This window comes from Peromyscus eremicus, chromosome 1 (genome assembly GCF_949786415.1).
Source record: "Peromyscus eremicus chromosome 1, PerEre_H2_v1, whole genome shotgun sequence".
In the NCBI taxonomy this organism is placed as follows: Eukaryota; Metazoa; Chordata; class Mammalia; order Rodentia; family Cricetidae; genus Peromyscus; species Peromyscus eremicus.
In genome coordinates, this window is record NC_081416.1 from 112,778,592 (window position 1) to 112,902,583 (window position 123,992).

Consider the following 123,992-nt stretch of genomic DNA (forward strand, 5'->3'; position numbering starts at 1 on the left):
TTAATTTCTGAAACCTTTTTGAATGAGTTTATAGACTGAAAAGCAGAATTTTGTTACAAAACTGAGGAAATAGCCTCAGCAATTTTTAGGAATTAGTATTTGTAGCTTCAAGTAGGATGCAAATAAAATATTGTCAAAATACTAACAATACTTGGCTCTTGAAATATGTCTGAGAAAAAATAACTTCCAAGAAAGGTTCTCCTCTATATAAATGACATTATTTGGAATAATAAGCCTGTGGAATCAAGGATGCACATATATTTTTAAATGAAGTTTTATATCTTGAATCCTCCAGAAAGGAGTGAAATAAGAAACTACAATCAGAAACAAAAATGATTGTGTTTCAATTCTACTAGTGATTTCTTTGTGGTATGAGATATTTACTCAGTGTATTTTACTGTAGAGAGTTGGTAATTTTAAAAAAAATTTGAAATGTAAAGAATATTTTTATTAGGTTTATGAATATTTTAAACTTTGTAACCATCACTGGAATATTTTGACACGGATGCATATGAATATATCCATGGGGAATTCTTACAACTGTAACAACAAAAATTGTCACTTTCATATGTTCCTTTTCTTCTGGTCAATGTGGGAAAATTGGAAGATGTGGAGATTCTAAACATAAGTAAGTCAGAGATCAGGAAAGTTAACTAGATGTTCAGAAACAAAATGTCCGATTTAACTCTTGTCCTTATTTTCCTCCAATCATAAAGTCATAAGTAAAGATCATGAATTTAAAATTGTGGTTAGTCTTTTATCTTAACAGGGTGCACTATATAACTACAAAGGCCTTTACCAGCGACTGCATCAACTATTGTTTTTTGTATCTGCACATTAGAAAATGAAGTCCTCAGTGTCACACGCCATGTTCTTCCTTGGTCTTTAAATCAAATTATCCATGCCCTACTACCTGAGTGATAGAACAGTTGGTGTGTAGCCTATTTACTTTGTTTTTCATTTGGAACAGGTAGATAGAATATTTACATTAGAGATTTACTTTTAATATGAAACTAGATAATAAATTTATATTATGTGTGAAATTTTCAGTTATATTTTCAACAGCTTTCATTTTCTCTGTTTGCTAGGGATTACTTAGAGTCTTTGGCAGAAATGCATAATACGTTACAGTCCTGATTCTCACTCATCTACCATCACCTGAGTGCTGTTGATTCCTCCCAGGACAGAGAAGAAGAGATATGGATGTAACAAATCAAACAGCGGTGACAGAGTTTATTTTTCTTGGATTTCCAGGCTCCTCCTCACTGCAGCTTGCATTGTTTGTGATGTTTCTCACTGTGTATTTGCTGTCTTTCATGGGAAACACTCTTATAATTTTCCTTATTCTGATGGATTCCACGCTGCAGACACCCATGTACATTTTCTTAGGAAACCTGTCCTTCCTGGAGATCTGGTACACTACAGCTACGGTACCTAAGTTGCTGGCCACATGTGTCACCAAGGTTGTCACCATTCCTGTTGCGGGCTGTATTGCTCAGTACTACTTCTTCTTCTCCCTGGGAGCCACTGAATGTATCTTGCTGGCAGTGATGGCTTATGACCGGCACGTGGCTGTGTGCCGTCCTTTACACTACTCACTTCTCATGAGTGTTCAGATTTGCATGAGGTTTTCAGCTGGCTCTTGGATTGGGGGCTTCATTGCCCCTCTGCTACCCACCATACTCATCTCTCAGCTGAACTTTTGTGGCCCACAAAAAATCAACCATTTCTTTTGTGACTCTGACCCTATCTTTAAACTCTCTTGTTCAGATACATTCTTGGTGGAGGCCTTGGGTTACACCTGTAGCTCTGTGGTGATTCTCAGTTCTTTCCTTCTCACAATGAGCTCCTATGGCAACATTGTGGTTACAATAATTAAGCTGTCTTCCCAGGAAGCTAGGAAGAAAACATTCTCAACCTGTGCCTCCCACCTCACAGTAGTTACTATCTACTACGGCACCATAATCTTTGCCTATGTCCGCCCTCCTGCCAAGTACAATTTCACAATTGGCAAAGTTGTCTCAGTGTTCTACTGTGTGATCACCCCATTAGTCAACCCTCTCATATATACCCTGAGGAACAAAGATGTAATGAAAGCTTTCCAGAAATTTGTAGCGAAAAAGAGATTTCTATTAAACAGAAACATGCATGAGTTTTGAGAAGGCAACAATTAAGTTCTGTTTAGAGAGAAGTCTCAGACTCATTTGCTCATGGTAAGTATTTGAAATTAAGAAATGGAATTCTGATATACCCACCTCTGCATATTTTATGTTTTGTGTTGAATTATACTGAAAGTTATTTATAACTGTTCTATTTATGATATTTAATACAATACCACAGTGATAAATGGAGTGAATAATTAAAGGGTTTTTTGCCAATAAGCTTTTCACAATTGGTTTATTCCAACCAGTGAATATTTTAAAATCTTATACCTTGACAGGAAAACTAGTCATAAAATCTGTGTTAAATGATGCACTGTTTTTCCATCTAAAAGTCTTATGGAAACTAAATAAAAGTACATCAAAATACATTTAATAATCATTTATTAAACACATCTGGTGAACCAGACACTATTTTTAGCTTTTACAATTATTTGTTAACATAGGCATACCTACAGAATCTTAATAGGAAAAGATTAGATAAATACAATTTTTTGACAATGTGAAATTGTAAATAAATAGATATAAATAAAATGAATAGAACTTAAAATATTAGTAAGAGTACCATGAATAAAATGTTTTAAAGGCTTAATGAGATAACATAAGAATGGAATATTTAACAAGCTCTTAAACCATTAGATTTTTATACATGTTCAAGTGGATAAGAGTTCAGTAAAATTAATTTAAGTGCTACACACCCACAATATTAGCCTCTGAGGATACTGAAGAAGGAAACTCATGATTTCACGCAACATAGCACATTCCCTGTTAATGAAAAAAAGGAACCAATTTTTATTTTGAAATAGATAAAAAGAGACTGCAGGCTTTGCATTATTTTTTATGATTTTTTTCATTGTATATTAAGAAGCTTTATGGTTTTTATTTTTCTAGTGCAGTTTAGGAACGAAAGAGACGGCAAGGCGATGGAAGAAGCAAATCACAAGCATCTTTATGGTGAATGTTCACATGACTTACTCCTTCTAAGTGTGAGAACTGTGACTGAGTATTATCAGAATGATCTAAGAGAATGCACAATACCACCCTAGACACAGAGAGAGAATCTTCAGTGCAAAAAATCACCAGCTGACTCCTACCCAGAGTGAATCTTGAGAACCACTGTTGTAGGCAATTAAGAGACTATAATAAAGTAATAGCTTGTTGCACAGTTCATGTTTGAAATCTTTCTTGAACTCAGCACAAAATCTTTCTGGAATACATAAAAATTAGAATTGTATTTTAAAAAATACAAAAATGCAAAATATTTTCTGCTTTTGTTTTTATGTGTTTATTCATTAAAAGTTTTATGCATACATATAATATGTCTAGTAACACTCACTACATGCCCATCCTTGGCTTTTCTTCTTCCCATTCTTAACCAAGTTCTTTTTAGTGAAGAAGTGCCCATCCACATCCATGTCTTCTTGTTTGAACACAATGAGTTTATCCAGGACCTCTGTGTGGGCATGCATGTGGAGCTATCTATTCAAGCATGGGCAACTCATACAGTGACCATGCCACTGAAGACAATGAGTGTCCCTCCTCTTGCAGCCCTCTACTATCAATACCAGCAATGGAAGGTTTCAGCCCTCATGAGACCCTCCTGACTCTATGAATATTTACAGGCTCAGTCTGGGGCAGACCTTGTGCAAACAATAGTAGATGCTATGATTTCACACACACTGTGATCTTTCCATGCTTTTAAGACAACATTTCAGGATCCTCCTCTTCCTTATTTCTTGACTCTTCCATTCTTTCTACCACCTCTTTCACAGTGTTTCTTGAACTTTCTAAGGAGTGTTATGGGTACCCTCTTTAAAACTGAAGACTTAACAATAACTTGTTGTTTCTTGATGAGCTGTGAATCTTGGCTTTAACTGTTCACAGCAAAATTAAGCTTCTTTGATCAAGGCTCAGGGCACCTTGGGTCTTGTTATAAGTGTAAATATTTAGGATGTAATTTGTTATGTCCATTTAGAAAAATGAAAGGAGTAGGTTCATCTTTAGGACCTACCATTTCCCCAGTTATGGGTCTTTGATCAGGTTGAGCATACAAGGTCTGAATTTCTCAGTATGCATTCAGTTTCAGATGCAATCAGAAAATGGTTGTTTAATCTCATACTGGTCATGCCATTATTGTACCAGTAGGCATTGCTTGACTTTCAAATTTATGTTTCAACATGTAAAATTCATAGCTAGTAAACACAACTGTAGCTGACTTTTACCAAGTTTTTATATAAAAAGCTTCATATATTTCTTTTTTTTGTATTTTATAATTTAATTTAATTTTACATATCAGCCATGGATTCCCCTGTTCTCCCCACCCTCCGCCTTCCCCCCAGTCCACCCCCCATTCCCATCTCCTCCAGGGCAAAGATTCCCCTGGGGATTGAGTTCAAACTGGTAGATTCAGTCCAAGCAGGTCCAGTTCCGTCCTCCCAGGCTGAGCCATGTGTCCCTATATAAGCCCCAGGTTTCAAACAGCCAACTCATGCACTGAGTACAGGACCTGGTCCCACTGCCTGGATGCCTCCCAAACAGATCAAGCCAATCAACTGTCTCACTTATCCAGAGGGCCTGATCGAGTTGGGTGCTCCTCAGCCATTGGTTCATAGTTCATGTGTCTCCATTCGTTTGTCTATTTGTCCCTGTGCTCTATTCCAACCTTGATCTCAACAATTCTCGCTCATACAAACCCTCCTCTTTCTTGCCAGTCGGACTCCTGGAGTTCCACCTGGGACCTGGCCGTGGATCTCTGCATCCGGTTCCCTCAGTCATTGGATGGGGTTTCTAGCATGACAATTAGGGTGTTTGGCCATCCTATCATCAGAGTAGGTCAGCTCGGGCTGTCTCTCGACCATTGCCAGTAGTCTATTGTGGGGTTATCTTTGTGGATTTCTGTGGGCCTCTCCAGCACTCTGCTTCTTCCTATTCTCATGTGGTCTTCATCCATCATGGTCTTTTTTTCCTTGTTCTCCCTCTCTGTTCCTGATCCAGCTGGAATCTCCTGCTCCCCTAATATATTTCTGTAAACTTTTGTCAAAACAACCTTAAATGTAAGTGTGATATTTAGGTCCCCAAATACCATCATCTCTTCTAACACTTAGTTTCCATCAGAATATCAAAATTACATGAAAAGAATCTCAATAATACATATAAAATGATAAAAAGCTATTTCTTTTTATCATCCCACCTAAAAATAGATTTCATTATTTTATTGGTGGTAGTAATTTATTTTCTAGAATCAGATTCTTGCATTATATCTAATTATACCCTGGATTATAACCATTGAAGTTTACTTTTTTTTTCTGTAACTCACTTAACTAATATTTTCACCAATATATTTGGAAATCAGATTGACTTATGAATTTCTTTTGTTATGTAGCTACAAAATTCCATGAAAGCACTTATATTTTAGATTATGGTAGTTGGAGAAACCTGAATCCATATTCTCAGGCCAGAGAACTCATATTTGACTGAATAATAATCTATATCTTATTTCCTTTGTGGTAAGGGATATATTCTGCCTTGATGCATTTATACAAGCAGTAGCAAATGGGATGTGTTTGTATTTGTCATTCATAAATACATAACATCTTAATTTAAAGTTATTTTAAACACAACATTTGATTAGATGAATATTCTCCTGTTGTGTACATTTACAAAATCAATAAGAACATTTATACTTTGGATAATATATTTGCTCTCATGAGTTTTTTTTTTAAATATTTCAGTGGTGAACTTCCATTTAAACATGTGCCAATACCTTTGATTATATCCTTGAAGCTTCAGTTGTGGACTACATAGAACAGAATTCTGAACTCAATTATGTCCATCCCCCTTAAGAAAGATAAAACCATCCTACTCTTACTGATTTAGTAACAAATCCTGAGTACTCAGAATTGCCATTACCATTGAATTAACATACAACAAAACTAACTCCAATTTCTTCCACATTCTTTTCTAATGAATCTCCATTAGTATGAGCAACACTAGAATCTGCTGTTTCCATGCTTTTCATGTCTACTGTTTAGGGAACAAAACATTGTCCTCAAGGGTCAGTTTCTTTCCCATAGAATGACTTTCTGAAGTGTCCTTTACACCACAACCAAAGCAAATATTTCACAATGTCAATTGTGATTTACAGATACAAATGTCTATCTTTCTGCAGGAATATAAGCCAATATGATTTTTATGACCTAGAAAAACTTTGTGATAAGATATCATGACTATTATTATTATTTGAGACAAGAATCTTACATTGTGACTTAGGCTGTTCTTAGGGTGGCAATTGTCTTACATCAGCCTCCCAGGTGCTGTATTTATAGGTGCAAGCCACAATACCAAAGTTTTTTTTCCTTATGTTTGTTATTTTGCCTAAGTGAAAGTGCTCTTGAGTGTCCTGTCTCATGTATGGGTCATGTTCTTCTCCACACAAGTCACTGCACATGCTGTCCATGCTCATGGGAAACACTCCTTTCCTTCCCTTCCCTTCCATGCATGCATTAGAGCCATGATCCTTTTACTTGAGGACCTCCCCTTGGATGTCAGTTTCCTAAACAGCCACCCCCATTCCTGAAAAACTCAGAGCTCGAATCACCTATGTGTAATCACCAGGTACTTGCCAGTTAACCTTGTTCAGCTACAACTTCACACCTTCCCAATGACTATCTGACTGTGCATTTATATCATACTATTTTATTTTATTTTTGAGAATAACTTATGTCACATGTTTAAAAAAATAAAAACTATATAAGAGATATATCCAGACATTTTATTTTTTCACCTGTTCCTATATTTCCTTCTTCCAGTTAAACAATTCAAAATATTTTTTTAAATTTTAAGAATTTTAATTTAGTTCTTTGTTGATATTTTTCTGAGTTTTAATTTTAAGAGAAAACTCAGAAAAATACATATATCAGAATTTAAATACTTTCTACTAAAATATAGCATTGCATGTATACAGATTATGATGTGATTGTTTTTTCCATAAAATTATGTATTTGAAGAACATTCAATACTAGGCTAGAGACTTTTGTATTTCTCACTTTTTATCATGCAGAATATTCTATATTTTACATATTCCTCCAGCATTGAATAATTTTCCTTCTACTATTTAGTAAAAAGATTAAACAATGAAAATATTACACACACACACACACACACACACACATATTTGTAGATGTAAACAAACATGACCTAATACAGGAAGAAAGAGAAAGAAAGATTCTCAAAAGTACAATTGTTTATCTAAGAGAAAATACATTAAAGCTCCAATAGGAGGCTGATTAGGTGGCCCAGTTGGTACAATTATTTGCTTATAAGTATGATGAAACTGAGTGTGAATCTCCAGTACCCACAGAAAAAGTTAGACATGGCCATGCCACATATGCCAGTTAACCCAGTTTGCAGGAAGGTAGATAGGAGACCTTCTAGAATTTTCTGGCCAACCAGCTTAGCTAAAACTCTTTAAGCTTCAAGTTTACTTAGATACACCATTTGTGGGAAAACAGGCAGTTAGTGATTAGGTATACCCAATTTCTATTTTTAGCCTTCACATGAACCCCTATGCTACATATGCATACACAAACATGCAATACACACACACTCACTCACAATAGAAAACTGAATTTTTAACAATCTCATACATGAGCTGAACATGAACCACTGCAATAGACTTGTTTAAGTGGAGGGGCAAAAAAACATGCGGCCTCAACCTTGTAAAAAGAACTTCATGAAACGGAGGAATGCTGAGTGGGAGCAATAGTCTTCCCCTGCCACACCAATTCCAGTGTCGTCCATATGCCATGAACAATTATGTCAATGATAGCAGATGGGAGATACGTGTCCCATGGGACTAAGCTCCCTGGAGCTCCCTGGCAGACTGTCCGAGTTATGTTTCCTTCTCAAAGAACATGTACTTCACAGATCATGAGCTCCCTGTGCTATGGGTTCTGTATAACTGCTTTTCTGATAATGTTTTAATTAATCTATGAAGCACAGCCAAAATTAATGAATGCTTGGGTTGTGAACTATGGAGGAAAGGGGAAGCTGGACATGGATCTTAATCAGATATAGCAGAATGAGCTATTTCTTAAAAACCCCAGGCCACTAGATAAAGAAAGTATAAAGGTTCAGGCACTTCTAAGGAATAAACACTCACCCACTAGGAATCCTTTGGAAATCCCAACTAAAGTGATTTATGGCAGAAGACATTATCTCATAGGAGGCAGATGGTGGGCCCCTCTGTTGAAGAAGTTCAACATGGGAAACTTAAGGACTACAACAGAATCCCTTCCCCTTACAGGTGTAAAAGTACAAGAGTCCATATTCCAGTAGGGAAAAGGTTTTATATTAAAAGAGATATATGATGAAAGAACTGAAGAAAAACTCAGAGAGGGTCCGTAGCATCCAAATTGGCTAAGTAGGCCATGAGAACCAGAAAAGTAGAAATGCATAATAAACTAAAAAACTGCTGGGATAAGATAAGGGACACAGCTGCAACCACAAGAAGTCTACACAAGTCTAGGGACTGTACTAAGTTTAGAAATCACACACTGCTCTTTGGGTCATAAAGTTCTTGGGGGTGAAGGGATATGTCTAGCACCGATTAATAATTGTGTGCTTGCTGTTTTTTAAAGGATGATGTAATTGAATTATTGCTAAGCTCTTGTTGCTCCTTGTATGACTTGATAGTTTTCTGTATATAAACTACTGATTTACAGAAGTAAAATTGCAGCAGATTCAAACCACTTCTGAGTGTGTTGTCTGTCTGTCATTTGCTGAATTCTTGCCTTTCTGACTACCCAAGCCCTGGTTCTCCTATGGTCGTGGTACCCCTGCTGGGCCAGTCTGTGACATTCCCCAGAGAAGAACACAACAGTTGGCTACTTAATACCAAATTGTCAGCTCTGAAAACATACATATAAGCAATATTACACAGAGTAAGCAGGTCATATTTAGGAATATGTATGTATATACATATTCATATATATATATATATATATATATATATATATATATATATATATGACAGTGATTAATGAAAAATAAGGTTGTGAATTAGAAAGACAACTAGAAGAGCTAGAAGAGGTACATGGCAGGGTTTATAGAAAGGAAAGAAGAGGAGGAAATTATGTAATTATCATCTCAAAAATGAAAGAAAAAATAAAAACTTTTTACTTCCAGTAACAGTTTCACAGAAACAGACATATAGATTCCTTTCCAAGTGATAATTTCTGTCTTTGTTCCATTTAAACTTGAGTTTTGTTCATGGTGATAGATATGGATCATTTGCATTCTTTTACATGCTGCCCTCCAGTTAGACCAGTACCATTTGTTGAAGATACTTTTTATTTTCCATTGTATAATTTTGGCTTTTTCATCAAAAATCAAGTGTCCATATGCTGTGATCCTCAAGACTATACAGTAGGATGTCAGCTGATAAAGCAGAAGGAATCCACCAGAATTAATGCATTCTGATGGAGGCGACCCATTCACAAGACACTCAGAGTATTGCCTTTTGTATTATGACTATTCTTACAGTTAATATCTTGTGTAACCATAGCTCTCCCCTCTGTGAGTGGAACCCATCCCCCAAAAAGACCCAGCAGTGTTAAAATACAGGGCACAATTTTTCCTATGTGCTGGTACACTGGATAACTTCCTCACTCCGTAGGATCTTCAGTTAGAGAATCTAGTCACGCAGTCAATGGCCTTGGTTAATACAGCCTAATCTCTGCTCTGTTTCCTGAGACAAACATTGGAAGCTAGCTCCCTGTGATTATCCCCTATTTGGCAGGACATGTGGCCAGGAAGGGAGTCTTTTAAATAGATCACATTTGGCCGGGCGGTGGTGGCGCACACCTTTAATTCCAGCACTCGGGAGGCAGAGCCAGGCGGATCTCTGTGAGTTCGAGGCCAGCCTGGGCTACCAAGTGAGTTCCAGGAAAAGGCGCAAAGCTACACAGAGAAACCCTGTCTCGAAAAACCAAAAAAAACAAAAAACAAAAAAACAAATCAAATAGATCACATTTGAGATCTTCAGAGATCAAGAGGTGCCCAAGCTCACTTGATTCCTAGTCTGTCCTGATAATGGAGAGTGAGTGCCCTAAATTCTCCCACAGCTGACTTGGGAAAGTGCTAACCACCAGTTCTACCCTAAAAGCTATTAATTCCCTACACCAACCCTCATCCTGTTAATTGATACAGAATTTTAACCTAGGAATTTAGTCTCACACACGAACTCCCTTCTTAAAATTTAAAGCCTCCTAAATCAAGTTTTCTGTTTCTTAATATTGTCCCAGCATCTTTCTGGCCATGCCTTCCTGGGGTCAGAAAGACGCTGAAGGTGCCACTTAGGATAACTCTGCTTCTTGTTCTTGAGAAAAAATTCTAGCTCTGTAACTTTGTGATGACAAGAGAATTGCGTTTGTTTTATGTGTGTACATAAACTGAAAAACTTTGCCCCACAGCAATATTAATAAAGAAATTGACATGAAGAAGTATGGAGTGAGAGATTTTTTTCACCCTGAGATCCCTTGAGCTTTACACTGGCAGTAGCCTTCCATATGATCCCTAAGAGGGCATTGAAGCTAGCTCTCAGTAGCTCCTGATATCCATAGGTATGTGGATTTATATCTGGATCTTCAGTTTGATTCTGTTGGCCATTTGTTTGATTTTATTCCAATACCATCCATAGTTCTGTATTAGAGTTCAGAATCAGGGATTATGATACCTCCAGAAGTTCTTTCATTGTACAGGGTTGTTTCAGCTATCTTGGTTTTTTTTTTTTATTTTCCATATGAATTTGAGTATTGTTCTTGTAAAGTCTGCAATGAATTGTGTTGGAATTTTGATGGTGATTGCATTAAATCTGTAGATTGCTTTTCATAAGATCACCATCTTTACTATGTTAATCCTATTGATCCCTGAGCATGAGGGATCTTTCCATTTTTTGATACTTCTCCAACTTCTTCCTTCAAACACTTAAAGTTCTTGTCATACAGGTCTTTCATTTGCTTGATTAGAGTTACCTCAAGACATTTTATATATTGTTTGTGGTTATTATGAAAGGTGTTGTTTCTATTATTTTGTTCTCAGCCTTTTCATCATTTTTATATAAAAGGGCTTGTGGATTTTTTTTTAGTTTATCTTGTATTCAGCCATTTTGCTAAAGGTGCTTATCAGCTGTACAAGTTCTGTTGTAGAATTTTTTGGGTCTCATATGTATACTATCATGTTATCTGCAAATAACGATACTTTGACATTTTCTTTCCCAATTTGTATTTTCTTCAGTTGTTTTATTGCTCTAGCTAGAATTTCAAGTAGTATATTACATATATATTGAGGGAGTAGACAGCCTTGCCTTTTTCCTGATTTTAGTGGAATTGCGTTGAGTTTCTTTCTATTTAATTTGATGTTGGCTACCAACTTGCTGTATATTCTTTTATCATATTTGGGTATGCTTGTGGAATCCTTGATTCCTCTAATACTTTTATTACGAAGGGGTGTTGGATTTTGTCAAAGGTCTTTTCAGCATCTAATGAGATGATCATATGGGTTTTTTCTTTCAAATTGTTTATATGGTGGAATACATTGATAGATTTTCGTGTGTTGAATCATTCCCCTATCTCTGGGATGAAGACTACTTGATCTGCTTGATGTAAACTTGGAGTTGGTTTGTCAGTATTTTATTGAATATTTTGGGATCAATGTTTATGTGGGAATAAGTTCTTTACTCCTGTGCAGATTCTGTCTCCTGTGATCCTTCCCCAGGCCAAAGCTATCCTAGCTTGTCCCTGGCCCTATTGCTCCTGGGGCCCCACCTCAATCCCAGTGGACTTCTGTCACTGTGGTAGAGACCATACCAGCTGGAATGTTTGACTGACAAGTTTCCAGTGACCCTTCCCCAATCCTATGTTACTCCTCCTAGCCCCACTGCTGGGCTCTCTCACCAACCCCAGATTTCTGCCAAGTGTGCCCAGGCCACACAAGCTAGAATGGCTGAGTGACCTGCAGAGGAACTGTACCCTTCCCTAGATTCTATCCCCAGTTATCCTTCCCCAGGACAATGCTATTCAAGCTTATCCCTGGTCTTGCTGCTGCTTGGCCCCTGCCCCTCACTTCAGTAGACTTCCACCACTGGTGTGCAGATCACACCAGCCACAATAGCTCTCACTATTAGACAAGTGCCCTGCCCTCAAACTCCAGAAGACTCCATAGGCCCAGACACAGTCCACACCAGTTGGAAGAACAAATGTCAGTGGTCCACTTATAGTCCATAGTTGTTGAAAGAACAGTGCCAACAGCTCTACTGGTGGCCAGGCTGGTCCTATGTACTTCAAAAAAGACTCAGGATTTAGTGGAGACCAGGACAGACCTAGAGACTCAAGAAGACTTCAGTTTTACTGGAGGAAAGAACAAAGCAAGGGACCCAAGCTTCCCCCCAACCCAAAGCCAGTGAAGACACCCTACTGTTCCTGAAGACTCAGCAATCACCAGAACCCTTTGCCACTTAGGCAAGAAGGCAAGAAAGAAAACAGAAACCAAGGAACAAAACATCCATCCAATAAAAATAAACACAGGAATCAACACCTAGACCTAAACCATCATAAATCCAGATGCCTAAGTGCCAGTGTAAGAACACAATCAATAATAGAAAAGACAATATGTCACAATCAGAAGCTAGCTATCCTATGAAGGTATAATCTGAACATTCCAATGTGGCTGAAGCACAAAATGACCTTAAAAATAACTTTATGAAGATAATAGAGATCCTTAAGGAGGAAATGAGGAAGTCCCTTAAAATGGAAGAAAAGACAAAAAATTGGAGGAAATCAATAAGTCTCTTAAAGAATATCAAGAAAACCTAGAAAAAACCAACAGTTGAGACAAACAAATAAAACTATTCAAGACCTGAAAATTGAAATAAACGCCATTAATAAAACATAAACTGAAGGAATTCTGGAAATTGAAAACCTAGATAAGTGAAGAGAAACTAGAGATGCAAGTATCAACAACACAATGTAAGAGATTGTGTTATATTGTGTCGAGAGTATCTTAGGCATTGAAGATATGATAGAAGAAATAGATACATTGGTCAAAGAAATTGTTAAATCTAAGAAATTCCCAACACAAAATAGCTAACAAATCTGAGAAATTATTTAAAAAAAACAAACATAAGAATAATGGGAATAGAAGAAGAATCTTTGCTCAAAAGCTCAGAAAATATATTCAACAAAATAACAGAAGTAAAATTCCCAACATGAAGAAGGACATACCTATAAAGGTATAAGAATGCTGGGGACAGCATATAATATGGCTGATGTGCTGCCAGCAGAGACTGGAGAAAAGGGGACCAGAGATTGTGGATCATCAACCTTCTGTGTGTTCCCCTCTGGATCTTCTGCTTAGCATGCCTCCAGAGGGCCAAGGTAGAAATGCCTATGTGTCCCAAGCTCATGCTTTGTGGCGTGTACATGTCATGCCCTCTTCCATATAAATATTTCTTGTAATACTAGTCTTTTTCTTCTATCTGATCTTCATGTTCTGTGTTCCTAGATCAATGGTGATTTCTGTGATACAGGAAAGGACTGAAGTGAATTTCACAGGAAATTATACAGAGATGATCACTCAGGCTGGGGTTAAGGCAGTTATGCAGTTCATGGAAAGAACCTGCAGCCTGGGGAAGCTTTTTAGGCTTGGATAAACTGTACCGAATGTGTGGTCAAATATAGCACATGGTATGATGTGTATCAACACAATGGACTTAAATTGGCCATGATGAATACTTCAGTTTCTGAGGATATTACAAGGGCAGTATGTAAAACTTGAGACTCTAAGGGGTATTGGCTGAAGACTATGGATGGAGTAACATATAGATGCAATGACAAACTAAAAGTGTGGAAACCTAGAATAGGAAGAAAATAGTGGCCTCCACCAAGAAAGGGAGATAGCAGCTTTAATTCAGATATTTTTTGTTCCTCCTGAAGGAGTGTGGAGATAATGTGACAAGTGATGGAGTGATTGCTACAAGCTTTATTGGGTTCCTAGATTAAAAAGAACTGCCAGAAAAGGTGAGCTTCCTTTTATAGAAACTCTAAAAATTAGATTAGGTCTTCCTTGGAACTGTTGGATATAGAAGGACAGAAGTTGCTGATTTGCAGGGACAGATTTCTTGTCTGAGCTCATTGTAGCCCACCAGTCATGGGGCTTAGTGTTTGCAGAGGGCTGAAGAGGAACTTGGGTGACTACAGGGTTCTTGAGATTGGAGCAGGCTGTGTGAGAAGGAAATGACTGTCTGGTACACTGACCACTGTTCTTATTTTTACCTTTTTGCGAAATTGCATGTTACTAGGCTCTGGGTCAATGCTCAGAAGATTGTATAATCATTAATAGTAAAAATAGATTATGCTTGCTTTGGTGTTAAGTCTGGGATAGTTCCTGTGTTTAGTAAAAGATGATGAAGAATATATTGGTGATTTTCTAAGAATAACCTTTGGAACCATGAGAACATTTTGTATTGGGTGATTTCCCCTTTTCTTTCTGTTCCCCCTTTATTTATGATAATAAAAGACTGAGGTCACCAGCGCAAAAGCAGAAGCTAAAGAAGCTGTAGCAAAAGCTAAGAGAAGTTAGAGAAGCTAAGAGAAGTTAGAGAAGCTAAAAGAAGTTAGAGAAGCTAAGAGAAGCTAGAGAAGCTAAGAGAGGATAAGAGAGCTAGAGAAGCAAAAGAAACTTCGCAACTGCAGAAATCCAAAGTGACCTGTCAGCTTGCATGAGCATTGTCTCTGAGTCATTATTGTGCCTTCCACGTATCCCATCCTTCAGACCCCCGAAACTGCTGAGGCTGGTCCCGGGCACAAGAAGATTTCAAAATATCAAATAGACTGGACAAGAAAAATAAGTGCCCTCACCACATAATAATTCAAATACTAAACATACAGAATAAAGAAATAATATTAAAAACAACAAAAGAAAAAAGCCAAGTAGCATAAAGACAGACCTATCAGAATTATATCTGACTTCTCATTGGAGAGCCTGAAAAACCTCTTGCAGACTCAGCCAGAAGAGCGTGCAAGACCTCTTGCAGACTCAAGGAGACCATAGATGCCAGCCCAGACTTCTATAACAAGCAAACCTTTCAATCACTATAGATGGAGAAAACAAGATATTTCATGACAAATTAATTTTAATCAATATCTACCCATAAATACAGCTATATAGACGGTACTACAAGTAAAACTCCAACCTATGAAAGTTAGTTTCACCCATGAAAACACAGACAATAGGTTATCTCACACTAACAAAAAGCAAAGAATGGAAACACACACACCATTAACAGCACCAACAAAAATAATAGAAATTAATCATTATCAGCCATTATATCTCTCAATATCAATGGACTCAAATTCAATTCACCAAGGAAAAGACAAAGGCTAACAAAATGAATATGAAAACATTATATATCCTTCAGCTACATACAAGAAAGACATCTCAACATCAAAGACAGGACATTGTATCAGAGTAAAGGGCTGGAAAAGCGTTTTCCAGTGAAATGGATCTAAGAAGCAAGATGGTGTATTTATCCAAATATCCAAAAAACTAGATATTGATCCAAAATTAATCAAGAGATAAATAATGACATTTCATATTCATCAAAGGACAAATCTACTAATATGGTATCACAGTTCAATTCTGACCATCTATGCCACAAATACTAGGGAACCCACATTTGTAAAAGAAACATTACTAAAGCATAAATCACATATCAATCCACACACAGTAATAGTGGAATACTTCAACACTCCACTCTCACCAATGGACAGGTTGTCCAGACAGGAACTAAACAGAGAAATAAGGGAACTAAAAGATATTATGACTCAAATGGAATTAACAGATACCAACAGAATATTTCACCCAAACACCAAAGAATATACCACCTTCTCAGCACCTCATGGAACCTTCTCAAAAACTGACCATATACTCCATCATGAAGCAAGTCTTAACAGAATAAAAAAAATCAGAATAACCACCTGTATTTTATCAGATTGTCATGGATTAAAGTTGGAGTTCAAGAGCAACACAAACTACAGAAAGCCTTCAAAATCATGGAAACTGAATAACTTTCAACCAATGGGTCAAGGAAGAAATATAGAAATTGAAGACTTTCTAGAATTCAATGAAATGAATGAACAACATACCCAGACTTATGGGACACAATGAAAACTGTGCTAAAAAGAAAGTTCATAGTACTAAGTGTCTTCATAAAGAATTTGGATAAATCTCATACTAGCAACTTAACAGCATACTTGAAAGCTCTAGAAGAAAATGAAGCAAACAAACAGAAGAGGAGTAGAAGGCAGTAAATAATCAAACTGAGGAAAGAGATCAATAAAATAGAACAAAGAATAAATGAAACAAAGAATAGGTTCTTTGAAAAAGATCAACAAGATAGACAAGCCTTTATCCAAACAACATAAAAGGCAGAGAAAGAATATCCAAATTAACAAAACCAGAAATGAAAAAGTGAACTTAATGACAGACACTGAGGAAATTTATATAATCCTTAGGTAATACTTCAAAAACCTGTAATTCACAAACTCGGAAAATCTAAAAGAAATGGACAAATTTATTGATAGAAACTACATATCAAAATTAAACCAAGATCAAATAAGCAATGTGAGCAAATCTCTAGCCCCTAAGGAAATAGAAGCAGTCATTAAAAGTCTCCCAAACAAGAGATGGTTCAACATACAAAAATCTATCAATATAATCCACAACATAAACAACAACAACAAAAACACATCATCATCTCATTAGATACTGAAAAGGCCTTTAACAAAATCCAACATCTCTCTGATAAAAGAATTGGAAGAATCAAGGATACAAGGAACATACCTAAACATAATAAAAGCAATATACAACAATCTAATAGTCAACATCAAATTAAATAGAAACTCAATGCAATTTTCCTAAAATCAGGAACAAGACAAGACTGTCATCTGTCTTAATATCTATTCAATATACTACTTGAAGTTCTAGAAAGAGCAATAAGCGATCAAAAGGAAATCATATGGATACTAATTGGAGAAGAAGAAGTCAAAGTATTGCTATTTGCAGATGACATGATAGTATACATAAGAGACCCAAAAAATTATACCATGGAACTCCTAAGGCTGATAAACACCTTAAACAAAGTAGCTGGATAGAAGATTAACTCAAAAACATCAGTAGCCCTCTTATATACAAGTGATTAAAGGGCTGAGAAAGAAATAACAGAAACATTACCATTCACAATACATTTATATGTTATATCTGTGAAGTTTTTTCTCTATTGATTTCCATATTTTTAATTATTTCTTTTATTTTTATTATATCTATTATGAGAAAGAGCTAGAAGGTTTAGAAAAGATCTACTTTATATAGGGAGGAAGTATAAGCAAGTTAAAAGTTGTAGATGATGAGGATAAAGACAAGTCACCCATCATTCCTAAATAGACTAGTTCAACTGAGGAGATGGCACATGCTCCACCCTTGGACAACAGCAAGAGTAATCTGATGGCAAAACTTTACCTATCAAAGGCTCCAACTTGTGAAAATACAAATTCCCTTCAAAGTAAATGACTAAAAGTAAGAATGGCATAGGGCTTCTCTGTTCAAAGACAGTCTTCTTGGAAAATGTTTCCCAGAGGTTAGCATCAAAACCATGTAGAGGCCACTCCGTCATCTAAGGATCCTGACTACAGCTGGAGCATGTAAGTAGGCTAACTGGGCAGTGTCACTGGCTTTGTAAGCATGGCCTAGTCAAGAGGAAGAGGGAATACGGAGGCTGACATCAAAGTTCCAGCAAGATGTTGAAGCTAGAAGGATGAGTGGCAATTTCAAATTATCCACAAAGAGCATCAGAGAGGCCACTGTATGCATCTAGGAAGTAAAGAGCAAGTTGCAGTGGAAATCCCAGAATGCTGGTGATGCCATAACTCTGGTGCATCTCCCAAAGAAAGCTGCAAGCATCAAGAGGGTCCAGTTTTAAAAAGAAGTCACATTTCTGGGGTTGGCAGAGCTAGATTGTGGGTTGCCTTAGGCTATTGAAGACCTCATGATACCATCATATATGGAGCTGCAGTATTTGGTGTTTATCTGATATTCTAATTTTGTTTTGAACCAATTTTTTGTTATGCATTCCCATTAGAATGGGTTTATCTATACTGTTCCATTGTGTATTTGAAGCATGCAACTTCTATTTTGATTTTACAAGGGTTCAAAATTTATAGGTCAACTTGACTTTTAAAAGAGATCTGAAATGTAGACTCCTGAAGAATGATGGTCCTCTTTAAACTGTGAACATTAAAAGACAGACTATGTGAATTTTGCATTATGAAATGAATATGAAACTTTAGACACCAGAATTGGAATGGCATGATGTTAAAATTGTGTGTTTGTGTGTGAAGTGGCAAAGAATGAAGCCTTCATGTTTTATCATACTTTTCAACTGTGTGTGATTTAGAATGACAAAAGAAAGAAGTATCCTGACATATTTGCAATGCCCTTTTCAAATAGGACTGAATGAGCTGCAAAGTGCACTTTGGGTGTAAAAGGTACCTTTCTGTTGACTGTGGTCCTTAACTGAATAATAAAGAAGAAAGAGTGAGAAGAGTGTCGACAGCATTTCAGCATGTGTCTTCTCTGCCTCATAATTTAGGTACAATGTGACCAGCCACCCCATGCAACTAACATCATGCTTTCTTTGTCATGATGTGTTCATACACTCTAAAAATGAGCCTAAATAAGCCTTGGTTTTCATATGCTGTGTTTGTTTTTCAGGTATTTTGTTACAGCAATAAAAAAATAACTAATAACATGAATATATGGCAAGAATCCTTAAGCAAAGTTTCTGCATATATTCTAATACTTACTAACAACTATAATAATATTGTCTATAACTGTATGCTCAGAATAATTTAGAGTATATGTATTTAGTTTAGTATAATCCTGATAAAAGTGTAAGATGTATTCTTCATGATTTATTCTAGCATATTTTCAGGGGACTGATCAGTTCCTCCTAGATAAAGGTCCAATTATTATGAGACTAATTGTCTTAAAAGAAAAGTACATAATAAGGAAGACTACTCAGAAAGCTTTTCCTTTGGGTAATCTTAAGGTTGTAGCCAAGTGACTTAAAAACCAAGAGACTTAAAAAGACCTGTTAGAGAACTTTGGATTACACAAGTTCTTTCAAAGGAAAGGTAACCAAAATTTATAAGAAGGTAAATGATCTTCTTCTTTGTATTTGATTTATTCTATGTCAAGAAAGTATTACAGTTTAGCACAGACTTTTGACTCTTATCAGAAGTCTAAATTGTAAGAATATGTCATGATTACAGAGCTTGTAAACATTTAGGTGATCCATCAATATTCAGAATGTTAAAGTGTATAAAATTTTTTCCTCCTGAACTGGACTGCTGGAAAATCTTCCTACATATGTCTATGGTCAATCTTTTTCCCAGAACTCTGAGGAATCTGGATTGTTTTAAAGTATAGATTTCAAGTTTCAGTTGACAAAAATACTAAAGTATTCTGCTCCAAAATAAAGATTTTAGGTAATACATATATATATATATATATATATATAGATAGATAGATAGATAGATAGATAGATAGATAGATAGATAGATAGATAGATATAGATATAGATAATGTAAATTAGGGAATTAGGGTAGATACCAAAGAAGTATAACTTACCAGTGATTTTTTTCACCTTTTGCCTGTTTTTTGTGTTTCTTCACCCTGATGGTTGCAGTGAGCTGGCAAATGTCATCATAATTCCCAACATCCTTTCACACTTTCTCTCTGTTCACCATAGCTTCTTCTGAAATGATCTAAATGAGACCCAGCTTCAGTTTATATCACAGCTGTTCTTTCTAAAATATCTTCTCCAGTGATATCTGCCCTGTTCCATTGTCCTTTGCATTTAGTGTGAACAGAAAATCTTTGTTATCAAGCAGCTACATAGCTAACGTGTAAGCTAAGATTCAGTTCTTTCGCTGTTCTAGAAGTTTGTTTGTTTGTTTCATATATTTTTTTAAAGTACTTACGTTTTGCTTCCTCCTCAAGAGAACAACCTTTCTACTGCCCCACAAAATTCTAAATTTTATTACTATCATTTAGTCACATGTTTAATATGTATACAATATTGTAGCTTTTTCTCAATGAAGAGTAATTCAATACCTAAACCTAGTAAGCAGCAATGTACCTACCAATAAACCTGAATATACACAGGAAAACACAATATGTTGTATCTTACTAAAAAGTGATTCCAGAAAACATGCCATGGTAAAGAGAAATATGGACTAAAAATTTTGATGTGGTCATTTCTCAAGTTTGTTTTACAAAACAAGACACCAGAAAATCCTGACATGCCTCTGCTACAAATGTGTAACTGAACAATATATTTTTTAATTCGTCTATTTTATTTCTTTAAGATGTATCTATTTTATTTCATGTATATTTTTTCTACATTTACGTTTGTGTACATTGTGCCTTCCTGGTTCTTACAGAGCCGGGAAATAGGTGTTAGATTCCTTGTAAATGGAGTTACAGAAAATTGTGTGCCACCGTGTAGGTTCTAAGAACTAAACTCACATCTTCTCTAAGAGGGGCAATGTTTTTTATCTATTGACCCAATTCTCCAGTCCATCACCTTATTTTTCTTCTCCTTTGTTTATTTTTGAGAATATAATTTAATTACAACATCTCTCCCTTCTCTTACCTCACTTTGAACTCTCCACATATTTCTCCATCTCTTTCACATTCATGGCCATATTTTTGTTGTTGATTTTCTGAAAGATACTGCATGCATAAAATATATGTATATGTGTATGTTCACACACACACAAACACACACACACACACACACACACACACACACACACACACACACACACATACATGCCTCTGCCTGCCTCTGCCTACCTCTGCCTGCCTCTGCCTGCCAAGTACTGGGATTAAAGGTGAGAGCCACCATCGCCAGGCCCTCATTTCTTTTCTTAAAAAACTAAGTGTTACATTCAATAGTTTAAGAGTGTATAAGTTTAAAATGATATAATATTGAACAACAAATATATGTTTATATTAACTTGTGTAGATTCATTAGTATAGAGATATTTATTTGCATATGTTGGATTATTTAATATAACCATCAGTGAGGCTTTACAATCGCAACAACACTATTTTGCACATAAATGGAATGTGATGGAAAATATTATTTTCCTAGGCAAAGGAATTCGTATTGTTTTTTGTGGAAATATTATGCTATGGGAAGCCTCACTTTAGAGAGTCCCAGAAAATTAATAGTGGTTAATCACTACAGAAAACAAATAAAAATCAATTGTAAATGTTGAGAAAGATGTTTGATAAATATAAGCATATAAGGTAACTACGTATTTACAAGTAGTGAGAAGAAATGCAAGACTATTAGGAAATAAAGATAAGAGCTATGGATACTCAAGCATTCCTTGTCATACTGTGGCCTGGTTGATTGTTATTTCAGTTCTGGAAGTATAGAATCTTATCAGTAAGAAGAAAATTGCTAAGGCTGAATTGGGGTCAATCTCCATTTGATCCAGAGAAAATGCTTCTGCTGGGAAGGAGAATGTTCATTTGCACTACAATGTTTTCCTATCACCAGATATGTGATCTGGAAAGGATACAAATTAGTCCTAGGAGCTGATCATTCCTGCTTCAGGCACAGGCTCACCACTGAGGGATTTGCATGAAAAAAAGTTGCGTTCAAGAAAGATTGAAGCCAATGATTAAAGACGTCAGGTGTCATTCAAAGTGTCTAGAACACATGCTAAAATGTGGCAGACAACAATCTTTTGAAAATATATAGGTACTCTAGTCTTTAGCTTTGGAGAATGTCACTTACTAACTTTAGGTGAAATCCCTTTGAATGACAAATGTGGCTATGAAAAGTTAAGACAAAGGAAATAAAGCAGTGAAAGGAGAGACACCAAGGTTTTATTCTGCTGTCTGTCATTTACCCGACAATTGCTGTTTCAAGAGAAGAGTCCGTTCTATTAGGAAAAGCACCGTATATGTCTGTTACTGTTTTTCTAAAAATTTAAAACAACCATGGTACAATAAATTGCCATCAATGGTAAATTAGTACAACTTATGTATCAAGGGAAAGTAGCACTTTATGGTAATATAAGGCAAGTGTCATAACAATGCGGAGCTAAATATGTAGTGCTCCATTCCTTTTCCACTGAGCATTTCTGTACAACAGTGCAACTATTTGGTACTGTGTCAATTTTTGTTCATTTCTCCTACCTGACAGACCCCTGGAAGAAGCTATAATGCCTAACTTCACTAGAATAACAGGATTCACCCTCACGGGGTTTTCAGACATCCAGGAGCTACAGACTGTCTGTGGAGTGTCCTTCCTGGTAATGTACCTAGCAATCCTGATGAGTAACTTCCTCATCATCACTCTCATCACCCTAGATCTGAAGCTCCAAACACCCATGTACTTCTTCCTGAAGAATTTGTCCCTTTTTGATGTCTTCCTTGTGTCTGTCCCAATCCCAAATTTCTTTGTCAACAGCCTAACTCACAACAATTCCATTTCCATTCAGGGTTGTGCCTTCCAGATACTTTTAATGACTTCCTTCTCAGCAGGAGAGATATTTGTTCTGACTGCCATGTCCTATGACCGCTATATTGCCATCTGCTGCCCCCTGCAATATGAAGTCATTATGAATAGTGGAATCTGTGCATTGATGGTGGTTGTATCCTGGGTCACTGGGGTACTCTTTGGGACTGTCTACACAACAGGCACATTTTCCACACCTTTCTGTGGCTCCAATGTGATTCCACAGTTTTTCTGTGATGTCCCCTCATTGCTAAGAATTTCCTGCTCTGAAACACTTGGTGCAATTTACATAAGTATTGGAATTGGCATGTTTCTATGCATGTCTTGCTTTATCTGTGTGGTGATCTCTTACTTTTACATTTTCTCCACTGTGTTGAAGATTCCTACTACTAAAGGTCAGTCCAAAGCATTTTCCACATGCATCCCCCACCTCACTGTTTTCACTATTTTCATAGCTACTGCTTGCTTTGTCTATCTGAAGCTTCCCTCAGATGTACCATCAATCACAGACAGACTGTTTTCTGTGCTCTACACTTTGTTACCTCCAGCACTCAATCCTTTGATCTATAGCCTGAGGAACAGTGATGTCAAGTGTGCTCTGAGGAGGTTACAGCAAAATCTCTGCCCAAGGGGTTCACTTCACTTAACACTCCAAAGTATCTGTCAGTGGTATAGTGCCTCACAAGTTACAAGCAAGATTTTTAATTATTGACATAGGGAACACAAGTGTAGTATTCATTTTGGCCCTGAGTAAATAAACACTCAGAATAAGGATGATATGATGTAAGATCAGAAAATTAGATTATATGATACTAACATATGAAGTCATGGTTGCAGTTTCTGCTCTGGTGTGCTAAAGCTGTTCTCATTTGGGATCTATAATTATCTAAAAGGATTGGTCATTTATTTTCACAGTAAGATTCAATATTTTATCATTTGATAATTCCATATATGATTCATTTACAAATAAAAATAACAACTATAATATCGAAACAACATAAAAGGTGGAATTATACAAACAATCAAGGTAAATTCACACATAGTTTCTGTGCTAATCTTTCTAGTAATTAGAAGCAATAGGCAAGGAGATAACCCAGTAGGTCTAGTGCCTAGTAGGCCTATTCCTTAAAGAATATGCTTAAAGAAAATGCTTAAAGAAAAGACAAACCTGGAGAAAGATCAGGTCATATAAATTCTAAAAGACAAGTAGTAGCTACTCAGATTGAGGGTATTATCACTGGAGAGGTTGAAATTTGTGTTTGTTTTTCTGTAGTATTTCCTGAATAGAAACAATATAGGTGAGAGGAGGAAGTCTTCTGAGTCTAAGGAATGCACCTAAATAATCTTATAAACTCTAGTGACTTTAAAACAACACAAGGCCCTTTCCCATATTATAGAAGTGTTAAGCAACTGCTGGGGAGAGGAGACTCTCCCACTACCCTAGAAGCCTGGCAGGGGCTCTGTGATCTGTGAAGCTATTTGAACTTCAGGCATCAAGCAGCAGGCATACAGCTACTGTGAACTGTCACCAATACAGGGAATGGAATATCTGGGTGCTGAAGCTACCTTTAAGTCTTCCATGCTTTTGTAAGTAAGTAGCCCCAGTAAACACATTGGTTTTCCAAGTTGAATTTTGGTAGAGTTACTTAGGTCTTTCTTTGTTTCTCTATCTGATGTAAGTAGGTATTGTTTCTCTACAGAAAAAGATAACACAAAAGTCATCCATGTATGTTTGTCAGCCTGCCTAAAGTGCAGTAAAACATCAGTTCTAACTACATGCAGGTGAGTGTTCTCATCAGTGTCTGCAAAGAAGTTATGGAACCTATTACAATTGCAAAAGACAAGAATCACTAGTCTATGAAATATTTCTTGAGATGAATTTACCAGTGTCTTCAAACAAAAATATTCTCTTTGCCATGTTTTAAATCTCTTTTAGATTTTCTACTTTATCAGAATAATTACCCATCTTTTGTATTTATTTAGTTTTCATTACTAAAAAAATATTTTTCATGAGATTTTCATAATGTACAACCACTTTGAATTATATTTGCAATGATGTATAATCATTTTGAAAAAGTGTTACTAGAATCAGAATAAGCATTGAAGCAATGTCTACCTCCCTTATATACTATTCCATCTGAGACAAACATATATTGAATCAAATCACTTAGTCCTCTCATTTGAGCAGAAAAAATGTACTCACCATTCTGGGATATACTCAGTGATCTTTAAAACCATTGCCTATGTCAAATACCTTGAGCAATGTGCAGTTCCTTAAAACCTCTATCCACTGAGCAACATATCAAGTTCCAGTAGTAAAACTTCATAGTAATAAGCAAGTGACCCTACTATGCTTGACTCAACTAGCTGTGTGTGCTTTCTCTAGATTAAACCTCAATGTAATTTCTAGACTTAAATTACAAAAACAGAGGTGACAAAAAAAATCACATCAGTCTAGAGCACCATTAACATTAGCTGACCCATATTTCAAAAAATTCTCCCTAGCCTAACATGGTAGCCACAAGATCACTCTCTTTGTTGTCTAGTGTTCAGATCTCAACTGTTTTACTTTACAAATAAACTTTTGTTTACTGGTCTTTTGTGTCTATTTATTGATTAGTTCACTGATGAGTCCAAGAACCTAGAAAGTCATCTAAATTGTTTTCCAAACTCCCCCACAGTATCTGTGGTCTATTCTATAACACCACTTCACTACATTACTGAGAATAACATTCTGAATTCACACACTTGAGATTTTTTTATTCAAAGACCAGATAAGCCAACTTCTGTCTTTTTGGTTTATCTTTGGCCTTTTGTCTTGACAACTACTTTTACCACATGCAATAGACTTCTTTCTCTGGATTTCAACTCACTCAACATTTATTTTAAGCATAAGTCGAAGATAGCAGAAGCCATTTGCTCTATACAACTCTTACTGATGCAAGAGAATAAGGTGGAGAGGAGATTCAAGAAACATCAATAATAGGAGGCAGAGAGAGAGGTGGGGACTGAAATTGCTCTCAACCACAGGCAGCATATATCAATAGAAAATACTTGTGGAAATGTACTCACTATGTCAACAGTTCAAAAAGATGTGTGTAAATTTTGGGTACAAGAATATTGAGGCTTTGAGATTTTTTTTCAGAATTCATACAAATTTGGAAGAGAAATTCAGATATTTAAACAAGGCAATATAATAGAAGTATTATAATTTAAAACATCACTGTATCTAATAAAATAGATGAGTAGACAGTAGTGTCAGAAGATGAAACCAAAAAAAAGTAATATTGATGATGAGGACAGGGTTACTTTATAAATGCACAAGGACTTTAATGTAAAACCCAAGCCTTTGAAAGTGTCGCAGAAAACACTTCAGGTTAGAGGCATAAAGATTTCTTTTTTTTCAAATTTGTTTTCCACTACATCCTCTTCTCCTTCAACTCTTTCAATGTCCTCCCCCCATTTCCTCTAAAATTCATGGCCTCTTTTTAAAAAATAATTATTGTTTTTACACACATGCACACGCACACACACACACACACACACACATTCAAACACAAGCACATAAGCATATACACTGCCATTGAAATCACCCTGCTCTATTTTACAACTGTGACATATAGGAAGATTGAAGGGAGCTTTCATATCTGAGCTTAGTGATTTCTTACATGTATTATGTTAAATAAAAAGGAACTAAACATGAGAGATTGACATATATAAGAACTTGTCTCATGTGAATTTTCCTATTGATAAATTAAACAGCAAAAATGTAAAATTGCAGCTGTGTAACCTGAGAAACAGATTTAAAGGTAGACATTTCATTATTCAGAATATTTTTGTGTACTTTTTACTTTGAAGTAGCCTTTGTTTTCTAAATTACTAAAAATATTTATCAAAGGTGTAGAACAAACAATACTTTAAAGTTTATGAGAAATAGCTTAAATAAAATAAGTACTCAACTAAAACACATAATCTTGTGAAAGCCAAAAGGAAGTCAATATGCATCATATTTAATAAAATAATTTAGTAAATTCAGTTGAGGCAGGTCCAGTCCCCTCCTCCCTTCACCTAGGCTAAGCAAAGTGCCCCAGCATAGGTCCTAGGTTCCAAAAAGCAGCTCATGTACTAAGGAGGAGGTAGAAATGGGGTTGGATTGGGGGGAGTGCAGGGGGTGGTGGGAGGAGGGAGGACAGGGGAATTCGTGGCTAATATGAAAACTAAATTAATTATAAAATTAAAAAAAAGAAAAGTTGGCAAGAAACAAGCAGAGCTAAGGCCAGGCATTCATAAGTTTTAAAAAAAAAGTCTGCTGGAATCTGAGCTAATGATTCTTAATTCAAATTCTATTGCCTAATGCTCACTGAGTGAAATATTATTTTACTTTATTTAATAAAAAATAGTTTAGTATATATGCCATCTAAGAGGGGGAGGAAATATAAAGAAATCATCATCTGTTACATGAGAATTCTTTCAGGGGAGCTGTGATCACAGAAATTTGTAAACCTTGTTATACATACTTTAGGGTTGTGTAAGTGAGGACATGTTTAATATTTCTGAGAACTCAAGATTTCAGACAGAAGGATGAAAAAAAACAAAGCAACTTCACTAACACACCTGTGAGAACTGATGTTAGCACTCTTCTCATTGCTTTGGCAGAACACTTGATAGCAAGGAATTAAGAGAGGGAGGATTCAGTTTGACTCCCAGACTTGGGAGGCATGAGTCAACCATAGCAGGAAAGTCCTTGCACCTTGATAATCTTTGACATCTTGGGATGAGTGTGCAGTGCACTTCCTCACATATTCAACCAGATTGTAGGCAGCCCTAGAAGAAGGGTCAAGCTCTATGCCTTGAGGACGGTCCTCTGTCCACAAGCTAGATCTGTGTAGTGGGTAGCCATTCCAACATTGATCTGGAAGTTCCAACCTCTATTGAAGCTTCGGTAACTGTCAGGCCTACAAGGCGGGGCCAAGAGAGGACCCTGAAGACTCGAGATCCAGATGTCTTGATTCCTGGACCCTGGACGCTGGATGCTGGAAGTAGAACACTGCTGGACTGCGCCACACTTTTTCTAGACCCTGCAACCTACCTATCCCTTCATTTGTAAATTACGCCACTAAATAGACCTCCCTTTTAACTACGTGGAGTAGCCTTAATAATTTCACCAATAGATCTGCCTTTTTTATTTTATAATTAATTTAATTTTACATATCAGCCACAGATTCTCCTGTCCTCCTTCCTCTTACTCCCAGCCTCTTCCTCCCCAATCTTCCTCCAATTCCTACCTCCTCCAAGGCAAGGTCTCCCCTGGAGGGTATGATTATAAAATATCATTGACTGGGTCATATGTTTTCACACTTTGTTTCCAGATGACCATTTTTTTTTTTTTTTTTTTAGGATTTGGAATTATTAAGAAGGCAGATCTATTAGGATATCTAAGAGATACTTTATATCACAAAATCTGTAAGAACTCGTTATATAAATGACACAAAACATATCCACTTGTTAGGTCAGTAGTAACAGTCTAGGCTCAAATAAAAATCTTCACTTACAAGTTTTCTCTAGCTAGTATTTCATGACAACCTTTTCATATCAAATGTAATTTTATAATATACAGTTGTATAAACTTTTATTTTCTATAAAGTTATAACTTGTGTTGTCCCACCAATTTTCTTACACTAGTTTATTTATCTCACCTTTTTTTTTCTTTTCATCTTAAGTTAGTAATGACATTTTACAAATACACTTTTACCCATGCATCTGCTCCTAATTGCAGAAATGTCACTAAATTAAGTTAAAATAATAATGAATGGTTCATGACCCTCTAAAATAGTTCAAGACAAACTAATGTGGAAGGCTTGGGAAGATGATTCTTCTACTTCTTTTGGTCATGATTATGAACATAGATGTAGATGTGAAAAACATGCAGAGACTCACAAATAAAGTAATATATGCATAAGTAATTAACTAGTATGTTCTTCCAAAATACCTAAGCCTTAAGTGAAAACACTGGGTTGAAGTACTATTTTATGTTACAGAGAAATAAATGGAGTGTGATTCCTACCCATCACACCTGAAGCCTCCTCATACTTTATTCAATTCTAGAAGTGAGTGGTGCTATAATTACAGTACACTGAATATTGTACATGAACATTGATATGAGTATGAAAGGAAACTAGATATAATTATTGGATTAATAATCCATTATGATATTTTTGATATCTGAAATATAAAATATGTCAAGATGGCAAATCTAGACAAAAGTTAATTGGCAATAACTGATAATATCCTTATAAATTTTAAAATTGAATAAATTAAAATGTATAAATTAAAATATCTTAAAATAAAGTACGATTACAACTAATAACTGCTTAATTAATGAATTAATTTTAAATTTTACATAGTAATTTTTAATGTTGAGAGAATGATCATAGGATAGAAAAATAACTATTTTAGTTCAAAGCATTGAGAATTTATTGGCACTAAGTACAAATTTAGTCACATTTATGACAAAAAACTACTTACCTTTTTTGCTTAAAATTATTTCTCATACTGGAAATTTTCCAGTTGTCTCATATTAGTAAAATTAATTAATTAATAAAATATATTAAGATATTTTATTAATAATAGTAAATAATATTAAAAACATATTAATAATACAGCAACTGAAATGAGTATTAACATTTAAATCTCTATGTTTCTAGTGATACAAGGAACAACACACATAAAAGAGACCAAGCTTTATTAATTTAAATGCTTTACTGAAAGTAGTTCATGAAGTACAAACCACCAACTCTAGGTTTCTGTCTTTTGCTTATTACCTTTTCATTAGTCCCTTCAGAATTTGAGATTTTCAATGTTGTTTGATCATATTCATACCCCAGTTATTCCCAGATCTATGACACATTACTATTCACCCAACTTTGTGTAGTTTTTTTGTTTTTTGTTTTTTGTTTTTCATTTCAGGACCAATTTCTGCTGCCCCAAACTTCTTGTATGTGTGATCTAGCAGCAGAGATTGGTTAATCTACCAGGGGCTACAGTATTTTTTTTTTTGAGACAAGGTTTCTCTGTGTAGTTTTAGTGTCTGTCCTGGATCTGGCTCTGTAGACCAGGCTGGCCTCGAACTCACAGAGATTCACCTGGCTCTGCCTCCTGAATGCTGGGATTAAAGTCATGTGCCACCACCACCAGGCAGAGGCTACATTCTTAGAGAAAACTAACTCCTGAGTTCTCAGTATCTATGAATTGCCAATACTTCTTCTGCTAGGAGTGGAATTTTTGTGTTTTATTCCCCCTTCCATGCTGGGATTTCATCTGGTTTGGCATTTCACAAGTTGTATAAATACTGTCACAAACTGTGTGAATTCCTGTGTACAGCTTCATTTCTGTGTTGGGAAAACACTTCCTTGTAATCATCCAATTAATCTGGCTTTTATATACTTTCCATATGCTCTAAGCAATGAACCCTGAGGGCTTGGACCTGAGGATGAAGTGTATATCTTCCCTTTAGGGCTGATTATGTAGACTCTTATTTTTTTTCACCTTGCCCAGTCTTAGTTTTCTGTGTAAATTACCATCTGCTCTAAACAGAAAATTTTTTGACAATGTTTGAGAGAAGTGTTGTTCTAAGGGAATTAAGCCATTATAGGGCACTGTAATACTTCGTCCATTAGGATCATCCTAGTAAAAGGCTCTCCTTCAGGAGACATGAACTGTCTTGTCAAAAGTTCTAACTATTTGCAGAAGGTAAACTGTTTTTGAAGAACATAGATAAAAAATGTTCAACATCACTTTTAAAATCTATTAAGGACCTTACAACCAAACAATAAATGTGTATCATTACTAATTGTGCTTTTCATGCTAACTATGTTTATTATTGATCAAGTTTTCTCAAGGCATCATATGTTTCTGTACTACCACATATTTAAATACATTAATATCATGGACTTTACCTAAACACTAAGTCAAAATCATTAAGGTGAAAGTACATTAAGAATAATTGTGTTGGTGATTTTTTTTTGTTATGAACTTTACAAAATTAAAATCATGTGAGAAACAAATCTCTGAATACATTTTCATAGAGGTTTGACTGAGGTGGAAATATTCATCCAGGTTTGTGTGGTACTGAATTCTGTGGTCTAGGGTCCCATTCTCAATCAAAGGAAGGATTAAGTGGAATGAAATAATTCATCTCTCTATGCTTCTTAACCACAGGTGGATTGTGAGCATTTAACTCATGGCCCTGATGGCATCCCTTCCTGAATGTGATGAAGTATATAAGAAACAAGGAGGCAAATTAGAAATTCCTTCATTAAATCATTGTATTTTGTCACTGAAATGTGAATTTCTTCTAATACACAATATTGGTAATGAAGGAGTGAGAGGCCTAACTAAGGTTAATATCAGTCTGTGTTTCTAAATATTTTGAAATTGATGTACAGGAAGAAGGTAGAAGAATTTATTGCTTAAGGGTTAGAGAAGCATAGGAATGCAGAGCTTAATGAGTCTTCTGGTGAATTTAATTAAAGTTATCTAGCAGAAGTGTCAGAAATTAAAACCTCAAATTTTCTCATAAAAACCACAATTGAAATTATTTTCTGTAGATTCAACCAAGCAAAAGAAAGAGTGTTAATGACAGAGGAGAGTATATCTCTCAAAATGGCTCAAAGACCTTATTGCAAGATGCAAAACCATAAAACTGACAGAGAAAATACTTCAACATAGAGGCAGGGGAAAGATATATTTTATTCAGGTTTATACTTCACCCTTATTTTAATTATCTATAATTTTATAAGTGAGTATTGTGTTTATACATTTCCAATAAACACTCTCTTTCCTTCAACTCCTTACATGTCTTCCCCTGACTTACTCTCAAATTGCTGGACTCTGTAAAACTTATTGTTAAAAACACACACACATCTAGAATCATCATTACCACTATCACCACCACCACCACCATTACCACAAACACCAATGCACTGGACAATTTTCCACTGTAGTGTGAGGGAAAACCCAAGGCAGTTTCTCTACTTGATTTATATATATTGGTTTCTTGAATCCATAAAGTTAAAGAATAAACACTTAAACACATGAGAGCATCATATATTATACAAGAAGATACAAGATGTGAATTTTCCTACTCAGAAATGAAAGCAATAAACCATAAAACTGTGAAATTGTGGGTGTGCAGATGGAGCAATAGAGTAAAAGCCAATAATTCCATTTTTTTTATAATTTTTGTATGGTTTTTACTCTAAAGTAATAATTGTTTTCAAAATATCTAAAATGTGTCGTCAAAGTTGCAGAAAAAAAGTACTTTAAAATTGATGTGAATTAGCTTAAATGAAATAAATGTTTCAACTGAAACACATAATCACATGGTATAGCCACAGGAATTTAAAAATTTTATTTTTCTTATTTTAGGATTGTGAAAGTGAGAACACATTTGATATTTCTTGGATCTAAGGATTCCTGGAAAGAAGGATAGAAAAACACAACAAAGATACATAAGAAGCCTGTGATAATTTATGTTAGCGCTCTTTTTGTTGCTGTGGTCAAATAGCTGATAGCAAGGACTTAAGTGGGATAAGATTCAGTTTGGCTTCTGATTTCAGGAGACACTAGTCTACCATGGCAGGAAAGACCTTGCATCTAGAGTGGATTGTCCATCTTGTGGAGAATAGTGCAATGCCCCTCTCCCCGTACTGATTGACCAGACGGCAGACAGCACTAGAAGGAAGACAGGCTCTAATCATCAAGGACTTCCACTACTTTTGTCCATCTACAAGCTAGGTCTCCATTCTTTTTTTTTCTTTTTTTATTAAGAAAAAAAAAACTTATTCATTTTACATACCAATTAAAGATACCCTTCCTCCCTCCTCCCACCCCTTCAGTTTCCCCCCTCAAAATATCTCCTCATTCTCTCCTACAAGAAGGTAAGTCTTCCCATGGGGAGTCAGCAGAGCCTGGTACATTTAGTAGAGGCCGGTACAAGCCCATCCCCCTGCCTCAAGTCTGTGCAAGGTGTTCCATCATAGGTAGTGTGTTCCAAAAAGCCTGCTCATGCACCAGAGATGGATAAAATTATTTTTGATTCATGTTCGGCTAAGTCTACAGACCATGAATTGATGGCTACAGAGAACCAAATATGTAAATAGTTCAAAACAACAAGCTGTACATGAGAGATGTGAACAAATTTCATTGGCTAACTAAATATGAACTGTTTAAAAATGAGAACACTATTAAGGATGACATGAAAACCATTACTTGATTTTCTTAATTTATCTCTGTTATATCAAATCTGGAATATTATTATTTCTTCCACAAAATACCAATGGGTGAAATGAAGTAATATGAATAATATAAAATGACAAATATGTGGTCAGATGATTTATTTATATTTATATATAATAAATATTCTTCTGATAAATTTATAAAATATATAATTCAATTTCACATATTTATAATTACAACAAAAACTATTATTATTAAGTATGACTAGAAATAGCATCATAATTTTTAATATTATTTTTGTACTAATAAAATGATTAAAAAGCAAATCTTCATTTTAAAATGTTAGAGAATAAGGCATATTAAGAGTTATTACTCCATTGTATATGTGTACCACATATTATTTATCCATTCTTCAGTTGAAGTGCATCTAGGTTGTTCTTGCAAATAGATCCATATCTGTCACCACGCACAAAACTTAAGTCCAAGTGGATCAAAGACCCCAACATAAATTCAGTTACTCTGAACCTGATAGAAGAGAAAGTAGGAAGTAGTCTTAAAACACATTGGCAGCAGAAATCACTTCTTAAATATAACACCAGTAGCACAGACACTGAGAGAAACAATTAATCAATGGGACCTCTTGAAACTGAGAAGCTTTTGTAGAGCAAAAGACACAGTCAACAAGACAAAGCAACAGCCTTCAGAATGGGAAAAGATCTTCACCCACCCCACATCTGATAGAGGGCTGATATCCAGAATATATAAAGAACTCAAAAAATTAGACATCAAAATGCCCAACAGTCTAATTAAGAAATGGGCTATAGAGCTAAACAGAGCATTCTCAACAGAGGAAACTCAAATGGCTGAAAGATATTTAAGGAATTGCTCAACATCCTTAATCATCAGGGAAATGCAAATCAAAACAACTCTGAGATACCACTTTATACCCATCAGAATGGCTCAAATCAAAAACTCTGAAGACAGCTTATGCTGGAGAAGATGTGGAGGAAGGGGAACTCTCCTCCACTGCTGGTGGGAATGCAAGCTTGTACAGCCACTTTGGAAATCAATATGCCACTTTCTTAGAAAATTGGGAATCAGTGTCCCCCAAGATCCAGCTATACCACTCCTGGGCATATACCCAAGGAATGCTCAATCATACCACAAGGGCACATGCTCATCTATGTTCGTAGCAGCACTGTTTGTAATAGCCAGAACCTAGGTCTCCACTCTTAATTACTCCAAAGCCTCACAAAACAACTTGATCATCTGGGACCAAAGTGTGAAAATATATGAGCCTGTGAGTGATACCTTTATGAGTAAACCTTAATAGTTTCATCAACTCCACATGATGTATTGATATGGATCAAGCCAAACTCATGTCAAATTGATGGCTGAGTAGCCACTCAAGACTCAAGTAAAAACCTTTAGTTAAGTTTTCTTTAGCTACTATCTCATTATGACCTTCTCATACACAAATATAAATTTACCTCTCTAGTATTCCCCTACTATTCTCTTTTCTTCCCTTTGCACTAGTCACTTTTAATCTCACTCTTTTTCATCTGTGATGGTAATGAACTTTTGTAAGAACACTGTAATCCAAGTATCTGCTCCCATAGGCCACAAATGGCACAAAACTAAATTCTATTAATAGGACAACTGATGTCGCATACTCAGTGGTTATTGCTAAAGAGGTAATAGAGTGTAAGAGTCAGATATGACAAATGACTAAAATGAAAAATCTGGACACAACAAGGTAGCTGTTCATTGTCAGCAAACCAAATCCTAGCATGCAAAAAGGGAGTTGAACACAAATTTTACATAGTCATACTTAAAGCTGAGAGTATTCTTGTGAGTTAGAAAAATAAATACCTTAGATCAAAGGATGGAGACTTTATTGGTACTAAGCATCCACTTGTTTTTTTTTTATATATCCAGGTATCTCAGATTAGTAAAAATAAATGAAAATTCAAAGAATTAACAGAATAGTAGTAATATATCCAGTGGAAATGAGTACTGAATATATCATTTAGTTCTTAAGATTTTAGTACTAACATGAACAACGCATATAAAAGACTCTAAGTTCTATTAATTTAAATGCCTTGCTGGAAATGTGTAGGTTATAAGGGTCATTAATGTTAGAAATCCACCGATTTTGGGGGATAAAACATACTTATTAAGGGATGAAATGGAGATCACATTTATACAAAATGAAGCAACACCATTCGCTGCCAATTTGATTGCCAGGGAAAGATGAGGAAAGCTCCAAGTCACTGAACCATGAGCCAGGAAGCCTTTCATGCCCAAGAGAGAGCTTGTGACCCCGTCCCTCTTCCCTTTTAAGAGGTCTAGTAGGCAGGCAAGAAGCACTGCCTCTATCTGGCCAGCTAGCCCTAGGTCATGGGTTGAGTTAATACCCACTATAGGGCATGTTAACAAGTCTATGTTCCTATAACTTATTATGTATCCCATTTTAATTAGTTATTTTAGAGTTCTGAGTTTCTTACAATGTCTTTTGATTATATTCATGCCCCAACTCTTTCCAGTTCTGTCTCACTTCACTCTCCACACAAATTGATGTGTGTGTGTATGTGTGTGTGTGTGTGTGTGTGTGTGTGTGTGTGTGTGTATGTTTTCACTCTCCAAGACCCATTTCTGCTGCCCAAATATTTTTGTATGTGTGATCTAGCACTGGAGACTTGTTAACTTATCAGAGGTTACATTCTTAGAGAAAGTTGACCCGTGGGTCCCCAGCAACTAAAAATACTTCCTTTGTCGGGCATTCAGGCAGTGGTATGGTTATTACTCAGGGTTTTTAGTCAAACTTACAGTGAGAACTTTCTGAAAGATTTGAAAAACATACAAATGGTAATTAAATTAGTGTAAAGAAATCTAAAGTTGTAGACCATGACAATGTAGACAAACATCTTTAACTAGTGCCATTAACTGAAATACTATTTCATACATGGAAAACTAGTTAAATCCTTTGAAAGTAAAACCCCACCCATCAACTTATGAATATACAAATGTTTGACAGAAGAGATACTCAACTAAGTTTGTGTTAGTGGCTCTCTGGTGCAAAATTTTCACTAGAGAAATATTCCCCAGGGCATAAAGAGGCCACTGAAACTGTGATCTAGGATTTAAACAACAGGTGAGTTAACAATAGAATTCACCAGCGCCACTGCTGTGATTCTAGTTTTTTGGAATGAAGTATAAAATAATGAAGGTTGCCTGGGGACTTAAACCAAGTTTCCAAAATGCTGTTGAGACCAAAGAATGGGTGGCAGGTTCATATAGTTTCCCTGGCTTTGACAGGGAACTGAGAAAGTAAAGCTTAGGATGTATTGGAATCCCAGGATGCTGGCAATACCAAGAGTATGGTGTGTCTAGCAATGAAAGCTGCAGATATGTTGTAAAGCCAGATCATTGAGAAGTTACATATGATACAGGTTGGAAAACTGGATGAATGGAGTGGTTCAAGGTTATGGGGTTCAGATAATTCTATCATAAACCCCAAATTTCATATACAAAACGAAACAACATGCAGTATGCCCTGCTAGGTTTCAGTTGTCTATTGAATTCAACTTTTCTTTTTGTTACCACATTATTCTCTTCTATAATGGGGACTTTTGCTCTGTGCCATTGAATACATGAAGTTTATAATTTTATTTTTGATTTTTGCTCTGAGTTTTAGTATAAACAGGACCATTCACTTATATTCATTTAATTTTAAAGTATTTCTTAGTATGTTTCTTGATGTGTACATGTGAGTGATGTTCAATCAGATGCAAGAACAGGACATTAGAGCTGGGGTTATGTGTAGTTATAGGCAGTCTAATATGGGTTCTCAGGGCCAAATGGACATCCCAAGCAAGACCAGTAGCAGCTCTTAACCAATGATTAATCTCTCCAAGACATTGTACCACAGACATCTGAACGGTGTCAGAATTTTTCAGACTTTAGGGATATTTAGATGTGTACTAAACATATTTTTCATTATGCAATGAACATGAGACTTTAAAATCACTGTGTCATGCTATGCTTTAAAAGTGATGCATCAAGTTGGTTTGGGCATCAAGTTGACAGGTAATAGAGGTAATAAATAGCTAATAATTATTGCCAATTTGATGAGATTTAGAATTGTATAAGAAAAATAATTTTCAAGTGTACCTAAGGGAATTTCCAGAAGGGCTTGACATTGGTATGAAAATTACTCTGGTGTTGCTGGCTCTATTTTCTGCACTTAAATCCTGGGCAGAAAAATAGAAGCTGGTCAGCATATCATTAGAGTGGTACAGTAAGTGATTTTCTGTTTTCTGACTATAAGTTAGTGACTGTGACCAGTACTTTCTTATTCGATCAACTATGTGTGCTCTGCCATATTGGAGTATACCTTTAAACCAGGAGCTAAAGTCAACCCTTCCTTTCTCATGTTGTCTTTTTTCCCCCATATTTTGCCATAGCTTTGGGAAAAGTAATTAATACAGGTGGTATGACAGGATTTTTTAATCAAAGTCTCCAAATTTATGTTTTATAGCATTTGTTTACAACTATCATGTGTCTCCAACTCTATGCACTGTGTAACTAAAGAAATATATAATTAATTTAATTCTGGGGAAAATATGACCATATTTTTCATGATCTATCCCAGTGTATTTTTCTGGGGACTAATGTGTTCTATAGAAAGCAACAATTATTATAGCACTAATTGTCTTAATTAGCCTACCTGGAAAGATCCACCTTTGGGAATTCCAAGGCAGTAGCCAATTGACTTAAAAAGGTCTGCTAGAGAGGGTTTGATTGTATTTGGTTTCAAATAAATTCACATTACAGTTTTTCAAAAAGGTGAAACATTTTCCTTGATCCTTGTATTTTCATTCTAATGCTAAAAAATGACTACAGGTTAGCTAAGAACTTAGAGTTTTCTCACAGCCCAAAGACGTAAAAATGTTTTAGGATTTCAGAGTTTCCAAAGAGAACTGCCTGTTCTGTTATCATAGCAGGGAGTCCACTGATGAACCGAATTCTAAAGGATGTGAAAAAATTTTCCCTCCTCATATTGTCCTACTGGAAAAATCTTGCTACAGATATCTGAAAACTAACTTGTTTCTAGGAATGTGAAGAATCTGAACTCTTATGAGGTACAAATTTCAAATTTCCATTGGTAAAATATTAAAATACACTGTCTAAAACAATATGGGTAAAAATGGGAAAATTATTAAAAGCAATGTAATTTAACAGAGATTTATTCGCCTTTATTTCTCCTGTTTGACTTCTTTCTATATTTCCCCAGCTGGAGGGTTCTAACAGCCTGGCACATGCCCTGAATTTTACACCTGTACCTCACCTACACAACCAATGTCACTGCAATAACTAGATTCATCCTCATGGGGTTCTCTGACAGTCAGGAGCTACAGACTTTATATGGAGTGCTCTTCCTAGTGATGTACATGGCAGCCCTAATAAGTAACTTCATCATCATTGCACTCATTACTGTTGACCTGAAGTTTCAAACACCCATGTACTTCTTCTTGAGGAACTTGTCCCTGTCAGATGTCTTCCTTGTTTCTGTTGCAATCCCAACTTTTATTGTCAATAGTGTAAGTCACAATAATTCCATTTCCATTCTTGCTTGTATCCTCCAGGTATTTGTTTTCATTTTTCCTTATTAAGAAATTTTCTACTCACTCTACATACCACCCACAGATCCCACCTCCTCCCTCCTCCCACCCCCAGCCCTCTCTCCCAAGCCACCCCACATCCCCACATCTCCCTAATCAAGGTCTCCCATGGGGAGTCAGCAGAGCCTGGCACACTGAGCCTAGGCAGGTTCCAGGCCCTTCCCACTGCACCAAGACTGTCCAAGGTGTTACACCACAGGCACCAGATTCCCAAAAGCCTGCCCATGCACCAGGGAAGGCTTCTGATCCCCCCTGCCTGGGTGTCCCTCAAACAACTCCAGCCAAACAACCTTCTTCCGTATCCAGAGGACCTAGTCCAGTCCCATGGGGGCTCTACAGCCACTAGTCTATAGTTCATGGGCTTCCACTAGTGTAGTCAGTCATCTCTGCACATCTTCCCATCATGATCTCAACATTCCTCATCTGCAGTATCTCTCCTCTCTCATCGATTGGATTCCAGGAGCTCAGTGTGGTGCCTGGCAGTGGATCTCTGCATCTGCCTCTACCAGTCACTGGACAAAGGCTCTATGATGACAGTTAGGTTATTCACTAGACTGGTCACCAGAGTACACCAGTCCAGGCACCCTCTGGACCACTGCCAGCAGTCCAAGGTGGGGTCTTCCTTGTGGATTTCTGAGAGCCTCCCCAGCACCCTGCCTCTTGCTATTCCCATGACTTCCTCATTTATCATGGTATCTTCTTCCCTGCCCTCCCACTCTGTCCCTGTTTGAGCTCGACCCTCCCATTTCCCTGTGTTCTTGTCCCCCACTCCTTGTCTTCCACCACTCTCCCACACCCAGTCTGCTCATGTAGATCTCATCTACTTCTCCTTCGCTGGGTCATCCATGTGTCCCTCCTAGGGTCTTTGGAGCTGTGGGTTTCAGTCTGGCCATCCATTCCCTCACATCTAGTATCCATTTATGAGTGAATACATACTATGTTTGTCCTTCTGAGTCTGGGTTTCCTCACTCAGGATAATATTTTCTAGTCCCATCCATTTCCCTGCAAATTTCATGATATCATTATTTTTTACTGCTGAATAGTACTCCATTGCATATATGTACCACATTTTCTTTTTCCATTCTTCAGTTGAGGGGCATCTAGGTTGTTTCCAGGTTCTTGCTATTATGAATAATGCTGATATGAACATAGTAGAATATGTGTTCCTGTGGTAAGATTGAGAATTCCTTGGGTGTATGCCCAAGAGTGGTATAGCTGGTTCTTGAGGAAGACTTATTCCTAATTTTCTGAGAAACTGCCATACTGATTTCTAGAGTGGCTGTACAAGCTTGCATTCACACCAAAAGTGGAGAAGTGTTTCCCTTGCTCCACATCCTCTCCAATATAAGCTGTCTTCAGTGCTTTTTATCTTAGCCATTCTGACAGGTGTAAGATGGTATCTCAGGGTTGTTTTGATTTGCATTTCCCTGATGACTAAGAATGTTGAGCAATTCCTTAAATGTCTTTCAATCATTTGAGCTTCTTCTGTTGAGAATTCTTTGTTAAGCTCTGTAGCCCATTTTTAATTAGATTGTTCAGTATTTTGAAGTCTAGGTTTTTGAGTTCTTTATATGTTTTGGAGATCAGCCCTCTGTCAGATGTGGGGTTGGTGAAGATCTTTTCCCATTCTGTAGGCTGTCGTTTTGTCTTATTGACTGCCTCCTTCACTTTACAAAAGCTTCTCAGTTTCAGGAGGTCCCATTTATTAATTGTTGCTCTCAGTGTCTGTGCTACTGGTGTTATATTTAGGAAGTGGTCTCCTGTACCAATGTGTTCTTTCTCATCAAGGGAAGTATTTTTCCTAACTGCCATGTCCTTTGACCACTATGTTGCCATCTGTTCTCCTTTGTACTATGACACCATTATGAGTAGTGGTACCTGTGTGCTGATGGTGGGTGTTTCCTGGGCTACCAGGATACTCCTTGGAACTGTATATACAGCTGGTACATTCTCCATCCCTTTCTGTGAATCCAGTGTGATTCCACAATTTTGTTTTGTGATATTCCCTCTTTGTTAAGGGTTTCCTGCTCTGAAACACTTGTGGTCATTTATACAAGTCTTGGAATTGGTCTGTGTCTAGGCCTATCTTGTTTCATCTGTGTTGTGGTCTCTTATTTTTACGTTTTCTCCACTGTGCTTAAGATTCCTACCACTAAAGGTCAGTCCAAAGCATTTGCCACATGCGTCCCCCACCTCACTGTTTTCACTGTCTTTATTGTTACTGCTTGCTTTGTCTATCTGAAGCCACTGTCAAATACACCATAAATTATAGACAGGATTTTTTCCTGTGTTATACACTGTGTTGCCTCCAACACTTAATCCTGTGATTTACAGCCTGAGAAACACTGAAGTTAACAGTGTTTTGAGGATGTTGCAGCAAAATATCTGCTAGAGAGGCCCACTCATTTAATAATTCAAAACATTAGAGAATGGTGTGACACATCATAGGTTTTAGGAATTTTTTTTAAATTTTTATCTTTGGTAAGAGGGGAGCAAATGTCTATATCTAATTATTTACTGGTTCATTTCTTTGTTTCTTACAAGACAAACAAAGGTATCAAGATAGTTAAATTGGTCTCTAGTTTGTAAAGTATCTGAACTACCTATGTAAATTTGCTCTTGGCTTCTATGAAATTCTTAGTTGTGAGGCAGAAGAACATTAAGTCCAGTTCATTCTGGAGATTTACCCAAACCCATAGTAGAGTATCAGAAGAGATCTGCCGAGTATTCCTAGACAGACACTGGAGTATTTATTATGTAGCTGTATGATCTATATGTGTCTCTTTGTCTAATGTCTGTAATTCAGGTACTTTTCCCCTCTAACTACATGAAGGTAAACTGTTTCCATATGAGGTGATAGAGAATCTTTGGAGCCCATTATAATTATAGCAGAAATCACTCTGACTGATTTCTCCTGGTTTATTCACTAGTGTCTTCAATGACAAAGACTATTCCTTACTATGTGTTATCTTCTGCAGACTCTTTTCCATCATACCGAGCCTTGTCTCTAAGGGAAAATAATCAGTTTTCTATAAATTTTCTATGATTCTGTAGACACAACTTGTAATGTCCTATCATCAGGTTGACAAAACTCTACTGTCAGAGTATTTGCACATCTTTGTGTAGAATATAATGAGGCAAACACCTATTCTTTTCAATGAATCAGAAAAGAAAATGATCTAGCTTTCTGCTCTATGCTCTGAGCTCATTAAACCAACTCCCCAGTCACTTGCATCTGAAAAATGTGGAATTCTGTAAGGCCTCCACCCAAAGGCAAATATATCACCTTCCACTGATCAAGCTTGACCAGTAAGCACACATTATGAGACTATTGCACCCACTGTTCTGAATCATTATTTCAAGCACCATGTGTACATGACTGTTTAACTCAACTTCAGTGAAATATCAGCACATGATTTTTAACAAAAGAGGAGACAGAGAACCCTCATCACCCTAGAGATACCTCTTAATCAACATTTGACAACCCATTAAAATCAAGCCTGTCTTTGACATCATGGTCCTCACTTGCAAGGCCATTGACCCTACTATTTCTTCATTTCTCATGACTTTCATTTCTTCAACTTTTGCTTACTCACCTCAATGCTTTTCTATATCATTTCATCATTGAAACCACAAAAGGGATAAAGAACATGGTTCAAATTCCCTGACCGACCTACTATATGTTTTTTATGAGTTATCCAGGACTTCAATAAAATACCTCTATTGCTAGAGGGCTGATGAGAATGTGTGTCCCCCTTTTGAGAATGTGTGATATGTCCTTAGTCAACTTCTGTCAACTTATTTTAATATGCTTCTCTGGCTGTGTCTGCTACTTAATTATTTGCTACTTGTTATGGATTTATGTTTTTGAAATCAAACTCAAAAAGCACAAGTCAAATATGAGAGAAACCATTGATCTTGCTTGATTTCAATTTGACAGAAAGTAAGATGGAGAGGGAATAGGAATGTGGAACAAAATATGAAAGTAATATTTGACTGAGAAAGACTGTAAACCCCCTTGACTGTAGATTTTGTGTAACAAGTACAGTACACATAGTGCAGTATGTAGGAAGTAAATAGTCTATAAAGAACACAGTGTGTGGTATGTAAATGAGCCATAAAGGGGCTACAAGGCTTCAGGCATGTGACCATTGAAATTTTGATTTTTTTCAACAGCTTTGGTTCATTTACAATCTTCCATGTGCTTTTCTATCTTAAGAAAGTTGTCTATGTTTCTACTACTACCTACACATCCCTATTCCAGTTTCTTGTTTCATTGCTCAGCAATCTGAAAATAAAACTGGGTATTATCCAGACCATGAACTATGACTTAAAGCAATTTTTGAGCTATCAGCCAAGATGTGTAATTTTTTAACTTTTCTTTTCATATATTCTTCTCTCACATAACACAGCCCAACCACATCTTACCTTCCCACCATTTCTTCCAGTCCTCTCCACATACCTCTCCCCACACACCCCCTCCCCTGCCATATACTTCTCCTTGAGTTCTCTTCAGAAAAGGGAAAGTCTCCTAGGGTTGTCAGCTGTACGTGGCATAACAAGAAGCAATTAGACTAGGCACAAACACTTGTATCAAGGCTGGACAAGGCAACCAAGTAGGAGGAAATAGGTCCAAAATGCAGGCAGAAGAGTTGCATCCCTTTTAGTTGTCCCACAAAACCCGGAGCTAAACAACAACAACAACATATTTGCAGAGGACATCGCAAAGACCCATGCAAGGTCCATGACTATTGCTTTAGTTCTTGTGAACACCCATACACCCCATTAAGTTGATTCTGTGGGCCATGTTCTTTATGATGTCCTTGACCCTGCTGGCTCCTACAATCTTCTCCCCCATCTGCTGGAGGGTGCCCCAAGCTTCAACTAATGTTTGGTTATCAGTCTGTGTATCTTCTCTCATCAGTTGCCTGATGAAGCTTCTCTGATGATGATTGGGCTAGGCACTGATCTTTGAGTATAGTAGAATACCATTAGGAATCATTTCATTGACTTTTGCCAATTGTGTTGGATTCTGCCTTAGGTCTCTGGACATACAGTTCAAGTTTCTGGCCATGCAGGCAGTGTCAGCCACAGAGTACCTCTCCTGGACTGTGCCTCAAGTTGGACCAATAACTGTTTAGAGATCTAAACAGAGACTTTTCAATAGAAGATACTTAATTTAATTAATTAGCCAGGAACTGTTTTTCTCTTTCTCTCCTTTCCTCTCTCCCTCTTAAAAGCAACAACTAAACAAAAATTTGAGGAAAAAATGAAAAGACAAAAAAAATACCAAAAGACAACAAAAAGATCATCATCTACCCTCCTCATAAAAAACAAACAAGCAAACAAAAATCAGAGTCCATTTTGCATTGGCCAACTACTTCCTGGGCATGAGACCTGCCCTGGTGTGTGATGATTATACTCAAAGATACTTCTTTGTGGAAAAAGGACTTTCCCTTTCTCAGCAGTTATTGATAGCAATTAGGTTTTTTGGGGGGTTAGGGGTGGTATTTTTGTGTCCACTTCTTAATCTAGTACTGACAAATTTGGACATTTTAAGAATAATTTTAAAGTAAGTATATTCAATATTTACTGAGCAATCAGTACTTTCTAGAAAAGTTTACATCCCTTAAAGTTCATTTCTTTTGATTTCAATTTTAAATGTGCAGGCATGACTGTTGAAATACAGATTGTCATCATCAAGCATTGGAGGAGGGACTGAGAACATTGCTATTGGAAAAAGAGATGCTTTGTATTAGAGACCTATGCTTTAACCACAACACACAAATATTGCTTCTTTGTTCTAGACACAAGAGAAAAAAATTGGAGAATAATGATCATTTAAAAGATAAAAATAGGAAATTCTGAATATTTTGTTTTGCATTGCTGTGTATTATATTTCTACAAAAAACTTTTAAAATAATATTATTTTAATGTTATTATCAAACTAAAGGAAGTCACATTCTTTCTATTTCTGGTACAGACAATTCTCATGTGAATACAAATATGAGAATAAACTGTATTGAAAAAATATGTAAAATTGTCAAGAATTAAATCCTGTCTTTGTTAAATGGAGACTTTGGACATGTAGAAACATAGTTCTGGACAAAATCTAAAAAAAAAATCTCACAAGAGGGACTTAATTTTATCTTTTACAGCAACAGAGTATTATAACGAAGTTTTAATATATTTCAGTGTTGTTATTTTTCAGTAATAAAATATTCTAAGAAAAATGAAATAAAGTATTTTTGCTGCTTTTGACCAGTGACAATTGTTACATTTTTTATTTCATATGTTCATTTCAATTTCCTTCTTTTGATTATTTTTAGGATAGTGCTCCAGTCTCATGTCCCATCACAGAATTACACTCCAACACCATTATTATATTTATTTTTTCTTTAAAAATTCATGCAATGTAGTTTTATCATGTTATTTTTTTGCCAACACCTTGCAGATATGCCCTCCATACCCACTTAATTTCATGTTCTTTCTCAGAACACACTTGACATACAGACCATCCCACAGCAACACACACACACACACACACACACACACACACATGCACACACACACACACACACACACACACACACACACACGCGCGCGCACACACACGCGCGCACACACAAAAACCAAAACCAAAATGAAAACCAAAAAAACACAGGAGAAATGTTTCCTATTACCATCTAAATTGCAAGGTTTACTGAAGAAAATAAATATTACCTCATTTTATAAATTTCTACAAATGATCAGTATATCAAGAAGCCAACAATTCTGAAGTCTCACATTTATGAAAGTTTAGCCAGTGGTCATAGTTTTGGAAGTGACCCTAAAGGCCCAAGAGAGAAAATTAACTCCCTCCCAAAGGTTTCGTCTCTACATAAGCAGTTACTTAATAGAAAATTGCTTTCAGTAGGAAGCTTATTATGATTACGTGAGGAAGAAGTCAAATAGCAAATTGGAAGTTTAACCTGAAAAAAGACCAAAGGAAACAAAGAAAATTTGGGCAGTTTCAAAGACCAGGTAAAATGGCATTCGTCAAACAATAATGAATGCAAAAAGAAATAAAGTATACCACACAATTATAATATAATAATCATAAGGGGTGAACAGAAGAGCACACACACACAGGAGAGAGAGAGAGAGAGAGAGAGAGAGAGAGAGAGAGAGAGAGAGAGAGAGAGAGAGAGAGATCAGAATAAAATGTAGTTCTTCATGCAAAGAAAATCATACACAAACAAGAGAAAGGTGTGAGGTTGGAAGACAATGTGTGGCCTTTATGAAATTTATAGAAGTAAGAACTACAACTGGGTAAGCAAATGGATTATATTGTACTCAGTGTATTGTTTCCAAAGTTAGGTTTGTTTTGTATTGAAAATTTGTTGTAACAGAGCCACTGTACCATTTGATTAATACCTCACATCTTTAAATTACAAATATCCTAAATGTAATTACCTTTGGTAAAAAAAATTTATTTTTATAAAAATGTACTATCTTATATATTCAAAATTTGACGATGGCACACATGAGAAATTTAAATTGCAATATACACTCAAAAACTGTTTAATACACAATCTATTTCCATAAAACAGATTAGTTAATTTTAATTTGTTAACTAATTTTAAAAATCAAATGACATTTTAATTATAATATTTTAAATTTATTTCCCTTCCCTTCTCTCCATTTTCTATGACAAGTACTTCTTGTTGCCCCAGGATAACTTTGAGCTCAGAAATGTGCCTGCCTTCATATGCTGAGTGATGTGATTTCAGATATGCAATATCAATATCATACATATTTTTGGGTGTTAGCATATAAGGTAATGGGTTTGTTTCATAATGACATTTTAATATATACTTTGATCTTATTTGTTCCTTTGTCTACTTTATTTCTTTATTCTCCTATCTCTCTCTTGTTGGCTGAATATAGACAATTCTTACTTAGGTGATCTTAGAAGTAGTACTTGATCCTCCCATGACAAAGCACTATACATAGGTCTTAAGAACACAGAAAAAGATATTCACATATCAAACAAATATTAGTTCATGATTCTAGAAAAATACAGTAGCTTAATCAACATAAAATATGAAAAGGTCATTTCATTGTAAAATTACAAAAATTCTATTTGTTGTATAATTTTTATTCATTAAAATTATATCTTAAAATTAGAAAATAGATGATGTTGAATATACTTGTTTGATACATTCATAAATTTAAGATGATACCTATTAATGCAGTAGATTTTCTTAATTATTTTGACAAGAAAATTATACTTGCACATATTAAAATATCATCTTTTTTAACCTAAGAATCTGATGGTAGAGAGACCTTGGAAATGTCCCTGAAAGTACGAGTTTAAACATGCTGTGACTCTGTGGCCAAGCCGCTAGGAATAATTGTAAAAGTTCTGTTTTGGAAATTTCTTTGCCTTCTATTTTTAATCATTCTCTAAAAAGTGTCAGGATATCAACAGAAACACAGCTCTCACTTCACCTGGTATAAAAGATCGTCTTAGAAATAAATATGAAAGACCAGGGCCTTAGAACACAGTTCTACTTTACTATAAATACTGTGTCTCAATGTGGTAATAGTTTCTACAATTTTTTGCATTACAGAACAAAGCAAGTAACAAATCAAGGGAATCTTTAACATACACTGCTAGGAACATACAGGTTAGAGCAACATGGGGACATCTTGCTACAGCCTTCAAATGTTGTCTGATGACATTTTGGGTCTTTGGGTTGATGAATGCTAAGGGCCTCATCAAACATTTTTAAAAGGATTTAAATTAGAGATACTAGAATTTTAGGTCAAACTGTTCGGAAATACGTGACTATAAAAAGGAGATAAGAATTGGCTAACATAATTTCTCTCTGGCCCTATAACGTTCTGCTCTCCTAAAACCAGATGTCCCAAGGAGCCAACCAGTACTGTGTAGAATTTTTAACACAGGCTGTTCCCCAGCCTCATCAATCTTCAGTTTACAACAGCAGCAAAACCATGCTTAGAGGTTTATAAAGACGACGTTAGATATGGATGAGTGACTGACAAACCAGCTTTCAGTTAGCATAGTAATGTTCATGGTTGGCTTTCCTATAAGAACAGATTAAAAAGAGAAAATGTAAGGCTAGCCTGCATAATGATATTTTTATTAAAATACCACTTAAATATACTTAAGTTTCTTAACATGGAATTAAAACCAAAATACCAAGAGAAATGATGCATGTTCAAGGACTTCATGATGATGTGTGGTGGGAAGAAAAAAGATATAATGGTGATAACCAGAGGGCAATTTAGTAGTGTGTTTGTTGAAAATTCATTTGCTTACTTGGTGTGCTATTTCTTCACTGTGGATACAAGCAGGAATCTCAACATTTGTGGCTTTTCAGGAGGGAAGAAGTTTAGCAAATGACCCTCTAAATTCTGCAATTTTCTGTGTTGCTTTCATTTTTAACACCCTTCATCCTGAGGATCCATGTTTTAGAGAATAATATGATATTTCACACCACTGGCAGCTGTCAGTATAAATTTGATTAGAAGCTACTTTACTACTGCTTAAAAAGTAGCAAGTGAATAATACCAGAGGTGCCCACTTTTGACTGAAGGGCTTCAACAACTAAACATTGCTACCTTTACAAACCATTATACAAATCAATCTGAAAAATGCACAGGTTGACACATAGTTAAGAATTGTCTTAACAATTTTGTGGGAGAAAACTTAATTAGCATTTTCCCTTGATCATCTTCTTTCATTTATTTTTCTCTTCTAGGTCAATTATAATATCTAAAGCCATTTTTATTACACCAGAATAACTAACACTCTAATTATTATGTGTTTTACTACTGCAGTGTAAGAAAATTAAAACTATTTTTCCTTTGCCCATCACAGATTCATTGACTGGAACTGTACAACTAGACAGAAAAATGGATGAATTAACAAGCATAGGCAGAGGTGCCTGTCTTAACAAGATGACCTCACACACAATGTGACAGACATAAGAAACAAGACTGAGTTTCACATTTACTTGCTTAGCCATGTTTATTGTTGAATTATTCACTATAGCTAGGAAATAGAAACAACTTAACTTTGTATTTTAAAAAGAAAGTTTCAAAGGACTTTCTACTCTTCACCTGCTCTCATTTACTGATGTCAATGATGTAGGAGTCCATTGTCTCACAGTTGTTCTATATGGATTTTATTTGTATTATTACTATTGTCATCATCATCATCATCATCATCATCATCATAAGAAACAATATAGATCAGGAAAGATAAATATTATTTTGTGCACTAAGTTGATGAATTAGAAAAATAACTTAGGCTCTGTAACTGTAAAATGTAGTTCTGATTTAAGTTGTTATGCCAATTTCTGAACAATTAGAAGCTATTTATTTTTTCCATTAAAAGCTATTTTATTTTCCCATTTGCCACACATCAGTAGTTAAAAATATAGTGCATGAAATCATTAGCCTTTTGAAGGCTTGAGGTGGAATGAGGGAGGCGGTAGAAGGATTTAAATCTTGGAACTCAGTATAACCAAAAGGCAATCTGTAATGTAGCTATCATCATGACCTTAGTGAATACTCAGGAAATCTTTGCACATTAATTTTCTACATTAGTTGGCTGTGGCAGGAAATGTTTCCTAGTCTAAACGTCAGGCTTTCATGAAGTTACTTCTTTTCATCTTTCTAGGACTGCATTACCAGGCTAAAGGCCTCGGTGAGGAAAATCTGTTCCTGGTTTGAAATCGGCAGGATGATCACAGAGAATGTGACTCTAGCCCAAGACTTTCTTCTCTTGGGATTCCCTGGACCTCAGATCCTCCAGCTTTCTCTTTTCATGCTGTTTCTGGTGATGTACCTCCTTACCGTTGGTGGTAACATGGCAATCTTGCTATTGGTCAGTACTTCTCACCAGTTACATACTCCTATGTATTTCTTTCTGAGCAACCTGTCATTCTTGGAAATCTGGTATACCACAGCTGCAGTCCCCAAAGCTCTGGCCATCCTGGTGGGGAGAAGCCAGACCATATCATTTTCAGGGTGTCTTTTGCAGATGTACCTCGTTTTCTCACTGGGTTGCACAGAATACTTCCTCTTGGCAGCCATGGCTTATGACCGCTACCTTGCCATCTGCTCTCCTCTACACTACCAGGCTGTAATGAACAGTCTACTCTCAGCACAGCTGGCTCTTAGCTCCTGGATTTGTGGATTCCTGGTCATATCTGTGCCAGCAGCCCTCATCAGCACCTTGTCCTTCTGTGGACCCCATGCTATCAATCATTTCTTCTGTGACATTGCACCCTGGATTGCCCTGGCCTGCACCAGTACACAGGCAGTGGAAACAGTGGCTTTTGTGATAGCCTTTGTGGTTATCCTGAGTTCCTGCCTCATTACTCTTATTTCTTATGTCTACATCATCAGCACCATCCTGAGAATACCTTCTGCCAGTGGCCGAAGCAAAGCATTCTCTACCTGCTCCTCTCACCTTACTGTGGTGCTTATCTGGTATGGGTCTACAATATTCCTCCATGTTCGGACGTCCATCAAAGATGATTTGGAGCTGACCAAAGCTGTCCATGTCCTCAATACAGTGGTAACTCCAGTTCTCAATCCCTTCATCTATACTCTTCGAAACAAGGAGGTCAGAGAAACTCTCATGAAGAAATGGAGAAGAATGTGAACCACCTGCATTGCCGTGAACATATTGCAAATCATTCCCTTCACTGATACAGGGATTGACAATTTTGTAATATATTTTTTATCACTGACATGAAAATTTTCATGAAGTTGTGTGTGATGTATAAAGTTTGAAGTTAAAAATGTTTAAACAAAAATATAACAATGTAAATTTATTTCTAGATATAATTTGCTATTTGAATGAATATAGTAAAATACTTATGAATTAGAAGCTGATAGCCATGAGGTAAAACATTAACTTCACAAGGATATGAACAAAACATGTCAAAATACTGCTGATAAAATGTAGATTAACAGGTGCATATGAAGTTATAGTATACTTTCAAGTTCCCTGTATAGTAATATACAAGCATTACAGCAGAAAATGATTATTTCCAAGGCAATAGATTTTTTAAAAAGCCAATACTTTTAAATGAAAAATAATTAATGTTCTTGCAATTTAAATATCAGTTTATCTTTCTCTACCAAACAAACAGAAGATAGATATTAATGAAAGGAAATTATTTTATGTATTATTTTGTTCAAAACCGGGTATAGAATTATTCTGTCTAACTTTCCCCTGACAGTATTACAATGGAAAGGGAACATGAAAACAAAACAGGAAAAATTAAATGTATGTGCGCCATTGTGACATAAATTATCAGAATTCTGAGGTGAGTCTTTTTTTCTGGAATATGAGTGCTTCCTTTGGTGGTGGAATTCTGGTTATCAACCCTGGGGTATAGTTCCCTGGGAGGAGTCTAATATTTGGAGCCTCTGTAATAATTCCTCTTGTTCATTACCCATTCCTCAGTCTCTGGGGTTTGGAGTACTATGCCACCTTTGTCTGTGAACCAGTGCAGGTTTCATGAAGTGCATCTGAAATAAAGAAGCAAAAATAAAGAGACATATACCTCTGCCTGAAAGAAACACCATGCACCAATTTCTTAGGAGCCAGTCAGGAGATTGTGAGATTAGAAGAACTTTAGTGCCAGGAGGCCAGCCATTAAATATTCTTTCGCTGTAACTTTTGTATTTACTTACTTGCAGAAGGGCTGTTACTTCATTGGTGACTCCATTTTTTTGTTGTTGGTTTTTGAAACATTCTCTGGATTCTCTGGCTGTGAAGTCCAAGCTGGCCTCTCACTGCTTTGGTCCCATCATGACTTAGGCATTAAACAGGCTACTATCCCTAACAATTATTTCCCATTCTACTACCTTAGAAGATGATCATTTATCCAGGTCATGGTGGTGCAAGCCGTTAATCCTAGCACTGGAGAGGCAGAGGCAGGCAGAACTCTATGAGTTCAAGGTCAGCCTGGTATACAGAGTAAAGTCCAGGGCAGGCAGCACTAAACAGAAACCATGCCTCAAAAATTAAAAAAAAAGATACCCATTTAAAGACATTAAGACAGATAACCATTATTAAATACTTTGTTCCTTCAGTAATGAAAATCTAATATATAGGAAAAAAAAACAAGAAAATGTCTTGAGCTTAATCGTTATATGAATATATCATTTTAAATTTGTAGATCATTTCTTTCTGCCTTGTCCCCTTACCATTTTGATGGCACAAGACCTACACAAGATCAAGCCAGTCAACATTTCAGCATGCGAGAAGAGCTCTTGAGTCGCAACATCTAGCTGAAATACTGAGAGATGGTAGATGCTATAGAAAAGGAGAATCATTTTTTTTCCGGAGTGTGGTTCAATGTTTTCTGTAATACTGTTACAATTTATAGATAAAGATAAAACAAACAGAAAATTTGACTATAAAATTGCCAATGTTTCTTTGATATATCTTTAAATCACTGAAGGAACAGAAGCACAAATCTATGCATTACATCTATACCTACTTTCTTTTTACATGATTATAATAATAAAATTAAGTTTTCTTCCCAAAATAAATATGAAGAAATTTACTAATAATTTTTAATTGGGTTATTTGTTTTCTTGATATCTAGCATTTTGGATTATTTATATATTTTATGCATTATCCTTCTACCATATGTGTACTTGGTTAAAAAAAATAGTACTTTACCTTCTGCAGGCTGCCCTTTTTTCTGAAAGACTATCTTTTGGTGTACAGAAGCCTCTCAGTTTCATGAGGTTCTATTTAACTGTTCATCTTAGTGCCTTTGTTAATGGTGTTCTGTTCAGAAATTCTTTTCCTGTGCCAATGAGTTCAAGGTTATTTCTCACTTCCTCTTCTATGAGGTTTGATGTATGTGGTTTTATTTTGAGGTCTTGGATTCATTCGGAGTTGAGTTACAGGGTGATAAGGATTGATCTATTCGGATTCGTCCACATGCAGCCTTCCAGTTTGGTCAGCACCATTTGTTGAAGATGCTGTCTTATTCAAAGTGTATGTTTCTGACTTTGTCAAAAAGCAGTTGTTTATAGCTGTGTATTTATGTGTGTTTCCTCAATTAATTTAATTGACTAATGTATCTGTTTCTGTACCAAGACTATGCTGATTTTATTTATTTATTTATTCATTCATTCATTCATTTATTTATTTATTTATCTATTTATCTATTTATTTATTTATTTATTTATTTATTTATTTATTTATTTATTGGCCCATTTATTTATTTATTCATCTATTCATTCATTCATTTATTTATTTATTGGACTATTTATTCATTCATTTATTTATTTATTTATTTATTTATTTATTTATTTATTTATTTTGGTTTTTAGAGACAGGGTTTCTCTGTGTAACTTTGTGCCTTTCCTGGAACTCACTCTGTAGCCCAGGCAGGCCTGGAACTCACAGTGATCCGCCTGCCTCTGCCTCCCGAGTGCTAGGATTAAAGGTGTGTGCCACGACTGCTCAGCTGCTGATTTTATTAACACAGCTTTCTAATAGAAGTGGAAATTGGGGATAGTGATACTGCAACAGTTATTTCATTAACCAGGATTGTTTTAGGTGTACCATGTTTTTGTTTGTTTGTTTGTTTGTTTGTTTCCCAATGAACAGAAAACTATTTTTTTCAATTTAGTTAAAGAATCGTGTTGACAGTTTGAGGAGGATTTAATTAAATTAGTAGATTGCTTAGGGTAAGATGGTCATTACCACGTTAAAAAATGTCCAATCTCATTAGCCAGCAGGGAAACAAAAATTAAAACTACTTTAGATTGTGTCTCACTTCAAAGAGAATTGCTACTATCTAAAAATTAAATGACAGAAGATAAGATGCTGGCAAGTGTGTGAGGAAAATTTTCTTTCCTTATTTCTTTCCTTATTCACTGTTGGTGAAGCAATGACTGATAATAAATTAGGAAATGTTTCCATTGAGCTAACTGATTAAACCAGAAAACAACAACAACAACAACAACAGTCACAGCCACAATAACTTCATCTTTCACTGTTTTTCTGGAGATTAGCATTTTTTAAAGAAAGTTTTTAAAGTGTTGCTCTTTTTAAAAGTTTAATTTATTCTTTTACAACTTGACATATGTTCATAATGCCTTCTGATTACTCTTGCACCTTACTTTCTTTTATCTACCTCTTCCCCCTGTCAAACACCTCCATGCACTACAATATCTTCTCCATATTTATATCTTTATGCTTTGTTTCATGAACCACTAAAACTAACCTCAATTCTGATGTTTGATCATGCCTTATTATACATCTTAATTTGGGTAGCTGGCAACAACTACACTACATTCTTAATGTTGGGATTGTTGAAAGTTTTTCTTCCATAATAATTAGCTTTTTACCTTTTAATTTGTGGACTTGCAAAATAGTGAATGAGTAAAATGTTTCATTAAACATAAATATTAAATTGCTTAAACATAATTATTATGGACATAAAAATGCAATGAAAAAAGTAAAATAATGGAATCATCAACAGAGAAAATAGTGAAGTGAAGCATTATTCTATGAATGCAAAGATGGAGTTTGAAAGATTATAGTCAAGAAAAAAAGAAAAGCATGACCAGAAAGGAAAAACCTTATCAAACAAAGTTTAGAGGCTCAAGTACAGAAGACCACAGTAAGCCTCAAAACCTCATTTGAAGAAATAGAAGAAAGTTTCTCATCTCTGAGACATATATGGGAAGATCCGTACACGGGAGAGTTAAAATCAAAATCAAACTATAGAATTTCAAGGTATAAATCTGTATGTAGTGCTCCTAAATATTAACAATTGACTATCAGAAGAGAACTCAAAATACAGACACAGTTATAAATGATTAAAATACTTAGAAATAATTTTAACATAAGAAGTCAAATAAATTATACAAAATTATGTAAATCTGTGAACAAATTGACACAGGCCTAGGTAAAGGAAAGGTACACAGTTTTTTAAATAGAAGAATTAATGTATTTCAAATCTCTTATTATCCAAGGCAATCTAAAACTTCAATGTAAATTTTACAAGAAATTTCAGTGAAGTTACTTACTATTAATAGAAGTAAAAATATTATAATATTGCTCTGGACACACACACACACACACACACACACACACAAACAAACAAACAAACAAATATTCAAAGCAATGCTGGGCAAGACAACAAAGATAGCAGCATCATCTGTTTTCAAATTATGCTTCAAATCTATAATAACCTAAACAAAATACAAGTGGCAGAAGATTTGCATGTAGACATCTACAGCAAAACAGAGAGCTAAGAACCCAAGCCACATATTTGCAGAGAGAATGTAAGTGTCAAAAGTTCAAGGCATTTGTACTGCTAGAAGCTATACTGATAAAGTCTTACCAACTTGACTCCCTAGTCACAAGTCAAACAAGGACATTTATAACGGACACCCTAAAGTGGTCACAGTAAAGCTGGGTAGGCCTCAGTCCTACACAAAGAACTACAGGTAAATAAGGAATACTGATAGTAGAGGAAATAGTTTTCCCTAGGGAAGAACACACCAATTTGTTTTCCATTACAAATGGTCAGCCTTACAAAGAAACATACAAGTAACACAGAGATTGAGCAAGTGTACTTATGTATTTAGGAATATATATGGATATGCATATACATATACATATGTAACAATTATTCAAAAAAGTTGCCATGAATTTACAAGAGAGGAAAGAGGAGTATATGGGATGGTTTGAAGGGAGGAAAGGGAATTGCAAAATAATATAATTATATCATAATCTCAATAATAAGAAGTAATTAACAAACAATCAATGGATTTTTTCATAAAGACACCAAAATTTAACAATGAAAATGTAATAGTCTTTTTAACCAATTACCTTAAGAAAGTGGGTGTTTACATTCAGAATAATGGAGTTTGAAACTCATAAAATACCACTGGCAAAAGAAATCTAGTCAAATGAATTAGTCTTAAATATCAGATGCAAAACTGCCAAAATATGACAAGAATCCTCCATTAAGTTGTTCTAGAATCTAAAAGCAGAGTATGTGGTTAGATAATACTAAAATTTTGAATAGCAAAGAAGTCAAGCAGTTAAGTAAGGAGAGATCCCATGGAATGTAAGAAAGAATTAAAAAGCCATATGTCTAATAAAGGATTTAGCTTCATAATATGTAAGAAAATAAAACAATGCACTAGTAAGAAAGTTAATACCTTAAATAAAAATGGACAAAAGTTCCTATATACATACTGAAAAGGCTACATATATATGTCCAAGGGCTATATGAAAACTTAAAAATGACCAATCACCATGGAAATGTAAACTACAACCAAAAAGAAATGGAACTTTCATAGATGTTAGCTTATCTATTTTCAGAAGGATAAAAATGCTTAGTGATCAGTAGAGTTGAGAAAAAACACTTTCCTCCTGACTTTGGAAATATAAACCAGTACAACCATTTTAGAATATGCTATGGAGTTTATTCAATGATGTAATTGTAGGTTAATCTCAAAAATAAAAGAAGTAATAAAAAATAAAATGATAATGAAGTAGTCACAGGATGAGCATCCATCTAACAAAGGAAACAAAACATATATATCAAAGAAATTTCTTATGCAGAATACAGACTTCAGCATCATTCAAATTAATAAATTATAGAATCAAAGTGTCATGATGAATAAATACATAAAGCAAATCTGTCTATTACTATTGTCTATCATATGCTTATCTATCTATCTATCTATCTATTTATCTATCATCTATTTATCTATCTTTCTATCTATGTCTATCTATCATCTACCTAAAAAAATATATATATAATGAGTAGAGATGAGCTTGGAACCAACATACTTAATAGCTGGCTCAAAAGGAGTATTGATATTTATTAATTAAATCCCATCCTTTTACACATATTTTCTCAGAGAATTAAGATTAATTGTCTAGTTACCATATTATATGTCTAGTTATCATATTGTATTATACAAATGTCTACAATGATAACATTTTTATCATTATAAAGTGCAGTCATTCTTTTACCTCTTAAAAGTAGTACTGAAATAAGGTAAATTATATTCACTGGTTCAAAGCATCCACTCTTTAAAGTTAAATTTTTTGATGTGTACTTGACATTTGGACAACCACCTAAAATTCCTTTTTCTTGCTCTCATATTGAAAATAAAATTTATTTACCATTTAGGTATATAGTATGATTATAAATACAAACTATTTAATCCAATCAGTGAAGTGCTAAGTGATCCGTGAAGATGATCTAACATTCACTCAGGCACAGTTTCTCTAGCATAAATAAATAGAATAAATCTACATGTTAAACATGAAAATGCATGCTCACATCCAATAACTGTTTGTAACAATGAGAATATCAAGCAAACAAGCCAGGTATGACCTTGATGTGAGTCTGTCCCACAGATTGATTGGGCTTGTGTAGAACAAGCATAAAAAGCACGGAAAGGATGAGCAGAATGGCTATCCAAATGGTTCATTTCAGAAAGACATTGCACTTAAGGTTTTTCATTAAATTCAACTGAAGAACTAATTTGACCCAATAATTCATTTGTACATCCCTGCTTGTTATCATATAGAGAGCTAAATAGAGAATTCTTTTTTCTTTTTCTTTAATTTTTTTTTTTCATTTTACATACCAATCACAGATCTCTCTCCCCTTTTCCCACCTTCCCCCATCTACCCCCATCCCACCCCCATCCTATCCTCATAGGGCGTAAGGCCGTCCTTGGGAAGTCAACACAGGCTGGTATACCAAGTTGGGGCAGGACCAAGCCCATTCCCACTACATCAAGGCTGAGAGCAAGGTATCCCACCATAGGCAATGGGCTCTAAAAAGCCACTTTATGTACCTGGGATAAGTACTGGTCCCACTGCCAGGGGCCAAGGAAACACATCAAGCAACACAACTGTCACTGACATTTAGAAGATCTAGTTAGGTCTCATGCAGGTTCTCCAGCTGTCAGTCCAGAGTCCCTGAGTTCCCACTAGCTCAGGTCAGCTGTCTCTGTGGATTTCTCCATCATGATCTTGACTACCCTTGCTCATATAATCCCTCCTCCCTCTTTTCAGCTGAAATCCAGGAACTTGCCCCAGTGCTTGGCTGTGTGTCTCTGCATCTGCTTCCATCAGTTACCAGATGTAGGTTCTATGATGACAATAGGGTAGTCACCAGTCTGATTATAGGGGAAAGCTAGTTCAGGAACCCTCTCCACTATTGCTAGGAGTCTTAACCAGAAATGCTAGGTAAAAAGATAATCCCAAGAGGGACACACATGGATCACCCCAGGAAGGGGTGATAGTAAAGATCTCCTGGGTAAACTGGTGGAGGACAGGTGTAGAGGAGAGGGGATGGGGATAGAAATGAAAGAGATGGAGATGGTAGAGTTGGGGGAGGCACGGAGAGGGAGAGCAATGAAAGGGATATCTTGACAGAGGGAGCTATTATGGGTTTAATGAGAAACCTGGTGCTGGAGAAATCCCCAGGAAACCACAAGGATGATTCTAGCTAAACAGAGAATTCTTATACATTGTCTTAACCTTAGTATTAATTATTTTGCTATAAATTGTTCATTTACCTTTTTATGTATGGATTTTTTCAAATCCAGGATTTTGCATATGATAGGCAAGGGTTTTACCACTGAGTTACATGCCCATTCTAAATTCTATTGGTAGAGACAATAATTCCCAAACTGTGCCGACCCAATCCTCCCCTGAATCACTTGTGTGTACAATATTTTCCATTGTTCAGGTCCCTCCTCTATATTCTTATAATGCCTTTTGTATGACATGATGCCTCAAAAAAACCAGGTCATTCCATTTTGTCAGTATAGGCATGTTTTAATTGTTCCTCTGAGATCCACCTTAATGTAACTCTAAGCAAAATGGCTCAAAGTACTGTCTCTCAGGAATTCTGAGTTAGAATGAGGACTAGCAGTCTTGCTGGATCAAAAGTGTGGAGGTACTGATATTTAAGATAATACAGAGAGATGCTTAGATATGAAACTGACTGTGGCTACTGTTTATGTTTGAGATTTTTTCTGTTTATTTAATACAAGCCTCCACTCAAATATGATACACCCCATTCAAGCAATGCAGTGAGTACTTGTGAAAATGCTGACTTAATCAGGATATTTATGAGCTAAATAATGTATTTATCCTTTCAACAACAGCATGAAAGAAGGTACATCTATAGATCATAATCTAATTCAAAGGGATCTTTTAATACATGAATTTATATTGGCTGCATGACTTCTCAATTTTTTAATTTCATGTAAAATATGCACAAACTAGTCTGACAATATTTCTCAATACCTCTGGTTTCAATCCTCAAGATCAAAAACAAAACAAACAATAAGCAGAAGAAACTGGAGTTTAACAGAATGCTTATTGATGAATAGAGTATTAACAATTTGAATGGTTGGAAAATTGCTTTGCAATAACTCAATAAATTTAGCTTAAATTTTTAATTAGTAAAATGATTTTGCAATGTAATTTCAAATAATTTCAAATACCTTTCAGGGAAAATGTTTGTGCTAGGATTTCATATATATATAAATATATATATATATGAAAAATATATGAGAAATATATATATATATGAAATATATATATATTCTACTTGCTATAGTCAAGGATGTGCTCACCTCTGGAATAAAATAGGAGTTTAAAAATGAATTCAAATCATTATCTCTTTCTAAATATAGAGAACAAAATTCTTTGCAATTTTTGTTCATGGCTGGAATTTGCAGGAGCAGGCATATCATTGACCTGAGGTCTTCTTTGGTGTCCAACTGTCCCACGTTCTTGAGTCTGATATGTCTCTTTGTGCACAGGCCCCTTCTCAGGCAAAACATGGACAATTCTAGAATGACCATATGATAATCAATTAGATTAAAGACAGGATATATATGTAGGTATTTTCAAACTCACAATTTTCTTTTGGTTTTGTGGAGACCTGAGTAAATCTGTGTGGAGCAGAATGACCTGAAACACACTATTCAGTCTAGGCTGAATCATTTACAATGATTCCCCTGTCTCATCTTCTTGAGTGCCAAGATGACAGACAAGTCTTTATCAGTATGTTCAAATTACCATGTTTTGTGTATATGATTAACATCTTTCCTGTTTAGTCAGGATCTTTTATTCTTATATTTCCTCAGTCACTTTGAAATCTAGCTAGACATACCCATTTTCATCTCCATTTTAGTACTTCACCAGTGACATAAGCTAAGCTAAAGACAATGTCACTTTATAAGCAATGCTGTAGCATTTTTGACTTAACAGTGCTTATTAGAGAGTTGCCTAGGATGAAAGTGTCTGACAGAAATAACTCAGAAATAGAAGCATATGGGATAATTTCTACAATCAAATTCCCATGAAGTTCAAAGACTGATGTGGTATGTTTGTAGCTCCTTAAGTGGGCAGCCCTCTTCTATAGTGGCAATGATACTGACAATATCTGAGGAAACAGATGGCAGGAATCAAGCAGGATGATTTAGATCTAGAAATTCTCAGTAACGTAACATGGGTGCATAAATCAAATGTCATTAGATGTCATGGGTCATGATAGTAATGCTATCATGGTGACTCTATGAGTATGTTTGTTACCTCCATCAATATCTCAAATTATTTCTTATATACAAAAATGTCAATAAAATTATAGGTTTAAACTTACCCTCAGGACTAAACAAATATCTTGGTGAATTACAAAAAAATACCACAATGAAATATCAATTATTGTTTAATAGTCTGTGTTCTAGTGTTATTAAACACACTTAGACTTCAAAATCACTCATCTGTAAAGACCTGACTTGTATTTACTAAGCATTATGTCTTCATCCTGACAGACAAAATGAGCGTGTTTAAATTGTCTCTTATGTAGTTGTAGGTATTGCATGACTTATTTTTTCTGAGTAACTCAATTAATAATGAAAGATTAATCTTAAGTCATATTTAGCTAAATTATTTTTTTTCTAAAAACCAGAAGAGGTTGTAAACATAGAATCAGGTCAAGATGGAGAAAATAAATGTCTCCTCAGAATTAATCCTCTATGCTGGCGTTGGGGCTGTTTGTCTAAAGTTAGGAAACACTACACATCACTTCTTCTCTTAGAAGTATGATATATCCCTACTTACTATCCACAAGATAATTTCTTGGAATTTAATAATGTCAGCAAATTCAGTCTTTTTATGTTTCACAGAAATACACTTGTGCATATATAAGGTACTGCTATCTCATTGTGAAACCAGTTGTCACATCCTGAACACATTTTATGTTCCACAATTCCTTACATATTCATTTTAATGTCATTTTCTTTACAATTTATTTCTTCTAGTCTCTTTTCTTCATGATCTTCAAAATATGCTTAGTTGTAAAGACAATACTACCATTATGTGACCTCAGAAAACAATAATCAAGAAGAAAGACCTTGTATGAAGAAGATAAGCAGGAGAGATGAAGAGCAGTATAATTGGTAAACCTAAAGACACTGAGCCAGGAGATAGTCAGAACTGAAAGTGTAGAAATCCTATATTCAAATTGAGTTCATTATCACTGTATACAGTTTTGTCATATCTTAACAAATCTTTCATAGTGACAGAGTAATTTTATTGTTGCTTTATTATTTAATTAACTCCATAATGGGGAACATATATTATACATATTGCATAATAGCCTAATGCAAAAGTATAGCCTAATACAAAAGCATAGTAGTTAGTGAAAAATGTGACTTTAAAAAATTTGCTAAAAAACAGTTTATGCTATTGCACTGAAATATTTACTTACATTTTTACAAACAATATTTCTTTTGAGGATGTAAAGTATATTTTATATATTGTATAACATACCATATTCTATTTATGCATTACAGGAATGGTGGATACCTAATTTATTCCCTATATTGGTTACTTTGGATATTGTTTCAACAAACATGGGAGTCAAAATATACTTTTGACATTCTGATTCAATATCAGAAATATCAGTGAATGTTTACCCCGAAGAAGCAATATTGGATCATGTAGTAATTTTATTTTTACTGTGTTATAGAGACTCTCAATCTATTCTGAAGTTATGTCAGTAATTTATATCTTGATGAGCAATACATATTTCTAATTATCTTCATGTTTACTAAACCTAGCTATCATTCATGTTCTGATCATAGCTTCATAACATACTATAACACCTCTATTTATAACACTTTAGTTTAAATTTGCATTTCTATGATAATCAGAAATGTAAATCACTTTTACACAGATGTCTTAGACATTCATATTTCTTCTTTTGAGAAGTGTCTGTTCATAGCACTTACTTTTTTTTTAATATTTCTTTGTTTTCTTGTCATTACAGTTGTTTGGGTTTCTTGTGTGTTTTGAATATTAGCCTCTTTTCACAAAGTTACTCCTTGAAATTATTGTCCCAAGCTATAAGCTCTCTCTCTCTGCTTTATTAATTACTTCCTATGTTTTGTGGAAGCTTTTTAGTTTGGCAGTCTTCTGTGTGTCTCTTTTTCTTCCTTTGCCTATATTATTGGATCCCTATTCAAGAAACCATCGCTTAAAAAGTGTTCATGAAAGTTACTCACTTTTGTATGCTGTGTGATAAGGGTTAAAGTTCATTATTCTTCATGTAGCCATCAGCTTCTTCTATGCCATTTATTGACAAGACTCTTCTCTATTGTAGGTTCTTGGCACATTGTATAAAATCAATTGGCTAAATCCTCGGGTTTATTTCTAGGTTTATTAGCCAACACAATTGAGCACAATTAGTCAATGTTGTTTGGTTTTACAAAATCAGTTTCAGCTGAAACAGAACAAGTGTTGTTACAAGATGCTAAAAGAAAGGAGAAGGGAAAGAGATAGTGAAAAAGAGTGCAAAGATTCAGTTAGATAAATAATTTTTAAATTATCTAATAAATTTTGTTGTGGCTACAGTTAATAATAATGTCCCCAAATAGATTTTTAATATCTTCACAACAAAAATAGTAAGTTGGTGGTCTCATGTTAATTCAGTCAAATCTTCTCCAACATATGTTAATGTCACATAGTATATAAAAGTTCATATGATTATTATGTCTATTGAAATATTAATTTAAAATGCATATTCATAAACAAGAATTTATAGGTTCAGGATTTAGCAATCCATATGTATATGGGTGCATGTACATTTATAATATAATATAATTAATTTATGTTTGCTCCAAATTTTGGTCAGTACAAAATCCACTAAAGCAACATTGATATCTCCAGATGAAGTGTCCAGGAATGCAAAAAGGCAAAGTCAAATGCTTTGACGCCTAGGTCTTAGAAAAAATTATATACTTTCTTGGTGACAGAGGCAGCCCCTCTTTCTCTGTAGTTCAGAAAGACCGTGGTTGAGGGGGAAGCATAGAGTAAAACCTAAACAAGACTAATGTCACTTGCGGAATTCAAAATAAACTATTGATGGCTGTTTAAGCATCTATGTGCAGGAAGTGATATCTCTACCTTAAAACAATATGACACAGTAACAATAATAAATAAACAATACATTAAGAGATAACCTCTCTTCTCAGGAAGCCATGAGGTGATGCCTATTTCTGAGAAGTCTTGTGAAAAGCAATAAGACATTCCCAAGCAAGGCCATGGCTCCTACGGAGTAGATGGTGTGTCATAGCAGAAACAAGCAATGTAAATGCCCCCAATGATTCAGCTTTAGCTCTTAACTTGGATGTGGTAAAACAGGGGTACATTGGCTGATATCCTTGTGAATTCACATGATTTCATAAAATTTTACATTTTATTTTATATCTGAGATTCTCATCCCTTATCACATACACCATACATGGTTAGTGAAAAACTAATCAGTAATAATTTCATGGATTAGTAATGTGGATAAATAATTTTATTTATGTTAAAGAGTCATAATTTTACAAAAAAGAAGTTGAAGTTGGTTTTTGGTTGTTGTTGTTTGTTTATCTTTGTTTAAATTAGATGATCAATTCTCTTTGAGCATATGCATTGGTGTGTAAGATCCTGCAGGCTTAAAACAGCCTCTGTCCTATAGATTCAGTCAAAGAACATTTGACACAGATCTCTGAGTAACTCAGGTAACTAGGCCACAAAGACTTCATTTTTTGTTTTAATGCATGTTCAAATGTTATAAACATTTAATTCATATTATTTTAATAATATATATACATTTATAATACAATATGTACACACACACACACACACACATATATATATATATATATATATATATATATATATATATATGCAACTGTTTTCTTCTTCTCTCATTAAATGAGGGGGACTTAGTCTGATTCCATTATTTCTGAGTAATACATTGATAAAAATGTGTACACGTATTTTTGTGTTCTTTGTTGAATTGAGTCACTGGGAATTTACTCAGGAGTAGTATAGTTGTACCAAATGCTAGTATATTTAACACTCATTTCAATAATGACTTCACCAATTTGCACACCCTCACACCATTAGCATGTAAGGGATACTCATTAGAACTTTTTTGCTATGTATTTATTTTGTTGAACATAGCCAATCTCACTAAGAAGCTCAGTGTTAATTTTGTTTTCATTTTCCTACAGATTAAATATGTCGACTATTTTTCATATATTCATTGTCCATCTGCATTACTTTTCAGACTTGTCTAAATTATTTATGTATTTTTGGCTGGATTATTAGTTATTTTTGTGTATAGCTTTTAAGTTTTGGATACCTTCTAGATGTTTATTTCCTAAATAAACAATCCATTAAGAGGTAACTTAATTAAGAGATTAAGTTTATACTAGATGAGTAAATAGAAAAGAGTTTCTTCCATTCTTTGGGGTGCTCTTTCACTTGAAATTGCTTCCTTTCTTGTGAAGAATGGTTTAAATTTATGTGATCCCATTACTTTTTTTTAAAGTTCTAGATTGTTAAAGTGGATTGCAAATTTGACAAAAAGCTGTGTTCCTTTTATTTTCAATAGTTGCAGAAGCATCCATTAGAGGCCTAAATTAATTAATCAAATAGGGAAATTAAGGCTGTAGGTCAAATTTGAGGACTCACAGAAAGTTATTCTCACTTTTCCTTCATTTGAATATGATAAATAAAATGAGATATTTGAAAATATATAAAACAATGATGAAATTTTATTAACATTTTTATAATTCCTTCAACACTTTCTATATTAAGCAACACAGTAGTCTTGAAATCCTTGAATTCACATCCATATTTGACAGTGTATAAAAAGCAAGTCTATTTAAGTAAATATAAAAAATATAACATGGAATAATAGTGGAAATATTTTCCAAAGAAAAAACATAGCACATCAATTCTATTTTTTACCCTAATTGCTGTTTAAAAGGGAAAAGTTGCCATCATATCTCTTCTTTGATTGATTTATTTCAAAGAAGAAAGATTGATTCATCTAAAAATAGCATATTATATCAATTTATTAAAACATTGATAGAAGAAAAATGGGGGCTTATGGAGGTTGTATGAATAGTTTACATACATTATTGAAAAAGACACATACTGGGGCATATATATTTTAAAATGTGATTATTTTGAATTGAATGGAAATAAAGGTGATTTCACACAGTTTTACCAGTGTACTCAACAAACTAAAGAACTATGCCAAAACAGTTTTGATGAAAATTTTTGAGTATTTGGAGTGTAAGGAATCTTTCAAAAATTTTAAGAATATGCAGGGTAAACATAGTGTGCTGAATTGTTTGTTTGTTTGTTTTTTTTCCATTTGAAACATACTGATTATAGTTAGTCTCATTGGCCTTTATTGTTCTAAATAGTCCTGATTTTCTATTTGTCAAGGAAAGTAATCTAAACACTATTATGCAATCAATCAAATTATTAGGATGTGTATTTTCTTATTATATTTCTATTGCTGTATATATGTGAATGAAAATTATACTCCGACATGTTGCAAATAAAATGGTAACATTAGTATATTTGATAACATGTATCTTTCTTATATTTTTATTCCCACTATTACCTTTATCTTCAGTTTATTTGAATTATCCATAGAAGAAAGGAAATCACAGAATGGAATCTGAAGAATAAAATGTATTGCCTGGAAATCAGAATCCCATCACAGAGGAACTCATGCTTCAAAGTTGGGTTTCATCAATACTTAAACAGCACACACTCAACATTATCACTTGCAACAGTGCCTTTAAATTCTTCATTGTTCAAACTAGGAGAAATTTGGTGTGTAATCACTTATGCACAATGAACAACAGCATTGTTAGAGAGTTTACAATTCTGGGACTCACTCAAAAGTCTGAACTTCAGGGACTTCTTTTCATTATCTTCCTTTTTATCTACCTTGTGGCTTTCTTTGGTAATATGCTAATTGTCATTGCCATAATCTACAACACTACCTTGCACACCCCAATGTATGTTCTCCTTCTGGCCCTGGCTGTTGTGGACATCATCTGCACAACGAGCATCATTCCAAAGATGCTGGGAACAATGCTAACATCAGAAAATTCAATCTCATATGGAGGCTGCATGTCTCAGCTCTTCTTCTTTACATGGTCCCTGGGGGCTGAGATGGTGCTCTTCACTACCATGGCCTATGACCGCTACGTGGCCATTTGTTTCCCACTTCGGTACAGTACTATTATGAACCACTTTACATGTGCAGCCTTGCTCAGCATCGTCATGGGTATTGCAGTAACCAATTCCTGGGTGCACACAGGTCTCATTCTAAGGCTGACTTTCTGTGGGCCAAATACAATTGATCATTTCTTCTGTGAAATACCCCCACTGCTAGCTTTGTCTTGCAGCCCCGTGAGAGTCAATGAGGTGATGGTTTATGTTGCTGATATCACCCTGGCTGTGGGAGACTTCACCCTCACTTGCATTTCCTATGGCTTTATCATTGCTGCTATTCTCCGCATCCGTACCACAGAAGGCAAGAAGAAAGCCTTCTCCACATGCTCATCCCACCTTATGGTGGTGTCCCTTTACTATTCCCCTGTGATCTACACCTATATTCGACCTGCATCCAGCTACAACTTTGAAAGGGACAAGGTGGTAGCTGCACTTTATACTCTAGTTACTCCCACATTAAACCCAATAGTGTACAGTTTCCGGAACAAGGAGATGCAAGCAGGAATTAGGAAAGTGTTTGCATTTCTGAAAGGTTAACAGTTTCAGAAGGGCATATAACCTTATTCATGTAAAACTATCTCCTATAACATTTCAAGTTGATATTTTTTTCCTTAAGTATCTCCATCACATGTAATTATGGCATCTAAAATATATTTCCCATTTTAAAAAGGCATCAGCTCCTTGGAGAAATGATCCAGGGGAGAATTTATATAAAGCAAGATTAGTCACATTAGAATATAGAAGCACTATTCAAAAAAAGCCATTCCAAACTATGAGGAATTGACTCATACACATCCTCTGCTAAACACCAGGCACTTTTCCACTACTATGGGTAGCTATGAAAATGAACTTTCTTTCCATATAAGTTGTATTCATATTTGAAATTACAGATGATCCTAAATATAATTTAGGAAGCTATAAGATAATTCATTAAAATCTGTTAATAAATGCTATTAAAATAATAAATTGTTTACTTCCCATGTGGCAAAAAACAAAGTCACATACTTGATGTCTGAGTTAGGTGAAGACTGAAACATAAAAATGTCATAGTAGGAGGCTTGGAGATGGATCATTAGGCAAGAATGTTTGCTATGAAAAGATGAAAGCTTGAGTTCAAATCCCCAGCATACATAAAACACAGGCATGGCCACATATGCATGTAATCACAATGTTACGGGCCTAGGGCAGGCATATCTAATCAGAAGAGCCAAAACATTCAGCTTCAGGTTCAGTGAGAGACTCTACCCCTGTATATATTCATGTGAACAACACAAAATATGACACGTACACACATGTGATAAATCTGTTATAAACTCTAATGACATAATAACTTTGAGCAGTGATCACCGATAGCTTCTGAAATTGACTGAACACAGAGGATGTACACAAAATAATTAAACCTTCCTAACATAAAAGAATTAATTGAAACTGTAGAGCTTGAAAAAATATGACACCGCTGAAAGACATCGACATTCAGATGACCTAGAGTTCAAATCATCCTTTTTCCTTAAAATATAAATGCAAGCATAAAAATAAAACTAAAATACAATAATTTTATAAGGTTTACCAATTGACTATAAAATACAGGTCTCCTATATAACCCCATGCTATGAAACAATGTATAAGAAATAACAAGACAATTGTTAAACTAATTATTCCAACTACATCCTTATAATGATATTTAAGAATTATTGACTTTACCCGGATAGGAAAACTTTTTTTATAAAACTGCTCCATATTAATTGATAAGAATATATACAAAAAGAGGTTAAAACACCATAAAATAAGTTGACTGGAGGTGGGGTAGTGAATCTGAATGGAGTTAAGGGAGGAGTAGGGGCGAATATAGGCAAAATACGTTGTAAAAATTATTAAAATATTGTCAAAATAAAATAATTTTGTAATTTCTTATTATATAAGCTTCTAATAAATCATCTTAATAATATCTGATATATTTTCACTTAAATTGTAATCAAACTATCTAGAGCTCTTCCTCAGTTCCCCGGGGCTACTTGATGTTCCATTGTATGGACATACATTTTATGGAATTTTATTTAACAGGTTGTCAATTGAGAAACAATTGGCAGTTTTGCATATACTATTATTAAATTAAAGATGTGCTGAATTAACTTATCCATGAATCATGCTTCATTTTTCCCAGTGTATAGTGTTGTAAAAGTAAGATCACTAGTTTCTATGACTTTGCTATTTCTAAGCTCACTCTAAGAGGTAAGTTTCATTTCCTTAGGAAATAGAAGAAACAACCAGGAATCATTTAAAAAAGAGCTAAATCCAATTAATCATTGATATGGTATCATCATCAGAAGGTCTTACTATCACATTTTGGAAAGGCACCTAAGAACAATTTCAATAGTTTGTCAGGTTTTGGGGATATCTATAAAAATCCACAAACCCTCTCCAAAAGAGTTAACTCATACTTGGTACTAATATTTTTATTTTTTATCCCATGGTGTCTAAGAGAGGCATTGTCTTCCTAGTATATATAGGGTACCACAACTTAAACACTTATCATGTATGTGTATATTTTAGGAAGCTTCTATAGTAATATTTTCCATATAGGTTCATCAAGTCTTAAATTTTAATTATCCTTTCTTGTACTCCCACATCTACCCTGCTCTCAGCCCCCATCACCTTTTACTCTTTCTGTTTCATTATTACCTCCTTAATAGCACCTGAGTTGTATCATCTTTCCTTTGAACACCCTACCTCCATATGCCATGGAACTTTACAGCTTTTCTGACTTATGTGTCTACTACGATTTAACCACCTATCTAAATATTCAAAGCTAGCATCCATTGATGAGAGAGGACATACAGTATTTATTTTTTGTGACTATATTATTTAACTAAAAGTAACTATGGCCAGCTCCATCCATTTACCTTCAAATATTGCTTGTTATAGTTGAATAATATTTTATTGTATATATGTGCCACATTTGCACTATTCATTCAACTGCCCCAATTGGTTTCTCTTTTTCTTTTAAATTTTACGATTTTAACTGCCTAAGATAAAACTCAAAGTCGTTTTACTTTGTATTTTTCTGATGGCTTACAGTGGTGAACATTAATGAAATTCTCAATCATTTGTATTTCATCTTTGTGAACTTTCTGTGTATATCCATGTCCACACTTTAAATTAGATTCTTTGTTTTATTGGTGATCATTTTTTCAAGATTGCTGTATGTTCTATACATAATCCTTCTGTCAGATAAAGCTATTAAAGAATTTTTTCAATTCTAAAGGCTGTCTTTGCACTCATGATGGTGCTGTACAAACCTGGAATCTTCAATCCTACTGGCTAGCTTTCATAGTAGAGGAAGGGCATGCTGCTGGGGTGTGGGTCTTTAATATTCTTACCTAATTACAAACCCTGTAAGTTAAAATAATGCCTAGCCTGGAAAGACATAAACACTGATGTATTACAGGAATGATTATGAGAATAACCAAACACATTCCGATTAGATTGATAGCCTTCTTCACAAGGTTGAATTTGTGCCTAGCATGGATAACAGAACTAAGAACCTATGGCTAGATAGGACACAAGCCCTAGGGGAGAACCTCACATTTCTATTTTGCTAATGGGCATAGTAACAAACTGCCTCCAATGTTCTTATCTTTATACCTGTAGATAAGTGCATCTTTAAACACCTATCAGGGAAACTTCTTTTGAAGATGTCTATTAATACAGAAACACATTGTTGCTCAATGTGCAAAGAATAAGAGACTCAGGTGTTCAACTCTAAATGGTACATTCATATTATACCTCTTCCTCCTAATATTCACAGATCATCTCAAAAGTGGGAAAATTGTAAGTTCCACAGGCAATGGGCATTTGCAACAAAGATGATTTTGTTGAGCATGACAAGATTGTTGTATACATGAACTCTCAGTGGTTGTTTTTGCTGATATAAGGTCTGTGCAATATCAAGCCAGCAAAGCAACAGTATGGATGGTATTTAAATGATAATTTTTTTTGTTTACTCTCTCCCAAAAATAATTTTTAGATAAGCTGTATTGGATGTATTTTCTTATTCTTTTCTACTATATAAATATTTCAATAACATATCATATACAGATTCTAAATGGCAGAAAGGAGAATGCAGACTAGCTAGGAAACCATTGACCTAATTGAGAGCTAGAGAAATGGCTCAGTGTTTAAGAGGGCTTGCTGCAAATCATAAGGACTTGAGTTTGGATCCCAGTACCCATGTAAGAAGCTAAGAATGCTGTGGATGCCTTTAGCTACATCTCTGAGAGATCTACTCAACTGTTATTGCCTCCAAATGCACATGTATGTACACATACACATACACACACATACAAAAAAATATAATAATAGCATTGTTGTGAGTTGCCAGAATTATATCATATCTCATCGGTCTTGGATATTTTTCCAACATTGTTTCATGCTAGAATGACAAAATATACACCTGGTCAAAGTAAAAACTGACAATACGCTAACATTTTATTATTAGAGCAGCCTTAAAATTTCAAAAGAAAAAAATGGAGGTTGAGATAATGCTAGATGTAAAGCATGTTTAAATTTCAAAGACATGCTGAAAACAGTGAACACAACATGGAACAAGATGACAGAACAGGACTTTTCAGAAATCATTCCTTCAAGGAAACATGAATTTGAACAAAAACACAAGAATCCTGTTACAAAAGGTATGTAATTGCCTGATATTGAAGTATGTTGTTATAGTTTAATATACAAAGGTACACATTGATAGTAGCAGGGAGTTTTATATTAACTGAGTACTTCTCTCCTAAACAGGAGGCACAGCAAAATGCTATAAAGATGCTTTCTATCTTGGGAAAACACTAGGAAGAGTATATGGCTTGATTGTAGATACCAACAATGTGCTTTGTACAGAAAACAGAAGTAGACAGACATCATGGCTCCTTTCTCTTGGCAAGTACCAGTACATTGGGTATCAAAACTTGCCCTGCACTACACAGCCACCTTAGCTCCAACTGAGAACATACTGATTGACCGTTAAAAAATGGAGATGTGTAACTGCTTCACAAAAAGTACAAAATAACTATTCAAGAATCACAGAAATCTTAAAAGACATACAAACAGTTCAGTGAATTGTAACACAATAAATAACAAGAAGTTGTGATTTAATAGAAAGATTGAGGTAATTTATAAAATCAAGAAAGTTGGATTTGAAAGAGAGAATATAAATGAAAGCATCAATTACAAGAATTCTTGCACAATGTTGGTGAGGATATATACTGATACATCCTGAATACTTTTAAACAGTAAAACTAAGCTACCATAGAATTGCAATCCAGCAGTTGGGCATGCATTCCAAGGAAGTCAATTCAGCATATCTGAAAGTTATCTGCACATGTTTATTGCAACATGTTCACAGCACTTGACACATGACTTAAGCCTACATGTTCACCTAGCATGGATAAATAAATATGGTATGCAATGGTGTACTGTTTTCTCATAATAATAAATTAAATCAGCCAGGCATAGTAAAAAGATGCTCATAATCCTAGAGCTTTGGAAATGGAGGGTGAATAATCAAGATTTCAAGGTCAACATTTTCTAGATAGAAGTCTGAGGTCAGTCTGGGATACATAAGATCATGTGTCAAAATAAAACTTGTCACTGGAAAATGAATGAGGCTAGAGGACATTATGTCACGTAAAATAGAAAATGCATAACAAAATGACAAATACCACGTGGTACTACCCACTGTAGAATCTAAAATCTTTTATATCTAAAAGAGTAGAATGACAATTAACATTGGGTAAGGTAGTTTTGGATAGAAGAAGTTGGACAGATGTTGGTCCAAATATTCATTCATATAGTTAAAAAGGGGCAGAAATTCAGGAGACATATCATAGAACAAAATGGCTATAGTTACTTATGCTATAGTCTATGCCTTTTGACATTCTCAGAAAAGAAATTGTGCTTTCACCACAAAAGTAATGACAAGCAAGTGATATATTTCTTAATTTGTTAGATTTAGTAATTCTACAATATTTTTGCTTAAAAATTTTGCCGTGTAATAAGTATATATAATTGTGAATGTTGCAATTACAAAAAAAAAAATCATTCCCAGACAAAACTACAGCTAAGAAGCTGTAAAAGAGGCAAATTAGGTCCCCATATCAGAGTATTTTATTAAAGATTTTCCAAAACCCAGGAAAATAACTCCTTCTTATGTTATATGTGCCATGTGCTTGTATACTCTGCATAGATGAACATATATGATTCATAATATGTTATTACAGAATACTTTCATTCAGTGTTATGGACAAAAGAATATACCATCATGTGCCATATTTACTTATCCATGCTGCAATGGAATTTTAGTCTGAAGTCATATGTCAACTGCAAAGCATATGTTACCAAAAACTTTACAGATGTCTCTGAGACATGCTGATTTAATTTCCTTTGAATACAAATCAGGCAGTGGATTCCCATGGTTGTTTACTTTTACTGTTGGAAAGCATGCAGTTGTCAATATGTAAAAAGTCATCAATATGTCAAAATTATTTTCAGTGTTCATTAGGTCTGAAACAATTAAGAAGAGATGCTTGAGAATCTTGCCCAAAAATAGTGTCTCTACCAGTGAATTCCTGCCAGCTTATGTGTTGGCTCTTCAAGAACAATGAACTCTGCATCCAGCAACTTGCTCTCTTTTCTGCTTATTTTTTTTGTGTGTAAATTCTTAATTTAATATTGCAAATACATTTCACTTCAATGGTACATTTTCTTCAGATTTTGTTATTTAATTCTACATAATTTTGGATGTTGTTTTTTTTCAATACCTTTAAAACATATATTTTAGTATTTGGAAAATAGTACACTAAGAATAGAAAAAGAGAAATGACTCATGCAGGAGGATGCTCACTAAAGAGGTTGGAAAGGGTAATAACTAATAAAACTTGTCTTATCACAGAAGTTTTATAAGATAATGAATACTTTCTCTTTTACGATGGTGGGGTGGAAATATGAATGAAATAACTCATATAAGTGAATATAACTCATGTCATGTAGATTTGTCTGTATAGGGGAGTGGGTGAATAATATTCTTGGCATAGGTCTGTGTGTGTGTGTGTGTAAATGTGTATGTTTTCATAGAAGAATGTGTATATATTTTCTTTTGCATAGGGGAGATTCTGTCAGTAGCTATTGGGCTTTATACATAAATAAAATATGTATGTAAACTTTAAGCAATTAAATAACTTATGAATTGAGGAACTTAAATAGTATAACTGTTTCACAGAATATAAAATAAATATATCTGCAGTCAGGGAGAATTTTACTATAAAAGTTGGTGTGTGGCATAGTTAAAATACTAGAAGAAGTGTAAATTTGATGAACAAAGTTATGTATTTGTCTGCAAAATCAGTCATAATACAAAGGGAAATATATTTTTATTGGCAATATTTTTATTTTGACATATAGTGAGCAGGTGCAGATAAGCCTGGTGGAATAGAAACAAAACAATTAAAGAGTCCAACTCCACCATTAAAAACTCATAGTGCAGTTATACTTCACATAAATATATTTAGATAGTACTGTCCTTCTTCTCCCCAAACACTCCGAAACACAGAGGAAATATGTCCAATAATAAGCAAATGGTCTTGTGTTTTTCATGAAAATCACAGCTGATCCCAGAAGAAACCTAGAATATTTTGTCCAAGCTTGCCTTTGATGTCATTGTTGCCAAGATACTCTTAAATCAACTGAGGAATTCATTATTGTTAGTACAGTTAAGTTACATACCCTGAGGTTATTTTCTTAAGTTCTCCTGAGATCATATTGCAAGTTCATATCCTTGTAATTGTCTATACTTAATTCTAACTTTTTAATTGTCACAGTGTAACACTCTAACAAGTCCCCTGGCATGCCCAGAGCTGGAGCATAGCTGGCAGGCATCTCAACTCCAGAAGGTTCATAATAAATAAAATAATAGTAGCAAAGTTCTTCTATGTTCCATGGGAGACAATTTATGGTCTGCTCAACTCCTATGTTTAAGCATGAAATTTTTTAATTTAAAATCTCACTGGGAGATCAAATAGTGGAAATTAGAGTCATAGTATTACTTCAGGCATTTTCATCAGGTCAAGGAACTCACACCTTACATAAAGTATTGGATAATTCTGATAACTTTCTTTCTATACTAAAATTATTTGTTTTCCATATGGTTGGCTTTTTGTGTACATCTTCTGTCACTTTCATAAAACAGAGAAGAACAGTGTGTAACACAAATAGACAAACTTAAGAAGATAGTATAATAGTATTCCAGCATCTCTAGAAAATAAATTCTGATTCTATAGTCTAATGCATAAATACATACATTATCCCTTTTCCTTCCCATTTCTCCACGGTGACAGATAAGTAGATAGTCCTAAATACTTGCCCTTGAGGCTAACTGGACTGGACAACTTTCCAATCAAATCATAAAAGTGAATTATAATTGCATCCTCAGAATATTCCTTGTAGTCTATGGATTTCTGATTTTTCACATTTTTTGAGGACTCCATTTCAATTTGCTCTTTCAGCATTTCTTTGGAGAATGTTATATCATTTCCATGACCCATTTTCTCTAAATACATATACATTTATAAATATAAATGAAATTATTCTTATTGTTGTATTATGATTATTTTATAGGATTATGCACAGAAATTTATATATTTGTAACCAAATTAAATTAAAATAAATTACATAGCTTTTGTGAATATTTTATATTTTATATGAACATACTCATGTGAATTTATGCTCATGTGTGTATGCTTGGTGTTGGACACCAAATCTAAAATCCTGCCCTTACTAAATACCCATTCTACAATTGGAATGCATCTCCATGCCTATTCTAGCATTTTGCTGTAATTTAGTATTGTATTTCTCTATTCTTTTAGTTTTGAATCTGTCCATGCATTTCTCAGATATGTTTGTATGGAATTTTCTCCTATGGGTTACTTATTAAATATGATATTGTCAATTCAATCTTAATGATTGCTTGTCATCACCCTTTATAAGACATTTTATAAAGTACATCTTACTTGAGAACTTACTTCATCTTAGGGGAAAAAGCACACATTTTAAAGCAGTCATCAGGGAGAGAGCACATGCTTAGGTTTACAAGGCTCTGGCTTCCATTTCTAACTCCTCTGAGAAGCAAATAAACAAACAAAAAAGCAAGCATCAGAGAGATGGAAGGCCCAAGGAGGCGTTTGTTACTTCACACCCTCTGAAATTATTCAGACTATTAACTTATATTATTTTGTATTTATTAACATGTTCATATATAATAAAATTCCATGTATAACTTTCACATATTAGAACCATGAGCTAAATGTCGTATATTATATGCTTTACTTATACATCTGTAATTTAACATTCAGAACTATGTTCATGTGATACATGGGAGGGTTTGCTACAGGCATCTGTTCACAGTTTGCAGATCTGCTTGGAGCTGTACATCAGCCCATCTGAGGGAATATGAACATAGAATCTGCCAGGGAACCTGTGTAAAAGTGGAAAGGAAGTACAAAATGGTAGCTATAGTTAGCAGTAATTTGTTGTGCTCGTGAAAATGCTTACCAGGGTAGATTTTGTGTTTTCACTAATCTCAAAGAAACCATGTATATGCTATTGCTTCCATTGTTTACTTAAATTTAGACAATCCACAATATATAACATCTTCAAAACAGTATCCTATACATGAGAAATACATACAATTCCTTAAAAATAAATATATTTAAGTTTTCCAGCTGTAGCTGCATGTTACAAAGCTGTTAATCATGTAATGCAGAATGTGGTGTAAGAGGACCTTGTAGCAATTTTTATCTAGTATCCAAAGCAGGACTCTCCTAATACTTCCTTGTGAATGAACGATAAGACTTGATAACTTCAGGAAAATAAAAAAAATAAATCATGTTTATGAAAAATAATGGTGATTGTCACTATTCATAATGATGACGTACAAGCAACCAGAGATGAAGAAAAGGTATGAGATTTAAGTACCTCATCCAGAAACATAGCATTATTGCCAAAGACATTATTCACATTTCTGTTTTATTTATTTATTTTTTTTGGTGTAGAGTAAGTTCTCATTATATAGCCTAAATTGACCTTGAACTCATAACCTTTTAGAGCTGGTGTCCAGAATGCTGAGATTACTGAATGAACCACAACCACAAGTTTAGATATTTCAAAAGTGGAAAGTAAATGATTATAATTTATTTAAAAGAACAGTATTAAAGGATTGATTCTGGTCCCTGCAATCTATAATAAAAGCATTGACCTAAGTAAAAGTGTTCATTCAATTCACATTTCCCCTAGCCTTATAAAACCCATGGCATTTTATCCAGACATCTCCAGGAAGAAACTCTGCTTTCATATGCAGCTAATTTTCATCAGGTCCTTTTAGGTATCTGTGTGTATGATCAAGAGAGAGAAAGAGACAGAGAGACAGAAACAGAGACAGAGACAGGGACAGAGACAGAGAGAAGTAGATCACTGTGCTGCCCTGATTTGTGTCTTCTGAGGTCCAGTGATACTTCTACATAGGAGCTAAGACTATAGCCATGTACCACTAAGTCCCTTTTCTAGACTCAAATAAACAAAAATACTACTAATGATTAAAATACAGTAACCAATAGATAATACAATCTATTATCAGTATGCTAACATAGTTAAAATGGTGTTCCTCCTTTAGGGTTTTAAAAATATCAGGAATATTTTCATTCAGTGCTCTCATATTATTTTATGCAGTTTGTATTTTATAATTTCTAGGCAGTATACACTTTTTTGATATAATTCAATCTATGTAACACATCTATCTCTTAAACTACATTCATTATATATATATATATATCAATATACATTCCTTTTCTTTTTAGTTAAGATATATATAAGTATATATACCTTCATCTCATTTTTAATTTCTTTCATTATGAAAGTACTCACTTTTTAACACATTACCAGTTGGTCTGATCTTCAGTATGTATAAAACTAATCAAAATAAGGCCAAATATCTGTATTACAATTCATAAAAAAATATGAGTAAAATTTGGAATACTTTGTAAATCTCATAGACAGGAAAATTTTTCCTTTTGAAAGGCTTATATAATTTATACTGCTCACTATGAGTGTTTCGTACATATCTGCCATCAAACTATTTTGCGGTATGAAATATACATAATTTGGGGTGAAAAAAATTGACAAGCAGGTAAAGTACGTGTACCAAGCCTGATGACATGAGTGTGATGTGTTTGTTCCCTGTGAACTACACAATAGAAGGAGAGAACTGACTCTAGCATTTTGTCCTATCAGTTCCATATTCAATACGGGACACATAATCTTCCCCCTAACCACACAAAAAATATGGAAATCATGAATAAAAATGAAAAGTATAGGCATATTTACTCAATATGTTTTTACTATAAATGATCCTAGGAGTAATTTCACAAATATATTAAAGGCATTTTCCTCTGCTTGGAACAACTAAATTTTGAAGTTTGCGTCTAGTGATGTGAAGTAAAAATGTAGATTCCCTTGTTTACTGTTTGAAATGAAATGCCTGTCTATTATCTTGAGAGATCTGACCTATAAAATGTACATCCAGAATGTCTTGGTGTCCCCAACTACCAGGGTACATGGTTTCTCTTTGCCTAGATTAAAAGACAAAATGATTCTTGAAAATCCTTGTTATTTCCCACAAACTGTTCTAGTCAATGATTTTGATGATGCAAGTCTTCAATCTCTGAAATAGATAGTTCATCAAATACTCGCAGTGGATTTTTCTCCCATCATTAATTTGTCATGATCTGATAGGACCAGAGGATTAATTTGTGCCATCCAGTTATGGAGGTCAGTTAGGAGTGTGGACCATCTTGAGCCAATTGTATAATATAGTACAAATAGAAAATCTCTACTGGTGTATACAGCAGGTAGGTAAATAGTATATATGTATTGCCAGGTTCAGTTTCTCAATATAGATGGAAGGATGATACTTAAGTTCCCATACTATACATACATTTGGAAATGATAAAATATAGAAGAGGTAACAACTACATTGATTGTACTAAAATGCCTATTTGCTACTTGGTGAACTTCAAGGTGCTCTCTGAGTGACAGTCATGAGAATTCAGTCTTCCCTAAGTTCCATCTATGTAATGGCACAGTAGCTATGTGAGGGATGGTGAATATTGAGGTAGGGAATAAAATGGTCAAAGATGAATCCACAGATGGGGATAAGGAAGAAATAAAGGTGCAAAGTGATCAAAATGGGAGAGCTTCACTAGCAGTTAGTAGTGTAAAGACAAATGCTTGAGTGAGGACTTAAAATTACCCAAAAGAAGGATAATTAGGGATTTATAACATGGTTTAATTTAAGCCAAATATTCTGGAATAAGAGATTCTGGTAAGGAATATACAAAAATCTGTCTGTTGATTATTGTCTTCTTTTTTATTTTTGTTTTTTGAGACAGGGTTTCTCTGTGTAGCTTTGGAGCCTGTCCTGGAACTTACTCTGTAGCCCAGGCTGGCCTCAAACTCACAGAGATCCACCTGCCTCTGCCTCCTCAGTGCTGGGATTAGAGGCATGCACCACCACTGCCCGGCCAATTATTGTCTTCTCAAAAGACCATGAAATCCTTGGCATGTAGAACCTTGTTCCTGTTCTAAATTATAAAAGTGATATGATTGTAGGAAATTATCATAGCTCAGTGTGACATTCAGTGGTCTGTGTTTCTGGTTCGAAAATAAGTAAGTCATCAATTTCATACCCAGCTTTACTGTTTTTGAAACAATTCCATGCAGCAAAAACTTCTTTTGAAAGTGTTGGGTTCAAATATACAGCAAAATTTGAGAAAAGATATGATTCATTAGAGATAAATTAGAGGAAATGGAGTGAATAAGTCATCTTTGGACTACCACAAAAGTGCAACACTGAAGCAAAGTTTTTTCCTTCCAAACTACTTCGTATTCCAGAATTATGGCACAGAACCAACATAATGCAAGTGTCAGCCAATCAAAACATTCCATTAAAAAAGACATTCTTCCAACTTGCAAAATCAAACTTAGTTTTCATTCTTAGCTTGAATCTATTCAGATGGTCAGACTAGACTTCACCTGAAAATGAAAATTCACAAACCCAAATTAGTCCCAGATTATCTTGTTAAGTAAGGTGGGGACTCACTACTCCTGAGAGTGTCAGTAATTTGTTGAGCATGTATGTATCAGATAAGGAGATCTCCCTGGGAATGAAGAAACAGAAGGAGGCTTATGTTGTGTTTATTGTTACTCATAAGATTGGTTGAATTCTGAAGAGCCAGTGTATCAGGATGTTTGTTATCAAAGTCCTTCCAAGAAATGAATGCATAAAGAAGAAAAGAAGCATACGTCTCTTTCAAAGACTGGCAAGGAAAGAGACAACAAATTAATCTTAAGAATTTTATGAAAGACAGAGAAAACTGTAAATAATAAACATAACATAAATACATTATTCAGATATTAGAAGGATGTCAAAGTCATAAATGATTCTGTCAGTTGGATACATCTGAACAGCCTCAGACTGTTAAATTACATAAGTTGCATAGTGATAAACAATGGAGAAATGCAGAAGAAGAGGACAAACAAAACACTCAAATGATGTAAGATATTACTTAATGAGATTGTCAAGCTCTATAAAAATGTATAAAACAGTTATACCCTCTTAAGTATATTAAATAGAAATACAGTCATGAAAAATTAAGCTATTATAGAATCAATAATGCTGAACTAACCAGAGACAAACTATGGTAGTTTGAATGAGAATGTCGTGCTAGATTGTTTGGTTTCCTGTTTCTTAGACTGCTTAGGAAGAACTAGGAGATGTGGCTGTTTTGGAGGAGGTGTGTCATTGAAAGTGGGAATTGAGTTTCTAAAAGCTCAGGCCAAGCCAAGATTTGTTCTCTTTGCCTCCACCTTGTGGACCATATGTAGGCTTTCAACTATTACTTCATAGTGATATTTGCCTGCCTATAACCATACTCCCCAACATGATAATCATGGACTAAACCTCTGAAAGTCAAGTCAAGCTTCCAGTTAAATGCTTTATTTCATGGGGTTCCTTGGTCATGGAGACTCTTCACAGTGGTAGAGCAGTAATGAACACACCAACAAGCATAAACCCAGGGTCAGTACTATAAGATCCAGTTTAGTGATTATTATAACATGCTCCATCCAATAGCAATCCAAGTTCCCATGAGAAGAGGACTCATCACTTACAGATACAGACCCTGATCTAATTAGTATCATATCACTCAATATTGTAGAGCCTCAAGTGGTAAAAGTAAAAGATTAGTTGCACAAAATGGAGGAGAAAGAATAAGAATTATGATATTTGCAATCTCTCTGACTTCATCAATTTTCACAGAACTTTTGACAAAGATATATACATTTGACTTCCTATTCCTCACAGCCGTAACTAAATTGTTCACTTGCCCAGTGGTGTTTCTTTGGAAATAAAAGGGTTAATAATTTCAGTAACAGTTGCAATTCATTTACTCCCATGTATGTTAAGTATATTTCAAAGGCAAAGAATGAGCATTTGTATGAAGAGCTTTATGGTATATGGATTGACAGCACAGCAAGACTCTCACCATATTCACAAATGTAGTGAATGTATGAAAATTCACAATGACAGAATTCTAGTGAGTAAAATCCACAAAAAGTACTAAAAATCCTTGTATACGCCCGTAGATACTACATGTTCATCCACTACAGACATTAGCTTGTGTCTCCACAGGACTGAATCAAGGGAATAAGAATTCAGTAGAAAACTCACAGTGAGTATGATTTAACACTGTCATGTTTGGAGCTTAGTCTCTAATGATCATTGTGATCTTTTTCAGATTGACAACTAAGAATGTTCACTTGATTTTCATTTTGCCATTGAATAAATCAATAGGAATCCCAATGTTTTACCCAATATTAAAGTACAATTCAGCTTGATGATTGATCAGAGGAAAACCGGTTTATTCTAAAATAAAATTGGATATTTTGCTAACTATTACAAGTGGAAAACAGAGAAGATATTTAATTGTACTTACAAGACAAATGTGGTTACCATTGACCATTCTTGGACCACAACTGTAAATCTCAAGAACTATACAGGTGAAGTGGAATAGCTTTGTTTTTATGAAATACTGTGTTTTTCATGCTGAATTTGTAAGTGTCATGACAGGTTGAAAGGCAGAGACTGAATTTATGTCTGTCTTGACCCATAGTGTTCAAAAAATAAACACTAAGATTCTCTCTGTTAGGAAGGATTAGTATATGCCTATTTTTTTAAGTGGAAGAAATTAGAAATTACTTTAACATAAAAAAAATCATAGTTTCTAACACTCCCAGAATTTTCTTAACAAAATTCGGTCTTAGACAAAGCATTGTGCATCCCATCTTCTTCAAGGATTTTGTCTGTTTGTCGTTTATTGTCCTTACGGACCCTCTCTACCCCTTCTGAGTAGCCATGAACATTTTCCTTATCTGTACCAGCTGGCTATCAGGGATATAACTTTAGCCATGGCCATGGTGTTTTAGATGGTTTATTACAGCTGGAATTGGGTAGGAATGATTTTTTGATTCACTTTCCTTGAAAGATTTTCTTTCTGTATTTGTTGTTTTTCTCATATTGTTTTATAGACAAACACACACACACACACACACACACACACACACACACACAACACACACATGCATACACATACATGCACATATGTTTCACAATACATTCATAATATATACCACAAAATACAATTAAATTGTACTTTATAATTTATGCCTGCATGTAATAGATTTTCTAGTACACAGTGTTCTAAGTCCCTATAAATATTGCTGAGTAGGGAAAAGTTTTTATTACAAGAACATGTTTAATTTTTCTTAGACTCCACTCTCAATATGTAGTGCAACATGAACTCCAGGGTTTTGAAAATCACCTCAGGATGAAAGACAAGTTTGCTGTTTTGATTGTACTTCCTGCCCCCAAAAATGAAATTTCCAACATGACAAGTAAGTACATGCCTACCAAAAAAATTCATTGATTTAACTGATTTCTCCCATTATTATATCATAAAGAGGTCTTTATTAGAAGTAAAATGCTAAATCTCCTCATGAAATGAAAGAATCAATGATACTTTCTTTAAAGAAAATATAATTCCCTTGAGAGTATTCAACAATATCTTACAGAATTTAGGAAAGCTGTCAACTACTGTATCCTAATAAAATTCATACATTAAACAAAAATATGGGCTAGAGAGATGGCTCAGTGGTTAAGAGCACTGGCTGCTCTTCCAGAGTACCCAGGTTCAATTTCCAGCACAAAGAAGGCAGCTCACAATGGTCTATAATTCAAGTTGCAGTGGATCCGACTCCCTCACAAAGACATGTAGGTCAAACACCAATACATATAAAAAATAAAAATACATTTAAAAAAGATTTGTTAAATATAAAAATAAAGTGATACTTTTCACATGTAGACATTAAGGTGTAATTGGTTTATGCCCCCTCTGCTGTCCTAACATTATTAGAGTAGATATGTAAGAAAGAAATGGAGTAGGTGATGATTTTATGTCCAAAAAGCCACAGGAGTACATGGACATTTGGGTCCTAGCTGTGGATTATAGACATATAGTACTCTACATGGACAGACTGGTTAATTGCATAAACTAGAGAACCAAGACAGAAGTGAGAATAATCAATGTTCTTCTAGGTAATTATGATCTCCAATATACTGTTTTGTGGCAATCAGAATATTCTATTAGTATCCATCATTGTTTTATGATAGTTGCTGAAGCTGTCATGAATATATCAGATAATATAAAAAAATCATTGTTAAAGCATGCAGAAATTATAAGACTTGAATGTGAGGAATGTGAATATGGGTGTAGAGTTCAGATACAGAAAGTTTTCATTGAAATTCTAAATATTTATAATTATGAAACACAGTGAATATTGTTAAGTAGATATCCTATTTGGAAGGAATACTGTATAGAACAATATCAATAAATATTGAGGACTTTTAGCTGATACTATGACAGGACTTTTAAATGCAAATTAAGAGTTTGCTTCTATTGTCTTTTGTAGAATGTGAATTTTATACACTAAAAGGTGTTAGGTTAAGCTGGCTCCCTTCTGTGTTTTACCAAAAGACTGAGACTATAACTTGTTAATAATGACTAATAATTAGCAAATGATTAGAAAAATGTTAAATGTCTTTAATTGCACTAACCAAGAGTTTAGATAATACTTACTTCATCAATTTTCAGTTTTTTTTTCTATTGACACAATAAGATTTAGAAAACTACCTATACCGTGGTAAAAATAGCCATTTTAGAGGTGGAAGAAAATTCTTTTCCCTATCAAGTGTTAGGTTCAACATATATGGTTTTGAAAAATGAAAAATGATCATGTGCATGTTGTTTTCTCAACAAAACCTACTGCCTAAACATTAGTGTTCTCCTTGTTCCACATCCTCCCTGGCATTATCTGTCACATATGTTTTTGATTTAGCCATTTTGACAGGTGAAAGATACAATCTCAGAATTGTTTTGATTTGCATTTCCCTGATGGCTAAGGATGCTGAACATATCTTTAAGTGTTTCTCAGACACTTGAGATTCATCTGCTGGAATTCTCTGTTTAGATATGTACCCCATTTTAATTGGATTTTTTTATGTCTAGTTTATTGAGTTCTTTGTATATTTATGGAAATCAACTCTCTGTCAGATGTGGAAGTGGTAAAAATATTTTCCCATTCTGTAGGATGCCATTTGTCCTGTTGATGGTGTCCTTTGCCTTACAGAAGCTTAACAGTTTCCTGAGGTCCCATTTATTAATTGTCTGCCCTCTTTGTATTCTGTTCAGGAAGTTGCCCCTATCCCAATGTGTTCAAGGCCATTTCTCAATTTCTCTTCTATCATGTCCAGTGTATCTGGATTTATATTGAGGTATTTGATTCATTTCAAATTGAGTTTTGTGCAGAGTGATAGATATGGATCTATTTGCATTCTTCTACTTGCCGATATCCAGTTACACCAGCACCATTTGTTGAAGATGCTTTCTATTTTCAATTGTATAATTCTGTCTTCCTTGTCAAAAATCAGGTGTCCAAAAGTGTGTGGATTTACATCTGGGTCCTTGACTCAATTTCATTGATCCACTTTTATGTTTTTATACCAATACCATGTGGTTTTTTATTACTATAGCTTTGTAGAAGAGCTTGCAATCAGCTTTTGTGACACCTGATTTTTCTCTGAATACACCTTCACTGCTGTTGGGAGTGTGACTTTGTACAGCTGCTTTGGGAATCAATATGATGGTTTCTCAGAAAATTAGGATATTATCTACCTGAACACTCAGGTATACCACTGTTGGGTATGTATGAGAAGGATGCCTAATCATATGACAAGGATACTTTCTCAACTATATTAATAGCAGTTTTGTTCTTAATAACCAGAACCTGGAAACAACCTAGATGTTCCTCAACCAAAGAATGTATTAAAAAAATGTGGCACATTTAGAAAATGGAGCATTACTCAGCTGTTAAAAAGAATGACATCATGAAGATTACAGGCAAGTAGCTTGAACTTGAAAAAAATCATCCTGAGTGAGGTAACCCAGACATAGAAAGACAGATATCTTTTATATTCACTCATAAGTGGATATTAACTGAAAAGTAAAGGATAACAGTGCTATAATCCACAGACTCAGAGAGGCTAGGTAATGAGGGCTCAAGGGGAATGCTGGAATCTCCCTGGGAAAGTGAAATATAAGAGATTTTGTGGGTAGACTGGGGTCAGGTGGGGAAGGGAACATGAGGGATCAAGTGAGGCAGGTTGGGGTAGAGTACTAAAAGAGATGACAGGAAGTAGGACATTAATGGTCAGGTATAAACCTGGAACAAGGGAAACTCCCAGGAATCTATAGGCATTACCCGAACTAAGATGCCTAGCAAAAGATCCTGCATAGCCTGAATTGGACATCTCCTGTGACCAGGCGTCTTCCAGTGGAGAAAATGTGACACCAACCCAGCCTCATAACTTTTGACCTACAGTCTGTCCTGCCTATGGGATTCGCTGGGGTAAGGGTGATGGAGAGATTGTGGGAGTGGCCAACCAATGACTGGTCCAGCCTGAGACCCAAGCCACAAGAGTGAGTCCACATCTGACATTGTGTGGAGCACCAGACCCAGAGGCTGGATGGCCCAGAGATCTAAAATAGAACTAAACATGATTGGAGAAAAAAAATCAATTTAATAATGCCTATTGATATTTTGCTATACCCATAGATTGGTGCTTAGGCCAATTGTCATCAGAGAGGCTTAATCCATAAACTGAGGCAATGAGATGCAGAAACCCACATCCAAACATTAGGTAGAGCTTGGGGAATCCTGCTGAAGAGAGGGAGGAAGGATTATACGATCCAGAGGGGTCAAGGACATCACAAGAAAACCCACATGATCAACAATCAACTAAGGTGGGCTCACAGGAGTTCAGAGAGACTGAACCAGGGAGCTACATGGAACTGACTTAGCCCTTTGCATATATAGCTTTTGCAGTTGTATAGCTTTGTTGTGTTGTGAAGTTCCAACAATGGGTACAGGTCTTGTCTCTGACTATTCTGGCTTTGTGTCCCTATTCCTCATACTAGGTTGTGTTGCCCAATGTTAATACAACAAGATGCTTTGTCTTACTGTGACTTGACCTGCCATGTTTTTGTTGATATCCATGGGAGGCCTCTCCTTTTCTGAATATAAATGAAGGAGGAGTAGGTGGGGTACAGGGCAGAGGGGAGTTTGTGGAAAAGACTGGGAGGGAGGAAGGGGAAACCAAAGTCCACATGAAAAATGTTTATTTAAAAATTAATATCGCCGGGCAGTGGTGGCACACGCCTTTAACCCCAGCACTCAGGAGGCAGAGCCAGGAGGATCGCTATGAATTCGAGGCCAGCCTCTGTCTACAGAGTGAGATCCAGGACAGGCACCAAAATTACACAGAAAACCCCTGTCTTGAAAAATCAAAATAATAATAATAATGAAATAAAAAATAAAAATTAATATCCTCCAATGAAATGTCAATGGGTATTTCAACCACACTTCAAGGTAAGCCCTATGCCCATGAGTAGTTTGCCAGCACAAAATTAAATTCTTGTTTTGTTTTGTAGATTTCTCATTTCATTTTCGTATTTCTTTCTGTCATATTCTTTTGTTCCCTTGCCATGAATTTCATATTTGGTTTTGCAGTTTTATTTTTTAATTTCAGTTTTGTTTTTTTAATATTTTGAAAAAATATAAAGGGAAGGTTAGATGGGTAGGGCATGAGGGTCCTAGGAGGTATTGGATGATATGGAACCTTATTAATTACATTTTAAAATTTGTATTACTTGAAACAATGATTTAAATTTACATATATTTTGATCATATTCTCCTCCTCCTTCAAGTTCTTCCTTCTCCTCTTTGTATCCCTCCCATCTATCTTTAAGTTCTTTCTAAAAAAAACAAATACCCAATATAATAACAAATTCCTTTAAAACCTATAAAACAAATTGAAAATACCTCCAAAGAAAAAGACAAAAAAACAAACAAACAAAAAACACCAAACTATAACCAAATAAAAGTTTACAAAAAACAAAAACAACAACAACAAAAAAACCCAAAAAAATCCTTGTAGTCCACTGTATAATAGTCAACTACTCCTGAACAGAAAAATGTCTGTCCTCTTGAGGGTGATATTCCCAGCACCACTCTATTGGATAAAACTGAGTTTCCCTGTCCGAGTAGGTATAAGCGATACTTTAGGTGTTAACCTTAACCCTAGTGGCTATGTTCTATTCATTCATTTATTAACTAATTCATTCATTCTCTTTAATAAAATAAAATATAAATTAAAACAAAACTACCACATTGATGTTGGACAATACAAATCAAGAGAAGGAAAAAAGCCCAAGAAAAAGCACAAGAATCAAAGACCCACTCATTCACTCACTCAGGATTCACACAAAGACACTAAACTAGGAGCCATAATACAGAGATGTCCTGGTCCTGATCCATGCAGGTCCTGTGCATGTTATCTCAGTCTCTGAGTTCATATGAGCTTTGGACATGTTGAATTAGAGGGCCCTGCCTTTTTGTCTTCCAAACAATCTGGCTTTTACACTCTTTTCCCCTCTATTCAGCGAGGTTCCCTGAGCTCTGAAGTGAACGATTCATTTAGTGCTTGTTTTTTCAAGATCTCTCACCTTCTGTGTAGTGTCTGACTGTGGATCTCTATATTTATTCCCATCTGCTGCAGCCGAAGCTTGTCTGATGACAGTTGAAGTAGGTGCTGATTTTTAAACAGAGAAGAATATCATTAGGAGTCATCTTAACACTATTTTTTTTCTTTTCATAAATCTGTATTCCTTAATTTTATCCTATGTCTCTGGACTATTCAGTCTCAGGCTCTTGAGCACACAAGCAGTGAAGGGTATAAGTTCTATATCATGAAGTGAACCTTAAGTCAAATCAGTTATAGGTTGGTTACTCCCACTAGCTTTTTTCAACCATTGCCTGAGCATGTGTTCAGGCAGTACAGCACTGTATGTATATATAAGGTTTGTAGCTGGCTTGGTGATTACACTTTGCTTTTGAGAACTTGCAGAGCAGTTCCCATACCAAATACACTGGAACATGGGAGAAATGACTCTGTAAGAACTGACTTGATGTTTCCATCTTCGATGAGTTCTGTAGGTGCCCTCTTCAGAAACAGAACCTTCCTGTCAGTGTGTGGAGAGCAACCTGTACTCTTAGCAACATCCTGGGTTTTTTCTGGATCTGTGTGGGTCACCTTTGGCCAGCAACTCAATTAGATGTGACTCAATCTGGGTACCAAAAGCTTCATTTGGTGAAAAAAGATGAGCAATTGGGACTCTATGTACACCAATATTGGTATTTTTATTAAAATGCCTTCATGTACCATATTTAAGGATGTTTCAACTGTAATAGGGTTCTACACTACCCCTCAAATGGCCCTTGATTTTAGATATTTCTCTCCATATTCTCTCCCATAACCTCTTCTCCCCACTTGATCCTCCCATTCTAGCCCTCCACCCTTAGCCATTCCTGTCTATTCAATATCACTTTCCTAATGAGATCTAACTATTCCCTCTAGTCCCTCATCCTATACATGCTCTCTGTAGTTCCATCAGCTGTAGCTTGATTATCAATAACTTCACAGCTAATGTCCACATATAAACAAATATATGCCACATTTATCTTTCTGGATCTAGATTACCTCACTTGGGATGATTTTTTTTTCTCACTCTGTCCATTTGCCTGCCAATTTCATAATATCACTATTTTATCAGCTGAGTAATACTCCATTGTACAAATGTACCATATTTTCATTATCCATTCTTCTGCTGAGGAGATTCTATGTTATTTTTTTTAATTCTCACTATTATGAATGGGTAACAAGAAAAATAAAAGAACAAGTGTCTTAGTGGTAGGATAAAACATCCTTTGGATATATGTTCAAGCATGGTTTAGCTAGATCTTGAGGTAGACTGATTGTCATCTTCCAGACAAACTGCCACATTGACTTTCATAGTGGCTCTATGATTTTTCACTGCTACCAGCAATGTACAAGTCTTTTTCTTCCTTCACATTCTTACCAGCTCTGCTTTCCCTTGTGTTGTGGATCTTAACTATTTGGACAGGTGTAAGATGAAATCTCACTGTAGCCTGGATTTGTATTTACATGGTTGCTAATGATGTTGAAATTTTCTTTAAGAGTTTCTCAGCAATTTGAGTTTCCTCTTTTGAGGTTTTCTGTTTATGCTTGTAGCCCATTTTTGAGTTATTTGTTTTGTTGACATGCATTATCTTGAGATATTTATAAGTTTTGGTTATTATTCTTCTGTGTGATGTGTATTTAATGAAATTTTTTCTCATTCTGTAGGCTACTACATTGTCTGAATGGCATTGTACTTTGCCATGCAGAAGTTTCTCAGACAGACAGATTAACAAAACATTATTCAAGTAGGAACAGAACATACTTGAACATACTTATGCAACAGACAGTAAAGATACTACTTCATGTCACGAACATTACTGGTCATATTTCCTGTATGTCTGTAATAGGTCTGTCTAGTGTAGCACGAATTGTTAGTAGGTCTTATTAATAAAAACAAACTGGAGCCAGGTATTGGAGTAATTGCTGGAAGATCAGAGAAGCAGAACAAGCCACAGCCACCTCACCTTGCCAATTCCTCAGCTGATCCTGTTTCCTCAGACTGGAGGGCTCTGAGTCCTCATCCAAATGGATCTCAGCTGAACTGTTACTCAAAAGCCTAAAAGCTTAACCAGCTCTAGTTCCTAGTCTTCACACCTTTTATATCTTTCTGCTTTCTGCCATCACTTCCTGGGATTAAAGGCTCTTGATACCACGCCTGGCTGTTTCTAGTGTGGCTTTGAACTCACAGAGATCCAGACAGATCTCTGCCTCTGGAATGCTAGGGTTAAAGGTATGTGTGCCACCATTTTCTGGCTTCTATTTCTATCTAGTGGCTGTTCTGTCCTCTGATCCTAGATAAGTTTATTAAAGTGCACAATATATTGGGAAACACAATATCATTGCAGTCTAGGAAGAACTGTTTTTGACACAAAACTCAAATTGAATGTCTGACGTGATCCAAGTCAACTACTACAAATGATAATCAGAGAATTGGTTTGGTGAACTTGGCTTGTAGGCAATTTGCCCAAGAGGTCTTGTGTCTAATGACATGTACCTAATCATAAGGGATATGGAGGGGAAGAATAATCATAAATGAAATTGTTATCTCTTAATTGTCACCTGGACTTAGGAACTCATATGCCGAGCCCCGGGCCAGAGAGTGCTTAAGAACCCCCCAGAGGCAAACAGCAAACTGAAAAGAAAAGTATGGAGAGAATACGTGCATTCCTTAGCAGTAACTATAATAGTAATAAGTGACAAATGGATGTGTTCAAGGATAATTGATACATGGCTTTCTATCTGACTCTTCATGTTGCACTTTGCTTGGGCTCTCATCTCAGCTACATTACAAAGATGTTATCTTTGATCTTTGTCTTCCTGGTCCTGAAGCCTGCTTTACTTCTCTGCAGTTTGACTGACCCTGTGTGCTTTTTCAGAATGAAAGACAAGAAAAACCCAGAAGGAGATAAAGACATTGATTGTTTCTTTTCCATTCATACAGAGCATAGATACATGAAAAATGATTATTTCAGTGGGAATCTTGATAAGCAGTAAGTGCCTCTTTCACTTTTAAATTTTTGTTTGTCATATAGATGATACATTCTAGGGCTGCTGAGAGGTAGACCATTATTCTGTGTGTCTTCTATTTTTCTCCTCTCTTTAGGACATAAACCAAATACATTTCATATTTACTGAAGGTTATTGTCCTGTTTTTGATGGTTTAAGAGTTAGCTTGTTTGTATTTTTCAAGCCACAGATTCGAGGCTGGAAGCTGAATGAATGATCCATGCTGTCAACTTTGTTTCTAGAGACAATCCTTTAATATGACAGTTCCCAACTTATGATGCCCCTCACACACATAGTTCTAAACACAGCTTTTAGTTTATTTCATAGAGGCTAAAATAAGGTGGTCTTTCTTTTGTCTGCTAGTATTTTCTTAAAAAGCATAGAATGCCCAATTCCTTCACTGAGAACTTTGGTCGAACTGTGCTGACTTTTAGTTAGATATATTTAAAAGGTACTGAGATTTTGTTCAAATAATATCTGTCATAAATTCACAACTGCTGTGTTCTATGACTCCTGCACCTGAATTCATGTGTGGAAACACATTGTCTATGCATTATGAGAATTTCATGCCACCCTTTCTTCTGTATTCAGTTTCATATGCACAGCCATTTTTTTGGTGAATTAATGAGTTTTATTGGCATTACTTAAGGAATATGAATGAGGGGTTACTCTCAGGAGTTCTCAGAAATTACTCCCAGCATGAGTGGCAGATCACAAAAGCTGCAAACCCAGAGCATACAGCATTTCTTACAGGCAGCTCAACAGGTTGGAGAGTGTCCTTTTCAGGTAGCTCAGTTGGTCTAAGTCCCTTCCAGGAAGCTCAGCTGGTCTGTACTTCTTCAGGTGCTGGTCTAAGAGTCTTCTTCCCAGTTTGTCTCACCTGAAAGTGACCCTCGGTGGTCTTTATTGTTTACTCTTAGGGAAGGAGGAGCCTAGTGAATCTGGTCAGTTTCAGGGATTTCCGGGTGCTATTTTGAGCTGTTTCTTTTCCACCTTGAGGAGCTTCCCTGAAGGGTAGAAGGTTTCAATCCAGAGGAAAACTATTACAAAACAGAGATGCAGGAAAAGTCCTATTCATCTTTGTAGTGTTCTTGCCTATTAGGCTCTTCAGCAAATAATTCCAACAAGGTTAGAAGTTACTTCATGTTTGCCACAGCAAGAGATGTGACTTTGGAGAGATGGTTCTCTTCAGCAGTCTCTAAGATAACTGGTCACTAAGGGCCATATGCTGACAATATGACCAGAAGCCAAAGAATTATGTCTCTCTTGCAAGAGAATCTTGGCAGAATGTCCCACTTCTAGCCTCTTCACACTATTTAACAGGAATAGGGACGACATTCTATTCCTTATGTAGATAACTATACCAAACTCAATAAAAGTCCTGGAGTTGCTAATGTGAACCAAAGTGGATTCATTGAGGCTTCACTGTGGATATTGAAAACTTGATGTGAAATACATAGCTTTTCAACCCACCAAAATACAGAACAGAGTCCAGAAATACAATTAACCACATATCAACAAAAGGAACAACATACTTTAGTAGAGAATAGATACTTTAGTCAATTATGCTAGATTAGTTGAATTTCTATATTGTACTGGTTAATTTTTTAATCTCTTAAAATAATAATAAAAAAGCACAGCCACAATTTTGTTGAATAAACAATGCCAGGATTTTTCTCAAAGTTCTATATTAGAAACACATGTCACATCCACCTAGCATACTCCAGTAGACAAGTTGTTCTTTTGTTAGAATAGATGGTGCCCCTGCAATCAATTGCTTCCTATTTCCCTTTTAAAGTGTTAGAATAAAGGTGTTGCCTGCACTTCATGCTAACAGTTGAGAGAGTAGTACTAAGGTTACAAATTCATCCAAGTTTGCCCAGGCTGAAGGTCATTTATTGATTTCAAATACTCATGTCTCATTTTTGCTGAATATTCTTTCATCTATTACATTTAATCCACATTTAAATATCTTTCTTCTCCTTCCCTAACTATATAAAATGAAATTGTTTATTGTGAGGATGAGTGCACTACACAATCTTTGATTTATGTTTGGTCACAATTTTACTTTATCAATGAGGTTGCTGGTTGAGATTTCAGCTGAGGAAATGGCTACAATATCTTTTGGGGTTTGATAGGCAAACTGTCAAAATTTCTAAATGTTTAAGGAAGAGCACATCTCAAGATTTGGTATTCTATATGTGTGATAATAAACACAGTGAAGTTTTCAATTTCAGATGAAGGTTATAATCAGTTTTTAATACTATATCTTAGCATGAAATTCAAAACAGGAGAAAGTGTATGCCTGTATAATAGAGACATCTCAGAAGAAATGAAAAACTACAGTAGAACTTAAGCAATATCTTACGTGGTGATCACTGATCTGATTATCAAAAATATCCTTAGGTTGGAAGGAGAATGTAGAGTGAAGGGCAAGTGATTATATAATAGTTATGAAAGCAATATTAATGGTAATATGGAACATGGAGAAGATGACCTAGACTTCCAAATGATTAGATACAAATGAGGAAGAATGACGGGGGATTTGAATAGAATTTGAACAAAAAATTTTCAACAATATCTATATCATGTTTTCCATAAGCCCATGATTATCCCCACATTGCAGGCAAGTTGTGCCCTGGACATCAAGAAGAGGTTGTTTTTATTTCATCTCATTCACTTTCAAAATTCATCATCTAATGAATCAATATGCCTCAGTGATGATGGGATCTTGTATTTTAAGATGATGAGGTATTTCATGTCTAAACTTCTGACACTTGAAATTGCAGCATCTTTCTGCATCTATGCCTACATATTTACATGACACAAGATGAGAGAGGTCCAGAGAAATGTTTTAATTTCTCCAATTTATGAGTAAGAAAGAAAATGGCAAGGCAAATGTTTTCTTTCTAGACTCCTTTGTTTGCATTTTTACTAATACAAATAATTGATTAGCATACAAAATGACACATGGAGGCATAAATGCCTCACTTGTACAAGTATGATCCTGACCTTTTTATTAAATTCCTACATTTACATGTATGCTCACTGTAAAGTGGGATTGTTGTATTTAAATTTCTTAATTTCTATTACATAGAAAGCATGTTTCCATATTAGTGCACATTTCTCTTCCTTTATTATGACAACAGTGCAGTGTATGTTTTATGGCTACTCAATATTATTTTCTGAGCAATATTTGGATGATTCTACAATGATTAGAATCATAATATTACAGTTGACAAAGCAAATAAATTTATAGAAGAAAAATATTGGATGATTAATGCACCTACATGGTTGTTTTATATAATTAAATAATGATATAATATCAGATCATTGTGAATAAAATATAACTATATGAAATATGGCCATGATGAATGAGATTTAACAAAACTAAATACATATTCACCACCCCAAAAGAGACTCTTGTGTGAAAATGTTGGCATTCTGAAGAGACATTCTCTCTATGTACCCACTAGCTTTAAAAGCTTTAAGATGATCATTTAGTTATTTGTGAATAACAAGGTTAAGGCAACAGGAACATGAATTTTAGGGAAAATAAAATATATTTTGTCAGACTATTTCTACTAATGTCCTACGTCACCACCATGAACATAGTGAAGAAGTGATGCAATTGTCCTGTCATTTGTTTTCATAAGCTTTGTAGAACATCTGGAATTTACTCATGTTAAGTTGGAAGATTTAATATAAACTTACTCTATATGTATTCATTTTAACCTAAAAACAAAAAGTATGTTCCATTTATTCGGTAAATGCTCTTGATTTTCATAGCTATCATCAGATATAATTTGTCAGAAGTATTGTTTGTTTGTGCTGTGTCTGATCATTTTACAACCCTGCTGAGCTGAATGAGCACTTAGGTGTTTCATTTAACAAACAGGATTTCAAATAATCTAATTCCTCTGTTGACTTACATAATTAGAATTTCTCTGTGACTGAGAAAAGGATTCTCTTCATGGCATCTATTATTCTCTGTAAGTTGGAATTTGATTCATAGAAAAAAAGAAAAGTAAGCTTATTATATGTATTTACTCTCTACATTCCCAACATTGTTGTAGATTAAATATGAGGGATACACAAATGCTTGTACTGAATATTATTGATCTTCACATCAGCACTGTATGTATATAATGCAATAAAAAGGAAATTAAGTTATTGATTTGTATAATCTCCTCTGGAATTTAGTTCCCAATTCTGCCTATAATTTTCTTCTGTTTGTACAAACAATGAGGTAAATATTTTTAGTAATACATATCTCCCATATGTAGTGATGAGATGGAACGAAAGCAATCAATCAATCTCCATTCAGACTGAGTCAAATCTCCAAACTGTGAGCCTACCTGAACAATGTAGGAAGGATTCACTTATTTTCTGACATAACTACACCAACTGTGTTATTTATTTAAAATTTTGTAATTCATTTGAGGATTTTATGGAATGCATTATGATCATATTCATGCCCTTCCAAGAACTTCTCTAGATCCATGCCTCTTTCCCAACCATCCTGTTTGTTTCCTTTTTTTGTACTGTATCAAGTCTAATTTGTATTGCTCATATGCTCTTGGATATATGTCCTTCTACTGGCCAATGGTTAACCACCAAGGTGCTATAATCATAAAAAAGCAGTAAACCTGGCTCTCCACCTTTCAGTATCTATATATTGCTAACATTGGTCTAGTTTCTAGTCATCTTCTCTGTGGAGAAAACTTTGGAGTAAATTTCTTTCTCCTTTCTAAATATAGTGATTTTATATAGAATGATAAGAGTCTTATGACTAAATAAAGCCTTCTAGTTTGAGAGTTGTTATGAGTTAGATGTTAGATGTTAGATGGAAGTGGAAGTTATTGTACTGAATTTCAGAGATAAACCTCATCTGATAAACTCCTGGTTTTCCACAGATTAAAAACAATAACCATGACTGATAAGTAGAGGCTTCCCAAGGACATGAGAAAATGTAGTATCATTGACGATGGCACAAAGTAACAGTGGGTAATTTTTTGAAATATAAAGCAGTAAAACATTGAAGATTTTATATAGAAAACTTTCAATATAAATTGATTGACTGATATAATTTTCATGCAAATAAAAAGTATGATTCCAAAAAGGAAAAAACACAAATCTAAAACAGCTAATTTGTTTGATGGTTTGTTTTTGTTTCTGTTAAGACATATTTTATGGTCCACTCCTTTAAAAGAATGAATGTAACAAAGACAAATGTGTGCATCCATCACCACAGTCAAGGTCAAAATATTTAGAACATTTCACTAGGAATCATGATAATGTATCCTTCACCTCTCATCTTTTTACCCCTTCATTCCTGCCTATTTCTAAATCTATGCTCTATCCCATAGAGTTCCATTTTTGCTTTTCCTATGAATGACATAATCTGCTCTTTGCACATTTATGCTTTTTTTTTTTACCTAATATAATGTTTTTCCACGTCCATCTACATAACAGCACAGAACAAACATATATCCCCTGCATGTTTTACTAAAAATACATTTTTCATATGTTGTATACTAATTATGGTTTTTCACTCCCCCAACTCCTGAAAAATCATCCGTACCTCCCCTCCTATCTGAACATGAAACCTTGCTTTCTCTTTTTAGAAATAAAAGAGTCATCTAAATAACAGTTAAAAATAAAATAAAACAAACACAAACAAATAAAAGTAGGACAACATTATTTGATAAACAGAAGAAATAAAAAGAATGAGATACACATATAGACAAGGAAACACACACATTCTTACACACAGGAATCTCATAAAAACCCAAAACTGGAAGCAATAACATAAATGTAATGGATGTAAAGCTCAAAATAATTTTTAAAGTCCTGAAAGAGTATTATGATACAACAAACCTCCAAAGAGGCCATTGAATTTATTTTTTACTGTCCATCTACTGCTGGGACTTGGACCTCCCTAAAGGTGGTTTGTGGCCCCAGTGACACTCTATGTGAGAGAACTAAATTTTTACTTGTAAGTAGATATTGTTAGGAGATAACTCCTGAATTTAGGGTAGGAGCATTTGTCCACTTCTCCTCTAAGGAAATGGACTCCATCTGGCCCAGAGCATGTAGGTCCTGTGCATGTTGTCAAAGTCTCTGTGAGTTTGTATGTGCCCCTGTCCTGTGCATAGAAGGCCTTGTTTCCTTTGTGTCCTCCATCTACTCTGATTCTTACAATCTTTCCACCTCCATTGTCATGGGGTTCCTTAAACCTTGTGAGGGGTGGGGTGGATTTGATGGAGACACCACATTTACACATGGTGCAAGGACTCTCAGTCTCTACACATTGACCAGCTGTCTGTTTTGGTATTTATCTGCATATACTGGAGGAAGGTATAATTTTGATGATGTGTAAGAAAGGAAAACTTGGATGACTATAGCAGAATGATGTTAGGAGTCATTTTTTGGCTTTGTTCCTGTGTCAGAGTAGTAGTCTTTGGTTCTCCCCCAGGTCCCTGAACTATCTATTGTCAGGTTCTTGGCAAGCAATGTAGTGTCAGACATGTATTTGGTCTCTTGAAATGGAACTAAACCAAATCATTTATTTGGTTACTCCCACCAGCTTCGTGCCACTGTTTCACTAGCACATCTTGCAGACAATCCCCATTGTAGATGTTTAGGTTTGTGTTTACCTTGCTTGTTTTTCAGAGAACTTTGAGTACTATGAGCAGTAGTTAGCAGGCATAAACACTCTAGGTAGGAACCACCTTGATTTCTTCATCTTCACTCTGCTGTTCAGGTGTCATCTTTAGACATAGGGCCTTATCCTCAGTTTATAGAGAGGAGCCTATAACCTTGGTAACAGCCTGTTCTTTGGGAGGGTCCCTACGGTGCCACTTTGTCTAGCTATTTAATAAAATATCACCCATTCCTAGTACTGGAAGCTTCCTTTGGTGACAAGACCTATCTGTATGGTTGCAGTGTGGTCTTAACTGTTATTTGTCAATTTAATTTAGATTGCCTTAATAAATGTATATATTTTAGGAAGTTTATATTATTTTAGATTTCCATACAATATACATGGGTCTCTTTACTAGGATGTAGAGTACCATTTATGTTTCCCATAATTTTCTTATGCTCATGTTTGAATCAGATTTTTTTTGGCTTTAGAAAATTATGGGAAACATAAATGGTACAATCAACTCCATTCGAGTTTCACAGCCACAAGTTATGTCTAGTTACTTGAATATGTATTTAGTCACAAAGCAATACAAAACATATGGATGAGTCAATACCTAAAACACTCATAAACAACAACCTGAAATGAGCAGTTATTGTTAAATAAGATCAATCTGTATAAAAACTGTATCAAAACAGTTACATTCAATTAAAATACCTTAAATGAAAGAGAGTAAATATATTAATCAGGATCAATTAGGACAAATATAATGCAACTTGAACCCAGGGCCAGGTCTGTAATACCAGGCTGAGCACATAAGTTGAAAGTCATCTATACATTTAAGGGTCCAATTAAATAGAAGGGAGCTCATTCCTAACTAAAATCGGGTATAGTTATATCCAATCTTATAACACTCAATATTGCACATCGTCAAACACAAAATGAAGATAGGAAAGTATGTGAAAGGGGAAGAAGAGTATAAGAATTATTATGCTATTTGCATTACCTATGAATCCCTCTTTTTTCAGAGCTCTTGACACAGACATATTTGGCTACTTTGTCTTCATACCTTTAAAAATACCATAACATTGTCCAGGGCTACCTCTGTATAGAAGTAGAAAATTCTAATTGCAGATAATATCTATTTATTTTCCACTTGTTAAATGTTAGAAATATACAGTGAAGGCATGAGCAGATTTAATGTTAACAGTACAATCTTTTCTAGTAATTGAATGGCATGCACACATTTCAAAATGTTTACAGAAAACAGGATGGAAATATAACAGACTTAAAAAAACCAGATTCAATCGCATTGATATGATATCCCCACTTCCCCCTCCAAAAAAACCTTTAATATTCCTAATACTCTCCCACTACTCTCATATCATCATTCAACAAATTAATAGGATTTTTGTCACCATAGCAATGGTTCAAAAATGTAAACAAGAATTCAGTGCTATTCTCACATTGAGTGTGGTTTAAAATTTTCATGATTGGAACCTTTTCTCTCATGAATAGTGTGCTCTGTTTTCAGGTTGACACCGAAGAATGTCCACTTGATTTTCTCTCTTTATTTTGCCATGGAAGAAATCAATAGGAATCCTCATATTTTACCAAACATTTCTCTGCTCGTTAACATCAAATGTAACCTGATAGCTGATCAGAAGAGATTTGGTTTATCTGCAAAAAGAAGTGAAAACTTTCCTAACTACTACTGCAGAAATCAGAGAAAATATTTAATTGTACTTACCGGACCCATGTGGGTACTTCCTGCAACCCTTGGGCCATTTCTGTACATGTCCAGAACTCCACAGGTAAGTTGGGGTATGTTACTTTTAATGAAACACTGTGTTTTTCAAGTTGACTTTCTGAGTATCAAAAAGTTTAAAACTCAGAGAGACAGGATTTATATATTTTTTGTTCCATCAAGTATAAATGCTCAGATACTTTCTGCAGAAAACATAACAACTTTGTCACAAATACACATGAAGGTCAGCAGAAATGGAAAAAAAATGTTACCAGAAAACTTAGTTTATCTGTAGATTTTGATAACCAAGGGAAACTATATATGATTTTAAAAATGAGGTGAAGAATTCACAATTTCTGAAACCCCCAGTATTTGCTTACTACATTTAGGTCTTAGACCAAGTATTATTCATTCCATCTTTTTCTTATTATGCTTATGTTCTATGTCCTTCAGCTCTACTATGGTCATTTTCAACCTCTCCTGAATGTCCATGAGCAATTTCCTTATCTCTACCAGATGTCTCCCAAGGACACATCTCTGCCACTAGCCATGGTGTCCCTACTGGTTTATTTCAGATGGAACTGGGTGGGAGTGATCATTTCAAATGAAGACCGTGGAATTCAATTTCTTTCTGAATTGAGAGAGGAGATGCAAAGGAACATTGTCTGTTTAGCATTTGTGACTATTATCACAAATGATAATTTTTCATACTTTAAAATGTTTAAACAATATTATAACCAGATTATGATGTCATCAGCAAAAGTTGTGATTGTTTATGGAGATAAAGACTCTAATTTACAATGGAACTTTATACTACAGAAATCTGTAGAAATTAGGAGAATCTGGGTCAGCATGTCACAATTTGATAGGATCACAATTATAGGAGATTTCTTGCTTAACTCCTTCCATGGTACTCTCATTTTTTCACATCAGATTTCTGAGATGTCTAGTTTTAAACAATTTATGCAGACAGTGCACCCTTCAAATTACAGTAATGAAATTTCATTGGTTAGACTATGGTGGATTTATTTTAAGTGTTCTTTGTCATCATCTAACTGTAAGAAACTGAAGAATTGTTCTACCACAACTTTATTGAAGTGGATATTTAGCCACAAGTTTGGAATGTCCATGAGTGATTCAAGTTATAACTTATATAATGCTGTGTATGCTGTGGCCCACTCACTCCATGAGATGCTTCTGCAACAAGTAGATATATGGTCAGATAATCCTGGGAAAGGGCTGGAATTTGACTCCTGGCAGGTAATTAGTCATTCATTGAATGGCCTATATGTCATAGAGATGACATTCTTAAAGGTAACCAAGGATTTTAAATGCATGCAAACTACAATCCTTTCTCCAGATGCATTATTTCTGGACTCTTTCACACATGTGATGAAGATCATGTTAGTGTCATAAATTATGATACAGCTGATAGTGGCACACAAGTTTGTATTTTACATTCTAAGTGAAGAAATTTTGTTGAGAAAATTTCAAGCACATACATGAGGATTATGTCTTTAACATTTGGAAGAAAAACATTTTTCATGAAATTCTTAAATTATAACAAGAAAATGAATTTTTTATATGATCAAAATTTTGATCATCATCATAATAAATACATTCCAGATAATACTTGTGATATTTTACTTGTGTACCTCAATAAAACTTATCTGGGTATCACAGAACAGAGCCAGCCACCAAATTAGACATAGAGGTCAGGCATGGTGGCACACACCTTTAATCCTATCACTCAGGAGCCAAGAAATCCATCTGTATCTCTGTGAGTTCAAGACCACAGTGGGAATATAGCCAGTCATGGTGGCACACACCTTTAATCCCAGTTCTTGAGATCTCATGTCTTTGCTTGGGGAGGACACATGTCTTTAATTCCAGGAAGTAATATGGCAGGACACAGAAAGGTATATAAGGTATGAGGAAACAGGAACTCATACTCTTGAGGCTGAGGATTTCAGTCAGAGGATTCATGGAGTTGGTAAGTTAGTAGCTGGTGGCTGTGGTTTATTTTTTTTCTCTGATCTTTCAGCATCCACCCCAATGTCTGGCTCCAGGTTTTTATTAATAAGACCATCTAGCAATTCCTGTTATAAATACTGGTAGTACTGCCACTTTTTGAACTGTTAAGGAACCCAATTTCCCAGGTTATGTTCAAATAACAATGTTGGCAGGATGAAATAGAGAATGTGTCTCTACTATATAAGCATAGAATTTAGGTGGGATGGTTTAGAGTACCAACTCCAGTGAAAATATTTTAACTTTAAAATGTCGTGAAACTTTAGGTCTACATGTAATTTCTTTTATTTACTACTGAGTACTTCTAATGAAGTTAATTTTAGGAGAGGCAAATGAAAATTACCAGCATTGTATAATTTATATTTTCTGTCCTACTGTGAAGGCATAGTTGAAACTAAAATGACAAATGTGTTTTAGATGTTCTCTCTTCTGAAGAACATACAATTTGTAAATCCGGCTGGAGACCTAGTGAACATGAACCAGAAGACAAAACAGGATACAGAGTATGACATTTTCTATATCACAGATTTTAACCAACACTTTGGACTTAAAGTGAAAATAGGAAAGTTTTCTGGACATTCTCCAAATGATCAAAAATTGTGCATATCTGATGAAATGATAGAGTGGGCCACTGATTTTAGACAGGTACTTTGGTCTTAAATCAAATGATTTACATGTAGCACAAATACTCTAAAATAACATGCTTCATCATTGGGATAAAAGGTTTTGACATTTACTCATTTATTGACTCATTTCCACTCTTCTATACTCTCTCTCTCTCTCTCTCTCTTTGTCTCTCTGTCTGTCTCTCCTCTGTGTCTGTCTGTATTTCATTATATATATATATATTATATGTATATATATATATATGTATATTATATATACATATAGTCACCATACATTCATAATATTTATCTTTAAGGCAATGAAATTTTAATTTATAATATGCTACATGGGTTTAATGGGAGGATTTTCACTGAGCCTGTGTTGTGAATCACTGCAGCTTTTGCAACTTACATTAAACTATTTGTGTCTAAAATGTATCTGACTTTCCTCAGACTCCACCCTCCATATGCAGTAGACCCTGCAGTCCTGGACACAGAAAATCCCCTCAGGAGGGAAAAGCCATCTGCTGCTTTGATTGTAACCCTTGTCCAGAAAATGAAATTTCCAATATGACAAGTAAGAATATGATTTACCAAAATAATCAACAGATTGTTTATTTTCTCCCATATTTATGTAGTTTTCAAAGAGTCCTTTGAGAAAAAGGAAAAGATGAATCTCACTATGAAGTTGAAAGCATCAGTAAAACTGCTATTTGAAATAATATACCCTCTATCTTTTAAACTACAGTTTTGTGTCACTGTTCTAGGATCCATGAACATAGTATTTTCTCCAGGACATTACTTTAGAGCACTAATGATTACTCTTGAAACTCATCTTCATTCTATTATTCAGCATTTTGTAATAAGTTTTATCTACTTTTCAGTTAATTTAAGAGTTACATACTGCATATACTTATGTTTCCAGTGCTCCCCACAGGGTTTCTAATAAGGAGTGAATGCTCAGTGATGTTGTATCATGTTAAAGAAACACTCTTTTTTGTACTATTTACTATTATAGATCAATGCAATCATTGGTAGTTTGTATTTGCAGTCCTACTCTGTTTCACAGGTGAGTTTGGATGCTATCATATTGAACTCTGAAATAAAGATTTTATTATAATGTTCAGAACAAGTAAAGCAAAGAGACTTTTTAAGTAAATACATGGTGAAATCCAACTTGAGGTACAGAAATTTGAAAACTTTGTTTTTGGTAGTCTATCAGATAGCAGAAGGTTGGAATTAATAACTGTAGTAGCTATAAGAAATAGCTAAACAATTAACTGTCAATTTCATTTAGAACCACATCAGCACGTAAATGATTCCCTATATGAACTGAACATGAGTATTTTGAAGAAGTAGTACAGATTTTTTTAAATTACACTAAAATAATAAACATATTTGACTACAAAACCCCATGAATAATGCAAGAAAGTAAGCTACTTGACTAAAAAAATGAATAGAAAGAAAATAAAAATTGTATGATTAAATGTCACTCTGACATACATATCAAATTCAAATAAGTGTTCAAATGTATTGACTTTTTTGTTGGATGAACACAAAGATACTGTGCTCAATTTTATTAAATTCCCTTTCTCCTACTTAGAAAAGCAAGGGACAAGTTGAGGAAGGGGAAAGTATGGTAAGGGTGTACTGTATGAGAGAAGAACATATTTTCCATATAAATAAATAAATATAACATTTTTATAATTAAGTGAAAAGAGTATTAAAAAATTAATGTATTAGAATGCTTTCTGTTAACAGTTTAAATGACATTGCTTAGCAATATCATAGAGAATCTAAAAACTGAAGCCGAATGTAAACTTTTTGATGGATAGACTTAGTACTGGAATGGAATCATCATTTTTCAATTTTTTCTGTTGGATCAGTGCAATTGAAAGAAAAATGAATATAATTTGGCATAAATTACAAAGATACAAATGTGAGCAAGGTCTCAGCATCATCCAGTACTAGCTTTCAAAATTATGTCCTTGAGATATGGAATATTATCTTGATTTTGATGTTTTCTTATTAAGTACTGTAACCTTGGGAGCATTGAAAGGTCAAATCCTATAGAAATTTGTAAAATTTGCAGATAATATGCCTAACCAATGTTCAAATATTGAAACATAAAACTAAATATGATATTCTTGACATGTAGAGAATTTAGGTGGCAATTTGTTCATGTTATTTCTGCATTCCTTGACACTGCTGGCTTTTGTTTCTGCTTTTCTTTTTAAAATTTTTGATATTATAATACAGTTATATCATTCCGCATTCCCTGTCCTTCCTCAAAACACTCCTATAAGGCCCTTCTGACTCTCATTCAAATCCATGGCCTCTTTTCTCATTAATTGTTGTTGTTTGCATATGTTTTATTATATTGTATGTAAATGTATGCATATATTTAAATGTATATATTTATATACATTTCAGTCTGTACATTATTACTTGTATGTTTTCAGGGCTGACCATTTTGTTTTCCAGAAACAATCAGTTGGCATGGTTTACTCTGGGAAACAATTCTTCCGCTCTCAATATCCCTTTGATGCCTGTAGTACTCTCTGTATGCTTAGGGCCTGATGGTCTTTCCCCCATCCACTTTGCCATGCCTATTATTTTTATACTTGTTCAGCTTAATGTCAGAAATCATGTTGGTGAGACTTTGTGACTGTAGCTTATGACATTTCTTGGAGACACTGACATCAAGCTCCCTGATACCCTAGCTCTTACAATCTTTCCATCACCCTCTTCTACATTTTTTTTCTGAACTTTAAGTGACAGGGTATTATAATAGATATATCCTTTGCACTTGGTTCCACACATCTACATTTTAACTGGTTGTGATTTTTCTCTAGTGGTCTCTGCCTCAAAGATGTTTTCTTGATGAGGGGTGAAGACTTTACTAGTAAGTGTGCAAGCACAAATATTTTGAACATCGTTATTATATTGTTATCATAATGTAGTGCATGTGGGTTCTTTCTGAAATATGGAATATAGCTGGAGAGTTTTCTCTACAGGTCCCGCCAAGCCCTGGCAATCCCTTAGCCCACTTATAAAATAAACATACAGATGCTTATATTAGTTAAACTGCTTGGCCATTAGCTCAGGTCTATCATTGTCTAGCTCTTATTCTTATATTCAGCCCATTTCTGTTAATCTATACTTTGCCATGTGGCTCAAGGCTTACTGGTACCTTATATCTTCCTTGTCCTGGTGGCAGCTACAGGCAGTCTCCTCCTTCCCTTCCTGTTCCCTTAATTCTCTTCTCTGTTAGTCCCGCCTATACTTCCTGTCTGGCTACTGGCCAATCAGTGTTTTATTTATTAACATATTTGCCATACAGAACATCCCACAGCAATGGAGTAGGTGGAATTTGATGTCTAAGGAGCGCTATTAGGTCATTTATATGTAGGAGCTAATTTGTTGCTGATAGATAAATTATAAGATGCAATAAACTAGCTCATTATCAGTTCTTTTGCTTAATTACAAAATCTATGAATAACAAATGTGTTTTTCCATGAATGATTCAATCCAAGGTAGGTTACTGTGCCTACCTAAACATTATTTAAAAATATGTTACTGTTTTTAAATGTACATGCATAAGATTATTTTAGCAAAACTATTGCATTCAGATGAAAGGCAACAAAAAATAAAATTAAATTCTATGCATCAAACACATTTAATTTCTATATACCACAAGAGGTGAATAAAATTTAGCTATGACTTCCTAATGAGTTAATGTGTCATGTATCATCATGTATCATGAATACTATGGAAAAATTAAAACTGAAAGTAATTCCCTTCCTATACTAGACATGGATCATTGTGTGAAGTGTCCGGATGATCAGTACAGCAATGCAAAACAAACTCACTGCCTCAAAAAAGTTATGACCTTTCTGGCCTATGAAGATCCCTTGGGAATGTGTCTAGCTGGCTTGGCTCTGTGTTTCTCTTCTCTTACAGCTGCTATTCTAGCTATTCTTTTCAAGTATCAAGATACTCCCATAGTCAAGGCCAATAACCGAGTTCTCAGCTATGTCCTCCTGATCTCCCTTATATTTTGTTTTCTCTGTCCCTTGCTCTATATTGGCCATCCACATATGGCCACATGTATCTTGCAGCAGATAACATTTGCAATTGTCTTCACTGTGGCAATATCTTCTGTCTTGGCTAAGACAATTACTGTGGTACTAGCATTCAAAGTCACTGTTCCAGATAGAAGAATGAGATGGCTCCTGGCATCAGGTGCACCTAACTTCATCATTCCCATGTGTACTGTGCTCCAACTGATTATCTGTGGAATCTGTATGGGAACTTCTCCTCCATTTGTTGATGAGGATGTACATGCTGAACATGGCCATATTTTGATTGTCTGCAACAAAGGTTCAGTTATTGCCTTCCACTGCATATTGGGATATTTGGGCTCCCTTGCCCTGGCAAGTTTTACTCTAGCTTTCCTGGCCAGAAATCTGCCTGACACATTCAATGAAGCCAAGTTCCTGACATTCAGCATGCTGGTGTTCTGCAGTGTCTGGATTACCTTCCTTCCTGTCTACCAAAGCACCAAGGGCAAGGCTACCATAGCTGTGGAGATTTTCTGTATCTTGGCCTCCAGTGCAGGGCTGCTCTTTTGCATCTTTGCCCCAAAGTGCTACATTATTTTGTTCAAACCACAGATAAATTCTTTTCATAAGTTTAGGAACATACATTTGAAAGATGAGAATATCCATTAAACATAGCTAACTTATTTCCTATAGCAAACATGCCTACAATATCATAAGGCTCCTTTAGTACTAACAATATATTATGCTAAAATAAGAAATTTGCTCTTATGAAAAAATGTAGAAAATAAGCTGCATAATAAAGTTTGAACATAAAATCTGGACCTCAGTTCTATTGAATGAAATGTTGTGATAAACCATTTCTCCACATGTAATTCTGCTTTTTGTTATTTTTTACTGAATTTTGTGGCATCTGGGAAGTGGAATGGAGATTTTTACATTATTTCATTTGACTGCAGCCTTCCACTACAAATTCTATGTTATTATTACATTCCAAAAATATTGATATGTAGAGAGTATATACAAACAGGATTTAATAAGGAAACCCCTCATATTGAGCAATGACTGTAAAGAAAGCTACAAAAAAATGTAATTAAATTATTTTCTATGTGATGGTATAGACTAGAACATGGGATAATACAAATAATGATGCTAGGAGATATATGATGCTAAATGCTTTCTGATTTGATTTGAAGCCTGATCAATAGGAAGATATTCCATGCCTTAGTGTGTTGAATATCTCATGGCTGAGGATGGAAAAGGGCCCATAGTTTAACATTCCATTATTAGTTTGCTTAGTGATCGTAGTATCAAATGCCTTTCTAAATATTTATATTTATATCTAAAGACACAGGCTCCTCTCAACTTTAGTCATAGAAGATTGTTTATGTAGTAGAAAAAATTCAAGGGAGAAATGCACAATAGTTTAAAGTCCTGAAAAGAACAGACTAAGTGCTCTGACTTAAATAGGACATCTGACCAAATCCTCTCATCATCATGGCTTAGGGAACATCTTGGAACAGGTGGCAGAAGGATGTAAGAGCCAACAGGTAAGGAGTTCTGGGAATGCCATCTTTATAGCAAGATGTTTCTTTTATATTTCTGGTACTTGACAAAATCGCCACAAGAACAAACAAGTGAAAATCCTGGCAAGGACTCAATAGATCTTCTTTAGGAACCCACTCCAGCACACAGGTGAGCTATAGGCAGTAGAGAGTGTCTATAGTAGGAAAACTTTTTTTTTTGAGACTGAACTTTCTGTTAGGATTCTAGTAAATGGCCCTAAACTCATGCCCATGTTACCATCACAAACTAAGCATACTGGGTTATAAAAATTAAGAGCCAAAAAGGTGGGAGAAGAGTGTGTTGAGATGAGTGGAAAGTTGTATGGGGAAAAAAGGAGTAGATATGATTCTGTTACATTGATTAATGTGTGACATCCCCCAAAGAAACAAATTTAAATTGCTGTCTATGAGAAGGTTCATCATTCATATATGAATTGAAGCTGACTGTTCCTAATTTTAAATTTAAGGGCCCATGGGACTGAAATTAAACCATGTGCTAAAATGCTCTTGAGCTTTATAGGAATATTTGTGGTCAGATATCCTAGGGCATAGATGATCTTGTAAGTGAACTAAACAGAGACTAGTACTTGAATATTAACAAATCCTGGACATAGACATAGAGAAAAGGTAAAAGAATGATGATTAAAACTTTAAAATTGGTGGTGTATTTTGCCATCTTTCTTAAAGAGCCTATTTCTGTGGGATGGTCTGTATGTCAAGTGTGTTGCTGATTGGCCAATAAATAAATCACTGATTGGCCAGTGGCCAGGCAGGAAGTATAGGCAGGACAAGGAGGAGAATAAAGCTGGGAAGTGGAAGGCTGAGAGAGAGACACTGCCAGCCGCCATGATGACAAACAGCATGTGAAGATGCTGGTAAGCCAGGAGCCACGTGGCAAGGTATAGATTAATGGAAATGGATTAATTTAAGCTGTAAGAACAGTTAGCAAGAAGCCTGCCACGACCATACAGTTTGTAACCAATATAAGTCTCTGTGTTTACCTGGTTGGGTCTGAGTGGCTGTGGGACTGGCAGGTGAGAGAGATTTGTCCTGACTGTGTGCCAGGCAGGAAAACTCAAGCTACAAATGGTGTCCAACGTGTTGGCAAGAGTTTCCACCTAAAACCTGAGAAAAGATTCTAAAACGGAGCTAAAAACAGTTCCTAATTGTCTCTCTCAAATGAGCGGCAGCTGCTGGTTTGAGCTACTTGTGGGTTCCTAGCTTGAGCGCTCGACCTGCCCTATGGCAGGAATGAGGCCTCTGCAAGTGGCACATTGAGCTGCATGGTGGATTTGGCCTTTGCTAGTACAAAACAAAAAAGGAGGTTTCTGGGCTACATGCTGCTTGGGTAGAAGCAAGGACCTACAATGGCTCCCAGAGCAGGCGGTAGACGTACTGCCGCCATGTTGGGAAGCTGAGATGGGTGGAGCCAGCAGCCATAGCTGCTGCAGTTTAAAGCAATAGATTCACAATAAGACAGGTTCAGATGTAATAGTTTACAATGTGTGTATAATATACATAGGCTTGAAAGATACAAAAAAGGTGATATATACAGTTATAGAAAAAAATACATAGTTTTAAAAAATAAAGTCTTTAAAGAGACAGTAAAATTAATATAAAAAAGCCACGTGAAGATGAATATTACACAGAGAATCTGGATTGTGTTGTCTTTGGGATTTTTAACTACAGAAAAACATTTGATTGTAAAAGCTGTTGAGTTATGCCAAAATGTATATTTTAAAGGTACCTTGACTTCAAAATTTGGATATAAGAATATGTTGCTTTGGAAAAGAGTCTCTGCTTTTGTTTCCACAGAAAGCCAGATGCTATGTATCTGTTCCAGATTAAGATACATCAGGTTTGACCAGCCAAGAACCCCTGAAAGGTCTCCGATGGATGACACCATGGCCCAGATAATCCAATATCCAGAATGTTTTGAAGGCAACTGGCTCAGACAATACAGCCTCATGGACTATTCCATAATTCTAAAATTTTCTTTGTGTACCCAGAAGATACAGCGCCCCCCTCTAGCAGGAAGTAGTAAGATAAGCTATGCCCAAATTCTCAAATTATATGTAATTTTAATTTGTTAAGGTTAAAACCTTCCTTTTTGAAAAAAAAAGAGAAAAGGGGAAGTGCTGTGGGATGGTCTGTATGTCAAGTGTGTTGCTGGTTGGTCAATAAATAAATCACTGATTGGCCAGTGGCCAGGCAGGAAGTATAGGCGGGACAAGGAGGAGAATAAAGCTGGGAAGTGGAAGGCTGAGTCAGAGACACTGCCAGCCGCCATGATGACAAACAGCATGTGAAGATGCTGGTAAGCCACAAGCCACATGGCAAGGTATAGATTAATGGAAATGGATTAATTTAAGCTGTAAGAATACTTAGCAAGAAGCCTGCCATGGCCATACAGTTTGTAACCAATATAAGTCTCTGAGTTTACTTGGTCGGGTCTGAGTGGCTGTGGGACTGGCAGGTGAGAGAGATTTGTCCTGACTGTGTGCCAGGCAGGAAAACTCAAGCTACAGCCTATAGTTCTTAGAACTACAGTATAGAATGGCATCGCATATCATTTATAATCCTCTAGCTCTCGATCATACTGTAAGATTATTGTGACATTTTTATGAACAAGATGTGGTTATGTCATAAAGTGGTCCATGTGTGCAGCGGCTAATAGCCAATAATTTACAAACTGGTTGCTAATCTTTCCTTAATTCATGATTTTAAGGTGTCGGCACTTTTAGGAAAATCATTAGTTTCTTTAAAGAACATTGTGACAGGAATAACTATTAGGGAATTTCCAGATCTGTTGATATCTCTTTGAAGATAACAGTTAGAGGCAACATGTCAGGCAATACATGTCTATATTAGAAGTCATCAGAAAGACCTATGTGTCTCTGGGACTTTACAGAGTAGAAAGCATTAACGTTAAGAATGTGAATGACATTTGAAGTCTCAAAAACTTTTACATGGTCCTGAGTTTTTTCTATGACAAAACTTTCATTGAGAGATACAGCAAGCATGGCTACTCACTCCACATAGGGAACTCACAACATATCAAAGTATAGATACAACTAAGCCAATTATAGATACAACTAAGCCAATTTGGTGAACTAAATATTTTATTGGGGTGCTTACAGAAATATGGGTGAAGGGTTACATATAACAGCAGGATTGACTCATCAAATCTCACACCTCCATGGGTAACAGCTCATAAATCTGGGAACCTGGAGTACACTGCATAATCTGAAGAGACCTCAAAAGGTTATATAATGAGTGTCATCTCCAGATGACTCTGGTCTGAACCGCTTCAAGACAGTTCCTCTGATTTATGCTTCATCCATGGAGCTGGTCTTGTCTCAGAGTCTTCTTTGAAGTTTTGATCTTCTGAGAAACTTCTTTGCAGATAGACTTAATTTAATCTGAAAAGGACTCTCATCTTTCATTGCTTACCATGTCAGGGAGGGATCTAGTGAACCTTGAAAGTATCAAGGATTCCCTGAAGCTATTTTGAGTTGTTTATCTTCCTGTTTAGGAGCTTCCCGTTTAGGATTAAAATATGTTGGAAATTTTAATTCCAGAGGAAACTAGTGCACAGCACTCTACCCCCTCCTATGCCTCTTATATTCTTTCTCTACTTTCTTCTGCAGGGATCCATGACCTTTGCAATCAGTGACTATAGATGTCCACTAATAGCTAATTAATAGCCCACCATGTCCCAATAATAGGTGACTGTTTTTTGTAGCTTCATCAGTAGTTATGAGTTGAGGTTGACAAAAACAGTGATCTATGGGTAAAAGCACACCTGTTCAGAGGACAGTTTGACAGTCACATAAAACTATAGAGGTTGCTTCCTCAGCTACAGATTTTTGCTCTGACTTACCCTACAAGGCTTGAATTCTCTCTTGTATAGTAGGCAATAAATCTAATTGGAAGACTGTTGTTCTTACCCTTGATAACTGAGCCACTATTGCACAACCAACAATATTCTGCCTGGCATATTGTTTGATAAGCATGCAGGGTCCATATACCAGCAGGAATGTTGGACACAATTTTCCATGACAGCTTCACATCCCTCCTCTGAGATTCCATAAGGCAGCTAACATGGTGGCAGTTTCCAGGCTATTCCCAGCTTAATTTTTCTGTGTCCTACAGTGAGGAATACATATATATATATATATATATATATATATATATATATATATATATATATATATATTCAGTGTCTTTAGCCATAGGATCATACCATCCAGTCCTGGTATAAAATCAAGAGCATAAGAAATGGATTTTATGGTTTGTAATCCTCAGGGGCTTTTCTGGCCCGAAACACATAGGAATATACCTACTACTAGCATCAAAGTTTTTATTTAATAACTTTATGGCCTCTTGCACTGTCTTCTTACAAACATATAGCATATCTTCGGTTTTTGTTTTGTTTGGTTTTTATTACCCCAACCCCAGTAGGGTTATAAAACAGTTCAAAGTACCATCCTAACTGGTTGTCTCACCAAGAATTTTCCAAATCTGCAAAGTACTTATTGCTTAGAATTTTATCCTCTATATAATAAATAATTATCCAGAGGATATACAGAACCAGAGAACACTCCAAAACACATAATTGTGGTTACAAAGATAACCTTGGTGAAGCACTCTGAAAATCTATTGTCATCTGTTTCAGTAAGTGCCAGGTGATTCTAGATGTTCACAATTAAGAAAATACTAACAGTGAACATAAGCATGGTCTAATACAGCGCAGAAAGGGTCCATCCATTTGTATCATTGCTTCCTCCAAAGATCAAAGTTTGTTATAAAGCATAGGTAGGCATTTATAACATAATTCATTCTCTATAACCCTCAAGATTTCTCTTCAAGTCATTTTATTTACATATCCAGGAGCCCTCCATAGAGCCCCCATACATTTCTCTAACTGTGGTGAACTCTTTGAGCCTGAGTTAATCAAATCCAAATTAAAACATTAAACACAAAAAGAAACACAGAGTCAACATAAATATTTCAAATGTATGAATAATGGATATAGAAAGAGAGGAGACATAGGGCATGAAGAATATTTTTAACAAAATTATAAAGGAAAATTTTCCTAATTTAAAGAAAAACATGTCCATCAAATCCTAGAAGCATATAGAACACCGAATAAATAGATTGTAAAAGTAAACATTCCATGTAATATAGTAGTCAAAATACTAAAGGTACACACCAAATAAAGGATATTGAAAATAGAAGAAAGAATGATCTATAAACAAAATAAGACCCATATCAAATATAGTGTATTATTCAATGGAGACCATAAAAAGCAAAAGTCATTGGATTGATGTTGTACAAATTATTGAAAAACAACATATCCTAGCTCAGAGTTCTATACCACACAAAACTATTAGTCATAATAGAAGAAGAATGGACAATTTTCCCAAATAAAAGCAAATTTCAGAATATATTACAACTTAAGAACTCCACAGAAAATAATGAAATGCAAATATAAATATGAATTGAAAGTTAAATACGCCCAAGAAGACACAGAAACAAATTATCAGTTTTAGAATATTAATTACTAGATGTCTAATAGAAAACCACAACGGTAACAAAACGGCAGGAATTAAAACACATTTTCTTTAGTTTTAAAAATAAAAGATGTAAACATGGCAGTAAAGAGATCGAGATTAACAGGTTAGCATAGAGAACCCAACATTTCACAGACTCCAAGACAAATACCTAGCAGCCAATGACATACATCACCACAGGGTAAAAGGAGGAATTACTTACATTTCAGGAAAATAAAACCAAAAAACAAATAGGTCTACTACATAATGTAATTTACTTCAAACCAAGCCTAATCAGAACGTGTAAGTAGAGACTCTTAGTAACGTTACAGGAAAAGACTAACAGCAGGAGAATACCACAATAAACATACAAGGACCAAATACAAGACTATCCAATTTTATAAAAGAAACACTACTGAACTATTAACCACTAACTGGCATCAATACAGTGATAGTGGGTGATTTCAATATCTCATTCTTAACAACAGACAGGTCATCTGGGGATAAAAGGAGTTAGAGAAAATTAGAAGTTAAATAATAAATGAAATGGACCTAACAGTTTTCTACAGGATATTTTACAATAACACTAAAGGATACAAATTCTTTCCTCACTGCTCATGGAGCTTTTTAAAACATAGAATATTCAACAGAAAGCTAGCCTCAACTACCTAGAAAAATTGAAAGGATAGACTGTACTTAATATGAATACCAATAAAAATGAAAAAAACAGAAAATATACAAATCCATGAAAGATGAATACAAACTACTACAGCAAAACTGGATGAAAAAAAAACTAGATGAAATTTTAGAATTCTAAATTGAATGAAAATAAAAATAAAACACATAACAATCTACAGGAAACAAAGAAAAGAGTCACAAAAAGAAATATAACACAGTATGCTTACATCACTAAAATTGAGTGATCTCAAATCAATAACTTGATGAAAGTATTAGAAAAAAAGAATAATCAGAAGGGAAGAGATAATCAAAATCACAGCTAAAATTAATGGAATAGAAATGAAGGAAAAGTGTCCCCCCAATCATTGAATCATAGTTTTAGTTGTTTGAAAATATTCAGATGGACAAAAAAAGTAGCAAAAAGTGTCAAAAAGAGAGGCAGTAAATAGCTTAATGTGGAGATGAAAGTTCAGACAATACAGAAGATATTGCTGTAGAAATGCAGAGGATCCTAAGAACATTCTTTAAAATTTGAGTTCTAAAAGGATGAAGAAAAAATGGTGTAGAAATACTTAAAAATTGTCAACATCCAGACACCAAACAAGTTGCCAGTATCAAGGCAGGCCCCCTGCCCAGTAAACTCATCGACTCTCTCACTCTTGGTGCCTGACAATCTTAGCATACTTGTGTCTTCCTAGTCACTTTGTTCAGGTGCCCAACTTGGATTCAGGCTGCCTGCTCTACCAGAGACCACACAGGTCGCAAGAATTAGAGGTATATCAACTGCCTCCTCATCTCACAACTCTTTCAATCTCTCTGTGCCATCCCATACTATCCACAGTTCGGTGACCTCAAAGTTCCTTTTGCCCATCATAAAACTGGGGCCAAGAATCCATGGTGCACCAGAGCCCACGGCAGCCTCAAAAAGTCAAGGTAGGCTGTTCCCCCAGAACTGCCCCATCTCACTCTATAGGTGCCTGACCACCCTCTTTATCATCATATCACAGTCCCCGTCTGGAGCAAAGACTCTCTGCTTCCCTGAGACCATCTTAGCCAATTGAAATCAAGCTCACAAAACAAGTGGAGATCACCTGTTCAACCAGAGGTGACACCAAACAGAAGATAAGGGAGAAAACAGAAACAAAGGAACAAAACACCTATCCACCAAAGGCAAATACAAAATTTGGCACCTAGACCTATAATCGTCCCAAACCCAAATGCCTAGAGGTCAGCATAAGAACAAAATCAACGACAGCCAAAACCATATGTGACAAACAGAACCCAGATATCTTACAACAGCAATCCCTATATTACAAAACGGCAGAAACACAAGAAAAAGACCTGAAAATCAACTTTATAAAGATGATTGAAGTCCTTAATGAGGAAGAAAGTGAATGCTTTAAATAAAACTGGTAAAAGACAAAAAAATGGAGGAATAAATAAATCCTTTAAGGAAAAGCAAACAAATAGTTGAGGGATACCTTTGTGTTGTTTGAATCATAGATGGTCTTTTAATAAAGAACCCAGGGACAGGTACCAGGGTGAAAGCTGAAAGATCAGAGAAATAGAACAGCCAGCCATTAGTTCTTACCTCTGTGAAATCCTCAGCCTAAGGAGAGTTAAGTTCCTGTTTTGTCATGCCTTATATACATTTCTCTGCCCTGCCATACTACTTCCTGGGATTAAAGGTGTGTGTGTTTCCCAAACAAAGGCAAGAAATCTCAAGTGCTGGGATTGAAGGTGTGTGTCACCACTGCCTGGTTCTGTGTCTAATCTAGTGGCTGGCTCTGTCCTTTGATCCTCAGACAAGTTGATTAGGGTATACAATATATCACCACATTTCCCCTTTTTTCTCTAAAATAATAAAAGAAGGTTATAACTAATATAAGAAAAAACTATATACAATAAGTATATACAATATATAAAGTCAAGTATTATATTAACAATATCCAGCCCATTAACATTTGATAAATTCAGACAAAAAAATGAAACCTCCATTATTTATCTTACCTTGGTGAGTCCAATTTCTATTCCAACTTGTATTGACAACCAAAAATTATTCTTTCAATGTCTTTCAAACTTACATACTTTACACATCTTTAGTGAGTTTCTTTTCTGAATTTGTTAACAAGAAAACTATAATTTTCTAATCTATAAATCCCTCAGAGACCTGAGAAGGAAATAATATTACCTAATTATTACTGGTTTGCAAGCAAACAAGTGACTTCCAAAAAATGTGAGAAATTACAGAAACAGCTGGCTGCCTGTACAGTCAACCAAGATTTCTCTGCAATGTTGGGGCATCCATCTTCAGTCTATAGGTCTAGTATATCTGACAGACTCATCTGAGAAGCAGGATTTTCTAAAGGGCCTTCCTACCTTGTACTGGCAAGGTAGAAAGTCCCTTCTTTTGTGTCCCCCTTGTCCATTTTGGACAGCATACAGTCAGTAGTTGAGGCAAGGGCATTTTCTTGCCCAGTGGCTAACTTTTGCTATGAAGAAAGTAAACTCCATACGAAGTTTCTTCAGTGCCCATCATCTTTGAAGTAGGTTGGTGCTGCTAGGGGCAGACATGTCTCATTGTCATAAAAAAAAGAATCTGTTAAAAAAAACATTTTAATTGCCTTATTCTGTAGATCATTGAAGTGTTTGAAGCCTGTTTATCAAAAATATATTTCTGTTTGACCTTGAAAACATACCTAATATTACTACAAGTTCAAGTGCAATATGTGACTAAATACTAACGTGCATTTCTTTGTAGCCTAATTAGTTGGTAATAATAACTTTCAAGTACTAGCAATTTCCATTACATTGTTAAATGAGCTCTATAGGTACAATACCTTGAACAAGATAAGAAATATATTTTTTTCTAACAAAATAAATCTCAAATTTGTATCAATATACAAAATTTGTATACAATATATAAAAATCCAATCCAACATAAAATATTTAAAACTAGTACCTGCTTTCTAAATATAGATTCAATAATCTACCCTTTATCCATTATTTCTATATCTTTTTTGTGAGAGTAGATTCAATAATCAACCATTTACCTTATATCCTTATACTCTATTTTTTCTTTTTTAACGTGAACCCTGAAACTAATATCCTTTGTTTATCTTTTTTCTTGATCATTAACAATTAACAATTTGTACCCAACCATCCTAAACAATGACAATTATCCATAACCCTTTGAATGACCAAAACCCACCTATCCCACATCTTGGTAATGTGGGCGTCATGTTCTGAAAATTACTTCCTGCTCTCTGGGGCAAAAGCATCTTTAGGGATCCTGAAAAGAAAATTTTGGGGTTAATTGTCAAGTCCTGGGAGAGTCAGCTGCATCATTTGTCCAGTATCTGCATAATGTGAAAGTGCAGGACTTGTTTCAAGTGTTGCTCAAGTAGTCTGTGAGGCTGGATCATCTCAGCTAGCCATCTCAAAATTGTCCTGAGCAGTTTATACTCCAAAGCCAATATTTGCATGGTGTTTGTCACCTTAGTGGTATTTTCCTAATGGAATCATTGTTGTGGGGCCCATTATCTCTTTGAAGACTTCAAATTTGCTGTTAGACATGATCATGTTTTACTGCAGAAAACTGATAGAGAATCAAATCTGAAATCATGTACAGGAAGCTCGATGAAGCCTTTTTGTAGGATTTGTTAGTATTCTATATGACTATTAATATCATGACAAAAGTTTAATATATATAATATAAAATCATACCTTAAGAAAAGTTTTAAAGAGTCAAAATAAAAAAGAATTATGAGATTAATAGCAATAGAATAGTCCTTTAATTTTGGTTTTTCTTCTGTCCCATATCAGGTGGTTCTTTTTACATGAAAGAGAAATTTTGGATTTTCCTTTTAACAAGCATGCTTGGGTTTATTGAAGGAGAGAGCCATGCTCCAACTCCAAAACTAGTTTAATTTTTAATTGAACTGGAACCACATAAAGACCATTTGTGCTATGTGTCTGTAGATAACAGCAGAAACAAACATTTAGGAAGACTTATGGAATTTTATTCTGTTAGATATGCCACATACCAATAGGCCAATTTACTCTTTTTCTTGGGACATTTTTTTCTGGATGATTTCTCCTTTTTCTTCAGAGGTCCCCTTTGCCCAGTGTTCTTCAGATTCATTAGCCATCATTCTCCTGAAAGACAAAAACAAAACCCTTCCCCAACCCTTAATGAGGTGATTTAACAAGGCAAATCCATGTAGTTTATCTAGTAGTTAAAAGAAGGTTTATTTTAGGTAACTTACAGTCAGTCAAGGGCTTAGTTACAGGATCCAGGAGAGATGAGGTGCAGTCCAAAGGGGTTCTCTGGAGAACTCTGACTTGGTGTGCAATATAGCATCCAGGATTATGAGGAGCCAAGAGGTCCAGCATGTATGGATCTCTGCTCTTAAGGGCTCCTGCCTCAGGCATGCCCCAGGAGCAAGTCATATATAGGCATGGCAGTTACCGGCTGCCTCACTGGGGTGGTGTTTCAAAGTCAAAGCTGGAACAGCTACCCAGTACAAACCCTAACTTTGGGAAGGTTCTCAATCTAATATTTATCAATTTTGATTCATAATATTTACTTAAATTCTTAGTTGTGGCCTTATAGGGTCAGTCTTATTTTACCTCAGAAGCATGTGGAGGGCTTGACCCTTAAGGTAGTTAATAATGCTGATGTGCTTTCTCTGGCCAGTTGTATACTACAGTCCAAAACCTCGGAATGAAAAACCTTTGAAATGATCAACAACTGAAGGTACTATGAGATATATGTCTTCCCACACTTAATTCCTTAGTGGAGATGGGAAGAGTTTGGTTAAATTTTTGTAGTGTAGACTGCTTTTTCACAGGTCAGACGTGGAAAAGGACCATCTAGCTTGATAATTCCAAAATACCCATTGACCAATTCAGGAGTAGTAAGATGATCCCTGAAAGAGGTATTATTTAACTCTTCCCTAAGTTAAATAAGAATTTACAAAGGTATTGTGTGATGGAAAGTAAGTATTTGGGGAGTGAGAAAGAGTATAAAAGTTGAGTTCATAGTTGAAACTAAGAAGGAAATGGTGGGGGATAATTGAACAAGGTAGCAGAGCCTCAATGTGAAAATCATCTAGTAGCACAAAATCCAAGGAATGAAAGAGTACTTGAATCTACCAATGGGAATACTTATTAAGGATATGATATGTTGTTGAATTTAAGAAAGATCACCTGATGTAAAAGAACTGGTAAGGAATATACAGTATCTGTCTTATAACTTAATGTCTTGTTAAAATCTTTGAAAATTTAACATGAGGAATCTTGTTCCTTTTCTATACCTAAGAGCTTTAAGAAGATATAAACCCTCCCCCTTACATCCTACCACAAATGATCTAACTTTAGAAAAATATCATAGGTCAATATCTCATTCATTGTCTCATAGTTCTGACTGGGAATCAAGCACATAGATCAAATTCAGTTCCAAAGGAAATTAAGTTTCATTTTGGAGAGAATCATCTGCAAATTTACACCAATACTTGAGTTAAGACTACAGGTAAATTATATATAACAGAAGCAATGAACAACAACTTTAGTCATCTCAAAGAATTTCAGAAGAAATTCAAAGTTGTTCCTTTGGGTATAAAATACCATCTTACCTCATTTTTCAGAGTGAGCCATGGTGTCACCAAAATGAGTTAACTGAAGTATGATCTAATCAAGACATTCTCTCAAATTATACATACTCCTAACTTGCAAGTATCAAATTCAGTTTTCATTCTGGACCCACATCCATTCAGATGGTCAGATTTAACTGAACTCAAAAGAAAAATTGATAAACCAAAACTGGTTGCAGATTTCTTGGGAAAGAAAGGGAGACTGGTTATTTCTGAAAAAGCCAAAATCTGATTGACCATAGATGTTTCAAATGAGAAAATCTCACTAAAATTCATAAAACATACTTATTTGGTAGATTTTTAAAGTACTTTCTTTCCTTATTTTTTCTTGGAATTTCTTGCTCTGGACACTGGGGTTTCTCTCTGAGTCATTTAGAAACCACTGATGGATTCTAGAAAGAGATATCTTATCTCTGTTCTTAAGGCCAACAGAAGTAAACACTATAGTCCAGTTCCCTGTGCTATAAAGGCTGAGGAATTAGTTTAAATAAATAGGGAATGCCTCTCGAAAAACCAAAAAAAAAATTCTACAATCAAAAAGGGCATTACTCTATGCCCCTTGTCACATATATGATCAGTACCAGCAAATTCAAAAATTGCAGAAGAGAAAAGCAAAAAGATAAAGAGCCGATAGTAAGTGTAAATTCTCTACTATTTCGAAAACTAACTCATACTGGAAATGAAGAGATTCCTAGAAGGAAGGTAGAGTGTGGTTGAATCCTAATGGGCTATATCACACCATCCTCCATTTCCTCATACCTTCAGATCCTGCCAATGTGTTTCCTTGTCCATGATCTGTTAATTGAAGTTGTCAAGTAATGGCATTCCCTATTTATTTAAACTAATTCCTCAGCCTTTATAGCACAGGGAACTGGACTATAGTGTCTACTTCTGTTGGCCTTAAGAACAGAGATAAGATATCTCTTTCTAGAATCCATCAGTGGTCTCTAAATGACTCAGAGAGAAACCCCAGTGTCCAGAGCAAGAAATTCCAAGAAAAAATAAGGAAAGAAAGTACTTTAAAAATCTACCAAATAAGTATGTTTTATGAAATCTGAGAGACTATCACTGTATAGGTAGTAAGAAAACTTGGAAATAAGATTAAGAAATTATTAATTGAAAAACATGACAATAGAACATTTGGAGAGTGTCCTAGGAATATATTATATATCTCAGAAAAAATGAAAGCAATTAAAAGGAAGTTGTGAAGACTTATGACAGATAAAAAAAAACATTGTGTAAATCGCATGGTTATTAATGTAAGCTCTCTTGTTTCTCTGGGTAAATTTTGAGGTTGTTTATATGTTATATGTATGTGTGCCTACATACATATGTGCACATGCCTCTGTTTATAAAGCATGTGTCATACCTCTCTCTTCACCTTGCTTTTTGAACATTGTTTCTGTCTGAACTTGAAGATTATGGTTTAGTCAAAGTTGGGTTACCAGTAAGTTCTTGTGATCAGCTTGTCTCTGCCACACAACAGTATTCAGACAAGAACCTTGGTATTATTGGCATCTTAATTATAGTAAAGTGTGTAGGAATTATAACAGCCAAAGGATCAGGGAATTTGTTGTGAGATAATGTCTCCTAGTGATGTCAGAAACTATACCAATGAAGTCTCAACAACCTGACTGCCTAAACATAATCTGAAGAGCAAAAACAATTGATATGACAAAGCAGCCTAGGTAAATATCATGAGGCATTAAACGTATACAAAGGACTATAGACAAGGAAGGAATGCTGAGAATTGGAAAGCTAAACTTCAAAAAAATGCACCAATTGGTTATCCAATACCAATGGTCAGGAATGTAAACAATAACATCACAGAGACAGGGCATGTTGCATTTGTGTATTTATGAATCATACACACACACACACACACACACACACACACATATATGTATATTCTGTATATGTTTATGTTTGTGAGTGCTTATTTGACCACAACAACTCAAAAAAGAGGCCATGAATTTAAAAGAGCAAGGATACATGTACGAAAATTTTTGGAGGAAGAAGAGTGAGTGGGGAAATAATTTCATTAAATTTCAAGCTCAAACAGTAAAAAAAATGGTTTAAATATGTTTATTAATTCTTTGGAAATTTATCATGTTAATCTTTCAGCCAGTTCCTCCAAACCCTGTCCTGATTTCATACCCAACAATCTTTGTGTCATTGTTTTTTAATTGAAAATTGATTCTTCTCTCATTCACTGCATGATAACCACAGTTTCTCTTCTCTGCATTCTTCCAAGCTCCTCATACTTCCCATCTTTTCAAATCATCTGTTATGATTTCATGGCTATTTTACTGTACAATTTCTGGATCTGAAATCAAGGCTCAGAACAAAGTGTTTTTTCATGATCTGGCTTTTATGTTTTCCTTTAACTTCAGTACTGTTTCGTAAGCACAGCTTCATTTTTGCAGTATTAACAATGTCAGGACATTTTTTAAAAGGTTTCAAGTGAGAAAGTCATGGGACTCTCATTTACAGTAATCCAGTAGACAAATAATTCATCTGATAATAAGGAGTGATCCTGCAAGTAGTGGCTTCCTATATCCTTTCAATGAACTAGAATAAAAAGTATTGCCTCTGTTATCTACTAGCATTTGAGAGAGATATATTGAAGTTACTTATTTGTCCAAGTTGTCTGGTATTGATAATCTGTTATTGTTTTTAAAAATGCATGTTGCAAATATGCTGTCTAGTTTTTAAAAGTAAATTCTTCTCTCCTACAATGCATCCAAACCACTGTTTTCCCTTCCTCTGCTCCTCCTAGCTCCCCTCAACCTCCACTCTCCCCTAGCGACACTCAACCACCGTTTCCTCTTCAAAAAGGAAAAGGCCTCCTGAACTGTAGATTTGAACTGCAGTTTTCACTCATTCTAGAATCATTGCAAAATAGTTTCTCCTGGAAACAAGTTGATAGTAATAACTATCACTGCAGTGTTTACCTTCAACCTGGAAAATCAGACCTATATTACAATGCATCTAGTTTTCAACACTCTTGATACATACAGCATCTTTCAGCAGGTATGTGACACTACAGTTATTAAACTTTACCCTGTGACTAGATTTCATTCATTTATTTATTCATTCTTTCCCTTTTAAAATATAATTAAAGTTTAAAAAGATATAAAAAAAGCCCAAGAAAAGGTACAAGAATCAAAGACATCCTGGTTCAACCACTCTGAAATTCCACAAAAACACTAAACTGGGATCCATGAAATAAATGCAGAGGACCTGGCGCTGATCCATTCAGGCCCTATATATTTTACCTCAGTCTCTGTGAGTTCATATAGGCTTTTCTCATTTATTTAGGGCTGGGATTTTCAAGGTCTCCCACCTTCTGCTTAATGTGTGGCTGTGTATCTCTGTACTTCCTCCCATCTGCTGTAGGAGGAAGCTTCTCTGATGACAGGTGAAGAAAGAACTGATTCTTAAGTATATCAAAGTATCATTAGGAGTCATTTTATCACTATATTTTATTCTCTTCTTATATCTGTATTATTTAATTTTACCCTAGATCTGGTGGGCTATTTAGTCTCAGGGTCTTGATCATGCAAACATTGTAGGATTGCATTCCATCTTGTTGAATGGGACTCAGGTCAAATTAGTTATCAGTTGGTTACTCCCACAAGCTTTTTTAGCCACCATTGCCCTAACATATACTCAGGCAGTAAACCATTGTAAATAAAGGGTTTATAGCTTGCTTGGTGTTTGCATTTCTTTTTTGAAAGCTTGCTGTGTAGTTCCTTCACCTAAGACACTGGAACATAGAAAAGGCTCTTGTAGGAACTAGATTGATGTATCCATCTTTAAAGACTTGTACAGTTGTTGCTTTCAGCAATGGAGCTTTGTTGTCGTGTGTAAGAGAAAGCTATACTGTCAGCCATAGCCTGGGTTTTTTTTTCTGTATTCAATTTAACTCAATCTGGGTACTTAATGCTTCATTTGTTGAGAAGAGATGGGCATTTAGGACTCTGTGTAACTCAGTATTGGCAATTTCCTTTAGAAACTCTTCACTAATGTATGTATTTGAGAAAATTTCAATTATATTATGTTTCTATACTACCTATCAAATGGACCTTGATTTTAGGTATTTCTCTGCATATTGTCCCCCATAGACAATTCTATTCTTGCTGTCCCCACTTGATCATCTTCTTCTAGTTTTTCACCCAGATCCATCCATGACTGACTATTCTCATACCTTTCCTAAGAAGATCTATCTATTCCTTCCAGTCCCTTATTCTATACATACTCTCTGTGGTTCTATCAGTTGTAGCTTGGCTACCAATAACATCTTAGCTTATATCCACATATAAGAAATACATGCCATTTTATTTCTTTCTGTTCCTAGGTTACCTCACTTGGGATGATTTCTTTTTTCTCATCCCATCCATTTGCAAGCAAATTTCATGATGTAGCTGCTGTGGATATCATTCTGTGTAAATAAAACACTGATTGGCCAGGCAGGAAGTATAGGCAGGACAAGGAGAGAGGAGAATTCTGGGAAGCGGAAAGCTGAGGGAGACACTGCCAGCCGTCACTATGACAAGCAGCATGTGAAGATGCCGGTAAGCCACGAGCCATGGGGCAAGGTATAGATTTATAAAAATGGATTAATTTAAGATATAAGAACAGTTAGCAAGAAGCCTGCCATGGCCATACAGTTTTTAAGCAATATAAGTCTCTGTGTTTACTTGGTTGGGTCTGAGGGCTGTGGGACTGGCAGGTGACAGAG

At 35.1% G+C, this 123,992-nt stretch overlaps 5 protein-coding genes and 1 pseudogene across 5 annotated transcripts; all 6 read left to right on the forward strand.

Moving 5' to 3' along the window:
- The first annotated feature begins 1,199 nt into the window (after positions 1–1,199).
- LOC131915109 (olfactory receptor 6F1-like) lies at positions 1,200–2,159 on the forward strand. The gene has a single exon (XM_059268136.1). The coding sequence runs from the start codon at positions 1,200–1,202 to the stop codon at positions 2,157–2,159; it is 960 nt and encodes a 319-aa protein (XP_059124119.1).
- Positions 2,160–22,516: 20,357 nt separating this feature from the next.
- Positions 22,517–23,524, forward strand: LOC131902237 (olfactory receptor 14A2-like). The gene has a single exon (XM_059253271.1). The coding sequence runs from the start codon at positions 22,517–22,519 to the stop codon at positions 23,522–23,524; it is 1,008 nt and encodes a 335-aa protein (XP_059109254.1).
- Positions 23,525–38,384: 14,860 nt separating this feature from the next.
- LOC131915183 (olfactory receptor 14A2-like) lies at positions 38,385–41,124 on the forward strand (annotated as a pseudogene).
- An 8,364-nt stretch (positions 41,125–49,488) lies between these two features.
- LOC131902238 (olfactory receptor 6F1) lies at positions 49,489–50,415 on the forward strand. The gene has a single exon (XM_059253272.1). The coding sequence runs from the start codon at positions 49,489–49,491 to the stop codon at positions 50,413–50,415; it is 927 nt and encodes a 308-aa protein (XP_059109255.1).
- A 15,585-nt stretch (positions 50,416–66,000) lies between these two features.
- On the forward strand, positions 66,001–66,924 carry LOC131902239 (olfactory receptor 13G1). Its single transcript, XM_059253273.1, has one exon. It carries the CDS (start codon positions 66,001–66,003, stop codon positions 66,922–66,924), a length of 924 nt encoding a protein of 307 aa, XP_059109256.1.
- Positions 66,925–90,490: 23,566 nt separating this feature from the next.
- On the forward strand, positions 90,491–106,468 carry LOC131902240 (vomeronasal type-2 receptor 116-like). Its single transcript, XM_059253274.1, has 6 exons — positions 90,491–90,690; positions 98,887–99,166; positions 99,553–100,359; positions 101,548–101,775; positions 102,189–102,312; positions 105,549–106,468. The coding sequence occupies exons 1-6, from the start codon at positions 90,494–90,496 to the stop codon at positions 106,466–106,468; spliced, it is 2,556 nt and encodes an 851-aa protein (XP_059109257.1). The 5' UTR covers positions 90,491–90,493.
- Positions 106,469–123,992: the final 17,524 nt, after the last annotated feature.

What these genes read in the sequence shown, in the direction of transcription:
- LOC131915109 (XM_059268136.1), top strand. Translation starts at nt 1,200, where the DNA reads ATGGATGTAACAAATCAAACAGCGGTGACAGAGTTTATTTTTCTTGGA.
- LOC131902237 (XM_059253271.1), top strand. Translation starts at nt 22,517, where the DNA reads ATGCCTAACTTCACTAGAATAACAGGATTCACCCTCACGGGGTTTTCA.
- LOC131902238 (XM_059253272.1), top strand. Translation starts at nt 49,489, where the DNA reads ATGATCACAGAGAATGTGACTCTAGCCCAAGACTTTCTTCTCTTGGGA.
- LOC131902239 (XM_059253273.1), top strand. Translation starts at nt 66,001, where the DNA reads ATGAACAACAGCATTGTTAGAGAGTTTACAATTCTGGGACTCACTCAA.
- LOC131902240 (XM_059253274.1), top strand. Translation starts at nt 90,494, where the DNA reads ATGTTATCTTTGATCTTTGTCTTCCTGGTCCTGAAGCCTGCTTTACTT. An exon ending in AGTGGGAATCTTGATAAGCA is followed by an intron (nt 90,691 to 98,886) that starts GTAAGTGCCTCT and finishes CTCTGTTTTCAG; the next exon opens with GTTGACACCGAAGAATGTCC. An exon ending in TGGAATTTGACTCCTGGCAG is followed by an intron (nt 100,360 to 101,547) that starts GTAATTAGTCAT and finishes AATGTGTTTTAG; the next exon opens with ATGTTCTCTCTTCTGAAGAA.